The following is a 144179-nucleotide window of genomic DNA, read 5'->3' as shown; positions in this document are numbered from 1 at the left end:
TGCAGCAATGTAAGCATATTGTGTCAGTAAGAGCGCTCCCTAAATAAATAAATAAATAAATGAATACACCCTATCAAATTCTAAACCATGTTGATAAACATGAAAACGCATCAAAAAACCCCTTTGCTGTTAGATTTTCTTGACACAGCTCCAACCAGCAAACAGGGAGTCATTCCTGGAGATGCAGGTGCATCAGACAGAAAAGCAAAAATCAGCAGATTTATTGTGGCAAGTGGTGCAGTCATGCAAAGGCAATAAATTCTGCGAATAAACATGTCCAAACCCAGATACAATTCCTTTCACTGCTCATTAAATCTGAGTGGTTTCATGAAGGATTTATTCTCACACCTCCACCAAGCATTTTTGCCAATCTCTAAAAAACTTTGGGTTTGTTTTATTGTCTTGTAGCTCGCTGCGAAGACAGTTCAGCTTCGGCATTGTAGATACAATACTAAATTGTTCTTAATGAGAACTCATGCTTGTTTGTGCATGTGCTGTCCCCATAAAATGCTCTACTTCTAACTATGAATGCAAGAGTACTCAGTCGTGCATGAAAACGTCTTTGTGCTTAATAGTGTTGCTGTGCACGGTAGTATCTATCTAGGACACTAGCATGTAGTGATTGTTGTTTACACAGCCGATTTACATTAGAAAGCACTGGCAACAATAGGCAGCCTCACCATGTAGATCCGATAGCCAGGGGTTTTAACGTTGAAGCCCATCGTTCTTATTGTCTGCCTCACCCAGGGAATGTAGAATTAACAGATTAGCCTACTGTAGGGAGGTGTAGGGGGGTGCAAAAGAAAGCACAGGCATCTGGTGTTTGAGTTAGAAAAGGAAAGACAGTGGTGATTGTTTGAGCAAGCTTGTATAAATTCATAAGTCTATTTGAGGATAATGACTGAAATGGTATGCACACAGGACCTGATGAATGTAAGCAGGCCTTGATAATGTCCTTTCTCTCCTGTTATGCGCTGGTGTGTGCAGAGGCTGAGTGTAGTGATGCGTGTGTGGAGAGCAAGACAGACACACAGAGATAACACGGAGAAGGAGAGAAGACAAACATATTTCTCTTTACCTTGGATTCAGTGGCTGAGTCACTGCAGATGGAGGGCATTTTTCATGCTGCATTGCTGCACGCAGTTCTCTTCGCTGTGATATTTTTTATGACACTTTCCCCCAAGCATGTTGGAGTCTTGAGGAGGCCCCTGACAGTGATTAATATAACAGGCAGCCATTACCGCTTTGACATTTGAGATCTTCTCCTACATCACAGCACATCTGCTTGGTTTTTCACTTGGGTGGGTTACGGCTGCGGAGCATGGTAGTTAACAGGATATTTAAACCTCCACCGCCTTCACTTTACCCTCATGGTCTTCTACCTTTGTCTCTTCCTCTGTTGCTCACTGCTCACTTCTCCCCCAGATATTCTTCTTTCTTTGGCCGTCCTAAATATAAATCCAAATATCAATCATCAAATGCAACTTGTTTGCCCTGGGAAAGTTTCTAGTGTAATTATCCAGCAGATTCGCTGTTTGTTAGGATTTGGCGTTGTGCTCTGAAGCAGTGAATCGCAGTAACACCCCCCTTTAGAACAAATCAAAACTGGGTCAGAGCTTCAAATATCAGAAGACAAGTCTTATTATCATTTCTGTGTATTGTCAAGCTTCATATTTTTGCCAGATATAAAGTCTCTAAACAATAGGTTGGCATATTTAGAATGAGTATGAGACTGCAATGGGAGGAGAGGGATACCGGGCTCCAGATGTCTGAGAAGGAGGCCCTGTTGTGATGTGTGTGTTTGTCCAAAGCAGCCTCCAGCTTTTAAATAACCCATAGTCAACATCTTGCTAAGCTGACTCCTGCATTATGATCAAAGTCTTCAAATGTGGGTCCCTGTGCCAGTTAAACTCTAACATCCCCCACCACCCTCCTGGTGGATACTTCAGTGCTTCCCTGCACCAGTGAAATTGTAAATGGAAAAACCTGGCTGTGTGTCAGTGTGCCTCAATTTGCATCTTGTGTTTGCGTGTCAGGGTCTTGTTAAGTACGTGCGCATGGTTAAATATATGTGTCAGATGCAGAGTTGTGCAGCATCTGCACTGCATCTGCACGGAGTGTGATGGTGTGCATAGGTGCCTCTGTCAGGGCTGCAATAGGTGGGGTAGGAGGTGTCTGAAGGCATTTGGATGCTCTTGATGGAAAATCAAATCCCCCACCATCACAGCTCCTCACCCCTCGCCTCGACTGCGGAGCTCCACTTTCCGGTCTCGTTCCTAAAAGACACGCTCCATCTGGGTGCCATGTTGCAAAATATACCCATCTCAGTTCATCATTCATCTTAGATTGAGGCTTAACACCCCCCCTAAAAATGTGCACACAAGAGGAAAACAAAAATATCCTCAAATATGACAGCAGAATCCTGCTATGTCTTGTTATCTGTGATCTAGAGAGATTTGCATTGAAAACAAGTGGAACAATTTTACCACTAGTAAGTTTTATTTTTATTTTTTCATTTGTTCAAACAAAAGTGGTTTTTTAAAAAAAAACACGTAGACTAAGAAACTGACATATGAAGATTAATTAGCAAAAACAATGAACTAAATACTCAAAAAAATTTGCTACATGAAAAATACGAACGAAAGTATTAATTTCATGTTAAACACAAACCTACTGCTACACATAGGGTTATAATAACCATTTAGATATATTTGAGTTGGATGTGATTAAATACTTGTATTTAATGTATTAAAATAAGCCAAAAGGAGAGTTCATATTTCTTTCAAAAATTTCATGTCACTTGAACCTTTATTCTGATGTAGTTTAACATGATCAACTAGTTTATCTCAAGAGGTTTGACTCTAACGAACATTGTGTAAGAATTACTGCCATCTAAAGATGGAATCACGTATCGCATTTTAACGTTTTTTGCATTTTAGTACATTACTTTCTTTTTTTTTTAACTTGTCCTGTCCAGCATCATAGCAAGCAAAATGATAATCTGGTTGCTGTATCGTGCTGAACAAATTTACTCTGCCAAGGGGAGGCCTATGGGTAAGGCTCCTCTTGATAATGTGATTTATTTATTTACTTTGAATCACGGAATCTATGTAATCTTGCTGGACCTGACCGGAGGGGACAGAAAAGGGTGGAAAATAGCAAAAAGAGCAAAAGGGAAAGAAGAAAGGAGACAAAAAGATCACAGACAGAAGGAAACGACCCTTCAATCCACACCATCACCACAAGTACATTACTTTCTCAAACAAGTATTGCAACAACGGTAGCCGTGGTGTGTCAAAAAGCCCCAACAACACAGATAAAAGCATGTCATCCAATAGTTCATGGAGTGAACTGGCTTTTTGTCACAGTAAAAGTCAGCTCATAAAGCCTTCCCACCAGCTTTTAGTCCAGCTTTACTGCGACTGAAAGCCGGTGTTTATCGTGTCTATGAAAGTGACGGAAACCATGTAAACATACACTTCTGTACCAATGAGGCTGGTGTATTTGAGCAGAAACTACTGTTATGCTGCCCATGGTAATGAGCAACACTGTCTAACACAGGGGTGCCCAAGACCGGTCATTGAGATCTACCATCATGCAACTTTTAGATGCGGCACACCTGAATCAAATGACTGGCTCTTTACCAGTCTGCAGAGCTGAATGACATGCAGATGACATCTGATTCAAGCGTGTTGGAGAAGGGTTGCATCCTAAAGTTGCAGGATGGTAGATCTTGAGGACCAAACTTGGGCATCCCTGGTCTAACAAAACCAAATGAAAACAGTTAGCTTTAGGCAGCACCACTGATTTACTTGTTGAGGAGAAAGCTGCAAATTCAACATTTCTTTTAAAATCTTTCTTTCTTCTTGAGCTCCTTCCACCTTTGGAAGGCTAGCTAGGCCAATGTTGATCCTCCTTTTTTCTATTGTCTGGTCACACTGCCTTTTAAGGGTTCTTTTTTTTTTTCTTCATGATGGTGAAAACGCTCAAATCACATTGAAAACACAAGCCAAATGCAATTATAACCAATATTTCAGAATAATTTCCACCAACAGAGGATTTATTGGTAGGTCCAAATCTCATCTTTCACTGTAACTGCTACCAGGGATTATTTCCTTGATAAAAGGAGGTACCCAGGGGTGTTTCCTGGACCCGGGAACATTAGGGGCTGAGCCCACACCCTCGTAAAGAAATCTCAGTAAACCAACACAGTAAAAACGACTTTTTATTTAAGCTTTCTTGAGCATTGTGTCACCTTGTTTAAAGCCAAATAATACAATATGTGTTACGATATGTATTTATCTTCAATCTTAAATGTGACAATGTAAACAAAATCTCTAAAATCAGTATTAAACTTTTACTTTTCCAGACATCTGCTGTTTATCTCCACAAACTGCTCTTTAGTGCACATCTTCTGCAACAAAATGATGAACGTGAACTGTTTTCAGTCACTTGCAATTTTCAGAATGAAGATGATGCTGTAGTATTTACTGTACTTCTCTATCATCTCATCTGTCTCTTCCTTCTTTCCCTACAGGCTTCATCACTTGTTTTTCTTCCATCATTTCCCTTTTTTCCTTCTTTCACTTGCTGTTTTCCATCTTTACCATTACTACTTTTTCAGTAGTAAAGCTTAGTTTAAACTAGTGGTATACTCTGGTTTTTCCTTCCCAGTCTCGAACACCCCTGTCCTGGAGCAACACACACATACAAGAACCACCAGCCTCATTAATACATAAAGTAAACACCCACACAAAGGTAAGACCATGAAAGACTGGTTTACAAATATAAATGTTTTGTGAGCAACATAAAATGTAAAACACTCTTTAAAAATCTTTAACTACTGACCAGCCAGTGACCTGGAGGTGAACAAAAACATCAGTAAATAAATTTATAATAAAGCTGTTCTTTATTTATCTATATTTAAACTAAAGCAGCACCCAGAAACCAAACATCTAACACTAATGGGAAAGCTGTTTCCATCTACTACAACACAAACGCATGCACGCGCACGCACACACACACACACTCACAGCGGGTATACCAGCAAAATACGTAGACTTCACTGGATTTAATGTAAATGTGTAGAACAGAAAAGGGCAGGGCTAACGGTTTAGTACAGGTTCCTTAACCTTCGAAGTATCAAGTACTGTCACGAATGATCTGCCTAATGTTCATTTAATTTTAAGACATACAGGGTTTAAATTATTTGTGGTTTACCTGTTTCATGTGTTGGCCCACAGTTTTGCAGCCCATCGGCAGCGACCACAACTGAAGAGTTTCTCTCTTCTTTAAATAAAAAAAACCCTCTGATGTCCATTTTTGACCGCTAATAATGACGCTCGAAAACACAAGAGTTCAGATTAGGGATAAAACGCCGGGCTGTTAGCCAACACGGAGGATTCCCGCTTCCATAAATTTCCTCTGGGATTGGTCATATGGTACCTGTGTTGCATTCACATAAGCCAGGAAATTACAAAACTACCATCTTCTTTAATGTCATAAGGCGGCTGAGACAATGTAAACTTATTCCTTCTGTGACGAAAAAACATTCGGGGCTTGATGTGAAATGTTCGGGGCTGGAGCCAGGAATGCCCAGGCCAGGCGACGCCCTGGAGGTACCCCTTATTAAATTAAATAAATAAATGATAACAAGTCAATCTTTTGAATGGCGCTTTGAAAAGAACTGTAATCTGGCTCCCTTTAAAGAACCATAAAGCCATAAACAGACTATTGTTAATGCACATTGGAGCTTGTATTTTCATTAAGCTGTTTTATTTGGCTAAAGAGATTAGTCTAAGATAACTGTCTTCTTACCCCGTTACTGTTTGATGTATGTCATGTTATCCCTCACAGATGGTTAATTCTTCTGTGAGATTATATTGAGGCACAGACTTTTATACTGGGGCATGTGCTGGGTGTAAAGGCCACTTTCCACCGGGTGTGTGTACGCTGCGTTACGACTGCACCTCCACTGCTATTCACGGCTGTTCTGGTCAATGGTTTGGTTCACACGGGGCACGCCGTGTAGCTCGTCAGCAGTGTCCCAGAAGCACCTTGTCACGGCTCTCCACTAAGTTTACACGCCAAATCTGTTTTTGAAGGGGTACGCATACAGAACACGTCAAGCTCAGCAGTTCAGATGCAGCCAGACAGAAAATCGGACATGGGAGCAGTAGAAAAGCTTCTGGTAATTTTCAAAATAAAAACCTCCTTGCAGATTTGCATTCACTGAACCATATAAACATTACGCCTTTAATCGGTCAGGTGTTTTGTTTTCATCATAGGTAATGAGATGTTTATCCTGGAAGTAGAGAATCACAAGAATTTTCAGTTCTCTCAATTTTGTGATCTTGAGGATCCAAGGCGGACTGCAGTCACGGGGGATTGACCCTCCACAGGGGTTGGAACATGTTCTAGGACAGCTGGAACATGGCGCACATGCACTCGTTTTTAAATTAGGGGTAAGTGGTCTGGCATGCTTCTAACTTTTTACATGTTTGCAGAAGAGAATACAGTTAGTTTAAGTGACATAACTGAAGAAGCAACACATTACAATACGTGATTGGGGACTATTCCACTAAACAGCACTATTATTTTGGATTTGCTAGAGGCAATTGTTTTCGTCAGCCTCTTGATTGGCCAATATGACTTCAGAGGTGGAGGCTATATCGCCACCTTGTAGTTTGGCATGCTTCTGACAGTAAATCCTTTTTTCAAATGGTGCCACAGGGACATAATTTTTATGGGAAATTAGGAGGAAAGGAAACCTGTGCTCATGTGGACATGGCTTTAAGGTTGGAAAAAGTCTATCACTGAAGTTGAAAACCACAAAATAAGACACGTCTAAGAAGTGGGTGAACTTCATAGCAATGCTTTCTGAACATTGTGGCGGCTCCTTAAAATGAGAAACCAGACACTCAAGCTGCTTTTCATAACTTTATTCGTTTCCTGAAACCAACAACGACAGCAATACAAAACGAATGGTCTCTCTTTCTTATGCCTCCTATCATTACTGCTATTTCTCTTCAAAATTATACTTATACTGGCAGTTTAATGCCAGCTTCATGGTAAAAACTAACTCAGTTATATTTAAATGCACATTGACATTTATCCATTTTCTGTTTGTGACATCTGAGATACGCACAACAGATTGTGGTTGTTTGGTTGGTTGGTTGGTTGGTTGGTTTGTTGGTTGGTTGGTTGGTTGGTTGGTTGGTTGGTTGGTTGGTTGGTTGGTTGGTTTGTTGGTTGGTTGGTTGGTTTTCCCGTGGCTAACCAAGGGACTACAAAATGCTTGTAAAAAGAAAAACTATCTGTATAGAAACCGTATCAGATTAAGAAATGAAGAATCTGAAAGGAGATATAAAATACATAAAAACAAGTTAACTGACATAATAAGAACCATCAAAAAAAGGAAAAAGCTGAACGAGACTAAGAATGATATAAAGGGCATCTGGAAAATATTGAATAAACTAAGAGGAAGTGGGACAAAGAAAATGACAAATCCAGAATATTTTATTGACAACTGTAGTGATAATTATGACATGAAGGAAGTAGTAAATGGAATGAATAACTTTTTTATTAATGTTGGACCAGAGTTGGCAGCAAATATTCCATATCATGGAAAAGACGCTGTGAGTGGAACAATGATAAGAAATAATCCTCATTCAACCTTCCTCTCAGCGGTGGATGAGTTGGAGGTGGAGTCTGTTGTCATGACCTGTAAAAACAAACTGTCTACTGATTGTGATGGTATTGATATGGTATTGATAAAGAGAGTTATTGATTTAATTTTAAAGCCATTAACTTATATTTGTAATTTATCATTCCAAACTGGCTCATTCCCACAGAAAATGAAAATAGTTAAATTAATACCGATGTTGAGGCAAGCCAACAAACATCGGTACACAAATTATCACTGAATATAGGAAAAACTAAGGTAATGGTCTTTGGTAATTATAAAAAGAAAGATGATATAAAGATATTTATAAATATTTACATTTTTGAATATGTAAAAGAAATAAAGTTTGTGGGAGTGATACTAGATAATAAAATTAGTTGGAAGCCTCACATCAAACACATAGAAAATAAAATGGCAAAAAAATATCTCAATCATAAATAAAATGGATTACAAATCACTTTATATTCTTTATCGTTCGCTAATTTTACCTCACTTAATATACTGCATAGAGGTCTGGGGCAATTATTTTAAAAATACACTTTATTCGTTATTAATATTACAAAAAAGGGCAATCTGTGTTATACATAAGGTCAGTTATCTGGATCATACAAACCCTCTGTTTTTACAATCCAAATTACTAAAACTCCAGGACCTGGTTAATTATCACACAGCCCAGATTATGTTTAAAGCCAGCAGGAACTTATTACCATACCATATAGAGAACCTTCTCAGCCAGAGAGATGAGGGGGGTATAATTTAAAATGCCCTTGGTGAGAAGCACCAGGAAAAGTTTTTGTGTGTCTGACTGTGGGGTCAAAGTGTGGAACAGGATGGGAGAAGAACACAGGCGATCTCCAAATATTCAAATATTTAAATCAGTATATAAAGAGATGATATTTGATTAGTACAGAAATGGTCTGGAATAGATGAAGGAGTATTTATTTTAATTATTGTTATAATTGTTGCTATTGTTATTGCTGTTATTATTGTTTTATTACCATTATTATTATTATTATTACTGAATAACTCCATCATTGTCATTGATTATTTAAGCTTATAGATTATGTAACATAATAAGAATAATATTACTATATGGTATCATTATTATTATTATTACTGTGTTGTTGTTAGCGTGATGATTATTGTTATTACATAGTTTCATGATAAAAACATATTCCATAGGGAGATAATGATTGTATGGACCAAATGGTGTAACTTACCACAACTGTTTCTATGGAATTGTTTAGTGACTGGTAGGGGTAGTGAGAATGTGATAGAATCTGAATATTGTTATAATTTACTGGGGTGGGATCATATAAGCTTTTGCTTCCACCCACGCCTTTTAAACTTTTTGTTTTTATGATGATATTTTATGGTGATGTATTTTAATTTTTTTGTTTATTATTTGTCATTATGTTCAAATGAACTTCAATCCGTCAGGATACTAAGCATACCAGGGGTGTAACAGTTCACCAATCTATATTGATGTATTGGTTGAGTGATCAGTGATCCAGCGGCATTAATTAAAATTGAAATATTGATCCTGCATTGACACATTAATCATTTAATAAGTTGCGCTTTAGAGACAGTCTGTGGAATTGCTCGGATTTGCTTTGCTTTAAAAACTAAAATGCCTCATTTTAACTTGATAAGGAAAATACAGATATCCAAAGGTAAGGTGTGTAACTATGACACAGACAGACTGAACTGCCTTAATTATTATATCTAACTTCTAAATATATTTGGTTTGAGACTCCAAATAGGATACAGGTTTATATTTTGTCCGGCTTTAATGTCTACAAAGAGAAATTGATCTTTTCCTTTTCCATGATGTGAACATTTTAACGCTCGACATCCAGCATGTGGCTTGTTTTTGGGGCTTGTTTTCCATTTAAATGTCTGATTGAGCTCAGGAATAAAAATAGCTAATTATTTTTGAGTTACTTATTTGAAATGAGTGGAAGTGATTGCAGCTCATCATCATCAGCAAGATGTGATATCGTCTCATAAAGACCATTGAATCCTGAATTCTGAAGCTAATCGAAATTAAATCATGGCAGCTTGTGTGGTATCTGAAAACATCACATCATTATCAATTAAATCATTGTAAAATGGTATCCTGATCACACTTGTAATTTATACTGTTAGAGGATACACAGAAGCATCCTTAAAATTTCATGGTGCGAAGAACAAAATCCTTTGAAGGAGCCTTGACACTGGAACAGCTTTTCGGTTTGGTTTGATGGCTTCCTCAAAAGACCAGCCACTAAGGATCCTTCTTTAACTTTAAGAAGCACCTACTTATTCCTCTAGATTCTTTTTCGTTAATCTTCTGAGCAGTCCTCTTCTTCTTTTACATTTTATATCAGTAATAAGCAGAGTCTCTCATGTAGAACAACCTGCAGCATAAATACATATAAATGGTTTATTTTAAGTGAAGAAAGAACATAAGAATTAATTTAGTAAAGCAATCAGACATGAATAGAATCTAGTTTTGATAATCATGTAGTTTGTTTCCTTGCAGATCTTTGTTTTTCTTACTCACTTCTCGTCACAGTGATATGTCTTCTGTGGGGTCGTGACAGACAAAGTGGGAGGTTTGTTTTCAAAAGTTGAAAGGCACATCTTGAAGCTGTGGTTCTTTCCTGTCTTGTATCTCCCGTCTCCAGTTTGTCCTTCTCTGATGCATTGCTTTAAAAAGCATCAGGGAAACCCGTTTCTCTCCTTTTCTCTGGATTTATCTGACACTTGTGTGTGTGCGCCTTGGGATTTTAGACTTGTGCAATACACACCTACGCTGACACTGAAAAAAAAAGTAGTCACACATGCGGAGGCACACGGTGTGAAACACACATCCGTACACCAGCACACCCCTCTCTATGTGGCGAAGTAAATACAGTGATTGTATTTTGGCTCCATTTTCTCCAGGGTGGTGACAAGCCTTTTTTCCTCTCACATGGTTGAAATGAAATCCAATTATATCTGGAATGGCTCTTCTTCTGCTTTGAAGGAGTCAGCTTGCTTGAGTCACCAGTGTTGGGCCTTGAATGTGCTCAGTAAATCAGTGATGCGCAATGGTGTAAATGTGCAATGGAGACATAGTGTGTTTGTGTGTGTGTGGTTTAATGTCTCTGTTTCAGGCAGTTAATATTCAAGAAAAACTCCATTTAAACTTTGTTACTCTGTTAAGTGTCACATGTTAAGGCAATGACGGTCTATTTGCATATTTTAATTAAATAGCTAGAATTTAGAATTAATCACTTCCTAAATTTATGGGGTAATTATATGGTGTTTGTCCTTGACTTGGCAGTGTCACCCACCCATGAATAAATTCATCACAGCCCTGTGATGGCAGACAAAGTTACGCTGACACCTGCAAACTTTGTTTCCTCCACTTACCCCTCAATTACCCTCTTTTGTCTTCTTCTCTGACATAATAAATGACACCCTGTCACACAGTCTTTGTCGCAGGGCCTATGTGACGAGTTGATCGTAGAGATGTGTGGGTGGAAAATGTTTGTGCATGCCTGTGTGGGTGTGTGAAGGGGTTTCTAAATACTGAGTGCGCCCTTTGAAATAAAAAGCCTCTTTCATAAACCGGACGTGAACTAAGTCTTCCACGTTTCCATGGCATCCTAAAGAAGCTGCTGTTTGATTTGAGTTGTTGATTGGGCAAAGACAAAGTCATTTCAGTTCTTCACAGTTCATAAGATCCAAGAGTTTGTCTTCCGCTTATGGGATGATTTTTATTTAACAAATGCAAAACTGAGCTTATATAAATGGTTCACATATATACTAAATTAATCAGCCACTTTATTAGGTACACCTTGCTTGATAAAACAAATATCAAATCAGCCAATCACAGGGAAGTGGCTCAATGCTTTTAGTCATATAGACACGGTGATGACGACTTTCTCAAATTCAAACAGCATCAGAATGAGGAAGGAAGGAGATTTAAGTGAGTTGAATGTTTCATGGTTGTTGGTCTGAGTGGTTCAGAAACTGCAGATCTACTGGGATTTTCACACACAACCATCTCCAGGGTTTACAGAGAATGGTCTGAAGATGAGAAAATATGCAGTGAGCAGCAGTTGTCTGGACCAGAATGTCTTGTTGATGTCAGAGGTAAAAAATAACATTTGGACAATGTTCTGTTGTTTTTAAAGGTTTATGATGATGTAATTTGCCATTTTGCGATCAATAAATTTGTATTTCTTTTATTTCCATCATGTGTTTGCTGTTTTGCTTTTCTTTTATGGAATGTGGACTGTAAATTAGCCATGGCTAGAAGCCTTAAGTACATTGAAACAGTGGTATTTATTTCATCATGTGACATATTTTAAATGTATTGTCTCAACAACAAAGATCAAAGACATCTTGAAATAAAAATTTTATGAAATTGTGTCTTTCCTTGTTCTTTGTTGCCCTTTAAAACCCATCGGGCTGCTCTTATGCATTTGATAATGTGCTAAATAAAAGTTGAGCTGAGAACATAAAACTGTTTTTTTAGTTAATGAAAGAAGAGACACCATTAAATATATGTAGCTAACTAGTGTGTCACATATAGGCAGACATAGGATAAGAGTGGTGGGGTAGAAAGGTTTGATGGGTAACCCTCTATTAACAGAGCCACACTTAAGTCATTAGATTCTAGCAGCTGCAAGCACAGCTCCACTAGTGTTATTGGTTGGTCTTTGGTCTTTATGTGTGTTTATTCTGCAAAAGTCATGTTTAAAGCCTTTCTTTCCTCTGAAAGATAAATTACTTTGTGTTTGCATTACCTATTAGCTCCTTTTAGAAATTCATAAACTGATTAATACTCTTTAAAATGTTTGAATTTGACATTGTAAAGGGCTCAACACTGTTATTTGTGGGTTTCCGGAGACCCAATAATCATGTTTTTTACACACTGAAACTTTCAAATTAATAGTATTCCTGCTGAAAATTGCAGTTAGTGATATCCATTAAATGGGCACCCCTCACAAACTTCAGTCTTATCTTGGCCACCATTAAAAATTTCCTGGATACGCCCCTGCCTCTACAGTTTCTTCACTTTGGGGCTCCCTAAGATTAAAACTTTTTAAATTATAGGTTTAGATTCAAATTGAAGAATCATCCAGCCTCCTTATCGTTATCTCAACCCAACTCCAATTTCAAATGCTGCTGTGTTCACTGCACCTAAGAATTAGAAGACAGAAGATCTGTTGCTGTTACTTACTTTACAGTTGATAATGAATTCTCATTAACAATTACATAGTTAACTTGAGTTAAGAAAGAAACCAGAACATGATGCTTTTTCATTACTTTCATATATCCTAAGTTAACATAGCACTACATAACTGCGACTTTAAAGCATCATGTTTCAGACTCATTTTGATGACACATTCATGGAGCTGTTTTGGCTCAGGGTCCCAAGACTGAGAAACCCCAATTTCAAACTTTCTTTCTGTCCCAGAACATCACGTTACAGCTACTTTTCACTTTAAAGCACTGCGTCAAAGGCTAGGAACTGGATATCAATAAGTTGGCCATTTTGCATTGTGCATCGTGGCTGATTCATCAAAGGAACACAAGGGGACAAACAGTAATTGGAGGAAGCAAAGAGAAGAAGAAGAGAAAGGGACAGAGCAAGATATAAGACAAGAGTCAGCATAAGACAAACATTTACTTTTACTAGAGAAAGCTAAGAGAAGAGACGATGCAAGTTGGAAGCTGAATTAGCCATCATTAGGGGGGCGCCTCAGTGAGAAAGTCTGCCAAAGTTCAGTGGTGGGGCTTTGATTCAACTTCCAATAGATGTTCTTCATGTCTTTCCTGTTGGAACTTGAATATTTCTCATTTCTTATAATCAGTGGCTTTGCATCATCAACAAAACACAGAGGAATTAACTTAAAATGAAGCCCAGGGTTTCTCAAGCAGTTTTTTTTTCAGTTCAATGTGAATTTAAAATGTAAATGTACCAGAGTTGCAAATGAGATAATCAGGTTTTAGATGTTTTAGTGCTGCAACACACCAGATGCAAATTAAATGGCTCTTTGTCAAGTTCTGGACAAACCCATTAATTTGAGTCAGGTGTGTTAAAGCAAGGAAACATGTAAAACCTGCAAGACACTGGCCCTGGAGGACCAGGACTGGGGATCCCTGAGATATACGGAGTAGGAATAAGCTGAAGTTTTGAATGCAGTATAAACCTGCCGACGTCCAGTACATTTCCTGGTGTGGCTTTTAACAACTTACATCAGTTTGTTGTATAACTCACAAGAAAGTACCTAAACGAGTGATGGGCACAAACTGTCTTTGGCTCCAGAAAACGGAAATAGAAGCATCTGAGAATAAAACTACCAGCCAAGAACCTTAATATCAGTTTGGTTGTTGGTAGTCTGAGCTTGGTTTGTTGTGTTTGCTACTGTGAGCATATCGTAACAATGTCCTTCGAGGGTTACTGAGTACTGTAATCTCAAAAGGGCCCAATGAAGTTAAGAGTGGGTTGTTCCACACCCTAAAACAGGCCAGTATGACTAGAGGTGTAAATGAGCTGTTGTATTAGCTTTCTGTGTTTTTTTTTTTTGTTTGTTTGTTTGTTTGTTTGTTTTTTTTTTTTTTTTTTTTTTTTGTTGACCAAAATATACTACAGCTGTTTCATTAAGATTTCCAGAAACTATCAACCTGTGGAAAAAGGAGCATTATGTCTCCATAATATCTGCTCATGCTGTCATTGTGGTACATGGTAGGTTGCATAAACAATGCAAGTCTTAACCTAATTTAAACAATAATCGAAATGTTCCCAAGTAACCTGCTGGTAAGATATTTGTATAGTTTTCAATATCCGGGCATTACGTTAATGCTTTTAATTAAAAAGTAAGCTCAACAGATGGATAAAAAAAATCCCCTTTCCCCTTCCAAAATACAAACTGCCACCTGTCATTTTCCATCTGCTTTATTTCCTGTTCTTGTTATTTAATATGAGCAGCTAATCATCCCCCCCCCAACACACACACAGAAACACACATGCACACCTTGAGCCAGAGCTCTGGCCATGTCTATGCTGCAACGCTGAGAGATTTCGTCATGCTTCACTTTGGGAAATGTTGCCCTGTTTTGAGAGACATTCATATGACCTCAACACAGTGAAGCATTTACACTTGACATATACCTGCACACAGTACGGTCAGATGTTATTCACATGATTAGCATGGTCAGAATTTTAAAATATCCTCCCACTTCGCTGCTAATGACTTTAAATTCAAGATATGACATCTGAGTGCATGCATCTGGATTTCCACTGTCCGAATTTTGCAGAATTAATATTAATTTGCTAGATTTTCTTTAAACCTCTTTGACTCATTATGTGAGTGGCTGCTGTTGGGCTTTTTCGACTCAGACAGGCCTCAAAGACAGCGCAGAGCGAGCCAATGAGCCTGAAGGTGTGACACAGACAAAGAAAACAAGCTTGGTAATCAGCAGTGCATCACATTTGCAGCTTTAAGTGTAATGTTTATTTCTCCAATGTTAATTTCACTCATTTCTTTTTTTGGCTCAATTTTTGACTGAAGAGGTGGCTGTGAAACGGAAGGTCCAGGGATAAATGCTTAGACTGTTGCCATGACGACCTGGTTCTGAATAAGATGAATGAGTGAATCTTTTGGTGTTGGTTCTGAGTATTTTAGAGATGTATGAGTGTAACAAGCATTTAACATTTTAAACTCTGATTTAAAAAGCTTACATGACTGACTTATAAGCAAGCAGCTGCATTTTAGTTGTGTTTGCATGTGAAGGACTCTGTGATTTCTGGTTCCACTTTATCTCTGTTCAACAAGTGCTTCATTATCTAAATACCAAGCCAATTTTTCTAGAAAGTCATTTAGTTTCTAATCACTAAATTCTAGCCTTTAAAAGGCCAGTTGATTGCATGCTTGCTCATGCACAGCTGCAGAGCTTGAGTTTTAAAGCATAAAACTTGCACTTTAACATGACCAGACAGGCCTGAACAAGATAAAAAAAAAAAAAGTCCAAAAGAAAATCTACTGTGTGGCTACTTAACATGAAAAGGATGTGGAACACAGTACAAACATTTTGATGCATGTGGTGCACAAGCAAACCCATTCCTCACTTGTCTGGCATGTGCACAGTTGGGGTGGAGACTGCATGAACAAATCACATTTTCAGAAAACTGGATTTTTACTCATTTAAATATAAAAAATCAAAACAAAGCTGATGCCAGAAGCACATTCAATACAGTAAGGAGAGATTTTATGGTACAAGATTAAAAAGAACTTTGATCTTCCAGCATCTACAGAGTATAATATTCTGGAAAGATTTAGGAAGCCTGTGAAAATCTTAGTACATAAGTCAAGTATGTAAACCAAAGTTGGATGAGTTAGTCCTTTCTGGCAGCAGTTCATGAGAAACTGTCTTTTCACTATGATGCGTAGTGTATAAACTACACGGGTCCACCACTGTGTCTGTAAATGTAACCTGAATCTGTGCAATTGAAGGGCATGCTGTGTGTTGCTCAGAAACACTGCAAAGTTCTCTGGACCTAAGCTCATTTCAGATGGACAAAAAAAAAACACATAAAGGACATATGTTCTGTGGTCAGATGTTTTTGGGGAAAAATAAACCGATGTCTAGCTCTGCATGCCAAATATGAGAACGAGGCTCCTGTAATCATAGAAAGTTTATGTCAACAAGACAATCTCAGACATTGTGCATGTCTTAAGGGCTCTTATTAACCAACTGACAAGAGGAACCAGTGCTGACAAGATGCTCTCTGTTGGGTCCTCATCTTATTGCCAGAGTCTGAAAAAATAAAACAGCACTTGAAAACACCACAAATATTACTTCAAATCTCACTCAAGATGGACTATCTGTGTCTACACACAAAAACAACACTCACAAATTAAATATTTTTAGCAATTACTTGCTAAGATTTTTCCAATCAACCAGTCACATGGCAGTCATACAGACACGGTCGAGACCAGGGTTTGTTGCTTGTGGGGGAGTCTTTTTTTGGGGGGGCGTGAATCATGACTTCACAAGTCACATGCTCACATATATATATTATTGCACGGTTGCGCAGTCAAAAATATGGTTACTGTCAAAAACATTTACTACTACTGTATGCGACTGATACACTCAGAAAAATAATGTATAAACAACAAAGTTATTACTCATGCTATAAAAAATATCAGAATTTAGCATTATCGCGGCAAGAGAAGCTAATTTTGGAGATATAGGTGTTTTGTCACAGCAGTAAACCAAATCCACCCTAAATCCCTCTATCCTCTCTATTTATTAAGTTTCTGATCATTTCAAGTTTACATTTTAAGGTTTCATCATCAGGTGTTTAGAAACAAAATAATCACAAGTACCATTTTAAAAATCCAAGTTTGGTATTATTTTGGCGAGAGAAGCTAATTTGGGGCATGCAGGCGCCTTGTCACAGTGGTGAATTGAATCCACAAAAAACCAAACACTTTCTGACTGTTTTCCAGCCTTATATTTAGAATATTTATCATTAGGTGTCCGGAAACAAAGTTAGGCTACTACTGCTGCTTTTTAACATAGTCAAGTTTGAGCTTTCTGCTAGAAAACTGTCAAGCAGAGATGTAGCTGCTTCTTCACATCAGTGAACAGAAGCCAGAAAAAAACAAAAGAAACAAAAAACGCTTTATCCTCCTTATCTATGAAGATTCTAGCAGTTTTCCAGCCTTACCTTTAAGGATGATGCATCTGATGTATCACACAATTAACCACTTATTCATGACATCTGTCATTCTGGTTCACACTTCTTACCGGTGAACTGTAATGGGATTTATTAGCACTCATTTCAGTACTCAGTATTGGCTATCACTCAGATGTAAATACTTGAATTCAGTTTGAAAAAAAGTGGTATAGGCGTATTTCTATTTTTAAGAAACATCAGGAACCTTATAGAAAAATTTGACTATTTTCAGTATCCGCTGAATGTCAGTAGGGGAGCTCCTCTGCTTTTCAGGGAGCAAAGCTCCCCTTAACTCCCCGTAATTTGAACCATGGTCAAGATAACTTGCTGAAGTTCAAACTGAGCATCAGAATGAGGAAGAATGAGGATTTAAGTGTTTGTGAATGCGGGATGGGTGTTGGTCTGAGTATTTTAGAAACTGCTGATCTACTTGGATTTCACATACAACCATCTCTAGGGTTTCCAGAGAATGGTCTGAAAAAGAGAAAATATCCAGAGAGCAATTGTTGATGTCAGAGGTCAGAGGAGAATGGGCAGACTGGCTGGAGATGACAGAAAGACAACCAAGATACGCAGATAGCATCTCTAAACACACAACACGTCCAGCCTAAAAGCAGATGGGATACAGCAGCAGAAGACCACTTCCGGGGCCTCCTGTCAGCTAAGACCAGGAAACTGAGGCTACAATTCACACAGACTCACCAACACTGGACAATAGAAGATGAAGAAACGTTGCTGGTCTGGTGAGTCTTGATTTCAGCTCCACATTCAGATGGTAGGCTCAGAATTAGGTGGAAACAACATGAAGGCATGGATCTATCTTGCTTTGTAGCAGTTCTGGTTGTGGTGGTGATGTAATGCTTTGGTGGATATTTTCTTGGCACCTTGGAATACTTTCTTTGGGCCAATTAACCCCATTCCACCATGGAGTCAAGATTTGTAAGGGACGGTAAGGTGCTGTAAACCCTGATCCCTGTTGTGTTTTTTCACATCCAAAAGTACCGTTACCCAGTGGTTTATTAGTTGGATAGCAATAGATGCGTGATGTCTTCAACACATATCTTGAATTATTATGAAGAAGAACACAATACACAAAACAAAGGATGAAAATGGCGGACATCCATCAGTTGGTATTTTTTCTTCTTGGCATGTGGCTTCAAGCAACAAAAAAATCCAGGGTGTATAAACACAGAACTCTTCCTGCTTTTATTGCTGAGTCACACAGGAAGTGAGGACTCTTTCAACGAATCAACACACTGCAGTTTGGTCTTAGATCAGTAATATTGGAACCCCAACAGAAGGGTATCAAGAAAGATGTTCTGGCACGCTTCCTAGTTTATTCCTGTCAGAACACAAAAAATACATACAAAACCATCCCATTCCGACACAAACCCTTTGGTGGAAACGGGGCTTTAGTACCAGTTAAGCATGGTTTAACCACCACAGCCTACCTGAGTATAGTTGCTGACCATGTCCATCCCTTTATGACCACAGTGTAGCATCTTCTGATGGCTACTTTCAGCAGAATAATGCACCATGTCGCAAAGCTCAGATCATCTCCAACTGCTTTCTTGAACATGACCATGAGTTTACTGGACTCCAATGTCCTCCACAGTCACCAGATCTTAGTCCAGTAGAGCAGCTTTAGGATGTGGTGGAACAGGAGATTCTCATCATGGATGCAGCCGACAAACCTGCAGCAAATGTGTGATGCTGTCATGTCAAAATGGAGCTAAATCTGTTTCCAACACCTTGTTGAATCTATGCAAACAAGAATTAAAGCAGTTCTGAAGAAAAGAGGTTGTCCATCCTGGTAGGTAGAGAGATGAGTGTAGTTCAACAGTTCAGATGAAGGTAATAAAATGTGTTATAGAAAAGTGGACACAGACTCCTATGCAAACGTGCAAAAATGAATATCCTTAGTGCCCAAATGATTAAAACATTTTTGGCGTGTGTGATCTGACATAAAATTCTAAATTTGTTTATATTTGCTTAAATTTTAAGATACAATTAAAATGGTTTGACACAGACATGTTTTACTTGTGTCTTTACATAAAGATACAACTTTTTTGTTGATTTAAAAATCACAAATTAAAGTTTTGGTTGCATTTTTTTCTTTCAAATCACAACTTCTCTGAACTTTTTTAAACACTTTTTCCTTAACAGATGACAAGCCAATACATGATGTCGCACCTCATTATCTTATCTTTATATACAGTTTAGAATGCTATTATGGCTCATCTGGCCGAGTCACGTGATGCTTACAGCATATGCGATGGACCTGATTGTCCACCAGTCAAAGAGTTGGCTGTTTGATCCCTGGCTCTGCATATGCCGAAGTCTACTTGGACTTGCCCCTGATGGTAGGGGAACACTTTGCCACCATTATGTAGCTCTTTGTAGAAATGTTTAGGTTTAAAGGCACCCTTCTAAAAGCAGACTATTCACCATTTAATAATAAATGTGTGCACTATTTCACCACAGGTGCTCCTCTCTTTACCTACAAGTGCAATGACTGCCAGACATGCTGCTGTGTGAGTAATTTCTGATTAGCTATGCTACAGGAAATGAAGAGGCCTGAGGCAACAGCACTGAAAAGGAGAACTTTTCTGCAGATGAAATGGTCTGGGTCAGGGGTCACATGTCATTTATCAACGCCAGGCTTTGCCCTGCAAGCCTTTCTGAATGTTAATCACTACCACAGTTTGGAAAATACAATTAGACTCAATTAAAACACTCCATTAGCATAGAAATCAGTGTTAGCTGGGTACAATACTGAGAAAACAACCCTCTCTGCTCAATAACACGCTCATTCTGTGGCTGTTTTCTTGTGTCAAGAGACGAATAGATGGAGAGTTAGCAGTCATGTCTGCAGCAAACTGAACGCCCGACTGAGTTGCAGTCAACACTGCCAAATCAGCATTGTTTGTTTACTAGAAGTGTGGTTTTTATTTTGGAAAACATGATGTGTCATGATTCCAGATCTGCTTGTCTGTTATTATAACCAAAAGCTAGTTATTGATCATCTGTTGTTCCCCGAGTGCGACCAGTTCACAGGGTGGCAACCAATAAACCGTCTCCCTGAGGGGAGATGACTAATCATTTGCTGGGGTGAGAATTTTGACTTTACTAATCTCTGAATTGAATGAAGATTAACCGCCATGTGGGGTGATGACTCCCTTCTTTGTGTGTTTTTGTGTGGACGGGGATCTGCCTGCCTTATCTTATCGCTCTGCCTCATTTCTCCAGGGCAGATCCCTTCTGTTATCAACACAGCTCCATCTACATGGAAATCAAAGCTTTTGTAAAAGTGGAATATGATTAGGGAGTAGGGGGAGAAAAGTCTCATTGTTTCTCTCTAGAATCTTGCTAATAGCACACAGCAGTAACCTCTGAAGAGCCGAGGCTGAACGACAAACATTTTGTTGAGAAGGTAGATGGGTGAATGAGCAAGGTAGCTAAAGTGCAACGTGTTCATGTGTAACTCATGAAACATTTCATCTGCAAGGCCTCTTTTTGTCTCTGGGCCTTGAAAACGAGGATTAACTCTCGCCTCACAGGACCCAGCTGCCTGATTCTGCTGCTGACACTGACCTCCTTTGTTTTTCCAATGACCAAAGTGTAGATGCCCGTGTGCACTTGTGCATGCATGTGTGTGTTGACGGCAGCAGGGGTGGCCGCTAAAAGGAGGGAGGGCTACAGAGGGGATTAGCCTCCATCCCCAGTAAACAAAAGTACATGGTACTGTACAGGGTATGTGTGTGTGTGTTGTGTGTGTATATATGCCGCTGCTGGTGACACCCAAACAAAAAGGGAAAGATTGAGTCCATCTGTGAAAGCAGCAGGATTAAGCTGTGCTCAAGCCAAGAGCTACACGTCAATCAACCACTGAGTGTGTGTGTGTGTGCGCCTTTTACATCCACAACTGTACAACCATATAAACACACATTGATCCCATTGCGCAGCATGGACCCCAACACTGTTGTTTTCATTTGTCATCTGTGGGGTGAAGAGAAGCCAGCTACAGTCGTGTGAAACAGAAAGTAAACCTTTGAAGACTCAAGACTTGAAAATAAATAAATAGAAAATCTGGTCCTTTTTAAAAATTTCTTAGATAGAACTTTAAATTAACAAAAAACATGTGACATATTACACCATAAAGTTCATGTCATGTTTTGTCCATGTCAGAAACCTGTTGTATTTTCCCTGCTTTGTCATGATTATTTAAACCTTTGTCCTGCACCCGTCGGCCCTCTGCCTTGTTCAGCCTGTGTTTGGGTCCATGTCCTCCATCCTTGCTCCTTGACAGCTTGGACGAGCCGTTGGTGCCAGAGTGACCAACTCACCACATTGGCTGACTTTCGACAAATCCTGGCTCTGTGTGGTTCTTCTACTGGGACTACTGGGACCCCTGTTTGCTTAATTAATAAATTGTTAAATTGCCAACATGTCTTTTTTCTTAAGACTTCAATCATCCATTACAAGTATTAAAATCAAACAAGAATCGAATCAGCTGTTTGGCATTGGGAGAGAAGATTTGGCAAGTTTTTCGTGGGTGAAGCCCACATACTCAACTCTGCTGCTCATCCCATCAATGCATTTTCTTTACAAATGTGGCACAGTTTAAAAAGAAAATAAACTTCCAACAGTACAAGATTTTATTACCAAGAGGCATTGTTACAACAGAAATAATCAACCGGACACAAACAAAGTTTACGTTTTCCATGATTCGGTATCATCTAACACTTTTATTTACATTGGTTTGTAGGAATCTTGGGGCACTCATCTTTACAACATCTGGTATCTGGACATAATATATGTGTTCATGAAGTAACTTGAGTGAGTATATCACCAAGTAAGGCACGTGTCAACCAAACTTTGGATATGTGCCAGAAATAGTGTGGATTTTTCTAAAACTTAGAGAAATATACAGAGATTTCAGGATTCTGACCCTTTTCAGCATATTGACCTCAGATATTTCCAGACATGACCTCAATATTCAGAACTCGTATGTGACAAAAATATGACACATCTGGTATCCGGACACAATATATGTCCTCATGCAGTATCTTCTGTCAGTATATCACCAGGTATGCCACCTGTCTGAAATGGTCTATATTCTTCAGATACTTGGAGAAGTATCACCTATAGATATCTATGTATTCTGACACTTGTCATGCAGGGTTGTTTCTGTTCATTAAGATTTGCATCATGATAGTCCCACCACAAATTTTCAGTCAGGCTGAGGTCTGGACTTTGACAAAATCCCTGCAGCACCTTCCTTTTTTTTTTTTTTTAGTCATTTGGTTGTAGCTTTGTTTGTTTGTTTGGGATCGTTGCCCTGTTAAAACAGTTAGTTGTTGACTAATGTTTATCTACTGGACGGATGGGCTCACATTGGGGATTGACTCAATAGCCCAAATCATCCCTCCTCCATCACTGTGCTTGAGAGTTGGCAGGGATGTTTGTGCTGTTTGTTTTTTCTTTAAATATACAAACATATAGGCTAAGATATAGTTCTAATGCATATGTAACCCAATGATATTAACCAGTTGACAAGTAGGATGACATCAGCGAATGCTGCTGGTTAATATTTATTTGATACGGTCGTATTGCATCAAACCAGCAAACAGCCAAAACTTTTGTTTTTTAGAGGTGATTGCACTGATTATGATCAGTTGATCAAGTGTATTTGTTTAGCAAGACTTGGCTGCTACTTAATTCCTATATAAATAAAAAGAATGTACTGTGATTTTACAAGCTGTAAGGATCAGATGACTTCTTAGCATGTTTTTATATCTAAAAGAACTGAAAGGTATACTTTACTGTCACAGCAACATAAAAATAAAAATAGAGAAGAAAAACTTTATTTTTATCAATGTAAACTCCCTTTGCACTCAAACATGAATCATGTATGACTGGCACATCTTATCGTTGCAGTGTGTGTGAGGGAAATATTTAAAGAGGAACTTTAAGAACGAGACGTATAAAATAGAACAAAACAAAACTCTGATTTATCTGCTGAAATGTTCCCCACCTTGAGTGTGCATTCCCAACACTCGAGTTATCCCCCACCCACTGGTTGCTGTCTCTTTCAGAAGCTTGTTGTCTCACTGTCAGGACCCCTACTGATCCCCCATAATGCAACAGCCCTTCTTCATGGCACCCTACAGGGAGGGGGCAGTCTGTAGCCAGCAGTGCGGCAGACAGACACTGCCTTACACACTGCTAGGTGTGTGTTAGAGGGCTTGACCTGGATGTAGAAGCCCTCCCTCAGAGAACAGGCCAGATAGGTGGGCGGTCATTATAAGCCCCCTCGTGCTGTGTACCAGTGATTGAACCTGGCGCGCTCCCTTACACCTTTAACCCCACCTGAAAGGGGGGCTGGAACTGAAATCAATACAGGGTATGATGAGGTGACTGGACTGGGACAGGGGGTGATGGAGGAAAGGGGGGCTTTCTTGATGGATGGCTGGTTAAGAGGGAATGATCAATTACCCTGATGGATTGCTTTTTAGGCATTTCAGAAATGGGATGAAAACGCTCCTTACAGACGGATTGTCCCCTGGAAGAGCCGCAGCTTCACTGCAGTTTACATAACAGCCTGGAAAGCTGGCATATTATTCACTTACTTCTTTGTTGTTGTGATAAGTGGCAACTGGTCCCTCCTCCTCTACAGAATCCTTTATTTTTCGAAAATGTTTAATCCCCCTATATGTCCCCTCCCCCTCCACGCATTCTCCCTCCAACGGATCCCCCCTGTCTCTCTCTACATTATTCTCTGTGCATTTTAATTTTTTTCCCTATCACTGGGGGCCCAGTTTTCCCCGCCTACTCTCCTCATTTTAGCCTGAAACTAGAATAGTGAAGCCAAGAAATAGTTAATCTCTCGGGCTGCCGCTATGATTGGCCGCTGTACGCTGCGCTTCAGACTCCTTGAATGAGAAACGGGGGTAACCAGGCAACTTCAGCGCTGGAGAGAAGAAGATAAAAAATATAAAAAAGAAGAAGAAAAAGAAAGAGCTCTGCAGGATTTTTCAGAATTATGGAAGAATTTTGAACATATAAAAAGCAAAGGCAATTTGATTTCACCTTGTGCGTCTGGCAAAATGGAATTAACAAATGGATTTTCTTAGCTTTCTCCCTCTTTCCTCTCCCTCTTACTCATCATTGGGGAGAAAAAAATAGAGCGCACGAATGATGTGGATTAAAACGCATAAATGGGACACTTCAGGAAAACATCTGCTGAGAACAGGTGAGTAACATCTCAGTTGCATGAAAACGAGTCTTTTAAAAACTGTGAGGCTAAAGAGCTGTTTAAGGATGCGAGGAAGCTCAGCGACGTGTCAAGATTTATGGACAGGATGCGTTGGCCGCTGAATGGAAATGGGTTATGGACCGGTCCGTGGATGCCTGAGACAGAGGGGGCAGTCATATATAGAAGAGTTCAAATGATACAAAATGTGGTTAGAAATTAAGCTGGTGAGTCTGATCCGTCGGGGTGGATTTAAATGTGGAGTCCTGTAAAAGCACAAACGCCGGTAGCCTGTCAAATAACCTGCTGTCCCATATTAAATTGCGCACAATTCAAAAGCTGACATTTGACGTTATGGTTAAAAACATTGATGCCAGAGCTAAACATCGAGGTTGTGTTTGTTTAGGTAACACGATGCCATTTAAAGATTCAATTTAAGGAGGAAAAAAAGGCGGGGGGGACGCTCTTTCCACCTCGGCAGTGAGCTGCCCCCCCCTCCCCAAATATTCAAATTAAGAGGTATACTGCTGCAACAGCAGTAAATCATCTTCAAAGGTCTGTGTGTTAACCTAATGCTAGGTGGATGGGTGAATGATGACGCATATGTTGATAAATGTATTGATCAGAGGTTAGAAAACGCTGCATGGGTGCTGAGGACCTGTGGATGAATGCTTGGATGGGAGCGCAGAGCGCAGCGCATCAGCGCCGCTCTGACCGGTAGCAATGAGCCATTAAAGAAGAAATATCTATATATATATATATATATATATGCCTCAAACCAGCGTGTAGGTCTTTGTAATGGTCAGCAGCGAAAGTTCATGGGTCATCTTGTGGGCGGAAACAATTCAGTTAGCTCCTGGCGTGGATCAGCGTCTAGAAATGCGTCATTTCTGGCACTTGCGCCAGTTTTTTGGATTTTCCAGATGAGAGATGCTAAGATCGCAGGATCCTTTAATCCTCTCTTCCTTTCACTCTGGAATAACCAACGATGAAACTTTTCCTTGTGTTTAGATTGTATTACCCTATCAGATTTTTTAAGGAATGGGTCAAATTTTCCTCTTTTAATGTTCTATCACAGCTCAGTGTTAAATAATGTACTTTTTAATAATAGGGATAGGGTGTTAGGCTCCTTTTCTTTTATTCTATGACTGTAAGCCCCCACCCTCACGGGTAAAACTGAAAATGTGCCAGTATTACCAGTTCAAATGCAGAGTTCATTACTGGGCCATATGCCTCTCATGATACCCCACGTTTTCTGCTTGAGTGCCCATGTAAGAGCAGGCCTACAAAAGGAGATGGACGTGGCTGCTGCTGCGTAAAAATATAACACAACTGCTAGCAGCTGCAGAACCAGATGCTGATGAAGTAATGTGGCTGGCTTACTGTACTCTGCATCTTGTTGGTTCCAGTGAAGTCATGCATGTGTTGTGAATCGGCGTCCTGCCTTTTGGTGCCAAAGTTCATGTGCTACTTCAGCCAGTTGGCCAAACTGCCTCTTATAATCTCCTTACCGAGGATGTTCTGCAACAGATCCTAAGCTGTGCTCGCTGGCTAAATTGTAGGGGTCTGTACACGCACGCACACACACACACACAGAAACACACCACCAAAACACACATACTGTATAGAGCAATTTCCAGTTGTCATCCCAAGACAGCTCTTAGCAGACCAGTATGTGATGTGGGTTTTAAGATGGAGCTAAACAAAACACTAGAGAGCATTAACTTCTTCAGTAAGAGCTTCTTTGTTGGGTCACTCCCAGTGGAATTGAGACACTTAATTTAGCTCATGATAGCAAATGCAACACACTGAAGTTATCCTTCATTCAATTAAGACCAAATTGCCTTTTCCTCTTTTGCAATTATTTTAAAACGCTGAAAGTGATTGGACATTTTTGCATAATTTGAGCACAAATGGAATGATTCTGGATCATCATTTTCCTGCTTGCAACCCTCTTTCAGTTTAATTTTACCATGACATTGCTCTTTTCTGTTGTATTACCTGAAGGCTGGTAAACGACCACATTTACTGTTCTACTGCAGTAACATTACCTCAACTTAAACTAAAATATGCGTAATGAGAAGGAGTCCCAGTGACATGAATGCAGCTTTTCAGTGTGGGTCGCACAATTGCTGGAGTGGCCTCAATTTATTTTATTTTATTTAAATAAAAAGTAATTTTAACGAGCTTGCAAGATTATGCCTTGGTTCTCATTTAGCTGGAAGGCTTATCACATTTAATCTATTCATTAATGACGATGTGGCCTCTGGCAGAGGCAGGTCAGAGGTGATGATGAGTGCCTCGGCTGGATAAAAGAGTGAGATTATTCTGATAGTGGTGCATTGTAGGAAGCTGAATGATGCACATGCTCCACTGGGAGTGCAATCAGCATGACAGGTGCAAATAAAGTTCAGAACAGGTCGTGTTAGGGCAACAAAAATGTGTCAGAAATAAGAACTCAAAATAGGAGCTGTGGAAGTACAAATGTGATATCCAATCTTCACCATGGGAAGTTTGAATAAAAGTTTTTTGCATGTGTCAGACTAGTTCCTAGTTGAGTAAGTTAAACACCAACATTTACCCCCAAGTCTTAGAATTATAGCTGGAAAATCCAGATTAAACAGCAAACTGTCAAACTGTTTTAATGTTAAACTTTAGATACATAATTTGATAAGTTTGGACAGAAACTTTCCATTTGGTATTGGCCACCAGTCTAATATAATTTTACAGTAAACTTAATTGTTACACCCAGTTACTCCCACTAAAATAAGTGAATTCACTCCTTCCCATTGCCAGTGGTTGTGTATCTATCCTCAGAAAGCTACAACATACTTTTCAACATATTTCCCAGGGTACAACTCTGTAAGCTACAACATGAAGGGAGGACATACTGTAAGGTTGTGGTGGTGGAGCACACTTTGAATAGCCTAACTTTGACATATAATTAATGTATTTTATAATTATTTTGACTACTACTACAGCCAGCCAGTCAGTTCCGGTTGATAAATTGGTGTTTCTGGGAAGAGCTGTGCCCATTCTCGCGGCCCTCAGTGCAGCAGCACCCTCAGCAAAATGAACATATGCTCCCAGGTGTTGCACTTTCATCAGTGCCAATCATAGCTGGAGCTGATTGATACCACAGATTATCTCAACTGGCAGAGTTATTTGATGCAGAACTAGATGCTGATTTTACCCTTTTCCATAGCAATTTAAAGCCCAAATGTTAGGACTCTTGTTTCCAGTCTTTAAGCCAAATTGAGGTGTCAAGCTAAAGCCTCCTGCTTCCTATACACAAGTCTTTGGGCATTTGCTTTCAATAAAGAACTTTAAAACATCATTTCACCTCTGACAGAGGAGATCCATGGACCAAAGCTCCATTTCCTCTCATTGGCACCAACAAGCAGTTATGCAAAATATGAAACCTGAAATTTGTAAGGCTTTAAACGATCACTTTGTTCTCCTGTATATTTGGGCTGGAACTGCTCCAGAAACAAAATTGGACAAAGGTTTATACTTTTTTAACCCCCCCCCCCCCCAAACTACCCTAACCACCACAGCATTGAAGATATTACCCTGGTTGTTTTTTTTCCCCCTTTTTAATGAGGCTGAAAAATTGCAACTCTATTTCTATTTCATGTCTTATTAAATATGAATTCATTCAATTTTCTCTAATATCCCCAATGCAAGTAATATGGGGCCGTTCTGTTTACAAGCATCAAACCTTATCATGCTGCAGCACAATTATTTTGGATTGTTTAAACTACACATTATAAAAAAGAACGAAAAGTGTAAGTTACCTGACTAATAAAAACATGTCAGTAATTGTTGCTAATCAAAGCCAATTTAATGGTTACATTTCATTTAGATGATAATAAGCCAATTTATATTTATGTGTAAATCATACAAAAGCAGCACTTCAGCCCTGTTGAACTCAAGTGTATTCCCACAACCATATCACAGTGTCCCTGGCAACAATGAGGCGACCCCAACATTATAGCGTGTGTTACTGGAGTCAAATGGGGCAATGAATTGCCAGCCCATCACACAACACTTTCCAATGGGCATAGCTGGGTGGCTGGTAATCCTTGTGCCTCGGTCTGTAACATCTGATGAGTGACTGAAGTGTTCAGTATGAAGCCAAGAGTGTCAGCCTGCCTCCCATGTTCAGCCAGAGCAGCCATCACTGCCCAGTTCACTTCCAGAAGACTGGGCATCTTCAATGCATCAATGACACCAGCCATCACGAGGGACATGTAGCATGCCAAACCAATGATTCATTAGGACTCAATTAGCTGGGAGGCATGGGGCGCCCTGCCATATGCCTCGAGGTTCTACAACAATCTGCACCCACTCCCCTACAACTGTACTCTCAACTGTCTTTGGCGCCTTTGTACATGTGTGTTGCATCGGTGTTGTGCAAATACAAGGCTGCAGTCTGCTTCTTTTCCGCAGAGGTGTCTGCTTTGTACCATTAAAACAAGGCAGAAGCAGAGATTTAGCAGCTTCTGTTTCCAGCCACCCAGTTTTAGAGCTGGAAATGAGTCACAATGACCTTCAGCTCAACTCATGTTGCGCCAGTTGGCACCGTATGAAATACTCATTCATCTACTGGAGTATGAGACTGTGGAGCTGCAGATACTGTAAATCTTAGGAAGTGAAAAAAGGCCCCGCTCAATATTGACTTCTCTTCCTTTGCCAAGAGGCGGCATGTGCTGCCGACAAGATCTATCCGCCCTCAAATCTAGTTTGTCTTCTTATCTGTGCCAAGGTAAAGGACCCCCCTCACCTCATTGTGCATGCTCCCACCATCCATTAAAGGTCTTCCACATGCAGATATTAATGAAATTAGATTGGAGCGGAAAGCAGCCCCTAGGCCGACGAGCATGCCAAGCTCTAGCCAAGATATATGATGTGATATGTGGTGAAGTGACATGCTGTCCTCACATGAATGTCCACAGACATTGGTTTATGGCACGGATGCATCGACGATGGACACTTTTAAGTTAATGTTGCTCCCTTGTTGTATATTTAACAGATATTTACATTTTTATTTAAGCTACTTTGGAAGAAAAAAGCTCAGGGTGTTTTTAACTGAGTGAAAGTATAAAACCATGGACCATAACAGAGCGGCAGAGGGCTGTTCATCCAAACTTCCTCCCATTAACAGTGTTATATGAGTTTAAGGATGGAAGTAATTAATAAGCTGGACCACAGCCATGCATATGATTGAATGAGCTAGTCATTAAACTGAGAATCACTATAAAGTGTGGAAGAGGTGCGTTTATCTACTAATCCGCAAATGCAGTGGTATCGTAATCTATGTTTTGTAAATGTGACATGGCCAGATATCTGCAAGCTGTTGTTTAGGAAAAGGCAGGATAGTAAAATAAGTTACAACTGAGCATCTCTAGCTATAATATGCAAAAAAGATATGTGAAGGTTGAACTTGAATTGAGTTTTTTTTCATGTTTTGTCATGACATCATGTGGCAATGTCCCAAAAATCATTTGACTTAATAAAATTATATATAAACTCTCAGAGCAGGATGATGACTGCAGAGAATTTTGACAAAAAGGTCGTCACACAGCCAAGAAGATTCCTGGTTTGAATCTCAGCTGGGACTTTTTGCTGTCTGGGTACTTCCTCCTACAGTCCAAAAACATGCACAAAAGCTTGATAGATCACTCTAAATTCTCCGTAGGAGTGAGTTTGGGCTGCTGTTTGTCTTTCTGTGTTGGCTCTTAATAGACTGGCAACTTGTGCAGGGTGTACCTTCCCTCTTCTCTAACAGCAGCTGAGATAGGCAAGCATTGGAAAAGCTAATGACATTTTCTTTTTGGCTTGTGACCCACTGCATTGGATCCCTCTATTGTCCGTTAGCAAGGAGATGCTAGCATTAACATTGGAGAGGCTAACAAATCTCCACTTTACATTACTGCATATTATACATTCTTAAATTCTTCTGCCTCCTTCAGCACTGCCTTGTTGTCTCTTTGTGCACAGGCTTGATTGTATGTCCTGGGCAACAGTAGGAAGTCATCTCTGCAGTGTGTTTAAGGGCTGTTTTATTTTTTCAGACATTGGTTGAGATGAGGAGTCTTAGCGGGGGGCATTTCATCGCTGCTTGTTCTTCATGTTAGCTTGGTTTATGAGTCCTAATCAGATTAAGGCAGTAAAACCTACATATGTTTTAAAGCAACAGAAGATCAAATCTCAGAGGATCAAAACTGGTTTGGTTTAGATCAGTATAGTTCCAAAATATATTAGGTTATTTACAGAATATGGTGTACTTCCAAATGACCTTTTTTCAAAAAAACATGCAACTATTTATTGAAAATAACTTGTCTGCTCATTGTAGTTTTAATGCAGATATGCCTCCCCTTGTACAACGTTAAAGATAAAGCCCTCACTTATTCAAAACCCAAGTTTCATAGGATTTTTTTTTCTCGAGCAACTGAAAAAAAGATCTGTTTATGTTTGCAAATTAAATGCGTAACTTTTCAATAATGCCAGAAACTCCAGCGCAGTCAGTAAAAGAGGAAATCGAGCCACTTTAGAGTCACTCTGCCCCAGTTGTATGCACGTGCAACCACCTAACTGCATTCCTCCAGCGTTTTCACCGCATTACCCAGAAACGCTATGTTCGTGTGACCCAGTTTACCATCCTCTCCTCCCCATTCATCTGCTCTCCTCTCCCAGATGCACTACAGGAGGCTTCATAAGCAGTAGAGCATCCATCACCTCTGAGTAGTGAAGTCCTTCAGTTTCATCCCTTTAGCCTGTTCTACAAGCCTATTCCCCAGCAGAAGGACAGGAGCTCCATATGTGGCTGATGATTACAATAGGCTGGAAGCAGCAGCTGAGATGCATTTGTGTTCCCATTTGTGGTGGTGTTTTATGAAATATATAATCAAATATAAGCTTAGCAGCATTTTGCTTCCACTGAAAGTCAATTTAAATATTGTATCTGCTACATCTCCTTAGTGCAGTGCTTCCTCAGCCCCCTGGAGCTAATTGAGATGTTCAGTTCAGTCTGTGTAGCTATCAGACTCAATTCTCAGGGGATTTCATTTCCCCTGATTCACGGTTTTCTTACGGAGTACAGTGCTTCTCCATTTTTCTAAAATTTCATTTTTTTTTGTTTATTTATTATTTGTTTATTGATAATTAAGAAGTTTGAAAAAATCTGAATTTTTACTGCTTTTTGTGGGTATAAATAATTCTATCCAAAAAGGCTGACAAAGTTTTATTCAAAGACATGTGGCTAAATTATTTACAATTTTAGGTACAATTTGCATGCACACAATCATCCACAGGTCCTAAATCAAACAGATGAAAGACTAATCTGAAGGCAGCAACAGATTAACTTGCCTCAGTATCCTGAGGCCAAGATTTAGCCCACTCTCTTAATGGAAAGATGAGGAACCAGAGCCTGTTTTTACCAAAGCAACTGCATTCCTAAATCACACTCAGTTCTAGAGAGAACTCTATTCACAAAGTCACAATTAGGTCGTACACAACACTTTCATTATCTTTCATTTTTTAATGGCATTACTAAAGAAAAGGTCTTTCAGCTCAGTTATATAATATGTGTACTTTAGATTACCCTATTATCAACTGCCAGAGTCCAAAAGTTAGGACTTGGAGCTGGAAATGACCTCACGGCTCAGTTGACTGACTCCTAAATGCAAGTTGGGAGGCAGTCAACTAATATGTGCTCCAGTTGTCTTGTAATTATGAGTGCCTGAGAGTAGGTGACATTATTACCAAATGATTGGTGCTCCCGCTGCTCCAACTCAGAAAAAATAATTGCCTCCAAAATAGTCAATTTGTGAGCATCTTATTCTGCATAAAACTAGAAAATCACAACGAGTACTTATTCCACAAAACATCTGTGTTAACTCAAAATTTACAGGCTGGGGTTTGCCTCGCGCTGCTCTAAAAGCACGAAAATAAACAGTACATTAAACATAAAGAGTGGGACATTTGTAACAAGGATGAAATACCATTGAAAACTGTTCAGCAATAGCCTACTATCTCGACTTGTTAATCTATTACGATTCACACCCACAAAACTGTAAACAGTGGATCAAATAAACCGTAATGGAAGCCACACACGATATCACACATTTTTATACGATTTCTACAGGTACATCTTTAAATCATCATGCACAGAAACAGTATTTTAGGTATATGTACTTTAATGAATATCATCCTTTCTGTTTTGCCTGCAACTCTCAAGCTTTGGGTGTTAAAGAGCACAGTGTCACCTGGTGGTTAAAGTGCAAATACTATTCTCTGCTTAGCTATGAAGATTTTTGTTTGTTTGTTTGTTTCCCATTTACATCACTGTTACACAAGACAACAAATGACAACAGAGGGACTGAATGCAGTCCATAACACTCTAAGAGAAATTCAAGGAAAACTTTTTAAAATAATTAATTACCCCAAGGCCAAAAATATACTTGCTTTCAATTATGTATATATATATATATATATATATATATATATATACATATATATATATATATATATGTATATATATTATCATGGCTTCTCGCGCTTGTTGCATTTGTTTAAATTTTTATTTGTGCCTGTCCTCAGATATTAACGCTGCATGTTAACAAGATGCAATATGTGAGTAACCAGTAGGGGGCGTATAGGGACCAATTTGACCAGATATAAGGTCACAGAGTTGACAGCATTAAAAATTATGGAAAGTTTCCAAGACAATACTCAGAGTGCCTGGTTTAGAGGCATATTTACATACCATTTACTCTTACCGCTGTTGTCAGTTTTTCATTTTCTATTGTGATCTCAAAATGAACCAAATGCTAGCCTCCTCCGTGGTTATCTCTTTGTTTACACTTAGTAAATTCAGCAGCTTCATCTGGTCTGAGTTGTCTAATGGGCCCCCTAGTGGAATTATCTGGTAATAGGCGTCATGCACAAGTAAATGTGTGAACAATTACACTCACTGCGGACCTAGTTACCGACATGAACATGGTTAAAAATCAAGCTTATTCTCATTCTTACACTTTATATCAAATCTACTGTAGACTGAGCCTACTTGACTAAAGCAGTAAATAATTCAGATGAATAAGTTAGAACTAAAACTAGATTAAACTTTGTTGTCAAAATGGACACTGGCATCATCTGCTGCTCTCAACATGTAGTGAATAAAACAGGCATTTCCACAGCTTCAATTCTGCATCATTTCTAGCCTCCTGTGGGTTTGAAACAGACAGCACATCTCCAGCAGAAAGTTTCCAGCTCGGAAGGATGTTTCAGCAGCAACTTCAGAAACAAACTGCCTATACATTCTCCAAAAAATCTCCACAGCTCATATGTGAAAATGACTTTAATGATATTTAATATTCTTGAATGTTCGCAGTTTTTCAGGCTTGGAACTTTGCGAACCTTTTAATTAAACACACATCTGTCTTGCTGCAGCAGCAGCAGAAAGGAGTTTCTGTATTATTGATGTGGAGTTGCACTAAACAGAAAGCAACCAGCGCAGCAGCAGCGGTCAGCATGACGTCTTCTGACGAGACCCTTTAGATCACTTTTCATCAGAACATCACAGCTGGGGACTTTCCTGATGCTTTGCTTTAATCAGCCATCAAGTGTCATATTCAGAATGCTTCACTCAGGCTTTTATCCAGCCTCCGCCGTGGGTTTATACAAAAACAACAGAAAACACGGAGGAGGCAGACATGGCTGCTGGTGCACTGTCACAATCTGTGTGAGATCTTGACCTTGCACTGCCATTGTAATGAGAGGCAGGCAGATATTTCACTTATCATTAGCGGCATGATTAGCTGCCAATGGGGTGTGCCTGTCTTGGTTTAAACCCCTCTAAGTCTCTGGAGGGCGATAACATATGAGATGACAACAGTTTCACACCCAGTTTCACACCTCCCGTGGTTCCATACGTCGCAGCCGCCTAATCACTCATGTGAGATTAATGAGAGAAGTTGAGGTGTGGTGGGATATTCACTAATTACAAGCACACATACTGTAATGTCATCAGGGGACTAGACAGCTTGTGTGTCTTTGTGTGTGTGTGTGTGTGTGTGTGTGTGTGTGTGTGTTTCTTCAGCTCCATTTAAAGTACAGATTTACAAAATACCTGATGGTTTGCAAAGGGAGAAGATGAACATCAAAGCTGCCCTCGAGAGAAAACAAGAGATGGTTAAATGGATTTGAGGTTCTTCTGTTGCAGCTACAGAAACAAAATCACAAAAATCACATCACTGCAAAAGAATGAAATGAATGGAGTTATTAAAGAAATAAATAACTGCACAGAAAATGGCGTAAAACAGCTTTTCTTCATATTTTAACTCGCTTCTTTAAATACTTCTTGTGTCAGGGTTTTTGGAGAGGACACTCAAGCCAAATTAAAATATTTTATGAAAAAAAATTAATAAATAAACAAGAAATATTCCAAACCCAATCCCACTGGCTTACTGTAATACAGTGAATAGTGGGACATTTTAGATTTACTGCCTTAACAAATACAACTCCAATTTCAAAAATGCTGTGTTTGACATAAATTTTATTCACATTTTATTTGCAATAAAACAACAACATATCAGATGTTGAAACTGAGACATTTCAGAGAAAATATTGGCTCATTTGAAATTTGACGGCAGGTTTTAAAGCAACATCTGCTCCCATCCAGACAACGTCTCTTTCAGGGAAGGCCTTGCAGATTTCAGCAAGATGATGCTGAACCACATCCTGCATCCATCACAACCGCATGGCTTCACATGAGAAGAGTCCAGCTGCTGAACTGGCCTGCCTGCAGTCCAGACCTTTCACCAATACACAACATCTGGAGCATCATGAAAGCAGGAATCCAGCAACCAAGGTCCAGGACTGTAGAGCAGCTAGAATCCTGCATCAGACCAGAATGGGACAACATTCCTCTCCTAAAACTCCAGTAACTGGTCTCCTCCCTTCCCAGATGTTTCTATACAGCTGAAGAAGAAAGGATGCTACACAATGCTAAACACCACCCTGGAACTATTTTATACAGGCATATTTTTGCCAGAAAATTAAAAATGGGCTCATATTGTCCATGAAATGGTACAAAAAAAGTCTCAGTTTCAACATCTGGTACATTGTTTATGTTCTACTGGGAATAAAATGTGAAGGTAGAGGATTTGTGAATCATTGCATTATGAATTTTATTTACATTTTACACAGCATTGCATCTTTGATGGAATCAGAGTTGTAAATGAGAAGTGAACCTGGTTTAACCCAAAATACACAAAAAACATTATTTCCCTTTGACTGGTTGGAATTATTGCCACTGCAGAGCCATCTGAAGCTGTATAAGATCTTAAGCCTCTGACACAAACTGACCCGAGGACTATATGGCAACAATTAACCAGCTGGAGCTGGTGGAGAACAGAAACAAAGGAAACAGACTTTGCCAAATGGCTGGGAACAAGAGAAAATCAGTAAGCTGTTTGCCGCCAGGGTCTTAAATCAATGTTGCGTTCACAACTCGATTCCACTGGATCCCAGTGGCCAAATAGATTATTAGCATTAAAGATTTTAAAACTGAAGTGCCCAGTCAGCCAGTTAAACTATTCAGTGCTCTTAATTTTAAAATGTACAGAGATTGAAGCTCCTCGATGCAGCCAAGCCCGATTTGAGTCCTGGCCTGGCCCTGCACGTTATCCAGTTTCTCTCTCTGACCCCTTTCCTGTTAAATAACTTACACATAAAGACTGCTAATGCGAAAAAAAAGTGTTTTAGAAAATGAAAGAAAAGAAGAAATAACAACAGGAATTCTTCTTCAAAAACACATAATTTAGTTATTTGTAACATCAAATCAGTGCATGTGAAAGAATATGGAGTCCTGAAAAAGATCCATGCAACCCTATCCACTTTTCTGCTGGTGGTGCAGTAATAAAAAACAGTGATGCTCACAATCAACTGCTTACACGAACTTAACCAAAGCTTTGCTTGTTTTGTCATAATGAGGTTGATGCTCACTTGACATGTTACGTATCTTGAGGCCTGCTCAGTATGTCCCTTATAGACCCTCATACACCAAACCAACAACATGAATATGTGGTGAGGGCATTACTTCACTGTGCCTCATCATGTTTGCAGCGTCTTGGGGAAACAAAAGTGCATGTAAACACACTTTAGAGATGACCACCACCAAATGAGTATGATTTACATTCTACACCTGCACAAAAAGACGTAATTTTGTCCTCAATTTTTCATTGAGTTAAACTTTTTTTAAAAGGGATTTTTAGGATCCAATATAGTTCAGTCAGGTTTGCTTAATTTATTTAAATAAAATAAAGAAAAAAACTCATAAATATACACATTAATTGCTTTTTACATGTAAGATTAAGCATTGAATGATCATGCATAAAAAAAAAAAAAAACTGTAGTTAACCCTACCTTGGCCACTCACATAATCAAAACGTTTCTTAAATTTTTTAAATCCTATTGTATACAATTTGGTACATGTATCTGTGAATTTATTGATGTTCCACAGTTAAAAACTATGGAGCTTGTCTGGTGTCCATCCATCCAATTTTTATACTACTTATTCCAATTCAGGATCGCGGGGGCTGGAGCCTATCCCAGCAGCTACTAGAGGAGAGATGTGGTACATCCTGGGCAGGTCAGCAGTCCATTGCAAGGTCAACACAGAGATACAAACAACCGCTCACGCTCACACCTAGGGAGAATTTAGAGATGCCAATTAAACCAACATTCTTGTATTTAGACTGTGGGAGGAAGCAGGTATACCTGGAGAAAACAAGATCCATACAGAAAGACCTGGTTATAATGATTTATTACTTAAGCTTGAGAATGAGATGTTATGCAACAACTTGTCCAATGCCCACATGCTGATTTAGTTACAGGTGCACCTTAAGACCTCAAATTTTATGTTTCCTACTAATAAGATTACGGGATGTCATTGTGTATTCTTATGTGGGATTTGCAGTTTTAGGAGAAAGCATTGCAGCTTTTAAATGTTGCAAACTATTCAGTCTATTCTGTTAGGTCAGGGGTCTCCAACCTGCCGGTCTGGAGCCACAAGTGGCTCTTTGGACCATCCATAATGGCTCTTAATACATGGTTAAAAATGCTAAAGAACTAAATATAGATAAAATTACAAATGCAGTTTTGTTTTTTGTTTTTAAGCAATGTTTCAGTTTTTTTCATGGAACAATTGCATTTAATTTCCACAACATGACCCTAAAAGTACCAGTAATATTTGTTTTTATCTATTTTTCTTCTCATTAGGTTTGGGCTTTTTTTTCTCCACAAACATCTATATCCCATTGAAGAATGTCTGTCTATCTTCTTTCAGCAAAAGTTTGATGTTTTTCTTTATTTTGAAACCTAAAAATAGAACTTAAAATGTGGTTCTTAAAAAATGAGAACAAATTTCTATAACTGATATTCATCAAAAATTACAAAAAATGTCTTTTTGGATTGTAAAGATTGCAGACCTGATTCAGGTTAGCCCAGTAAGTTCAGTTTCATCATTATGATTCATCCTAAGGTTAAAATTAAATCAAAATTATCCATGTTATGTGTATGCTAAACCCATAATGTCCCACATATGATTAACACATGGTCACCAGTTAATTATTTCATTCCACTGTGTTAGTAATCCCTCGCCATGACTTAGTGACATGTGTCCCTAGATTAAAATATTTTCTATGGATGTCACCAGACGGGGTTTGTACAAAACAGTCCTTTGAGTCATTTTCAGAATAGCTGCCTCCAATGATGCACATGTTATCTATTAAAAATGGATGGATTTTGTTCCACTTTTGTTGGGCAACATGTAGAAATGATAATAGTATCATTTCAGCCATAGAGAAGACTGTCATTGACATATTGGAGGATATTGGAATATTTTAAAGCTTTAAAGTAGTAATTGGTCAAAAGTAAAAGCTTTTCATTTTCATGTTAAAAGCCAATTTATGAAGTATCTTGTACAAGTAGATTGTTGGAGACTGGCGGAGAGTACCCCGTGTTCTTTTATTCCATAGAGTAGCATGCAGAGGCATTTTATCTATATCTAATGAAAAGACCAAATATGGCTCTTAGCCCAATAAAGGGTCCAATAAAAGTTAAAATAACTAGATATGTCATTTTCTCTTAACATATCAGCAGACTGCAAATTTCAATTTCTGCCCTTAAACAGCCAATCAGAAGTGTTCCTGCTGCTCTACACATAACAAACTACTTGGTTAATGTTGGGCATTGAGTGGAATTTGGATAAGGTCTCCATAGCTTTCCGAAGCAAAGGTTGATGAGGACTGTAACGTCCCAGCGAAGACCTAAACACCGTCTCTGGTCAGACTCATCAGAATGAAATCAGAGTGTGAGAAACTTGTGGGTTTATTGTTAAGTGCTGCTCATTGTTATCGGATCTGGGTTAATTAGGAGTAACTAATGACGAAAGTGGGGCATAATTGATTAATGGGTAATTAAGATCTAATTGTTAACTATTGATTCATTAATCATTCATGGTCCTTGAATGCGACTTATTAAGAAAATGTTAGCATTCACAGTCATGTTGTTCCAGATTTGTTCCTCATGCTTTCTTTAATAATGACATACAATATCTGTGTTCCATGTTTAATTCATTTTAGTATTAAAATATTACTGAACTGATTTAAATACTTTCAGTTCTGTGTTGCTTTATATTCTTTCTATTTTTTAATATATAATATAAATTAATATTTGATTGGTTTTTAAATTATTTATCAATTATTTGATTATTTATCCATTAGATTTCTATTTATATTACATTTTATTTTAAAGATATATTTTTATTGTATTAATTTTATTTATTTATCAATATTGTATTAGTTATCAAAATACTAAGATATTCGAAGTCAAGAAAAGTTTATTTATAAAGATAATTCATACATAAGGTTGTAATGTGCTGCTGTAGAGGTTGTGGCTATTATAATAGAATATTAAAATATTACTGACAGCCTGGCATCCCATGCTAGTTCTAATGATGAGTTAAAAATCTGTGAATAAGATGCCAGACTTTAGGCATACATGTAAGCACACTCGTTAAGAAATCCACCCTGTGTTTGGTGTGTGTTGGTATCACAGTGTGACAGAAAGCTTTACGTTGTAAGAAGGCTGTTCTGTGTTTCCCCTCAGCTTCATTAAAACGTCTCGCAGACTTCAGGTAATATTTTTGTGCTAAGCAGTTTTGATCATTGTGACTTTTATTCCAAGCACACAGCATCTCTGTTGTGTATGATAGTCATATTCCCTGTCTACTGCTTCCAGGTCCAATCTGTGTCTTTCATGACATAAATAGTCAAAACAACTCTCAGTGAAACAGTTGCTCACAGTCGAGTTTAACCAGGGAGCTGCTTGTGTAACTTAATTATATCCATGACCCATGTGCGATTAAAGAGGACACCTTTTGGCTGTTTATTTAGGTCATAGAGAGCTCATTTGGAAGAAAAAAAAGCACTAATTGTCTCATTAATTACTTTCTGCATGACATAATGACCAAACCTTAGTGTTCACAGTTCTTTGTTACTCACAACTGAAGGCAGAGGTGGGGTGGCAGCAGAATAAAACCAGCTTCAACATTTTTTTTAAACAGGCATAAAGCTGGAAGAGAGAGAGACAAAGAAAAAGAGGGCAGATGAGAACAAGGGTGAGAGGGGGGAGAAAAGAAGAGGTAATAATGGAGCTGAAAGAATAGGAATGATTCATTATAAAGCAAATCAAAAAGAGAAAAAAGAAAAAAAAAGATTGGCTGTGAAATGTTTGCCATGCTATCTGGAACCCACCCAGTTTTCTCGCCCACCATCTCAATGTGGTGAATAGCCTGTTTAACACACCAGTTAGACACTGAGACGCAGCACAGCAACAAACCAAATCAAGAGTGAATTAAAGACTCCTCGGGGATCCATGGAGTATCATCAGAGGAGGTGCTTTGGAAAGCCACACTCACCAATTAGCTCTTCTGAGAGAGGTCCAGGAGTCTGGTTTTCCAGACCTGCTCTGTGCGCCTGGTGTGATTAGATAAATAAAAGAGGGGAATGTACCCTACCTTGTTTTTGTGCTATTGTTTACTGTTACCAGAGGGAGCTGGTGACACTTTATTAGCCTGAATATGTCTGTTACAGCAGAACAGCTGCCTCTGCAATGCAAACTTCCAAACTAAACACCATTGATTTTTGTGTCTTGAGACCTCCGTTGTGAGTATATTTAATTTCTGTCATGCATCCCACAAACTCATTCTCTCTTTACTCCTCTTCAGTTTGAATTGGGCCCAGTTATCCTGCAGCTGAGCTGGTAGGAAGGATAATCCAGGATCACTTCAGAGGCCAGCTCTTCACTGGCCTCTCGCCTGTCGTGCCCTCGCGTGTTGCAGACACACTCAGCACACACAGCTCAGAGGCCTTCCCTGACATAAATCTGCACAGCAAAGCAACTGTGTGGCAAAGCTTATTTCATTTACCAGCTGTAACCACTGAACCGGAAGCAATAAGGCCTCTTTTTGACTCAGACAGTAAATGAGAGCGTGTCAAATGCCTAAAGTAATTTAAAAATACTTTTTAGTGTGTGTTTTCTTTCTTTCACCTTCCCGCCTGTAAACTTTACTGTTCCCTCATCAGAGGTCCTCCATCTTGTCAGAATGAGGTGAACTAATGGGCCGTGGCTGAACAGCCTGAGCGCAGAGGCTATCAGTTCCCCATGGAGGCCCGGGGAGACAGAAAACGAGAAGGAGAGGTCTTTTTTCTTCTGACTACTAAATTTCAGGGTTGCCATCTTTGCAGAAATCAAAGAGAATTGTTTAGTTTATAGCTCAGTGTTAACATATAACAGCCTCACTCACTCCCTCAGCTTTCATTTTATGTTTCATGTTTTGTTGCACAACAGATTTCCTGTAATTTGTTCATCTTTTAATTATTTTCTCCATTGTCATCATTTTTTGTCTTGATGGACTAACAGTTTGCATGTGAGATTCGATGGATTTGCGTGTTACCACAAAGACCCACATGCCAGTCATCTACTCTCTAGTCAGGAATCTAATTAGTTCAACAAAAGCAAATTAACCTTATCATAGATTTAATGGCTATTAGACACTTGTAAGGCCACTTAAACGTGAAAAGAACTCATGGTTGATTATGAGGCTGATAATAGCCGAACAAAGCAGCTAAATGAAGAATTTTACGACAGCCCAGATAAAGAGCTTTAGGTGTATGTGAATATAGCCATCCACAGCCATAGGTGACACAAGGTAACACAGCAGGGCTGTTCAGAGAAAAACTGTGCTGGGCCGGGTTGTGACAGACGTGTCCCATTCCATAAGCTAGGAGGCATTTTGTAACAAAGATGACCAGCGCGAGGTGCCAGAGCCAGTCTGTCGCGCAAACGCTCCAGCAGCCCCCTGGGCCATGCCAGCCAGACTGGAAGAGAAAGGGATGACGGTCTGTGGGACGGTGGCATCCCACCCGCCTCCTCAGCACATGAACACAAGCTGCAGCCGAAGTCTTCCCATCGGGACCAGAATAAATGGAGGTGTAATTGGCCATATCTGGTGATAGATGGCTGTTCAACCGATGTTACTCATCAGTGGCAGAAATGCACCGAGGCTTGCTTGTTTCACAATATGAGGTTGATTGTGCAGTCTATTAAACATCGTGCTCAGGAGGAAATCTTGCTGCAGATCAGAAGAATCTCGAGGGTGATCTGATTTGAAAATCAGCACATGTTCGGTGATTGCCCATTTTATCTCTGAGACGGTAAACATGCTTGAAAAACTGATTACCTTTAATGAACCCTTTTTATCCTCAGAGACAGACAGAATGAGACTCAGTGCAACTGTTATAAATTAGCACCTTTTGTTTGCCTGCAACATAAAAATCAAAGACAGAAGTCATAGTTTTCATTTAATTGCAAACTAATCAACATGTCAAACAAATTTCTCGTTAAATGGTGCATACATTTATTAGACAATAGCAGGAGGCACCTCATCCTAATGTGCTGATAATGTTTGACAAGGTAGCTGCGTATTTCCATGATTGCGCAGTTATTAAGACTTCTAAATAAAGCTTCTCTCCATGCTTTGGGATGATTGATGTGCTCAATGTGAAGGAAGAGAGAGCAGCCATACGTCGGGTTTAAGTTACAGCATGCCTGGGTTTGTTCTGCAAACAATTTACTGCAGGGGAGGAACTCTGACACGCGGTTCGTGAAACTCAGAGCAGCGAGAGCAGCAGGACGGTGATGGAAGAAAATAAGGAGTGCAAGTAGAAAATGAAATGACTTTGCTCAAGGAGGTTTTCCTTTGCACCTCAGAGGTGGTACTAAAATGAGCAAATTAATAAATAAATGGCAGCTTTTGTTGAGAGCTTTTGACATCCCCGAACAGTCGAGAGTAGCTGGAAAAATGATTGATGCTCGTTAACTGTGACCCAAATCCTAAGAGACAGTGGGAGCTGTTAAAACACGGAGCAGATTGGGGAGTCTGGGTGACCTAGATAGCATTGGTTTTGAAAAGCAGCCATACATCACATTAAATCTGTTTTCCGGCTCACACAATGAGGCATATCTCTGTCATTGGTAATGAAAATTACATTCTGATAAGGCTCTTTTTGACATGGAAAATACCTCTTCCACCACCGACACTCCAGAGCTCTGACATGGAGTTACTCTCGGGACGTTACTCCTTCGCCGCTGGACCTGGGTGACATTATCTAACTTATAAGCACACATGAATTGTGACACACGGTCTAACATCCAAAGTGGAAGTAGTGGTGAAGAGACAGCCATTATTACCAGCTTGTGATCACGGAAATGAAAGGTATCCAACCATAATGGTCCATTTTTAAGCAAAAGGAAGACTGAAGGGCTTGTTCACAAGTAGTAACAAAAACTTATTTTTTTTATGTCAGCACTGTGCATGCACTCAATAGTAATAACTGAAATCATTATAATTCATTGTATTTATACTAGTATTAACTTCTGGATTTCATGCTTAGGTAAGCAGACTCCCCGGTTATTCTTTAAGACCCACTCCGTAATTTTTTTACATTAAAACTTTGCTTTCTGGACTCGTTTCATGGCACAATGACATTTATTGCGTTTCTGAAGCCGTTGCTGCACAGCAGTGTCCCACGGCTGAGAAACTGCATTAAGCAACATTTTCATTGCGGTCGCCTCGGTTACGGTGCAGCTGAGTTTCGCTTTGCACATGCGTCACATGCTAGCAAGCAGATGTAAACAAAACCAGCTATTTTAAATCTGTACCGTGGCACATTCAATAATGTCTTAGAAGACATTATCGGAGGAAGAGAGCAAACAACAGAGACAAGAGTCAACCTAAGACTTTTTACTGATAGGAGAGAGCTCACAGTACAGGTAGGATGCAAGATTGGAGCCGTATTAGGGAACATGCAAAAGTTAAGTAGTGCATCTTTAAAGCAGCGATCACCAACTTCAGACCTGGAGGACTACTGTCCTGCAGGTTTGAGATGTTTCACTGCTTCAGCACACATGATTCAAATTAAATGGTTCTCCAATGAGTTCTGCACAAGCCTCTTAATGACCCATTTAATTGAGCCAGGTGTGTTGGAGCAGGGAAACATATATAACATATGTTTACATAACATATGTAACACCACATATGTTTCCAACATTAAAACTCTGTGCTTCCGACTTATTTTGATGGCACAATGACATTCAGTATGCACATTACTGGATCTGTTGCTACCCTGCAGCGTCCCAAGGCTGAGAAACAGCACCGTTTCCAGCCAGGAGCATCATTTGACAGCTCTGTTTTACTTTATACTATCAGCACACCGGCTGTTTTGAATGTGCACTATGGCTGATTCATCAAAGAAACCTAAGTGACAGAGCAAGAGACAAGACAAGAGTTAACATCGGACAATGCATTCAGTCAAGTTCACTTTATATTTATCCTAACTCCAGTAGTTTTCAAGCAAAACCTTCTTGATGTCCTTTCATGGGGAATAATGATTACTCCTCAAGATTAACAAAATAATATAATTATTTGTTTTGCTACTGGTCACAAAAATAGCTCCATAGACAAATAAACTGTTTTCATGAAAGTTAATGGAAACAGATGCTGAGTCACATTTACAGCTTGAATACACCAAACCTATGTGAAGGACCAGCAGCAACAAAAAGCTTCCTGTTGGGCCTCACCAGCATCTAAACAAACTAAATAGTGCATGAGCACACTGCAAATACAGCTTTCAAGTCATGCTCTGAATGAACTGAACACTACATGAAGACAGTGTAGAAAGGGGTGGCCGTATGTAAATAGTAAAATAAGGAAAACAGCAGTGTGTGTAGTTTGTTTTCAGCTCATGATTATAAACTGTATTAAAATAACATTTCTTTGACTACTTGAAGCTCTTTTACAGTACAAACTACATTCACCCGTTCATACGCACATGTTCCCGCACATTTTAACATCTCGGGGTAGCTGGAGGAACGATCCCTAGACCCTTCGATCAGTAGACGACAGCTCATCGCTCAATGTGCCCATGTTGCTGCTTGTTATGGAGGAATGATGATGTAAAATTTATGTAAAAAAGTTATGCTGCGTTCCCGTTATCTTGGAATTCTGAGCGCCCAAGAATATGCAACGTCATTACCAGGTAGTCAACGTTCCAGCTGCACCAACTCGAAAAGAAGAGAAACAAACAAGCCAATTTGTGAGCAACTACAACGCAAACAAACCCCCCGTAACAACATAAATATCAATAACTGTTGATGCTGCTTACACTAGAAACTTAGCGGTCATAAAATAGATTATAAAGGTTTTTTTTTTTTTTTTTTTTTAACTTGTTCTGTCCAGCATGGTAGCAAACAGAATGATGGTCTTTCTGCTGTGTTGTGCTGAACAAATTTGCTCTGCCAAGAGGAGCTTTAAAGCTCCTCTTTGTAATCTCATTTTTTAAATTTCTTTATATTATTTTATCTTATTTATTTGGTGTTATGGAATTAATGTAATCTTGGTAGACCTGACAGAAAAAAAAGACAGTAATGGAGAGATATAAAAATGAAAGTGGAAAAAAGGAAGAGGAAAGGATTTTATAAAGTACTTTAATAAAGACAACAATGTACTACAAGTAGTACTGGGTGCAGCCATCTTTAAATCCTCTGAAAGTTACGAGTTCATCATTCGGAAAAACAAGATCACTTCGTCATTTCTGGCAAAAATTCCTCAGAATTCTGGTACAAATGGAAAGCACGATTAGCCTCTTCCTTTCTGTCCTTTCTACTGCTCGCCATCTCACAGTCATTCACTGCGTTGAACAGCCAATCAGAATCAACGCTTTCTCTAACAGACCCAACACCGATTCTATAAGTAGAATCAGCTGAAATATCACGAGTCACAAACCAAGAATGCAAGAGAGAACTTCTGAAAACCCACAAAAATATACAACCAAGTTTGAGTCTGGTCTCAACCACTTATGTTTAAAGTAACTTATTACTAAAGTAACTACTGTGAAATGGATTCAGTCAGGAGCTGTGTTTACAGACAGTATTCAGATATACAGCAGGTTTCTGTTTATTATTCACATTTGGAAGAAATAAATAAGAAAATGTAAATAGAAAAAGTAAATATTTAATGTTTATGTTTGCTGGAGGTTGTTTTGTGACGTCCCAGCTGTTCCCAGTCTAAACCAGCAAACAATAAACATGACTGACCAATGTCTTCATAAATATAATATCCCAGATATTCCCAGTAAGCAAAATAATCCCCCAAAGACCATCTTTTCATTTTCCTCATTTTCTACTGTCTGGCATCACAAAACAATATTTTTATTCTTGTGGCAACATATCTGATCAGATGTATTTATTTATTTTCTGGTATCATTGTTTTGCCCGTGAATGGAAACCATCTGCTTGCACTTTCAGTTCCTGCTTCATTTCATTCTTGTTGTTTTTTTTTTTTTTTTATACGCACGCATTCAATTTTATTGAGTAAGATTTCATTGCTCTAAATGTAAAATTGCTTACAAACATAGAGACCATAATTGCTGAATTAGGCTAAAACAGAAGCTCAGAGTGATACTAAACGAACAGTAATTTGGGGACACAAAGAGTCGGGTCTTTCAAGGTAAGCTGAGCCAAATAAGTTAAATCTGTGAAAAGACCTTGTTTTCCCTTACCACTATTTTATCCTTCAGGTTCTGATGAAAGCCTGTTGTAACTATTTGTCTGAAAGTGGTCTGAAAGTCCAAACCATTAAAAAAAAAAGAAGCAACGTTTACACACTAATCTGATCCAGACTAGGTTAGACTATTTGGTCTGGAAGACATGTCACATCTAAATCTTTGATTCAGATAAAGAAAAAAGGTCTTAGAAACCATAACTTTTCTACCTGTTTTTTTAGATAATTGCTTTGTTACTCTCTTACCACACTCACAAAGTCACACAGGACAATGTATGCTTAGTGCTCGTTGTGCATCAGCTCTCCGGTCGATGTAGGCTGAAGGCCTATTTCTCCAACAATGGCACATCACCGTGCCAACAGAAGCTGTGCCAACCGCAGTGCCAGCCTGGCACAGCCCCTGTGTTAGCAGTGGATGATTCAAGGGCATCGAAGCACAATGCGTGTTGGGAGGGGAAGGGGTTGGTTTATAGATGGCAGTGGCAGGATTCCCATCACCATTACCTTTAAAACAGCCTGTCATTCATCGCTCTCTGCAACTTCTCCTCCTCTCGTTCTGTTGGCCTGAGAGACGTATTAACAATCCATCTCCTGAAGATTTGCTTTGAATGCACAGAAGCTCCAGTCATGCTTTACTGTTCTGTATTTATTCGCAAAGTACATAAAATAAAAGCATTAAATATTTTACCAGAGGTCTTCTTCAAGGGTGGGCTCTGAACAGTGAGCGTTTGCAGCGTTCTCATTAAGGATTGATGATCCAGAAGAGATAATGACATCTTTGTTGATTTGTTAAATTGCCTACCATTTCACATGTTAAATTAATGTTGTAATGAGTGAATAAGGGCCATGCATCATTTTAATTTTTAACCACCTCCAGCTTAACATTTATGATCCCTGTCTCCTTGCCTTGCAGAGCTCCAAGCAACTGACTGTGATGGGCTGTCAAACTGCATTTGAAATACTCTACCAAAGAATAATGTCCACTTCTGACCTACTGTGAAGAACAATATTTGATTCGATCAATGTTGCAGATCTCCCCCGCGGGGAACTGCTGCTGAGCAATAGGTGAACCCTCAGAAAAGAGCAACGGTGGACCATGTGATACTTGACCTTCACAGAGAGAACTCAGGTACACTCCAGAGGATGTCAAATCTGATCTGAAGCCACCCTCGAGAGGATTGCCCAGCTCACGTTTTGGTCGCCTTTTCTTGTTTTGTTTAGCACTACTCAAAAGACAATGGGCCAGCAGTGACAGAACATAGTTACCAATGCTGGATCTTCATTTATTGAGGAGTACCAGACATCTCAGCATGGAATTAAAAGAGATTTTCCTCATCAGAGAGCGACTGTGAGAAACACAGGAGAGTGGGGGGGCTGTGATTTGGACACTGGGAGCTGGGAGGATTAGCTAGTGTGCTGCTAACCCATGGTGGATCTGCTGTGAGCAGGACAAGGGACTCAGCAGTGGAGGATGTCAGCAGAGGCCGAGCTCCAGTCGGGTGTCAAAACCAGCCAGCGAAAGGAGTCCAGGAGGATCAAAGGTATGTCAGCTTCAAACCAATCACGCTGTCACAACATAAAATATGATTTCATCATAAATGCGTGTTTAATATCAGGCTCAAATGTTCTTGAGTTTGTGGCCTGAGTCTAATGTTTAATATTTTAAAAGAAAAACATGTCAGGGAGAAAAATAAAAGTGGCAGCTTTCTTATGTTTTTGAAGGCAGTGAACATAACTCTGAGCCTTGTTTGGAAGGAGAGGAATAAAACTCGACAACATGAAGAGAAGCTTTGCACAGTCAGGCCTGCCGACATGTACCACGTCTCATCTCAGGAATCTAGATGTAGTAACATCTATTCAATGTAGCCCCAGGGATTGGTAGACGTGGACAGGGTAATTCACACACTGTAGCATTGACAAACAGCATAAGTGATGTAATAGGATGAAGCATTCTCACTGGGAGATTGAATTGGGATTGAATCGACTGAGAGCAGGAATAAAGAGGACATAAAGGGGAAGAGAAAATGGGATTTAATGGGAGGCTGACAGAAGTGAGTCTTCCTGTTTGCCCATCCCCTCTTCATCCCTCATCTCTCCACCTATGAAAATAAAAACCAGTACAGTAAATCTGGCTTCTGCCGGCTTGCTGTGATGAGGCCACGAGGCCAGGTCCTCGGTGGCTCTTCCACTGGCTCCGTCGGATTGTTCTGATAAATGGCCTGACTGGAGGAGGGCTCATTGATTTGAGCTAAGTGGAGGGGGAGAGCAGGGCGAAGGGCAGTTACTGCGCTGCCAGACGGCTCATCAGTGGGTGCTATCAGCACATACTATCAGTCCATGACTTTAACATGTTAATCACGTGCTACTGGGACCATTATCACAATCGGTGAAGAAGCTTTTTAGATCCATATAAATGGAAATTGGGCAACATAAAAGCATGCAGACGGTCTTGTGGTGAAGCCAGCGGTGGTTTCAGCTGGTTATTAGGTGAAGGACACGATCGAGCTTCAGGCTGATGATAGTATTTTCATGGAAATGCTGCCCTTCAATTTTATTATATTTCCACTTGTTGTGGGTCAAGTCATTTTACTTCATTTATTTTTTATTTTATTTTATTTTTTGCTCCTGTGCGAAACGTGTAACATTTGTTTAATAAATGCTATTAAGATAAGTTATTACAATTCTTATTACTATTATTAGTAATACACAGTTTGCCTCTGGAGCAAAGAAATATCATGCTTCTGACACGAAGGAAGTTGGGAATTTGTTTAAAACTTTTGGGATGTTTCATTATAATATTGATGCATATTTAGCATACTGTATATTGAAATTCAAGTCATTCAAGTCCAACAATGGCACAAAGGTAAGTGGTGAACAGCCAGATGTTAAAACAAAAAATAAATAAGGTTGCCCAAAATTGCAATATAATACATTTTAGATTTATGCAAAAAGGCCTTTTTCAGGGAACAGTGGGTTAAAAACTTAAATCTATTCAATATTCAAAAGGTGGTGCTACCAATTCCCACAGGTGTCCAAAACTTTCTTAATTAGTTACAACTCCCTTTGGTCTATTACTAAAGAACAGTGGTGGTTCTGGTTTGTTATTGAGCCCTGGGTGAATGGCCTGCTTCCATGTGTGTGTGAATGTGTGTGTGCAAAAACCCACCTAAAGTGAGCCTTACAAAGGAGGCGTCATCCAAACAGTCATCAGAAATTACATGAGTATGAGAATGTAGACAGCTGCTCATGGCTGATGGCAGAAAGAATTACAAAATATATGTTAGAAGGGCCTTTTAATTAGGATACAATTGTATCACACTGAATGTGTAATAATAACCCAACTGAAATCAAAATGGTATTATGGACGTTTTATTGAACTTTCAGATTTCACAACATGCTTAACAGTTAACACCCTCCAAATTATTAAAAAAAAGTTATGTATATAGATAACAAAACTTTAGTATATATTAAATGTTATTTGTATGAGTGCAGCCCATAGTGTAGCATTGAAATTCTCTTTTTCTAAGCAGAAGTTAATCAAACATCTAGGCTGATATTTAAGCTGGATTTATACTCGTGGCATGGCAGGGCCGGCGTAGCTGAGGCTGGTAAAATATGCTCTCGCGCTTGAGCGTAGGCTTACCACGTTGAGTAGCAGTTTGTCTTCCAAATCTGGAGGTGGCAGTATCGACCGGTATCAACTGGTAAACTCAAACTATTTCAATGGTTCACTTTAGTGTGATATCCTTCATATTAATGCCTGTTCGTTTTTTTTTTTTGTTTGTTTTTTTTTAATTAATTTAGTTGCATTTAAATGTTCGAGGACACCATTTTGCTGCTTTTGTTTGTTTTAACGTTGCAGGGTCTGTGTGTGGAAGGCTGCTGATATGCTGTACAATGTTTATTAATTAGATATGATCTGGATGTTGCAATGGTTAGCACCATCCCCAGTTCAAATCTCATCTGGAAATTTCTGTGTGGAGTTGCATATTCTTTATAAATGCCTGTGTGGGTTTGTACTGGGACTCCAGCTTCTTCTTAGTCCAAAAACAGACATGTTATGTTTAACTTACTATACATGTGAGAGTGCATAGTTTGTTTCCACAAAGGAATGAAACCTCTCATCTTATGGCAGCGAAGACAGACTCTGCTTCCTTCTGCCATCCCGAACAGGAAGTATTGAAATTGAATAAATCATTTTTTGTAAAGAGTTAAAAGAAAAAAACCAAACCTGAACAGGATATCATTCATTTGCTCAAATTCACTTAATATTCCATTTAATACCGAGCAAAGAAGAAATGAAGTTAAATCTTTAAATGTCTGGTCTAATACATTCACATGTTAAATATTTTAGCTCAGATCAAAAGTTCTGTTGGAATAAGATCAGAGTTCTGTTGGGATTTTACTCAAACAAGCAAGTACATACTGTTGAAATCCCCTCTTTCAATCTTCACTTCTAAGACTAGAATTTCTTTTGATAGAATTTTACTATTTGGCTTTGATGGCATTTCTTTAACTCCATCACTAACAATAAGGTTCAGTATAAAGCAGGAGAAATTTGACCTAAAAACCTAAACATTCAAATTAAGTTTCTTAAAATATTTAGACGACAGTGTAACATTGAGGACTCAGAAATTAAGCCACAACTCAGGGGAAAGCGTTTAAAGGGAATATGTTTATTGAAGAGAAGTCCAGGTAATTGCTCTGGTCAAGAAACACACCACTTGTAGTTCTCCAGCGATGCGAGACAGGTAGGGATGCGACACTGTCAGAGAGAGCAATGGTTGGCAGAGGACTCTGGGGGTGACAGTTTCAAAATCTCATTCCTACGTGATCTGGCTGTGGATACTTTCCAGTACTCGTCTGTATAGTGTGACACCAGTAGCGTAACAGACACTGACAACAGCAGCTGTCAGAGATGAAAGCAGGAGAAGGAATCCAGAATCCCAGCTAGAATTTGGGACACTAAAAAACTTCACAGTTAAAGCCCCAATTCAAAAGTCCAGATACATGGTTAAACAGGCAGACAAGCAGGCAGATGTCAGGACGCTTAACAAGAGGATTAGGCAAGAATCAGTGGTCAAAAATCAGAGCGTGGGTCGATGTCCTGGTATCCAGAAATCAGAAGAGATCAGTCGTGGGCAAGGGTGAGAACAATCGAGTAATGTGAACTTGGTTGGCAACTTGAAATAAACAAGAGTAAGGAAAGACCACTGCACATCTACTGGCAATAGTCTGGCAAAGAGGCAGAGACTGGAAAGAGCTAAACTATTAGTCAAAGCCCAGGTGGACTAAAAAAAGGCTGAGTTTCAGCATGAAAAAACATGGTGAGAGAATTTCAAGGGAAAACATATAGACATGGCATGGTAATAATGTTAACCGTGACAGGAGCGGGAACGGAACAGGAGCAAGGCTTGGCGTGGGCGGTGTCAGTGGCATGAACCAGAGCTGGGGTGCTGGCAGTGTGGACCCGGGCTAGGATGCAAGTGCCATGGACCCGGGCTGGGACGCCGCGGCATGGACCGTGGAGCTGGCAGCGGCACAGTAGACACAGGCTGTGGAGCTGAAGATGGCACAGGAGACCACACTGGAGACACAGGTTGAGTTGCTGGAGATGAAACTGGAGGCGTGGGCCGGGACACTGGAGACAGAGGTTCGGAGGATTTCCCCAAACCCTGACACCTCTTCTCGAGCATCTCCTCTGTTTTGGCAGCTTTGGAGAAGTACCCTGGTTAACCCCCTTGGAGGCTGGATGAGAGGGGTCAAACTGGACCCCCTTGGTGAATGCCACATCAGAGCACACAAAGACATGATAGCTGGGCCATCTGGGTGGAGGTGTCCTGTAAGCCAGCCTGGTTCCTGGAAAGATGACTGCTCAGGATAATCCACCAACTCTGGCTCTAGCCCAAGGAGCATTCCCACCAGTTCAGATGTCATGCACTCTGGACCATTTAGCTTATGGCGCCTGGCCCTTCCCTTTGTGGACTTTCTGGGAGGTCACTTGGTGGTCACTGGGTCTGGTTCTTCAACGGTCGTGAAACTCTTTGCTACCTCTCGGTAAAGATAGTCAAACAATGTAATTGTTTCATTTGCTGGTCCATGGTTGGTCAGATCATTCTGTCATGATTTGAGGAGGAAGTGGACCCAAATGCAGGATGGAGAAGGCTTGAGGCAGGAATAAAAGTTTTAATGAAGAATCACTGAAGAACTCACATGGACGTAACAGGAGACAAGACAGGGAAACACAACAGATGATCTGACAAAGGAAAACTGAAACCAAGGACACTGACGAACTAAAAAGGAACAGGGGAAGTGAATTTACTAAACCAGGTGAGCTGATGAACAGGAAGCAAAACAGAATGCAATACACAAGGGGAGTGAACCACAAAACAAAACAGGAAACCAGACAAGACAATTAATCCATAGGAGAGTAAAACTGAACCAAAAACACACAGAACATGACACTGACCATTTCAGATTAAATGTGTGAATGCACAAATTGTACACCACTAAAAAGAAATAAAGGTCAGTCAATCACACTTCTGTGAAATTAAACTGTCCACTTAGGAAGCAACACTGATTGTCAATCAATTTCACATGCTGTTGAGCAAATGGAATAGACAACAGGTGGAAATTATAGGCAATTATAAAGACACCCATAATAAAGGAGTGGTTCTGCAGGTGGTGACCACAGACCGCTTCTCAGTTCCAATGCGTTCTGGCTGATGTTTTGGTCACTTTTGAATGCTGGCGGTGCTTTCACTTTAGTGGTTGCATGAGACGGAGTCTACAACCTACACAGGTGGCTCAGGTAGTGCAGCTCATCTAGGATGACACATCAATGTGAGCGTAGTGTCCAGAGCATGGAGGCACTACCAGGAGACAGGCCAGTACATCAGGAGATGTGGAGGAGGCCGTAGGAGGGCAACAACCCAGCAGCAGGACCGCTACCTCCACCTTTGTGCATGGAGGAACAGGAGGAGCACTGCCACAGCATTGCAAAATGACCTCCAGCAGGCCACAAATATGCATGTGTCTGCTCAAACGATCAGAAACAGACTCCATGAGGGTGGTGTGAGGGCCCAACGTCCACAGGTGGGGGTTGTGCTTACAGCCCAACACCGTGCAGGACGTTTGGCATTTGCCAGAGAACACCAAGATTGGCAGCTTGGCCACTGGCACCCTGTGCTCTTCACAGATGAAAGCAGGTTCACACTGAGCACATGTAACAGATGTGACAGAGTCTGGAGACGCCGTGGAGAACGTTCTGCTGCCTGCAACATCCTCCAGCATGACCAGTTTGGCAGTGGGTCAGTAATGGTGTGCGGTGGCTTTTTTTGGGGGGGGCTGCACAGCCCTCCATGTGCTCGCCAGAGGTAGCCTGACTGCCATTAGGTACCGAGATCCTCAGACCCCTTGTGAGACCATATGCTGGTGCGGCTGGTACTGGGTTCCTCCTAATGCAAGACAATGCTAGACCTCATGTGGCTGGAGTGTGTCAGCAGTTCCTGCAAGACAAAGACATTGATGATATGGACTGGCCCGCCCGTTCCCCAGACCTGAATCCAAATAAGCACATCTGGGACCTTAATGTCTTGCTCCATCCACCAAAGCCACGTTGCACCAAAGACTGTTCAGGAGTTGGCGGATGCTTTAGTCCAGGTCTGGGAGGAGATCTCTCAGGAGACCATCCACCACCTCATCAGGAGCATGCCCAGATGTTGTTGGGAGGTCATACAAACACGTGGAGGCCACACACACTACTGAGCCTCATTTTGACTGGTTTTAAGGACATTACATCAAAGTTGGATCAGTGTGTTTTTCCACTTTAATTTTGAGTGTTACTCCAAATCCAAACCTCCATGGGTTAATAAATCTGATTTCCATTGATAATTTTTGTGTGATTTTGTTGTCAGCACATTCAACTATGTAAAGAACAAAGTGTGTAATAAGAATATTTCATTCATTCAGCTGTAGGATGTGTTATTTTAGTGTTCCTTTTATTCTTTTGAACAGTGTATAATTTAACAATAGCCAACTGGAAAACTTCAATACTTGCCCCGCAGACCGGTGGTGTAACTTCATCCCACAGGTAAGAGCCGTTCATGTTTATGAGACTGGTTTCATAACCGGCCAAAATCCTTCAATCCCCAACTCACTCATAAAAACGTGAGATGAATGCAGGTCATGTAAAGTTATTATGGACATTCTGGCTTGAATTTTTCTTTTGGGACTGTCACAGCACTTTTTGTTGCTTTCACAAGTTCATGGGGGTAAAAAAAAACCTGACTGCAGACATGTAAAGTTAAAGCTAGAGGAGAGTGTTAGCCATGTAAAGCTAAAGCTCTCATCTACCCCTCCACAGAATTGCTTTACATGCATGACTTTGCTCAATCACCATAGCAACTGTTGCTCTCCCAATGTAATCTGTGTAAAAAAAAATATTCATTTTGAAAGGACAGACATGCAGTGGAAATGATGTCTTATATTGAGGACATATTGAAGAAATATGAAGTTGTAGAAGTGAGCAGGTTTTATATGTTAGCCCTTTTGATGCTGCCTGTTCATGATGGGTCTAAAGCACCTGCTGTGGATATGGTTAAATGGTAATTTACAGAGGCAGAATGAGGGGTTGTAGTTTATATCTCTAAAAAAGGAAGTGAGCACAATATTTAATGCCCATGTGGTGCAAGGTAAATTTATTTGTATAATACTTCACAGCATTTCATGTACAAGACAATTCAAAGTTACATAAAACATTAAAGGCATTGCAGCAGGGTGCAGAAGAAGCATTTAAAAAGTGCATGAAAAAATATAAAGAAAGAAAAACTAATATTAAACATAATTAGAAGGGTATGTAAAATAGTAAAATTCTCTTAAAATAATGTAAAATAACTTTTCCATGTTTAGTTTGGACTCTGGTCTCGACTAACTGACCTGTGTCCTTGGATCTAAGTGCTCTGGTAGGTATATATTTACTGAACATATAACCGATGTATACTGGCCTAAACCGTTCCGAGACTTCTAGACTATCAGTCTGGTTTTAAAATCTATTCTGTGACTTACTGGAAATCAGCAAGGACGAGCCAACGCAGCTATGTTGTCTTGCCTCTGATTAGGCCTACAATCTCACCCCCCATTATTCCAGCCCTAAACATCCCTCCACCACCACCTTGCTGATGTGGCAGCCTTGTTGGGACATGTTAACCATCCACCAACCATCCAGAACTCCATCTGGACCATCCAGTGTAGCATGATACTGATACAATGATCTTGCTTAAGATTTCCTGAAATCCGTTTTCAATCCTTTCACAAGGCATTAAACTATTTCAAGCTTTTCATTTGCAAAGTCTCTTCTTTCTCCCCAGACTGCATGGAAATACAACTTGCTTAATAATGTGGAACAACCCCCTTTAAGTAGTTTCCCCTCATTTAAGCTCACCTGGGAAAGTATTTATCAAACCTCTGTGAGATTGTTATCAGTGATCTAAACAGAGGAGAAACAACACAACCTAAACGCTTAATTATTGGTCTGAAATTTTAATTCAGAATCCTTTAGAACACAGTGTACACTGATGATGGTCACATCATCCTTCATTAACACAAAAACTGCTTTAACAACCAGATACTATACCAAAGCTGTGATACTTTATCTCGTGCCAAAGTCTGGGACTTTAACATCAGTGCTGAATATGAATATCAGCTGTGTTGTAAACGCATATCTGTGTGTTTGCTGAGGCTTATAAAAGTTATTTTGTGCAAATGCGGGAGGCAGATGGTGGGGACAGATTTGCTTCTCCCAGACATCCATTTTCTTTACCGCTTCTTTAAATCAACACCACTTCCCCTGCACTGACACCTTGTGGTTTCATGTTAAGGGATGCACCATACATAGATACACAAATAAATGACTCCTGTTCCATATTTCATATATGTAAAATAGTATAAAATGTGTACAGCATGCTGGTATATGGGGGTTATTAACAGTAAGAGAAAAGCAGACACACATACACTCTCAGAAAGGTTCAAAGGTTAAGCTACCTCTATGCCCAGATCCCCCAACAAAAAAGTTTCTTCTCGCCAAGCCTTTATATCTGGAGGGGCACTTCTGACTCTCCATCTGTTGCCATCTGTGCATTTACTGTCCCCATTCTAGTGAGGCAAGAAGATGAATTCAAGGCTCTGCATCAGAGACAAGCCCTGAAACAGTATGGAGCAGGACAAACAGTAATTGTTCTCTCCATGGTCCTGGTATATAGCCTGTGAGTCAGGTGGGAGGTTATGGTGTTTGACTTGAATCCCTCTGACATCTTGGCTCTTTGTTCTCAGCTTCGGTTTAGAAGATTTCTGGATGTTTTGCTTTTTAAGACTATGCCTCTCTGTGAGACTGATTGGAAATGACTGAAAAGGGATTATTAGGGAATAAAGAAATGAAAAGGATATGCCAAATGTCCGCATTTTAAACCCAGGACCTCAGACCACCAGGTCTCCCTAATGGCTAGCATGTTGTGCTGTGTGTTAGATACACAGCAGACCAAACTTCAGGCAACCTGCTGTCAGACAGATTATGAGTCTCTGGCTTATGGGCCAAAATCATTTTAAGGGTTATTCAGCATTGAGTAATTGTGGATCCACAAAGCCAGAGGAATATGTGTCACCGCCGCTCACACACACACACACACACACACACACACACACCTTCCTCTGCTTGTTTCTCCTCTCCCGCAGTGTGTAACAACATGAAACAGCATGCCCCACAGCTCTTTAGTTTTCAAATACAGCACACTTGCTCATCTTGATCTGGACCCAGAGCACGTAGCATACGAGTTATGACACTGAGTCAAGACTCTCGTTCTGTATGCAAGGCCTTCTTTGCTTAAACCTCTAAATCTCTCCTGAAGTGTTATTTGAGGGAAATAGTAGGCTGTATGTAAAGAAACAAATGGCACAGAACATCTGGTTAGAGCTCATCTGAGAGACTTGTGCTGAATTGGACTGATTGTGTTTAAAATGCAACTGGAGCAGCATGCATTTTACATTAGTGAATGAGTCAGTAAGATCAGGGTGGAATACATAATGTTGTGTGAACTCACTTTAGCTGCTACAAGAGGATTGGTTTTAAACAATGATAATTATCACAGCGGTCCACCCTTTTCACCCTTCTGGGTTTCTTTTTTTGGGAGCAAAACAGCACCCATGTGCCTACTGGTCTTCTTTTTTTAAGAGTTTTTTTTAATTTATTTATTATTATTATTTAAATCTGAAAATGGCTGCTGTGTGCATGCTAGCTTGTTTAATGTTCAGAAGTGTGCAGCAGCTCAATAGAAGAGTCATTATCCACTGGCAGAGAAACAAGTCTGAATGAGACCCAGATTTGATATTCACTTGCTTAGAGACTTTAATGACTAGAGCTTCGTCAAGCCCTCCCCCCTTTAGAGAATTGTGCCCTCATGAATAAGTGAGAGGGTTGCATTGCCAAGACAAGCACTTGTATTTGAACAAGTTTTTTTTTCTCCATTTGCCTAAGCTTATTAATTTTTTTTCTATGTTCCTTTTTTTATCTTTTTGATTTTCATTTGGAAACTGCATGGATGGGGCGAAGAGATACCAGTTTGGTTGGTAGTAGCGTGGCTGGCGAAACCTTTTTTTCTGGGTGGAATAAGCTCATTTGGGGGTAATATGGTGTTGGAACACAGCCTGACAGTCTCTGTTAGGGATGTTATACCTTGTCGTCTTTATTTGCACAGCCTCTTAAGTGTGCCACTAACTGATGTACTGGCTGGTCTCGTGACCTAGATTTGAGTGAGGAAGGAGCCTGAAAACTGGTGAAATTCTCCAAGGTGTCGGTAACCTTGATTTGTGTAAATGCACCAAGAGCCTGTTTTTGTGTGTGTGTGTTTGACTGACAAACCCTGCACAGATCATATAGGCACTGCGTGCAGTTTTAGAGATAGTGCTTGAGGCTCGCATCCACATAATCAAAACGGTACGTCGTCAGACAGCACGGAGACAAAATGAGAAAGGTGTGAGTGTCAAGGAGATGTCAGCGCGGCTGCAAAGACAGAATAATCAGCTACAAGGAGGGGGGAGGGAGAAGGGGAGAGGATGACAGAGTAAAGCCTGAGGCCATCCAGACACACACTTGTGACATCCCCACCCCTCCAACCAACCTCCCACCACCTTCCTGCCACCACCCAACATCCATCACACAAGGGGGGGCTTTGGTGGATTGTAGGTGAGCGCTGGACCGAGAGGAGTCCTCTCAATGGAAGCCATTCAAGCTAGTTTCACACCACCAATAGCACCCATGGGAACTGCAGGCATTGGTGCAAGAGTAGAGTAATCACCCTAAAATCTCCTATCCTTGTTTTGTTTGTTGAATTGCCCACAATGCATTATGATAGGAACGGTGTCATCAATGTTCTAGTTGTTTTCTCATGTAGTCCACCAGCTTTACCCAACTTCGTTTCCAATTTCAAGCTCAATTTTTTTCTCTCTTTGCTCACTGCTGCTAATTTGCTATTCATTCTCCATTTCTCACTCCATAAATATTTATACAGAAGCACACAATCACTGACACATACACACACACACACACACACACACACACACACTCTTCAAGCAGGGATTGATACTAAAGTTGGAAAATTGAGTTGAAATCACATCTCCTCATTTCCTGTGAGTTAGTTTTTTTTTTTGTTGTTTTTTTTTTCCTAAATCTTGTACTCACTTTTTTTTTCACTCTTTCACCGCAGGTCAGGACCGCACTGAGGCGGGGCTTATCAAGCGTTTCCGCGGAGATGGCGTACGCTACAAGGCCAAGCTGATCGGGATTGATGAGGTGACAGCGGCGCGTGGGGACAAGTTGTGCCAGGACTCCATGATGAAGCTGAAGGTGCAGATATTAAGCTTTCTCTCATCATCTCAGTCTGATTTGGAAAAGCCATGGTCTTGCATGACTGCTTGTCTTTTGAGTGAGTCATGGTAGCTGTCCTCTCCTGTGTGTGACTCACTGATGCTCTGTTTGAACTGACCAGATGGAACAAATGAAAGTCCAGCCATGTTATTCTATAGTCACTCATGTAAAGAAAAAAAAAAAAAAAGCTGCTCTAAGATTGGTTTTACGTTATGAGCTAAATGGCAACACCTCATTATTTCAATCTTCCTCTAATTGCCTGCTTTATATTTACTCTCAAATCTCTCTCCATTTATTCACACAGCTTTTTAACCTCAGAGGCAAACTGGCTTCTTATTCTGAGACTCTTTAAGCTGTATATCACTTAAGAAGAAAATTGAATCCACCTCCCCCAAACTTTACCCCCAATTAGCCTGTCTTCTCTCTGTTTGCTCGTGTCACTCACAGTCTATTTTTACAGCAAAGTTTGTGATGTTTCACTTGTGGCACACATGCCAGCTACGATAACATGACCTAGAAAAATTACAGCCAGCCTTCTTTAAGAATTTTGCATGTAAATTAGGTCACATTTAGCCCCACAGTGAAGCGCGAAGTCAGAAAATAATCTGGATACTGGGGATTGTGGATGAGCTCACAGTAAATGTTTGTACTTTGATACAGATAATTCACCTATTTACAGGATTTCTTACTCTTGTGCTTTGAGAAGTGTGTCACAATGATTCCCACAACATCCATGCCAGACAATCACTTTTATTTGTATTTTTCCACATGTATTAAACCTTATTTATATACAGTACTTGCACATTTGGTGGCACACTAAAGATATTGTAATGGAATAAAATTAATTTGCTATATATGTGAATACATCACTAACAAAATTCACATAAAATCTAAAACTATTTGGAAAAATGCATCTTTATATTTTCCATATGTGTGTTTGTGGTAGGAATTGGATAATGTTTGACTCTTTTGGGGCTGGAATCTACTTGGTGTGAAAGCAAGCGTATACATCAACGTTCTGCTACCTCTTTGTATATACTTGCTGCAAACGACAGAAGGACGGCGCAGCAAACACGCTCAATACTGAAGGTCACCACTAGGGGCAGTACACAGCACTTGGACTTTGAAACAGTGAAAAGGTCAATCTATCAGTCACATTGTATTTCCAGGGCATCAACCCTCAAAATGCTTCCAATTTGTTGCCAGCTGTTCCTTAACACCAGCTTAGGTGGAACGAGAGTACTGTGCAAAGGGGAGGAAAAATCATACACATGGCAGAAGTTGCAAACAAGGTCTGAGAGATGGTCTTTAAAACTGTCCGCCTTTGCATTTACCTTGGACCTGTTGTGTTCATGCTCTTGTTGGCAAGAGTGCAACTAGCATTCAAGTCAATATTGCTACTTGCGCACATGACACGAATGCTAGGAATGCATGGCAGCCATGATACATTCGCGTTGAAAGCAAGTATATCCCAGCTCTTACAATGGTTTATACACATGCACAGAGCGCTGGATCGATCTCAAGATGTTCTGAAAACAGTTACATGTGCAAACTAGTGCTGAGTGGTATGACCATTACTATATATCACAGCATTTTCCATTTTATGCCAATTTCATGGTATTTGCTGGAATTTTTTCCATGCATGACTGGACGTAAGCACATTTTCTACAGCCTGAGATAAGAATTCATGCGACAGATTGGCTAATAGCCAGTTCCATTATCACGAGAACTCTTCTTCAATTTCTTTCTCCACAGTACTTAGCAGAATCATTTCTTTGGCTATTTGGATTGTGGGGGCGTTGTTTATCTCAACCCACCTCTGGGGTTTTTGTTGTAGAAAGTACACCTAGCAAACATGTCTATAATTCACATCTGACACAGGTGTTCTCCAGCTTCTTCAGTTTTTCTTGATGATGTGGAGGATGCTGATCTTAATTTCTTACATTCTTGGTACTCCAAAGCATGTTTGCAGCTAAGGGGGTGCAGCAAACTGCTCGTGTTGCTCTGGCAACAACTTTATAGTTGTTTGGTCCACATCTGACCTTTTAAAACCAAAGTATCTCCATACAACTGACAACTGAACTACTTATTTTCAAAGTTCTTCCGTGTCATCATGTTCCACAAGATATACCACAGCTTAACTTTCTGAACTTTCTCCATCCATTTTCACTGCTCAGTGTCTCCAATAACACATTAGCTCTGCTGCATGCATGTCGAGCAACACAGCAGTGAAAAAGTTCCCACTCACGTTCCAAACAATGTTTAAGCTCTTCAAACCAGTGTTGGGGTGTAAGACAAATACATAATATTACAAAAACAAAATCCACTTGTCAGTATGAACCACTTTACCACCCAGCACTAGTGTAAATGCTAACTTACATTTGCTACCAATTTCTTTCAAAGATTTTCCATGCAAACTCTTGCATTTTCCAAACGTGCAGATAGTTTAAAAAAGCTTAATTCACTTAAATTTATTTTATCTTTTTATCTTCTTTTGGTATGAAGGGGAGTGGTAGCCTAGTGGTTACAGAGGTGGGCTCGGGTCTGGAGAACCTTGGTTCAAGTCCCTGGGCTGGCAACTAAGTTAAAACCACTGTGGACCCCTGAGAGAGGTCCTCAACCTCTAACTTCTCCCTGTGCGCTGAAATCTGGCACTGCACCTAGCAACTAGGATGGGTTAAATGCAGAGAATTTCCCAGCTTGGGATTACACTACATGATTACAGTAATCTTAAAGCAATTTTAAAGAAACTGCCCAGTCCAATAATGTTCCAGTTTAATCATATACACTGTAATGCAGTTATAATCCAACTGTTATTCATCCAATTTATTATAACTAGGTTCATATTTGCACCTCATCTGACCTACTGATGTTTTGGAGATTTCCTTCATCAGGAGTCCGCTCTGTAGAACATGTCAGCACACCTGAAAAACCTCCTGATAAAACGAAAGTAGCAGCAAATATTGTGGAAGAATTGCTTAGCGAGTTGACTGAGTTTGTGTGTTGGTTTGCAATTAATTGATATAAATTAATTGATTATATTAGAATAAGTGGTATAGAAAATGAATGAATGAATACATAATTGACAGTAATCAAATACAAATTATTTTTCATTTAATTTAATTTGAATTTAACTGGTGATAGTTGCTATAATTGTCCTTTCTGCTGACCAGTAATAAAGTATTAATATCAACACAACAAGCAGCCTGACTTTATTTCTGACCAGTTAGAAAGACAAGACAGTGATTTCCACAGTGCAGCCGACTTTTACATCATGTTTTGTCTCCACTCGACAAACCCTTGCCTGCAGCCCCTCTATCACATTTCCAGCTGTGTGAGAGTATTTCTCCTCAAGAAAGTCTCCCACTGTGAAAGGCTTGTCTGAACAACAACTCATATAAAAAAGACTGGACCACACTGTCCTTGTATCCTTCTGAATGTCTCCAGTGGTCATGTGTGAAAGCAGCTTTAGCCTGTAGACGAGTCAGTAGTCATTTAAAGAAGCTTTTCATGGTATAAACTATAAAGAAATGACTGAAGCTTAGCATCCCAGTAAAAAAGTAAGCAATAACATCTATATGTGCATGCGGAAGACATAATAAATTAGTGTCCTGATGGTTGTTTTTAATATTAATACGTTCTTGTACAATTTCTGTCTTGTTTGCATTTTTAACCTTAACAGTGAAACACCTGTCGCTACAGATGAATGAAGTTCTACTTAGGATCAATCAAAAGTGTCGGATCCTAGTGAACCGATGCTTTTCTTTTATAGCCACCCATTTTCTGTGCTAGCAGAAATAAATGCAGTAGCATTTGAAAGATCACATTTAGACCTCCCCTGGTCACTGGTGCCACAGTTGTTATACCCCACTTTATTCCTGTATTTACTTAACTGGGCTGCCTTTCTTGACATTTTTCCATAGGGCTCACCCATTCTTCTTGTACTGCATTGTTTAATTTCCTCCAAAAATAAGCTGAAAGAGGGAGAGAGGAAACAAGACATGCCGTCTGTAAAGTAAACGTCTTTCCAATCACACACAATAAGCCAGGAAGATATGATGCTACTTGATAGTAACTCATATTAGCATTTTGGACCAGTAGCTGTACAGCAAACAGTAAATCCAGTAATCACATATGGTTTTTTTTCTTTTTTTTTTTTAATATATCTTATAAGAAAGATTCAGATTCACTGTACCTGTCATTTCCCTGGATTTTGCAGACACAGAAGAAAAAAAAAAAGTGTTTCTCATCTGCTTAGTGCAATGCAATAAAAAAAAGGCACGAATAAATAAATAAATACAAAGACTGTCAATATCCTAAAACAGATCTAACAGCAACATTCAAAAACAGTAAGGGGGTAGCAGGTTTCCAGTGGAACAGAGTGTGAGACGATATTGTTGGCACACATTTTTAAACCTTGGATCACCATTACACTTTGTTTGTCAGCAGTTCAAATTTTGAGAGTTTTGTGAAAAGATTTTCAGGTTTTTCATAAATATTGGAAATATTTACATTGGAAATATAGGCTAAAGATTACAATGTTTTTATTTTTAATTGGAATTTCAGTAAATCAAATCTGTTCCTGATCAGGTGAATGTCTGCAACTCTACAGTCTTTCTGACTGGTTGCCGCTCTGCGGGTAAGGACCCTGAACAATAAAGCATGAACTCTCAGAAACAAGGATGAAATGATGCAAACTCCTTTTATAGTGTAATAAAATCATATGACTTATGGAGCTTTCTGTGTATCTGTATGTAGCAAATGGACGAATCCCTGTCAAAAATTTGCATAAACTTCCTAAATATCTTCCCACGAATTCTCCTGGAGCTTAAACGAGTGGGAAGCCCCACAGAAGAGGCGGTATAGCTAGAAGGCAAGCCTTCTCATCACCCAAATAATGTTTCCAAGAAAACAACTTTTCCACTGCCTGGTTCAGATATCAGCAGGCCCTCCTTCTAACTGCAGCAGTCACAAGACACTAGCCAGCTACTGTCAATGTGGAGGTCGATAGAGACCTGCTGTTGCCTGGACAGGGGACAGAGGAGGGGACGGGTCTCTATTGATCTCTTTCAAACTGCCATCAGGACTAATCATCCAAATGGAGAAGCTGATTGTGGATTGACAACATCCATCAGCTCTCACGCTTAGCTGCCTCGTTCTCACTTACTTCATGTCTCTCTTGCTTTTTCTGCTATTTATCCTTCTTTTTTATGTTTTCCCTGGAGTTTTATTCTTTCAGCATCTCCTTTTCCCCTATGAATACACTCTATATTTATGTGTTTTATAAGTGGATCTCTTCTTCTTTAAAATCCCCAGCTAGATGGCATTTAATACTATAACAGAAAAGTTTTAAAGAGACTGTAGAGTGATGTAAAAGAGGCTGACCGCTTGTTATTAGCACTGAACCTGCAGTTTTATCAGACATACTCGGCAAAGAAGGCAAGCCTTTCTTCTTTTATCTTCTTTCCTCTTTTTTCTCTCAGGCATCATTCCATGAAAGACATGTCAAGCACACAGGTCGCATCAAGCAGAAACACGGTGGAAATTTTAATTGTTTCCTTTATCGGAGCTGAGCGTATAAGAAAAAGAAGCTGCTGAGATCCATGGGAAAAAACACACTTCAAAGGCTTTGAGTGGTTGTTCAGTCAGCACTATGTGAAGTTGCCAGAGCGAGCTGGTCGGTCAGCAGCGCGATCTAGTCTGTCAGCAAGTCTAACCTTATTGTAGTTAGCTAGCACTTGAGTTTTGTCACGTTGAAGAGCAGTAGACCTACTTCCAGAGGAAAAAAAGTGGCTGTGATAAGAAGACTCATTCCACAAGTCAATGTGTGAATTCCTCTGAGACTGAAGCTTCATGTAAAGGCACATGAATGAACAATCTACCCTATTCTACCTTATGTAACTCCTGTCAACCTCCTGTCAACCTACCCACCTTCTCCAACCTCTCTTACCGTCACACTCACCTGAACTACAACAATCAAGTCTTTCATCCTCTTTCATCTCTTTGTGTCATTTCCTTTATTCTCCTGCAGGGAATGGCTTCCTCCGCACGTTCTAAAGGGGAGCACAAGCAGCGAGTCTTCTTGACAGTGTCATTTGGCGGGATCAAGATCTACTGTGAAAGATCAGGGGTGAGTAACATGTCAACGAGCAGGCCAGCGGCAGCTGGGAGCCTACAGCGTAGGACATCCAGAGGGCACGTGTCCGTACGGCTCAGTTCACAACAGCTGCTGGGGCCGCCATCTTAGACGTCGGATTGGTTCACATGTCGGTGCAACTGCAGTACCATCCTGTTTCTATCACCTGACCTAAAATTTGAAAGTTTTTTATCAAATATTAATTGAAATCAAGCAATCACACATTTTCCACAGGCAGGTTTGGCCTTTAGCTCATAATGATGAAAGCTGACAGCGTTAAATTATGAGTCTCCCATTTGATATTTGACCCTAAGTCAAGTGCTTTAACATATATCCTAGTGTGATTGAGTTATGCTGCAGGACCTACTTAGGATCAGTCAGACCTGTCTGTCCTAATGTGAGCAGTGTTATGGTGATGTTTTGAGACTAGGCTGATTCCTACATCCCGGCTTCCAGCTGCCCCTCCCCCTCCCCGGCGTGCTCAGAGGCTCACAGTTCCATTACGGGATGATCAAGGGGCTCGGGTTCGCCCCCGTCCTGCGGCATAGTGTTGGCTAGATAGGCCCACTCTGCTCATCAGTGCTAACCGCTAATTAGCACTCAGTTCCACCCCTTAATGATCATTGCTGCTAATGCTAATTACAGCATGGCTCCACCTCAGCTGTCGTTTGTGCTAAAATGATAATTATGCAACAGCATTTGTCCCACGGTTGCCAACTTCAGCCCGACCACCAGCAGTCTATACAGCGCCCCCCCCCCCCCTTTTGACTTAAATGTTTGACTTCAGTGTGCCTCTTTTCAGATCGACTGTGGTGATAATGTTGTCTTACCCCTGCGATGAAAAAGAGCATTAAGCCTCCCGCCATGACCTACCAGCTCCCCAGCTTTTGACAAGCTCATTTGTTGTTGCAGAAATCATGCCCCCTTAATGCTTTTCATTTTATTTACTGATTACAGGCAGTAAATAACCCTCCACACTTAATATCTGTCGAGTTACTTTGGTGGAAATGAGGATCAGTCCAGTGCAGGCTTCGTCAGCAAGCATGTAGATGGAGGTACTTTATGCAAAGCTAGCGTGATTCTCTGCTGAACTGAGCAGACTAGTCATATTAGTTTTGTATTTTATATTAATCTGAGGCATTACCAGTGACAGTCCCTGCTAAAAATCGGTAAATATTCAAATGAAAGCTCCTCCCCGGTGCTTAAGCTTATCTATGCTAATAGAGGAGCAGCAGGTGGGTGTGCCTAAATGACAGCTGAATTATTCACTTTTGTATGGATGAGTGTCTTTTTTGTCACCAACTCTTTAAGGAAAACAAATGTAGGAAAAAGGAGCATATCTTACTAATTCAGTTATTCTCCCGCTCACAGCACAAAACAAGCATCATGCACTGGATTATATCCTCGTTGACAGGCGGCGTGTTTCTGTTGCAGCTATAGTATCAGTGACATATTGTATAAAAGAGATTTGAACATGCTTGAATCTTCTCTCCTCTTTCATGGTGGTTGGTTGCATTTGGCTCAACCATATGCAAATATGTTTAAAGTGGGTTTGACCTACTTTGTGTGCCAGCACAGTGAACAGCAGTGTGTCGTATTTAGAAAAAGCTGAATATCAGATCCAACAAGATCATGTTTTGTATTTTGCATGCGTTGCCTGATGTCACCTCTATTTTTCTTTTTTTCATAGGTTCTTCTGCATCATCACTCAGTCCATGAGATCAGCTACATTGCCAAGGATACCAGGGACCACCGGGCCTTTGGCTATGTCTGTGGGAAGGAGGGCCACCACAGATTTGTGGCCGTCAAGACGGCACAGTCTGTAAGCATTCCTTAACAAAACAGGGATAAAAACAAAAGCAAAAAAGAAAAAAACAAACAATTTTTTGGATGTAAATTGTGGATGCAAAAGAGGAAAAGGAAATGTTTCTTTATCTCCTTGATGTGCTTCCATACAAAATGCTGAGTTTCTTCAAGGATCTTATCCTTGCTGATCAGTGTCTGAAAAAAACAAAATAATTCACATAAACTGACATACATTCTCGTTCTATCCTGTAGGTTTCTTGTTCTAAGAGTAGAGACCTGAGAGCTGCAATATTTTTATCTTTGAAACTGGCGTTTTAATGTAACATGGCACATGCAGCATGTTTCACATTAGCAGATGCTCTCAGCCCAATGGGTGTGTTTTCAGAGAGTAAACTTACTTGGACAGTGAGTGGAGATGTTTTCAGTGTTTGTGTGTTGCACGGAAACTAGAGGGAGGGTCAACGACACCAACACAAACACCTAAAATCTATGCTATCTACCTATGCTAAAATACATATACAATTCTATTTCCTATATCACAATTAGTCTGTTTTAACCCTTCAGTTTTATTTTCATACATATAATTTAATAAACAGGATATAAATCTCAGCAACTTTAAAATCAGCTTTGCCAAATCACAGAACTCTGCAGCTATAACATTGTTTACCCACTACAGCATCACAATAATGACTAATTAATTCTCATTAAGTTCTCAAACTTTCATCAGCGTTGTACCCTCTACAGAATAACGTTTAATCCAAGTATCCCCTAAACCAGAGGTGACAATTTACATTTTAGTTCTGGGGCCACATTCAATCCATTTTGATCTCCAGCGGGCCAGTAATAATAACCTAATAATACCCTGTAAATGTTGAGATTATTTTTAACCTTTGTTTTAGAGCAAAGACATAATCATTATCATTATGTTAACATTTAATGAACTATCCTTTTATGAACAACCTGAAATTTCTGGAGGAAAATAAGTGTAGTTTCAACAATATTTTGCCTCAGTTACACTTTTACATTATTATTGTTGAATCAATACAATGTTGTGTTTATACCCCTTAATTGTAGCTGAGCTGATACTGTGTTCTTTGGCATCTTTACTTATTTTTTTTCTATCTCTTTCCAATTCACGTCTCCAGGCTGAGCCTCTCATCTTTGACTTACGTGACCTCTTCACACTCATCTATGACATTAAACAGCGGGAGGAGATGGAGAAAAAGGCCCAGAAGGACAAACAGTGTGAGCAGGCAGTCTACCAGGTAGGACTCTGAGCCAATTCTTCGTGTTTATATTATTTATTTTCTAATGGTTTCATTATTCATTTGGAGGCGAGATCACACCATGCAATTCAGCCAGGAATTCATTCACACCTCAGTTATATTAACATTTTGTTGTTACTATCTTGTGTTCGTCTGCACCATTGATTTCTGTTCTGAACATCTATGATTTAATGAAATTTAAATAGATTTAGATGTTTCTTTGTTTTGTTTTGTTTTGTTTTGTTTTTTTCCACAACAGTTGGATACGTGTGCCAGGACATTTGTGTTGGTATGCCTGTGATATACTAAATCCTGATTCCTTAAAAAAGCAGTGTGTCTGTAACTATTAAATGATAAGATGGAGATATATACATTTTTGTTTTTTTTATCTTCTTTTTATTTATTTTCTAATGAATGACTGAAAAACAATTTGTCGTCTGCCCTCTGTTCTTCAAACACAGACCATCCTTGAAGATGAAGTGGATGATCCAGTTTACCAGGTAGGTCTCTGGACACTCAGAGAAGGAACGAAACACTGCTGGCTTTGATGCTTTTCTAGCTTTACTGGTTTTACTCTTAAAGACTGGAATTAAGAGGGAAATTAATTGAAAAAATCCATTTAATCCTTAATTTATGTTTCTTTTCTAGCCGCTAAGCTGCTTGAATTAATGATTCATATTATTGCACCATTTCAGTAATATAAAGTACCATCCTAGTGGGCAGTTTTGTTCAACCATTCAATCATTTTGCCAGTGCAGTGTTGTAAAATCATATTTTTGAGTGGATCTGTGTCTGTTCTGATTTCTTCCAAAGACATGACCCCAACCCCCCACCACCCCAAACTGAATGTTACCCCCCCCACACACACAGACACCTTTTTTGCCCTGCATTTATTTGGCTGAACATGTTTTATGTTTCTGTTTGCTCACACTGAATACAGACAACACTAACTCTTGCTCTGAATACTATGTTTAGTGGTACGTCCAACTGCCTCCCAGACCACCTCTGTTCTTTGCTCTTGAAGTGTATTTTACATAACGTCATTCCATTTGTAATTTTCAGTTTTTGTTAATGTTGGTTGACAAAACTCCAGACTGTGGCCGAAAAATTTAATGAGTTGTTTGGCTTTTTGGGAAATGTGTATATTTTTGACAGTTAGATGAGAGGAGCAAAACCGCGTTATGTGTGTATGTTACATTTTCAATTGGAGCCAGGAACCTAGGAGTTTAGCTTAGCTTAACATAAAAACTCAGCTTTGCTGTTATTCAAAGGCAGCCTAAAGGGGAACCCTAAATCTCCTGCACTTGTATAATTAGTTTTTTAACTGATTCTGGAAAAAGAAAATTGTTAAATGATCTATAAAAATAATAAATTTGTTCACTTTTGCACCTTAATTTGTACACACCTTATACAAGTAAAAGAAAATATCATTAAGGGCTAACACTTATGGCATTTGCTGTTAACTAACATTTACTCATACCCAACTAGCTGCTAATGAAGTATTAGCTAGCTGTAGACATTACCATGCAACTATAACAAAGTTATGAGCTAGCTAAATATTTAGCTAACATTTAGCTGCTAGCACTAGCACCTAGCACGCTACACTTTTTATTCAGCAGCTAAACATATCTCCCAAAATGTCAAACTCTTTGATTCTGTTTAATTTAACATGCAGAAATGATTCTTTTTTTTTTACATAGACTATGAAATGATGACATATATGAATTCTCAAAGTTCTTTAGCAAATACTAAGCTTTAGGTGGAGTGTCAAATGCTGAGGTTGAAGAATGACCTTAGGCTAAAACCTCCACCTTGCCTTGAACTATTGCCTGACTTGTTATACTTGTGCTCTTTCCTCTTCCCACCCCACTTTTTTTCTTCCTCTTGTCAAATCCCTCTTTCGCTTTCCCATGCTCCATTTTTGCACCCTTTTTATGATCTAATTTCATGTACAACTCAATGCCATCCTCACTCCCTCACGCTTTCATTTATTCCTGTTGTGTCTCACCAACCTTATCTCTACTCCATTCCTCTCTTCTTACAATCTCTTTCTCTCTCTCTCTCTCTGTCCTTATGGTTTTCTTTATATATATATATATATATATATATATATATATATATATTATTTTGTTTTTTATTTTATTTTCTGCACCTTACACCTTGCCCACTACTTCTGTTCTGTAGTACATAGTGTTTGAGGCTGGACACGAACCCCTCCGCGGCCCCCAGTCAGAGGAGAGCGTTTATCAGGTACTAAGACAAGCATTGCCCCCTCTTTTTACTCCCATTTTCCAACCCTATATTAGATGATAATAACAACAGTACTAACAGTATGGCTGTGTTATTAAGCTACAATGTGCAGACTTTTTGGAAAAGGGTTTATTGGGGTTTGAGATGATGCAGCTGAAAATAATCAGAGAAATGAGATAGCTAAATTAAGCAAAACAAGGTGTGAGATACAGACCAATAGTTAGACTATTCTGCAAAAGTTAGAAAGATCGTCGTCAAAAATCAGAAAATTGCATGTGGATAAAGCTCACTCTTGTATAATTTACACTGCATTTCCTTTTGCCCTTTTCACAATGTAAAGCCATCCCATGTTTTGGCAGTTGAATACGTTTATTGCTGCAGCAGTTGCTTTGAGCATTAGCAGTGACTTATTACTGATACATCACTGTGTAAGAGAGTGACCAGTAAGCAATGAGGATGATGCAAATGAGAAAAAAAAATTATGCTGAATTACATTTTTCATTATGGATGTTCAGTGTAATGAGGTCAGTTAACCCATTAGAAGGTTGGAAGACTCAGACTGCAAAATACTAATATTAAGCTGTTAAAAATGAGACATTATTTAATGAAAACATGAAAGACCACAGCTTGAGAACAGCTGAAACTGAAATTTTGTGTCCAGTGTCAGCAGCATCGATCAGTTGTTCAGTCTGGTTAGTTCACCCATAGCCTGTATACCAAGTTCCTTTTATACATCCAACACGATGACCTTTTGATTATAGACCATGTGAAGGACCAGCAAGAACTCCAGGGACCCATCGTATGGTTTAATCCTACCCCCCACCCCCTTCTCTCTTTTCCTCCTCCTCTTTTTGCCTCTATATCTTGCCTTCCTCTGAAGATTAAAGATGCAAAGAGAGAGAGAGAGAGATTAATCACTTGCCATGCCATTTGATCTCAGAGTGAAACAAGATCAATAGACTTGGGGAAAACGTAACTAAAACTTAACCAGTTGAGGGAGCAGCAGGATTGAGAGTAACAAAACCTTGAATGGCTTAGGGAGAAATAAACACAAAAGACCAGAGCAGAGACATTTTAATACAGTCATGGACCAGTAGTGACTGTTGGGGAATAACAAGATGTTTCTTAATACACCTTTACGCACCTTCTTCAGTCATTGTTTGCAGTCAATATTGATTTAAGCAGGACTGATTAAGCAGACCAGCTGTAGAATTTGCATCATCCCATTGAGCTAAAAGATAGATCTACATTAAAAATTATCTAGTTTTTAACTGTTTTAGCAAGCATTATTTATTTTTAATACATAGCTAGTGAAGAAAATAAAAAAGATTGATCTGTGACTTACATTTGAATCAACGTTCAATTTAATGCAGGTCCCAACCAGTCAGCAGAAGGAAGGGATCTATGACGTCCCAAAACGGCATTTCATGACTGTAGGTGTTTTTATTTTTCATATTTGTTTTGTTTCTTTCATTTAGAACTCTACTACTTACAAACCTCTCTTCATAATCCTCTTTAAGGAAGTACCTCAAGCCACCCCTGACGTTCTCCATTTACAATAATTTGCTCCTGCATAGTAATTGTTGTAGTCTTGTTTTGCAGCCAAAGGACTTGGGAAAGTGATGTTTCCAAAGCCAGGGAGAAGTCGGGCAGGGTTTTATGTGTGCATTTGCTTTCAATGATGATGAAGCAATTGGTCATGCCAACAAATTGATTGGTCGACCAAAGTCAGACACCCCAGCAATTTCACAGCACATTAAATAGGCAGGCTTTCCATCCAAAATCCAATCCTGTGCAGAATCTGATGCATGTCCTGACCAGATGGTCGAGTCAAAAACCCTGTTTCCGTCTGACTGGAACAGAAAACTGGCTTCATGCTGTAAAAAAAAGTGACTGTTTCATCTTCCTCAGAGGATGAGAATGAGAGGTTTGTAGGTGTTGGGTTTAGTTGCATGTGTAGTTACAGCTACTTACATTCAAGGATAACAAACATTTACAGGAGCTCTAGCAATAATGAAAACAATAAACTGGTCTGACTGGAAAATAGCATAGTATTCCCCTTTTTTCCCACAAAGTCAAAATAGATTTCATTGCATCTTCACAGGTTTTATGAGTTCCCCACCATCATGCAGCAGGCGCGCTGTTACATCTCTAAATCACTAATAGAAACAGTATTTATACGAGCCCTTTTTGTCAAACATTCGCCCAAAGAATATTTCCACCCAACTTCTGGAAACAGCTGAAGCAAAGTGCTTGTCTGCTCTCCGCTGTTTGTGTGCTTGTAGCTGAAGGTATCAGACAGATAAACTGCCTCGGCCCCGTTGCTATCTCACCTAAACAGCCCATGCTGGTTTAAGTAGCAGCGCTTCCATATCTCTAAGTGTTACTGCTTGTCTGTTCATTCAGTTGGAGCTTTTTGAAAGCCTCGAGCTCCCCTGATGTCTGCCAGTGCCTGCAGGGACAGACCTCTGTGTACAATGTTTGCATTTTTTTTGTCTTTTTTTTTTCCAAATTTGGACTCATTTTGTGCCCCTCAATGGTTTGAAAGTGTCATGCAAACTGTGTAATCCATTATGTCCCAGCCTATTCCAGGAGGACATAAACACCCTGTTAGCAACAATGCTGATTGCTGCAATTCCTTTTTCTTTCTTCTAATTTTGAACAGTGTTGTGTTTGTACATGTTTGCTTATACAGTAGCATGCAAATCCTGTGTTTTGTGTGGATTTCTGTGCTTATACAGTGGTTCATTGTCTGCTTGTGCATGGCGCCAGACATTCCACGCAATTTCTCCATCCCATCGTGTCTTCCATCCCCTCTTCTTTAAGTAGCGTGAGTAGAAGACAGGAAGGGAATGGAGTAGGGGGTCACATCTATCTATAGGGTGAGGTGGCCTCATGGTCTCGGTTGGGTGGTTCCTTCATTTATCCGATGAAATAAACACCCCCTCTCTCTACGTATATATGTGCTCACAGAGTAACTATCACCATGATAAAGCCGCCCAGGCTCTCATGGGGGCTTCTAATGATTGGCAGACATAAGAATATCTAATCAGAGTCTGTTTCATAGCACCCAATAGCCTTTTTCCCACTCAATTATAGTAAGCCATGAAAGATTAATTTTAGATCCATTATCTGATAATGAAACGAGGGGGATAGTTGTTTCTTGCCCTCTACAGCACAAACTGCCTTTATAAATAGATTTCACTCACCACACCTACCCATGCAACCACTATACCCTATGTAGAGATAAATCCAGGGTTTAATGACTGCAAAGTCTCATCTTCTGATGTATCACTGGACTTTGTGTTTCTCTCTCCCCTCATCCTGTGGTTCAACTCGCAGAACATCAACCACTTTGATCTTTTCGGGGACATGTCCACTCCTCCCTCGGTGAGTGCCTCCCACACAAGCTCAGTCCCTCTTTAATGTTTCAAACCGATACAAGTGTCATCAGGAAATCTATGGGGATCTAAATAACTCAAAAATCTGACAGATACTACACATGAAACATAGTGTGCAGCATGATGACTTTTAGCTGACTTTGATAGCGGTGACATCTGTGTATGTGTTTCCTCCCAGATGCCTCCATCACCTGCCAACACTCTGGACCCGAGCAGGAGCAGCCGCCAGCAGCAGCACACGCCTGCTGAGCTGTATGCCCCGTTCAGCCCCACCTCTGTGCCATCAGGTAGCCTGAAACTCAAATCTTGCCTCTTTTCCAAAACTGAAAGTATATCTATATACTGTATCATGCTGGATCTCTGAAAGACTGAAATGATGTGACACTCAAGCTGTTTCCAGTTTGTTCCAGCCAATAATAAACTCACATAATTGGATAATATCTCTCCAGATATGGTAAAAAAATCCAAATATTTGTAGAGATTAAATTTAATTTAGAAAAAGAAGCTTTCTTTCTCTATTTTCCTCTTGTGGATGATCATCACAGTACCCGCTGTTCCCTTCAGACCCTCCTCTGTGCCGGCCTAAAACTGAAATATAGCCTCTTTTCCAAAACTATATTTATATATATATATAGTCTCAGATCCAGCAAAGACTAAAATAACATGACACTCAAGCTGTGTCTCCCATATCAGACCAACATTTTCCCAGATATAGAATAGAATAGAATAGAAATACTTTATTAATCCCTTCGGAGAGCCCTCAGGGAAATTTGGGTACCAGCAGCAACAGTAAAGCAGTATGATTAGTTAATTGAGTCTGTCACAGCTCGTCACTTCCATACACAGTTGTTTTGTTTTGTTTTGTTTTGTTTTGTTTTTTGTTTATTTTTCTCCCCAACTTAAAAGTTTGTTTCTGACTAGGTCAGCTACTTATTATAGTGAACTACAGCAACTAACAGCCAGGCTTACAGCATCACCATTTGGCTACAATATGCAATCTTGTGTAATTATTTTAAACTAGTCTATGAAAACACATTTCTTCTGGCATCGTTTAAAAAAGATTGCTTCAGATTTGCTTTGCTAATGAATGGAAACCCAACTGGTGTGTTCGCACTGAAGTGGTAATAAAAAATAATCTGTTAGAGCCTTGCTGCTTTACAAGTTTAGGAATAATAAATAAATGGGCCAAGCTATGTTTTCTCTGCCTGTGTTTTATTTAATTAAAAAATTACAAACACAGGCAGGTTTGACACTAACAAGAAAATGCGTCACATCTCTCAGCTGAATCACACACTCAACCACTGGTATGAATCTCTCTGATTGCATCAGCATTAGTTGAACAAAATCTCTCACTGTGAAACAAATTTTGAAAACAGTAAAAGAAAAACATGCTACAATTTAGAAAATCAGTGTATTTAAATTGTAATTACCCAAATGTATTCTGTGTTCACACCAGCAATAATCTCTGCTTCTCTTCCTGCTGTAAAATTCTTATATAATTTCCTTCCTTCCACCCCATTCCCCCTTCCTCTTGTTTTTCTTTCAGGTTATATGACCATGGGATCGGTGCAGGCGGCCCAGTGGGCTCAGCAGCCATTTCCTGCCCAGGCTCAGACTCTGGCCTTCCCCGTGCAGGGGCCCCTTCAGGTGGCTCAGGTTCTCCCTGGTGGTCAGCCAGTCATCTGGAGCCAGGCCAACATTTTCCCCACCACTCAGCAGCAGTGGGCAGCCATGGCAGCCTACATGCCGGCCCAGACGGTGGGCGTAGGGGGCCACGCTATCCCGGCTGCCATGCTCCAAGGCTTGGTACCCATCACCACCGTGTGCCCCCAAGCCTGCGACCTGTCAGCTCCCTCCTCAGCCATCACCAGCCCCCAGCACATGGCTGACCCCACACTGCTCCACAGGCAGCTTAGCCTGGGGAAAGAAGGACTTGGTGTTGACTCAGATGCAGGCGAGGGCCCTTCAACATCAGGAGCAGCAGGTGTGGGAGCCGGTGTTGCGTCAGCAGCGGTAAGCAGGTGTGGAACCCCAGGCCTCATGAGCATACCGGACACACTGGTCTGCAGTCAGCTGCCGCCACCTCAAACTGCTCCCACCCAGGAAGAGGAGGGTAGCTGTAGTGATCTTGATCTTTCTAGGATGACGTTGAGTCCAGGTACATCCACATCACCGTCTACTGAATCTCGTAAGTGTTTCCATTTACTGCATGATTACTGATCCAACTGCTCCATCATTCTGAGTCCTCCAAAAAAAAAAAACATATTCCATGATTAAGATTTAAATACAGCTGAATTTTGACACACTTTTCTTAGGTCATGTGTGGGTTCTGTCACAGAAGGATATAAAGCTGCTGTGGGCCCTATTAGGTAATAGCTCGACCCAGTGCCTCCCACATTAAAGGAATGGCACAGAACGATTTTAGAAATTGGAAAAGACTACTCTCGTTGAAATTTCTGAGGGATACATTTAAGCAAACCTTGGAAAATTCGATTTTCTGTATAATCCCACTTCAAGCAGACTATATATAACTCCATAAGTGTCCCTCCTCTCTTTTAAGCTGGCCCTCATAGAATTGTAAGCACCATTTGTCCTAATGTACACAGTTAATTCTTAATTTAAATGTGAACTTAATGAGAAATTTTCAAATTGACACAGCTTGATAAATGGGTTATATACATGTGTGTTGAAGCAGTTCTTCATAAAACAAAAAAAATGGCCAAAAAGAGCCACAAATGTTAACCCCAAAGGGTTAATGTCTGGTGTCACAAATATATAATATATAACATTTCCGTTATTAATAATAGTAGATAGCTCTTACAGTATGGACATGTAAGTGTTGGCCTCTCTGATGACAGCCCAGGTGATCTATGTAATTAATTATTACAAACTGGAAAACCAGAGTGAACTTAGTTTCCGTTGGACTGTTTTTAACAAAATTCTGTCAATTTCACTGTTTTTTCCAAATGCAAATAACATTGCAATGATGAATGAATAAATAAAATTCCCAATTCTCAGTCAAACAACTTTTATTAATGTCGAAAGTGGCATAGCTAGCAAGAACACTTTAATGCACTCTTGGAGGAATTTTGGCAGGCCACCCCTGGGAAGGTTCTCTACACTACATGTTTTCTCTATATGCGGATAATGGCTCTCACTTTGATTTGCTGGAGTCTCAAAGCCTTAGAAATGACTTTGTAGCCCCGTCCAGACCGAAGGGGATTATCTGATTAAAATGTCAAAAAACTTTATATACAACTATACCCTTAAAAAGCACATAAGTAAAGCAATGAACATCATTATGTAGATTCATTTTATTTTTCTCAACAAATTCACCCAACATATATTTTCCTTGGTTTGCAGCATCTACTCCAGCCCCTCAGCAGAGCTCATCTTCAGACTGCCCCCCCTCCCAGGCTAGCGACCCTCCCACAGATCACTCCCCTGTTGACCCAGAGGGCAACTCGAGCAACGCCAAGGAGGAGGAACAACCAGTGAGTTCTGACCTCCCCACCTCCCCCTTGGGCCACATATCAATGAGATTCATGGGTCTGATTTAATTGACTGGCATGATGTTGCCATCCATTACGGGAGATGTGCTGCCAGCTGTGCTACACGTAATTACGCCAAGCAGGATGTTATGTGATTATAACAGCAAATGGGACTGAGTTCACCCTTTTTGGAGAAAAACTGTCAAATTGATTAAACATTAAAGGTCAAACATGATTTAAGTGTGTTGATTAGATCATATATAATAAGGAAAAAATTATATCAGGCGTAAGTAGAGTTGGTGCCATTTTTCTAAATGTTAAGGCTGTAAACTGTGTTTTTTCTCTCTCTTAGGAGTCTGCTGCTGGGAGGTCGGTCTCTCCGGAGCCCAGCAGAGCTGCTGAGCCTGTGGATGAGACTTGTTCACAAGAAGACAGCTAGACAACAAAAGACATGGAGACAGTGAGTATTTAATTTTAATTTTGTTTCTATTATTTCCTATCTAAACTTTCCTCCTCTCCTCTTTCTGCCTTTAATAGATTCATATTTTCATTTGTGAGTAAATCTCATTTTTGCCCGTGAACTGCAAAGGAAGGCCTTGGTTTAGTTCACTGTGTCTACACTCACGTCTCCCTGCGTCATAGAAGCTGTGAAGGCACTCTGTTGCCACCTGGTGGTGGGATTTGTAACTACACCAACACAGCTAAGTGATTTTTGGTGTTTTGTCTTATAGGGGATGGAAGCTCTCAAGGCCAAGACTGAAGCTAACAAGAGAAAAAAAAGAGAGAGATGATTGACTGAGCACAGCAGCTCCTCTCACAGCAGGATTACACAGACTTGCCCTGTTTGTTTTGTTTTTTCAACCTTTAAAGGATATTTTTGGCATTTCCGGCTAGCTGAGGAGCTGCTTTTTTCCTCCAGAGGCCACACACTGTACTGTACAGTACTGTACTGAACCGTACTGTCCTCAGCATGACAAGCAGACTTTGGCTTCATCGTCTAATCAATTAACCTTTCAACCAGAAAGTGACCTTTAATCTCTGACTGAAACCTACAACAGGAGGCGATTGCATCCTTCTGTAATAAATTAATTAGGTTATATCTGTGAGGATATGTTGGAGAAAGAATAGAAAAACATTGATGCAAATTATTTTTTGGAAAATTTCAAGAGGAGAAGCATCACACTGTATATGGCCGACTTTCAGTTTGTCGACTGCCACCAGCAAAGACTGCACAGTGGGTGGATTTGCCAAATGCTCTCATAGTGTTGCTCCACCGATTCAACAATTTGCATGAACAGACTTAGTGTGGACCCAGCGGACTCGGCTGTGAGGCGCAGCTTCCTTCAAGGCCTGAAACAAATAAAAAAAAATTTGTTTTCTTTTTATTTTCTAAGCTGTGAATTCTAAGTTGATGACACTGAGTCGTTACAGGCCTGAATGACTCTGAGGCATCAATGTTGACATCAAAGTTTGCCAAACATCTATTTTGTAAATAAGAATCTTCCCGATTCCCCTAACCTGAGCCTCTGTGCCATAATATAGCTCTCTGCCTCTTGGATGCCAATTACCTGTGTTTCTCTCAAGCAATGCCCTACCAGCACCTCCATTTCTAACATTTTTTTTTCTTTTGCAGCCATGTTTTGTTAATTTTATTTACATTTCTAAAAAAAAAAAAAAAAGGTAATGTCCTCTTTTGGTTGGTGAGAAATGAACTGTGAATATGTGTTATATGGAGAATAAAGCCTGTTGTACCCGTCGCTTTCATTTTAAACTTGACAAATTAAAGAAATAAAGGGGGTTGAAACAAGAGCTACTACTACTTCTTAAAGACATTAAGTGGCAGATTTTCCTGCGTCTCTTAGATTTTAGATATTCTACATTTACCAACCAAGATCATGTGGTTTACAATTTGCCTCTGAGAATCATATCTGTTTGGTTTCTTGAACAAGTGAGCAGAATCAACTCATTCTCATAAGAGGTGGATAAAAACCTCAAGCTTAAAGTCAGTAGAGCACATTTTTGTTACCTCATTGGGTTTATTTTAAATGTCTAGTCACTGTTCTTCTTGTCAGGTCATTGTAAACAGTAAGCAAGTCATTGTTGTAATAAAGCACTTATCATAGGTCTGCTCCGCTGAATTAAAAAAAAAAAAAAAAGACAGGCTACTTTATATGATATGATCAATAGAAATCACTATAAACTGCTAGACTTACAACAATGAAAGGTAACTGTTCCCCCTGCTTGTGTAAAACAAATGAAAAATTGTCCAAAATATTTTGTAAAGTTTATTTATGGAATTGAGAATTCTCATAAAAAAGAGAAAAATGGACTTTTGTACGTCTATGACTTCCCCCTCCCTCCCATACACTATATCCATGCTGCTGTTCAGTCACAAATAAAATGCCATGTGATTCCCACACTTATCAGTGGTTTTTATTCCCTGTTTGCCAACAGGGGCTGCCCTTCTCCCACAAATACTACAAAAAGCATTAGCAAGAGCAGGATTTCACACCTGAAGCTGCTGGTGTTAGTTGTTGATAAGGTCAGGCAATTTTCAATGGATCGCAAGATAAAGCTGAAAGGTTGTGAGATGATAAACAGGGTAAGATAAAGCAAAGGTCTGCTCCACACATTTACAGCATTTTCAGACTCTTGTGCTTCTCTCCTTTGTAAGAATTATTTTGCAATTTTTCAAAATCTTTAACTTCATTGAAATGATCTGAGAAGCTGAAATATTCCTTTTGTTGAAACTGGCAACAGCTCATATATACACCTTGCTAGAACCAGATTGGACGCCTTTAATCTTTAGAACTGCCTTTATTTATGGTGTTATTTAGATTTAACAAGGTGTTGGAATCATTCCTCAGAGATTTTGCTCCATACTGACATGACAGCATCACACAGTTGCTGCAGGTTTGTCGGTTGCATCCATGATGAGAATCTCTTGTTCCACCACATCCCAAAGCTGCTCTGTTGGATTGAGATCTGTGACTGTGGAGGTTGTTGGAGTCCAGTGAAATCGTTGTCATGTTCAAGAAAGCAGTTAGAGATCATCTGAGTTTTGTGACATGGTGCATTATCCTGCTGGAAGTAGCCACCAGAAGATGCTACACTGTGGTCATAAAGGGATGGACATGGTCAGCAGCAATACTCAGGTGGTTAAACCATGCCAAGAAAACATCCCCCACGACATTTCACCACCAGCAGTCTGAACTATTGATACAAAGCAAGTTGTATCCATGTTTTCATGTCGTTTCCACCTAATTCTGAGCCAAATAATCTGAATGTGGAGCTGAAATGGAGACTCATTTTCTCCATCTTCTATTGTCCAGTGTTGGTGAGTGTGTGTGAATTGTAGCCTCAGTTTCCAGTTCTTAGCTGACAGGAGGCACCCGGTGTGTCTTCTGCTGCAGCCCATCTGCTTTTAGGCTGGATGGATTGTGGATTTGTTACTTAGGTAGAAGTATACAGTAGATAGGGTTTAAAAAGACTTCAGATTTGATATATGAAGTCAAGCTTTTTACTAAGTGTAAAAGTCTGGTTTCAAAACTACTTAACTTACTTAGTGTAAAAGTTCATTACAAGTACAAAAAAAGTAATGTAAGTGAAAAAATGTCATTAAGGAGAAAAGCTTAGGCCACACCTTAGGGACCTATTGTGACTACCCCACCTCACCTTAGGTCAAATAAAGTATCTGTACTCTTTTTTTACTGAGACCTCTGCAGAGATGCTATTCTGCATACCCTGGCAGGAACTGGTGGTTATTTGAATAACTATTGCATTTCCATCATCTTTAACCATTCTACGCATTCCCCTCTAACCGCTTACATCAACCAGACATTTCAATCTAAACAGCTGCTGCTCACTAGATTTTTTCTCATTTCCAGACCATTCTCTGTAAACCATGGAGATGTGAAAATCCCAGTACATCAGCCGTCTCTTAAAACAACCATGCCATATTCAAAGTCATTTAAATCCTCTTTTCTCCTCATCCTGGTGGTCTGTTTGAACTTCAGCAAATCGTCTTCACCACGTCTACATGACTAAATGCAGTGAGTTGCTGCCATTTGATTGGCTGATTAGATATTTGTGTTAACAAACAATTAAACAGGTGGATCAACTGGTAAGTGTATATGAATTTGCATATAATTCTATAAAATGTATGAACACTGAAAACACAATAATAATACAGGCAGTAGCTTATTAATGCCAGAATTTATCCGTATTGTGTTACTTTACTTTGAGTAAATAAGTAAACTACAGTCGAGTTGCAGAATTGTGCCTTTCCGAAAATTTAAAAAATCGATGAAGTTGAGCAAAGTTTAAAGACCTTATTTACACAAACATGCCTTTATTTGACTTTGTCTCTTACGGGAATTTATTTGATTATAAACACTGGATTTCTACCACTTACAGCCATTTCCAGTACATCAAATTACTCCAGATTATACATGATAAAGTTTGTAATGAATGAAATAATAGTCTTTTTTTAATTATATGAAATCATTCACCAAGATTTAAAAAAAAAAAAAAAGTAGAATTCAGCAGATTTTGAACCAGAGTCTGTAAATCCATCATAGTCAAACTTGAAGCTTGGGTCAAACCTGCAGAAAACTCACCCTAACACCTAAATCTAACATTCCAACACCTGGCTTTGTGGCTTCAGTACCCTCAAGGATTGTGTATCCTGCTCCACCTTTGAGCCTAATGGCAGCAGTGAGTTCATATCAAGGCCGGTATTGATCAGTGTGTGTTTACACAAGGAGCTGAGCAGTGCTTTCTCCTCTGTCACAGTTGGTCATAACACACAATCATGCTTTCTGCAGTGATACAGGCGAGAGCCCTCAATTCTCACAGCTGCCTACTCTTCATTCTTCTGAGTTTGGTGCTGCTAAGGTAGGAGATTTATTGATCTGAGTTGTGTAATGAAATGATATCTTTACTATTTACTATCTACTATTTTTACTTGATGATTGAAATACTTTTGCTGTCAAAGATCAGCTGACACCTAAAAATGCTCAAACATAGTTGGTTTCCATCTAACTCAAAAGGTAAATGACTCGTTCTTGTGGGAGTTAAAAAGACATTTGCTTTAAAAGTGTCATTGTTCATTTTGCAGTAATGTTGGCCAAACAACTGCAAGCAATGAGGACTCCATTGTTCGAAAAACTCGATCTGTAGATAATCCAGTGGTAGTTCAACCAGTGGATTGTGTCCTATCAGAGTGGACTTCATGGTCACGCTGCGATGTCTGCCAGAAAAAGAGTGTAAGTATGATGATAGCAGACAGTTTAATGAAGCAACAACACTTCATGGCTGTTGCTTCTGTGGGCCCATCAGCATGCACTTAACTTTTTAAATCTATTTATCTATACTGAATAATGATTGAAATGACAAATGAAAAGGAATGACTTCTTTGACTGAAAAATTCATCAGACTCATTGCCAGAAGATGCATCAATAAACCGATCTGAATAGGGTCCAAATGGTAACAATATTTAGAGATATTAGGTAAATGACTAAAACTCTTAAAAATGTCCAGTTTGTGTGATTGGACAATAACTCTCAGATAGTAGTTGTAAATAATGATTGTGAGGCATGGAAAACACCTGATACCAGTCAGTTAATGCTAGCACAGCAGCTAGCTAACAAGGAAAATCCATATTGCTTGCCTCAAAGGTGGAACGACTACTAACTTTGTTCGTTAACCAACAAAGTTAACGTTAAATTTTGATATCAAATTCTTTCTTGCCTATGTATCAATGGTACTGCATGGGCCCTGCTTCTTTTTTTTTTTTTTTTTTTTTTTTTTTTTTTTTTTTTTTTTTTAACCTGTCTTGTCCAGCATCGTTGCAAACAGAATGATTGTCTGGCTGCTGTCTGGTGCTGGGCAATTTTACTCTATCAAGCAGGGATTTATACTACATGTATAAAGTCCCTCTTGATGACATGAAAAACTTTATTAAATCAGACTCTTAATGCTGGACTCGACCGGAGGGGACAGAGAGAGAGAGAGATAGAAAAGAAAGTAGAGAGAAGAGGGAGGGGAGAGAGAGGGACAGAAAGGGTGTGGGGAGTGCGGGTGGGGACTTAAAACATTATACAGAAAACCATGTAATCCATACTACTTGCAACATATATAGCTAAGATCATCCTGGCCAGTAGGTCATTACACAACTAGTTGATAATAGTAACAATAATAATAATCACAATAATAGTAATAATAATAATAGTAGTAGTAATAATAATAAGAGTAGGAGTAATAATAATAATAATAAGAACAGAAATAATAAAAAAAAAGAAAAAAAATATGATAATAGATATAAGTGAAACTGCTGTATTCAAGAACACGCGCAGAGAAACCTGTGTGGATATGCTGGAGAACTCGGCCACACGGCGACGCAAAGACTGTGTGGAGACGTTCAGGAAGGAGTGACCATGCAGAGTGATCATGCAGATGCCACCTCACTTGAACAGAGGCCAGAGTCAGGCCAGCGGTCCCGAGACCCAGGCCACCAGCCCCCCCGTAGGCTACAGATCCCAACCGGTCCACAGAGACGACCACTCGCCCGCCCAGGAAGGCAGCAGCAGGAGACCCCAGCAGGAGCCGCCCCGCGGACACAGGGCACCGGCCCCGGCAGGCCGAGGCCAGCAGTCCCCGACCCCCCCGGGCACCGGCCGCCCGGGACAGACGGGGCAGAGGGCCCGGGCCCAGGAGCGCAGGGACACCCCCCACCCCCACAGGCCAAGGGCCAGCACGCCACCCGGGGGGACCCGGCCCGCCCAGACGGCCACCGCCAGAGGCCAGCCCCACACCCCAGCGCCCAGCCGCACACCCCGAGAACCAGTCCTGCCCCCCCCCCCAGACCAACACACACAAACACACACACTCTCCTTCCACTCCTCCATTCATCCTCCCACACATACACCATCCAACCCTCACATACTCTGTCCTCCCACACACACACACCATCCTTCCACCATCCATCCTTCCACACACACACCATCCTTCCACCATCCATCCTCCCACACACTCACCATCCTTCCACCATACACTCTCCCACACCTACCCCATCCTCCCACACACACATCATCCCTCCACCAGTCATCCTCCCACACATACACCATCCTCCACCTTCACACCTCCCACACACACACACACACACACCATCCTTCCACTACCCATCCTCCCACACATACATCATTCTCCTACACATACACCGTCCTCCCTCTCCTACACCAAACATCCACCTTCACGTACCCCATCCTCCCACACACACACACACCACCCCTCCATCACCCACTCTCCCAAACACACACCATCCTCCCTCCCATACACCATCCATCCTCCTGCACACACACCATTCTTCCACCATCCATCCTCCCACACACTCCCCATCCCTGCACCATACATTCTCCCACACATACCCCATCCTCCCCCACATACATCATCCCTCCACCATTCATCCTCCCACACCCACACCACCCCCCCTCCCACACACCACACATCCACCTCCACACACCCCACCCTCCCACACACACACACCATCCCTCCACCACCCATCCCCCCACACACACACCACTCTCCCCCCCACAGACACACACACACACAAACACCATCCCCCCACCACCATCCTCCCGCCACCCCACGCCACGGGGGGACAGCCCCAGCCAGGAGGCGAGGAGACACGAACCAGGCCCCCACCCCCCCCCCACCCCGCCCCAGTCCCCCACTCCCCACCCCCAAAACAGCACCTTCCCCCCAGGGCCAGCAGCCAAACCCCCCGGGGCAGCCCGCCCACGCCCCGGGCCAACGCGACAGGCCACCCGGCCCGCCCCGCCCCCGGGCCATCCATGGAGACAGGGGCGCTTGAAGACCCCATCCCCCCTCCCTCCCCCACTAGTGAGGGAATATATTATGTGCTGTTTGCAATTAAAAAAAGAGGGTTAAAATTGGGGGGCAGTAACTGCATTGAGGAGGGGGTGGGGCCACCTGAGCAGTCCCACCCACCTGACCTTGCATGTTCCACCCCCCAAAACGTGTTTGTATGTTGCAAATGTTATTTGTGCTCAGTGACTAAGTGGAATTAAAAGCTGGGAGGCATGCTGCCGCTCGGCGAAGCAACGGGGCCACTATGATGACCCCCCTGCCCCGCCCAGCGCAACAAGCACACCCCCCACGGCCCTACCTGTGTATGTAGTGAAAAGTGGGGAGGGGAGGGGTCAGGAGATGTAGGTCCAGAGGGGGGTAAGCCTCCCCCCTGGAAGACGACCCGCCAGTGGCTTAGGGCGCCCCCGTCCCCCGCCGGCCCCGAAGGGCGTCACAGGCCCAGAGCAGGCACCCCAACCCAGGCACGCCACGAACCCCCCCAGGGGCCAGCCCCCAGCCCAAGGGGCCACTTTCCTCTTTCTGAGTGGGAGGGGGGCGAGGCAAAGGAAGGGAACCCCAGGCCCCCGCCCCCAACACCCAGCCAGGGCGCCCCCCAGAGGACACGTCCTAACCCCCTGCAAACGCACACACACTCTCACACACCTCTATACACCAACACCTCAATACGTGCACATACCTCCACACACACACACGTCACGCACATACCTATAAACACACACACCGGTGCCCACATACACACACACTCTCATACCCCTCCATACACATACACCACTACACACACACTCACATACATACCTGCATATACACACAAGCACCTCCATACATACTCACGCCTCCACCCACTCCTTCACTCCTCCACACACACCTCGACCTCCACGTGCACACACTCATATATACATACCTTCACACACACCCACATCCCACATAGACCTCCACACACACACCCGCACACTACTCACACACACACATACACGCACACACCCAGACCTTCATACACACCCACACACACATACAGCACACACGTCCCTCTACACCCACCCACACACCAGCATACCCACAGACACACACACACACACACCCACACACAAACACACCCCCACCCAGGTTCCGGGCCCTGCTTCTTAATGCATTCCTCTATTTAGTAGCACCAGAAGAAATAGGCTACTTTATGAGTAATAACTAAATTTATTTTACACAAATCTCACATTCTTTAAAGAAATGTATAGGGAACTATTTTTGGAAATACACAAACTAGCTTATTTATTTAAATTTACTGGAGATTAACCTACCTTGCTACAGTCTGAGCAATAAACTACCAGTTCACTAACTTAAGTACAGATCTGAGAGCACTGAGATCTGTGGACTCCATGATCTCTTTTAAAAAGCAGCTAAAAACACATCTTTTTAAACTTGCTTTTACTTAGTTTTATTTGTTTTTATTCTCTCTGTATTACTGTTATTCAGTGTTTTATCTTATTGTTAAGCACTTTGTGATTTTATCTTGAAAGGTGCTATATAAATAAACATTTACTTACTTCCTTACATGGATTAAAGCTGGAATAATTTATCTGGTTATCCAAATGCCACATTAATACACATAACTGCCCAAATACAAGGTTTCTATCCTTCAGAGTAGACCAGGGGTGTGCAAACGAACCTTTGTGGAAAGTCTCTGGACCTTACACAATGGCTCTAAATTCTTGGTTAAAAGTCCTAAAGAACTAAATAATAAAAAAAATAAAATAAATAGATATAGTAACATGCAGGGTTTTAACTATTTTTCTATTTCTTTCATGCTTTCAGGCTGTAGGATTGTCCTCTAAAATCATAACTCAGTCTATTTTATAATACTCATGACTGAATGTAAAACATTTTTTCCATGCATATAAACACATTTTTAATGAGTTTAATTATTTACACACATCTTTCAAATACATATGAATCCATAAAATTAAACCAAATGTTTAATGCATCAGAAAGTAATTCAGTCACTGTAATAAATTAGCCAAAAAATAAGGGTAGGATTTTATGGAGCATCCGATTTCAGCCCAATAGCGGATTGTTAATTAGCTGATCTTGCATTCATCTATGTGATTCACTAACTCCCAGTAAGGTCAATCTTCTCTTTGCTTATTTTTCTTTTCCCCATTTCTTCCCTTTTCCACAAGATGTGACCACTTTTAGCCAAATTACTAAGCAGCCATCACTGGTTGTAAATGGAGGAAATTAGAGACCATTTCTTACAAGATGGCACTTCTCTCCTTACATGATACAGTTTCACACATCTTCACGTTGTCTGTACTGTATAAGATTCCACTAAACACGCAGTAAAATGAATTGATCTAACTAAGTGCAATGCACTGGCTATTGTAAACAGCATCCCATTTGGATTAAGTTAGAAAATTTGTCATCCATGCTGTGCAAATGCTTGATAGATGGTTCTGGGGCATTGAACATTTGACATTTAAGAACTGTATTTCTCTGTGGATGTGAAGAGCTCCACTGCAGGCAAAGGTCTAAGCTGATGAACTCTACTCCTCTATTTCATCCACTTTACAAGAGGGAGGATTAATAAACTTGACATGACAAAGTGAAAACAGCCCTCTAATATGATCTCAGCTGTTATAGCTCCCCGGAGCGATTTCCAAGCCACCTTTATTGGGTTGTGGCAAACCTTTCTCTGTATCTTTATGACTCTTTATGTGTTTATCTCATTCCAACCATCCAGTACCGCTATGCTAAGCTGGTGCAGCCATCTATGTTTGGAGGGGAGCCGTGCAATTCTCATGGCAGCCAGGAAGAGAGCTGTGAAGTTTCAAGCCGCTACACATGCAACAACATACCTTTATGTGAGGGATTCCTCTGCAACAAAACAGGTATCTCCTGCCTCCTTTCTTAGAGAGTTGTCGAGCGACGCGTAGAATCAGTAGCTGAGCTGGATTTTGCTGCAGCTCGCTGGTAGTTCAACTAAATTCCTGTTTGCATAGTGATTCAGTTGCTTGCTATTTTTTTTTTTTTTTCTTTTATATAATCTACTGAAACAATAACCAATGCTGATCCATTTAAGCAAAAAATAATGTTTTTGTATTATTATTATTATTATTATTATTATTATTATTATTATTATTATTTTATTTTCTACCTCTCCTCTGTAACCCAACTCAGTGGGAATGCATCAAGCAGGCGGTACAACACAGTAACTCAGTGTCTAAAGGCCGACTTTAGAGGATAAGATGAGCAGGACAGAGCCTTGCTGACAAGCATAGAGTAAGATGTGTTTGGGCAGGGTTGGTCTGTTCACTTTCAGAAATTTCCACCCTCCTTGAGACAAAAAAATAATAAATGAAAAAAACTGAAAAACCACTTGTTTTACCTTTTTTTTGTTCCCTGAATCAAAAGGGAAATCAAACAATGAACCATTATCCATTCTCTGATTGGTGCTCAGAATAAAAATAGGGGGAAAAATGAATAGACACCTAGATATCATGTAGACGAACCACATGACCTGGAAGTCATATTTGCTCTGTCTCATTAGTTAACAACATCCAAAGCTGGGTTAAACTCATTACTTCTTCATGATTAATACATATAGAATATAATGTTTCATTACTTTTTTTTTTACATGTGAAATAAGAAAATGAAAAAATTGTTTTATATAATGTTTTTTGTTTCCACTTGTATCAGTATACCAATCATAATAGTTTATGGCTGGCCAACAATTTAAACCATCAGTGGGAGCCTACTTATCTTTCCAGGTGCAGCACGTAATAACATCAAAGCACAATGACAAAAATATTTGTATAAAAACTGTGTTTCTAGTTACATCTAAGCACTTTACTAAAATAAGTTTTGTTTTTATTTTGAGCCATTTGTGAGCCATTGTTATCTGTTTGCCATTGGTCCACACATGGTAGCCGCCATTTTTGAGCCACCATTTTTACTATGGTGTCTCTGAATGGACAATAAACCTCTGTGTGTGAAGTTAGGACTTTCTGTTTAGTTATTTTAGTGCAAAAGATATCCACCCAGGGGGAAGAAAACAAGTCTCAGAGTGTATAGTACAGCAGGGTTTAGAACAGGTCTATTCAGTTCAGTCCAACAAGGTCTGCAGGTCTTAGATGTTTCCCTGCTCCAACACACCTGATGCATAGAACTGAATCAAATAGCCCTAGTTTAGAGCAACGTTTCTACCATATCTGGATGCAATGCATCTCCAAAACTATATCTTTATCAAATAGAATACATTAGAAATTAAAGGATTACGTTGTTTCTAAGTTTTTTGTGGTTTTTTTCAGGAAAGGAAATCATATGCTGCATTAATATTGTGCTTGTTGTCCTTTAACGCGTTGGTTCTTAAACTTTTTGAGCTATGACCCCCAAGATAACATAACTTGGTGTTTGCAACCCTCACCCCCATGTGATGGCTTAAGCTGGATTCATACTCATGCGATGCGATTAAGGTCGGTTACCACTGTAGGTGTCATGTAGGTTCGAAGAGGCTCGACGTGCACCTCTTCCAGATCTGGTGTGCACCCCTGCTATGCAGACAGTTACACAGAAGTACTTACTTTGTGATTGGTCAGTTTGGGATTACACGTTTATGGATTTCTGGATCTTCTTGTTGAATTTGTGTGGTAACCACCATTTTTAAAAACACCCAATGCATCAAGTTGGTGAGAGGCTAATCAAATTGTTTCTTCGTTTGCTTCCACAAGCTAATAAAGACACTGAACCATACTGGACACCTTTGTTGTTTTAAAGCAGGAAATACTTACCAGAACTGAAGTAAACCATCAAAAGAACCTGTGGATTTTACCAGCGGATACCACCCCTGCTGCCATCTTCAGATCAGGAAGAGAAACTGCAACACAACACCAAAACGACATGTACCCCCAACGCTTGAGTGCAAGAGAAAACTCACCAGCGTCAGCTACGCCATAACTGACCGCACGCAGAGTATATCCAGCTTTAGAGATTAACTGGTCATCTTGCAGCCATCCTCTAAATATAAGCCTGGAAAACTGTTAGAATCTTCATAAATAAGAAGGATAAAGTGGTTTTTGGTGGATTATCACTGTGACAAGGCACCTACATGCCCCAAATCAGCTTCTCTCGTGGAGATAATGTCAAATCTAGATTTTTAATATGACATGTGTGCTAACTTTATTCATTAATCTGTTAAAAATTTAAGGGCTGATTTCACAGTTTATCTCTTTATTAATTGTTTCATTTTGACAGCGCTGTTAAAAATCACATATATATTTGATAAATGTAGGCTATATATTTTTTACAATTATCTGGCGACCCCATGAAATTATCTTGCTCAACTCCCAGTTTGAAAACCATTGCTTTAATGGAAAATATCTTGTCTTTTAATGTTAGGCTAGAAATTAAGCTAGAGGAGAAGGTCAACTTTTCTCTCATATTCAACGGGAAAATATGAAGTTATACATTGGAAAATATTTATTTTAGTTGTCATAAAGATAATAAACAGCTGAAACCAGCCAGTCTGGTTCTATAGAAAGGTACAAATAAATTAAAATGACCAACTTACAAACACAGTGTATTTTGCTTTACTGAATTTCTCCTTCAGGTCGCTGTATCCACAGAACTCTGCAGTGTAGCGGGGAGGATGACTGTGGGGACATGTCGGATGAAGTTGGCTGCAGAAAGATTACCAAACCATGCAGGGTGGAGGCTGAAGAATACTGGGGAATTGAAAACCTTGCTAAAGGGTGACCCTAATGCTTTGTCGTGTCAACAAATTTTGAAAAACTTCTGAAAATCTTGCTTTTCTTAAACCGGTCTCTGCTTCATTGTTACTGTTGCTGCTGCTTTTCTTTCAGAATCAACATCCTAAACAGCAATCTGGAAGGAGTAGTGCTTGATAATAGATACTATGGCGGTAGCTGCCAGCCTCATTATATCCAGGATGTCCCATTCAGGAGGCCTTTCAACTTACAGCAATACACACTAGAGGTGGAAATGGCTGATTTAAGATACCACATGTGCTTTGTAGATTGCAGGTTTTTATTATTTCCTTTTTTTTTTTTTTTTTTTGTGCTGTCCAATGTGCTGCAGAGAAACAAGACCTATTATCAAAAATGAGCAGCTGAATTTATGGATTATTAATATTTATCACTGTATTATTTCTAACCTTCTTAATTTTGTGTATGCAGCCTGGCTTTTGCCCTTTTATATTATGTTTAACGTGATTTAATAGCTTGAAGGCATACGGTCATACAGCACCATCCATGTAGATAAAACTCTCTGCTGGTGTTTTAATAACATATTTCTGCTGTCCACAGACAAAAGGCACATACGACTTCACGATGCAGTCTTTTTCATTATATACTGATTACATGCGCTACTCCATGGAGGCGACTTCGTCCAAAACCTCTTTCTCGATTGGTATTTCCGTTCCAGGCATTTTTAATTTCGGGTTCAGTTACAGTGACTCTAAATATAAGAGGTCTATTCAGAAGACTCGTCGTGCTTCTGGCAAAGTAAGAATTAATGGAAGTTATTTTATTGTTAAATTGGGTAATTTTGTAAAAAAAAAAATTATACTGTGTATAAATAAGCTCTCAGGAGTCATTTACCTGTTTTTTGATCCCCAGACCAACAGTTTTGTTAATGCCAAATCAGAGCTGCAGTTGGCCCAGTACATACTGAAGGAAAACGATTTGGTGCTCCACCCTGAGTTCCTGCAGCGTCTTCGCTCCCTGCCACAGGCTTATGTTTATGGGGAGTACAGACAGATCTTCAGAGACTACGGCACCCACTACATCACTGAGGCCACCCTCGGTGGAGAGTTTGACCACACCATCATCTTGGACAAGGAGAAGCTTGAAAAGTCAGGTGGGAGTGATTACCACACTCTCTATGTTTACATGGACAAATATCAGAAATTAATATGATCAGACATTCCAGCTGAATTGTTTACATGGACACTAGATACAGTGATCATTTAGTTCTCATATTTAATATGATCATAATGCTTTTGACATGTGCAGTGCCTGTTAGTTTGGAAGAAGTGTTTTCTGTTTTTTATTTAGAACCTTTGGAGCGTCGAAATGCTTGATAATCCTTAACTCTTTCAGTTTTTAACAGCGTATCCACCACAGTCCCGTTCTGTTTGGTTTTTCAAGTCTTCCCTGAAACTCATTACGTTATGTACCCCCCTCATGTTTCAAGGATGAACAGAGACAACATACACCACAAAATGATCTGAATGAGTGTACATATGGTTATATTTCCTGCTGATCTGTTTGCGAAACGGTTTAAAGCTCCCCTTTCAATCAGATTGAAAATTATTTCCAATCGAAGCCAACTGGATCAGCTGACATGTTCACATGACTCATTTTTATTCTGACTGGACATTCGATCATTTTAAAAGTACTCCATGTAAACGTAGCTACTAACTTAGATGAACAGAAATTAGACTAATAGGAAGGCTTTGCATATGCTTTTTAAAAGTTTGTGCAGTGACATATAAATCAATAATCACTCTGCATTTATTTCTAGATTATTCTTTGGATGAATTCAAGGACTGTGTGCAGGCAGGTGTTAAGGCTGGAGCGAACATATATGGTGTTTACGTATCAGTTGGAATTGAAGGTGGATCCTGTGATGGCCTTCTAAATGAGATGGGAGGTGAGGCTTATCATGTCTGAAAGTAGGTAGAATGTCCACCATTTTACACCTGAACTGTCATTCTGTCTCTTTCCAGAGGACACAAAGAATGGCAGAATGGTGGAGGACTTTGTTGCTGTTGTAAAAGGTGGTACCAGCAAAACCATCACTGCTTTGCTGTCTAAGAAGCTTCCTGATCCACACCTGATGAGACTTTGGGGTGAAGGCGTGCGCTTTAATCCTGCCTTAATTCGTACAAAAGTGAGAAATCCAGTCTGAATCATATATTTTTCTATTTTTATGTTGCGGCCATTCACGGTGCAATTTGTCTAGATCTCCTCTAATCTCAGCATTTTATTTAAATACATATATTTTACCATCACAGTTTGAAGCTATAATGAAACAATGCCAGACAATATTATACATGGCCAGTACTGGCACAAATACACATATTCCAAGTACAACTGAGCTGATCAATGGCAATTTGGAGAGCAAACAGCAAATGATTCCAAAGGGGGATGTGTGCCAAAGCCAAATAGACCTCCTCTCAGCAGCACAGTCAGGTTTCAGCACTAATAGGGGCTTTCAAGTTGGCTCAACACACATAAATAAAAAATAGACAAATTTTCAGAGGTTTTAATTGAAACAGTGGAAAGATCCTTGTTATTTAATGTTTATCTCACTAGATACGACCAGTGTATGAGCTGGTGACATCCAAAGACTTCACCCAAGCCTCCAACCTGAAGAGGAGCCTAAGGAGAGCCCTGTCGGAGTACCTGGAAGAGTCAAGTTCATGTCGATGTGCTCCCTGTCACAACAATGGAGTGGCTGTTTTAAAAGGTAACGACTAAAATTCTTCTATTTTTCTACCCATCATTTGAGAGAAAGTAAGGTTTACTATTCTCATTTTAAAGCTGATACTATCTCTCTTAGTGGGAGCCAGAAAGAGTAAAATATATTTTTTGGAGATTTGGTCTCAAATAACTGAAATGGGATGAAAATAAATACAGTGATGATAACAATGTCTGTCTTAACAGGCACAAGGTGTGAATGTGTGTGTCCTTCTGGGTACCGAGGAGAGAGTTGTGAGATCACTTACCGGAAAAAAGGTTAACAAATCTAAGTGCAGCATCCATATTCATTGATACATTCATTTTATTCATATGTACTAATCCAATAGAGACACTCATTTGAGGGTGATATCTTTTAGATATCGGTATTGATGGCAGCTGGAGCTGCTGGGGAGCGTGGTCATCCTGCGGCGGGGAGACAATGACGAGGACTCGGCAGTGTAACAACCCGGCGCCCAGAAACGGAGGCGCTGATTGCATGGGACTGCTGCAAGAGTCTTTTGAGTGCTGATGTCAAAGATCTCAAAATGATTTATAAAGTACCTTTAAACAACAAAAAGAAGCCTTTTGTGTCTTTTGGCTGTTTATAGTAATATGCAAAGTCTTTTTACTATTTTGTTTCCAACCAGCCGGACCTTCTTATAGTTTATTAAGTTTGTCTTGAGCAACACCTTTCCAAACTTTCTGAGTTTATTTTCTGAGGGAATTAGCTTATTTTAATTTAATTTCAGTCTAATCTTGTGCCTGAATATTTTAAGAGGTTGTATTGTTTTTTTGTTGGTTTATTTGTTGTTTATTTGTGTTTGTTTAGCTACTTAACACTCACCTATTAATTATTTAAGCACAATAGTCACCTCTAATAGTATCAAACTCTCACTCTGACAGAAGAAAGTTTACTACCTCTCTCACAATAAAGACACCTGACGCAAGGGAGGAACCAGTAAAAACTATTTTAACCCTTGTGCCATCCTCAAGTTTATTACTCTCTAGTAACCTTCATGGCCCAAAACTGCTTTAAAATTATAAAACCTCCATGTTTTTGTCTACTTTTTGTTTTCATTCAATCACTTAAAGAACTGATGATAGTTGACGAGTGAATTGTGTGTGTGTGCTTGTGTGAAATCATTTATGATTATCAAAATGTTTCTTAAACGTTGATCTGAAGGAAATTTTTTCACACACTCACAGCAAAACAAGAAATCTTGGGGCCCCTGATAGTCCTATGGCTCCATAGTAAAAATGACAAAAACACAAAAATGTCTTCCGTCTGCCACCAATAGGAAAGCAGTAAAATTTGGTGGAAGCCCCCAAAAAATGTACAATATCACTACTTTTCTTCCAAATGAAACACTGACATTGAAGAATGCAGAGTTTAAAACTCTAGTGACAGTGAGATTAAAATATGTAGCTTTAATGGAGGTCAATGGAACATTTTTGGCCATGAAGGTCATCAGAGGGACTATTTACTACATCAAAAATACTACTGCAATCAAATCAGTTTTGCTGGTAATCTTTGACGTATCCAAGCCTCACCACCACCAAAACCCCCATTACTCATATGTAGAAAGTAATTCAAGTTTATGTGGGTTTTATTATAATTATAATTATTATAATTATAATAATAATAATTAATATTATTATTATTATTACTATTATTATTATTTCCCTCAGGGGAGCATAAAATGACTCAGCAGATTAAAACACTTACAGTAAAGTGAAGTTTTGAGTATTTTGAAATATTCTCCAAGGAGTCTGTGAGGAGAAAAACTGAGGAGTCATCTCAACATCCTGTTACTAAAAGAAAAAAACTCCCCGTTTGCTGCCATAGTGGGGGATGCTTGAAAGCACATGATTTGGAGTCACCTTAGAGCATGCCTGGTTGAGCATCAGCACTGCTGATCTCTGCCTCTTAGTGCTTAGTTTACATGTGGCTCGGTAGCTTGTGGCCAGTCCACATGTACAGTACTGGAATCCTGCTGAAGCAATATGTCTTTATTTTCTAAAATAAGCATGAATTTAGAAGTGATGCAAAAACAATCCAAAGGGGCCAGCTTTTGTTAATTTTTTTATTTTATGTTTTTTTAATGAGTGCGGTTGGGATTAGATTAGATTAGTTTCTCTTAGTCCCGAATAGTGTTGGAACTCATTTAAGCCTGTGATCAGTATTTAACATTTACCAACGACGATGACCGTCGCAGTTGCAGTGAATACCATAAAAATTCTGATAAATGCCAAAGACAGCACACTTTGGCATACATGCATAAAAATATTATGTTTTCTCCAATGAGAAAATTGGGGGGGAAGGAGATATTAACTGAAATCTTTTACCATAGTGTGCAGTGTTTTATACAGTGAGAAAATTTTAGGACATATGATCAAGTGATGATGAAAGTCAGAGGGACCAAAATGCGTGAGACAGTGTCTGGGAGTTCATTCTTCAATAAAGAAATTGCTGGAATTCGACAAGTGGAGGACAAAAAAAAAGTGTCAGGCCTAAAAATACTATTTCCCAGCATTTTTAGATTCCCAGGATCTGAAAATAATATCTTGAAGAAATAGGAAAAGTAACCCAACAATCTGACACATGACCTAAGAGATGCACCTGCACCTTCAGCTGATCCATCTGTTCAGTGAAGCCTCATCAGAAATGGTCTCTGTGAAAGAATGGCTGTCAAAAAGTCATTCTTAAAGGAAGGGGAAACAGGAAAAAAAGGCTAAGGTATCCCAAATGGCACAAGAACTGGACTGAAAATCAAATGAATCCTCCCCAAAGCCCAAATCTCAACATTACTGGAGCAGTGTAGAATCATCTGGACAGAGAATTTAAAGAAAGACAGCCAACATCAACATCTGAAGAGCTTTGGGATGTCCTTCAAACAATCTGGAGAACTATTCATAAAAACTACTTAAAGAAATAGCAAAAATCACTGCATTTAAAGGACGGCTGAAGACTGTACAGTACTGTAGTGTGTTCACGATGGTTCATATCTGATTGAAAACATATCTAAAGGGAAAAACTTTGAGTATCTTAAAATGGATGTTAAATCATGTGTTTTTTTTTCTTTAAATGCACTGTCCTGGATTCAGCTGCTTTTACACAGACTTAAGCTCCACATAGCACATAAAGTAGAGATGATGCTCTAGAAAGACAAGCACATACACAGAGAGGACAGAACACAGGTTTATTTCTCATTCTGACGTGATCTGTAAAGCTACATTTTATAGCTGGTGGCTCTTGCAGAAGAGTTTTTGTGCTCGCTCTGCTCCCAACCCCATCTTCAGCTCGCAGAAAAAAAAATCTTTTTTAGCAGTGCCGAGTTTGAGTGGAGGAGCCCAGGCAGAATGCTCCACCTCCATCTGGTGCAGGATTATTACAGGACCTTGACCTAGTCTTCCTCCCTGTTGTGCAGGAAGACCACGTCCCCCAGCAGGACCACAACCCGTCAGTCTTGGCATCTGTTGTGTGAAAGTTGATTTTAGCTTTTGCTAAGAGAAAATTTGTGCAAAATCTTACCCCAACACACAGTTAATTCTATCTTCCCTGAAGGATTTCGTTTTCACTTTAAGTACAAAGCATTTAGCTAGTATTTCACTGACCATGGCCTTGCAAAACAATTGTTTTTCTGTGAGAAATGAGATACATCTTATAGGGTAACACAAAGGAAAATCTTCTATTTACTATAATGCTGTGCTGGCACATTAAAGCTGTAAAGGTTAGTGTCATATCTGTTCTATGGATGTTAGAAGATGTATCAGATTCTTTATAGGTGATTAAATTAAACCTTTAAGGGGAAAAAAGTTATATAAAAGGTCATATCATCCTACAGGGCTTCTTTACTGGCTCTTTCACTGGAAGCACTGAATGCATCAAAGAATTGACAAACTCAAAAGATCATTGAGGTGTTTTGCAGTGTGTAGCAAATGTGTTGCAGAGTGGCAGAAAAGTAGGTTTGAGGTGGAGGTTTGGGGTCATTTGGCAGGTCAACGACCTGAAGCATAAACTGGAAGACAGAATGGTTGAAAACCGGCCAGCAGAAAGCCATGACCTGTGGGGGGTTGAAACCTTTTGAAAAGTGGAAAAAAAAACAACTTTAAGCTGCTTGAGCGTGTAGCAGAGGGTAGAAACGAATAGCAGACAAAAAAAGCATTTTACTTTTCTAGTTTTTAATAATATTGGACATCTTATGAAAATATTTGTTGTACAGAATTGTTTCATCACCATTTACTTATATTGAAAGCTGGTCAGTGCAGGACCTAAGGACTGCACTGACCAGCTGTTTATACATCTATTTTTAGTCTGTCATTCACACAATATTTTTCCTCTGTGCTTTAAGAGATCCACCATTATCCCTTTACCAGAGGAAAATAAAACCAACCTGCTCATATCACTTTGTAATGCTGCCCTCCCTGATGATGAAGTGTTAAAAAATGATAGGTGGCTCTGGATGGGAGAAGTGACTCTTGGTCAGATGTGGAAGAACCCGGTACAAGTTGGGATCTGATGCAGCTCCATATGTTGCTGCTAGAGTTCTTCTACATTAACCAAAGGATGAAAGAGTAAAATAAATATTCTATATTATATATATATTTTTGACAAGCACAGAGTTTTCTGTGCATCTGTGCCTTTCACTCACATACAAAAAGTGTTTTAGGGAACTGAGAACAAACTTTTAGAAAACTTTAACAGGATAACTGGCAGCATCAGATTGTATGTCACCATCTGTGTGGCTTCCATCACAATTTGTGTTGTTTACTCCTTTATTACCATGGCAACAGCAGACATAACCAGGATTGTGCTGGTACTTATGTTGTTAACAAGACTTTTTATAGGTTTGTAAATACATATTCAGTTAGTAGCCGACTATACTGAACAACGAATGTGTCACAACACATTATAAAGCTCTGCTACATGAAACAACACATTTCATTCAAAAGGTGGAGACTGAATCGCTACAGCATTTCAATTGTGTCAATTGTGTGGCTGGATGAATATCTGACACATGGCTATACAACATTAGTGAGGATGCTAATATCTGACTCCACGTGGCTGAGTGCTGTTGTCATGAACCTGGAACACTAATGCAGCGCTGCCAGCAACAGCCACACACAACTGAAGGCATCTTGAGAAATGCATATGCAAGCTTTTACAGTGGATTTTCACATTAAAGTCAGATGCAAAACACTTATTTATAGTTATCATTGTGACCATCAAACCCAATCTGTTCTGAATTCAAAGTAAATCAGGAATCAGTGTGTTAACGTGAATGTAAGCTCAGTGTGCATATTCCTGACACATGAGTGTACATAGAGTAAGTTAGAGTGTTAATCTTAGCAGACAAGTGAGGAAAATCAAAGTAACCTCTGCAACAGTGAAAGGCTTCAGAAGCTACGACAGTCTGGGCATCGTGTTGTTCTGTTACACAGTGTGACTGCAGAAACTCTTAGGGGAACAAAGCTGTGCATAACAACCCGGCCAAGCCTCCAGTAATATCACACAGAATGGTTCACGTTGAGGACATCAGCTGATTAAATGCATTTTACCCAGGACATGGACTTATTCAGTTCCTTTAACCAGGTGGACTGATTGGCCTCAAAGTATTGGTTAGGGAAAATCCACATCCTTCAATCAATGGAAATCAAATAGAGTGAAGCTAGAAACTGGGCAGAACCAGCTGATAGATCTTTCTGATACCAGTAAAGCTCATGCTACCATTTAGCACAGATGTGCACGAATACAAAGTAAAAAGCTACTAGCATGGCATAATCTTTAGGTTAAATACTTAAGAAAATCTGCATGTTTAACCTTTTTGTTGATGTTTACCATGTATTGCATGACTACTTAAATGATAAAAATTGCTCAAAGGAAAGAAACCATAGAGGATTTTTAACTAATATCCTAACGATCACTGCTGTAAGTAGCTGGGGGGAGTTCTGAGGGGAAAAAAAAAGACTGCCTAAAGTGTTCTCATGAATTGGTAATGCACAAATTAGAGCTAAAAGGCAAGTTAATACTTGTATTTATCAGCTGGATGCAAACATAACTAGTTGTCAATGTTGGTACATGTGTACAGGATGTCGAAAAAGTTAGCTAATTTTACATTTGTCTGAGCTGTTCTTGCAAGTTTTACAACACGTGCAAGAAGATTATGTCTACAAATTAAACTCACCTCTTCTGAGTGTCCTCTCACAGGCCTTTCCCTGAAAGCCTGACTTACAGAGGCACTTACAGGAGGTGCCTGCAAGGACAGGCATCCCGTTGTGCCTGCAGGGGGAGCAGCGACACGGGTCAAACTGCTGCAAATACTCATCCAAGGCCCTCTCCAAGTTGGTCACCCTCGCCCCTGCATGGCCAGCAGCTGTGCTGAAGCGAACAAGCTCATATATCGGCATGAGCTAGGGACATATGTTTGGAAAGAAACAGAAGTCAAGGAGAAAAGAGAAAAGCTAGCCAGATCATGGTTGAGAAGTGACCTTCTTTGTATTCCTCTCTTAATTATGCTGATTATCCATTAAAGTCAGAGCACATGAAATTACTGTTTTCTTCTTTTTTCCCACATTTACCTCAAAATCAATCAGTGCAGGGTGGTATTTAAGAGATGCTCCCCATTTCCGGTATGTGTCCGTGTCCCTGATGACCAATAGGCCAGCACTGGTCTCTGTGACTCCCCCCTTCACTGACGTGATAACATCCTCAACTACAGAAGAACTGGAAGAGTTGCCTACCAAAAGAAGGTGATTTCAAAGACTTCACTATAGGAGAATTAATTTTTATCATTTAGGTTGTATTCAAATATTACAAGGAATTAGTCAAAATTAAAACCAATAAATCAAAAATTCAGATTCCTTACTTCTGACGGACTCAAATGTCTCCCCACATCCTTTTGCTTTTATCTTTCCTCCGACTGTTATTTCATTGGTAACTGGATAACTTATACCCAAAGACGCACCAATGCACAGCTCAGTCCTTTCAGAGTCGACATCTGAAAGAGTTAGAGAAGAAAAAAAACAAGTGTTACTTTACATTTCTTCTTTCACTTCATTAACAAATAGAAAGTTTCAAAGTACTTGATGTCGCCATCGTTGTTTTGTTTAAAACAAACACATATTCCAGGTTTCCGCCCATGACTCCCTCTGTGACATAGTGGGTCCCAAACGTTTTCAAGAAGTTGGAGTACATCCCAAAGTCATATTGCTCAGGAAGATCCATGAGTGCAAAATAAAAATCGTCATGAAGCATCAGATCACTACTTCTCATCTTGAAGTGGGCGGTTTGCACTTTGGACCAAAGCCTGACAAACCCAAGCTCCTGGAAACAAGCAAAAAGCAAAAGAAAAAGGAGGATATTAACATTTTAGTGGAGAAGTGAAACATTTACTTTTCAGGAGTAATAAGCAGGTTTATACTCTGTCTTGAACATACATCATCATTTGTAGTTTAGAATGTTTTGTCTTGCAGTAGAACATATAAAACTATGGATATTCAGTTTTATCTTTGACAGATGGCATTTAGGTTTTTTGGACACTATAAATAAACAAGACACATATTGTAGTTTCTGATAAGCACCTTGTATCTTTAGAAAGAAATTAAAAGCCATTTATGACTCTGTTTTTATGCAGCTCAGTCTCACAAAAAAAAATCCATTAATACTAGGGCTGTAAAATTAACATGTTAATATTAAAGGATTAATTTGTGGAATTAGCTCGTTCATTTTCTTAATTTACCGCATCCACAGTATGACTCATTTGATATGTCACACAATTAGCCCCTCAGTCGTCCTATCTAATGTTCTGGTCAACACTCCTGACCAGTTGATGGCAGTAATGCACCACAATAATGAAAAAGAAAAAAGAAAAACTCCAAAAGAGGTAGAAGAATAGGAAGAGGAAGAAATAGTTGCATCTGTGTTATGACTGATTGTGACCAGAGTGCAGTAAAAAAAAAAAAAAATCTGAAAAACCTGTTAGCCCTTTACATGGGAAGTTTGAGAGTTAAAAAAAAAACTAAATAAAAGAAAGACGGAACAATTAATAAAAACGCTTCTATTTGCAGACAGACAACGTCTCTTTCAGCGAAGGCCTTGCAGATTTCAGCAAAACAATGCTGAACCACATCCCGCATCCATCACAACAGCATGGCTCCACAGGAGAAGAGTCCAGCTGCTGAACTGGTCTGCCTGCAGTCCAGACCTTTCACCAATACACAACATCTGGAACTTTAAGAAATCAAAAATCCAGCAATGAAGGTCCAGGACTGTAGAGCAGCTAGAATCCTGCATCAGACTAAAATGGGACAACATTCCTCTCCTAAAACTCCAGCAACTGGTCTCCTCACTTCCCAGATGTTTACAGACAGATGTTATGCTACACAATGCTAAACATCACCCTGAAACTACTTTTTCAAGATGTGATGTTTCCATCAGATTCAAAGTGAGCTAATACTTTCTATGAAATGGTAAAATGTCTCAGTTCTAACATCTAATATGTTGTTTATGTTCTATTCTTAAAAAAGTATTGGTTAAGGTGATGTGCAAATCATTTCATTTTTTTTTTTTATTTACATTTTATATAGCACCCAATTTTGTGGGGAATTGGGGTTGTGAAATGAATTAACCCTTCTTTAATTATGATGCATTTAAAACAAACAAATCTGCTGTTCTTGTTGGTCTCGACATTTTACCTTATTTTCATACTTTGTTACATTCTTCAGAAACTCTGATTCGCTGCTGCCGCTCAGTCCAGCTTCCACATAATAAACCCCAACAGTGACCCCAGCATTGACAGATGAAAAAGTTTTCCTGGCTTTCAGCATGCTTTCCATATCTTCAAAATATTCATGGGAGCCCTCTGTTGTAGCTTCAGCCTGAAACGGGTTCAAATGTTAATGTTAAAAGGATATTTTCTTTGAAACTAACTACTTAATATATCAGACAGAACAAAAAATAAGTAGGTACCACAAAACGGTAGTTGTGGTAATTATAAGGCTTCCGGTAATTTTTCACTTCATCGTTGTAGTGCAGGCTGTCACAGAATGCATCATACTGGAATTTTCTCCATTCACCATTATAGACATAGTCACACATTCCTCCAAAGTACTCCGGGTCAAGTACTTGATTCGCAAAGTCTCCAGTTAGGATGTTGTAGCTTTAAAAAGGCAGAAAGTTTTAAATTAGTATTACAACTGAATATAAAAATATGAAGACAAAGTGTTTTTAAGGCAAACACTTGGATATATGAGTGATATTAGTGTAGGTGTGTTTTAAAAATAATGATTGCAGGGGTTTTAAAATTGTGTTTCAAAAAAATGTTATCTCCTAATTGGAAACATCAAATTAACCCTTGAGAAACCATTAAGAAAAACTTACACTTTTTACCCTTGGGTACTAAAATGGTACCTCTCATAAAAGTGTCATAAAAATGTGATGTATATATATACATATATATATATATATATGTTTATATATATATATATATATAGAGCCACTTTTTTTACATCAGATCTTCTCAACAACTGAAGACAACTGAAGATTTAAAATGTAAATTTTTTGTTGTTTTTGTGTGTTTTTTGCCCTTATTGTCATAAAAAATACCCTTTTCCATGAGAAAAGCAGAGTATTATGATATATGAATAATATAAAGTATCAAAAATGTGTTTATAATGTGATTCAAAGGGACCAAATCAGTTCTGATGTAAAGAGTTTTCAGATAATGTTTGTCTCCAACACAAAATTCAGTAAAGGAGATCATGAAGTTTTAAACATAGTAATAATAATATAAAAGAACTATTCTGATCAAGTTTCATACAATTGGCCTTTAAACTTGAACAGATATTGAGAATCAAAAGCACAAAATAAACTGAATGTTCACATTTTGTCCTTAAATATGCCTCAAATGTTAAACCTGAATTCCAGGGTTATAGTTCATGACTGTTAATCATGTTTCATGAACTATATAATACAGTTTATAAAATAAATAATAACAGTGATTGCTATGCAACGTTTACCCTTGTGTGCCACGTTTAGCACCAGGAATTGTAAGGAGGGTGGCACACTTGTCCTGTCTTCGGTTAAAACTTGTACATGCATCTTCATCAGAAAAATCACCACAGTCATTTTCTCCATTACATTTAAGGGACTGGCTGATGCAGCGCCCTGGAAGGACAAATGGAGATTTGTTTACTACATGTCGAGTATATTTGTGCATGCTAACAAATAAATGATGCTTTACTTGATCAAATGTGTTATCTGAGTGGACATGGGTAGAACTTGCCTGAATTTGCACAGGTGAAGCTCTCGCCACAATAATCAGGCACCATACACTGTGTGGTTGCTCTTGGGCAGACCAGACTGTCCCACAATGTGTGGACACACTGCGACCCACCAAACTGTGAGGGTTTCTCTAAGAGTCGGTAACGAAACTAAAAAGACATTTCAAAATGTGTTAAATCCCTTTCATCATTCATGTTCTCATGTAACAGCTAAATACACAATGAAACATATAAAACCTGAGTAAAGATTGGACACGTATTAAAATATAACTGCTAAAGCTCAAAGTGGTGAAATCATCCAACACCCTCATACATCACTACGGACACTACGGACAGCTGTGACCATTTGGGCCCATTTCTCCATGTCATCTGATCAACATTTTGGCTGTGTTAGTGCATATGGCATAATGTTTAGTCTCCCTCTCGACAAACTTTGAAATTCAACTTTTTATTTTATTTTTCTAATAACTCACACTGTTAAATTTTTTTCTACCCACAAGAGTCATTAAACACTACTTATCCACTTCCCAAAAACTTCTATACAAACAAATTAATTTTGTTTCTGCATTTTTCTGCATGAATCTCATAAACAACTTGAGACCTGATCAAAACTACCAAACATCCAAATATCTTGAGGATTTTAACCCTTTAAATGCCAGCTTGATTACTTGTCTGTTGTTTGTTTTAGTTTTTTATAGTTTTTCATTTTATATATAAAAAAAAAAAAAAAAAAGTTATTTACTATAAAACAAATTTTGTGTGGCCAGTAAATTTTTTGTTTTATTTTATTTTTTAATCTGTCTTGGATAGATCAAATATTGGCCAAAATATTGATTTTGAATAATTATTAGTTTCTGTGTAGTATAAATTTTAAAATCTACTACCCTCTTAAGTCGTAAAACAGAAATGTCTACCATTAAAAAACTGCTTTAAAAAAAAGCACAGATTAATATTTTTTCTGCTTTGTTGAGTTAAATCGTCAAAAATCTTCAAAAGAAATTTGCTTAAAAATTTAATCCATAAAGAGAACATTTCTGTCTTTAATGACTCAAGATGGCAGTAAATTAAACTAAAACCTGAGAGTTAAAATCAGCCAATTCCAAGAGAAGTTGTGTAATGTGTGACTATGTAAAAGGTCCTGAAATGTGTATTTAAGAGAAAGCTTCCAGGAGCATGCAGAAACAAAGTGCAAACAAGGCTTGCCTTTATCGATCCTCCAGATTGCTAATTCATTGCTCTCTTTCAAAGTCCTGATTTCAGATACTGTCCAAAAACTGTTGCATTGTGATTTTGAAACCATCTTTAAAACAAAACTTGTGATTAGAATGTCAATTAATATCTTAGCTATTTGTGTAGTTTGGTTAAAAAATTACCGCTTTGTCTGTACAGGAGTTACATTGTGTCCAAGATGACCAAGGCCCCATTTTACACTCGATGGGCACTGGTGTGTTCACAGATCTGGCCTTCCTAAAAGCAGGTGAATATACTCACACATTATTTTATAGAATCATACATATTACATTAATGCCTCAAATGACCTGCATGGAGCATTTTACATTAAAGAATTTGGTTTTAAAACAAAAGGGACTGCACCTGGCATTAGGATTTGTCCATGGTGTCCTGGATGCATCCACAGTCGTGCTAAAGTTGACGAAGAGATGCAATGTGCAAAAACTCAGAAAGACATGAATAAATGTCCCCATTTTGAAAATGAACTACTCCAAAGCTTTGATATAGTACATAACAAAAGAAGATCTGTTGTGATTCTGGAGAGGATTTCCACAGCTGCAGTCTTGACCAACCACAGTGAATGATTGATCAAGAGTAAACACATGGTCTTACAAGAGTAGGGAAAGTTTTTTTTTCCTTAAAAATCAATAAATTCCACTTCATCTTCACCCCCACAAACAAATTAGGACAAAAACAGCATTATTTTTAACAGTAAAATAAGTATTTATTATTGTTAGTGGAAATAGTGAATACACTCTAGTGTTTACAGAATTTAGAAGTACTGGTAGCTGTAGTATTAGTATGAGAAGCGAAAGTTATTTTAATTTATCTCTGCTTAGTATGAATAACTTTTTGTTGTAGTTGTTTTTAACCGTATTTAAACAACAACAATATTACAAAAAAAGTACATTACAGTACAAAACAATCTCCAAAAGAGAAAAGCAACAGTGAGACAGCAGGGGGCGCTAGAGTGATGTGTTGTTCATGAACGAGCCGGCTTTAAGAGCTAATGCTTAGCAAACAAAAAGAGCCAACTCCTAAGAGTCTAATCTTCTGCTCTGTGAAAAATCCATGTAGGCCGGGGTGGGATTTGTTTTTATGGTCACTCACATGACCAGTGGCATGTGGGGAAAGACTGGGATCCCACCATTATGTAAAAGAAGGAAGGGGACAGATACTACAAATACAGTATGTGGCCAGATAGAACAAGGGGTGTGGATGCAAGTGTGCAGGAAGAAATGATGGAAAACTCAAAAAAGAAATAGCATCTGGCGGTATTTTAGTGATACTGGTGATTGCAAAGCTGAGTACAGAATATGCAAAAACCTACACAGACATCTAAGAGTTTTGTGCAGAGCTGCAGGACAGCTGGTCCTCAGACAAAAGTTTAAAAAATAAAAAAAAATAAAGAAATAAAAAAAAAAAGGAAAAAAACAGATAAAAAAAAACAACTTTAATAACTTAAAAATAATTAATTCATGTCAGGTTAGATTAGATTAGACTAGGGTTATAATGAAAGCTTCATAAAATATTGCTAACCATAACATAACCCCTTAATAACTGTTAAATTTATAATAATATAAAGAGTAATTTGGGCGCCACTTGCTGGCTCATCTGAGGGAGCCGAGCCAAAGGAGCCGAATCTTTGAAAACAGCCGAAACCCTCCCGTCACTAACTGCTTTTGGCGTCCCGTGCTCCTCACAAAAAAACTACGTCAACACGCACGTAGACCGAGCGCAGCACGCAGGTGCGTCAGTGGCGGCGCTTTCAAATGGCAGCATTTTGATTAGCATTAACGATTCGTAGGACTTATCACGCTAAAGATATTATAGCGTCGCTTTTTCAGGTCTAAGCTTTTTTCCACATTTGCAGTCTTGAAGAGTGATGAATAAAACGTTAAATAATGGAAGAGGTAAAGTTAAATATTTTTCTGAAATATTAATTAGTCAAATGTTACTTAATAGAAACTACAGTTAGCCTCATTACCATGCTTTGTACTAGCTAAGGTGCTTCGTTCGTCAGTGTTTGTTCTATGCTATGAAAGTGTGTAGGTTAATTGTCTTTTAAGTGCTATAGCATATTAAGGGTTTTACTCATCCAGGCATGTAGTTAATTAGATCTACCGCAGCATGAATTTTTAAGATCTTTTTTGTGAAAATAGTCGCCCTCTGTATAAATTCTGTGTTCTTTCATTTAGGATGGACTTGTCAACTTCAAAGCATTGAGGGCTAAATTTCAGGAAGAGGCTCTGCTGGCTCAAACTAAAACCAGTCGCCCAGCTGTTGCTGAAAAACCCAAACGCTTACCACCTCCTGGAGGTCACTGCAGTTCTGTGGTTAGCGGTATTAATATTGTTGTAGATAACAAGACGCCAGTGGTTCCCCGTGTCCTTTTTAGAGATGGGCTTCGGGCATCTGGAGGCAAGCGGCCAATTTCCTTTCCTCACCAACCTCAGCAGACCTCTCCCCCTTCTGAGTTTGCTAATGGGGACAATACTACAAGGCATTTCCTTAAAGACCGACACATGCCTTTGGTGCTCCCTGCCCTGCCTGTAAAAGATCAGAAGATGGAGCCACCTGCTGAAAAGGAGCACAAACTGGAATCTGAGCCAGGAAAAGAAGCTTTTCCACAGACTAGAATGAAGAAAAAAGGTTTGCTGCTTCCTTTCAAGTCAGTCAAACCATCAAAGGTCAGTGGAGAAAATGGAGATGAGCCCACATACGCTGATTTGACTAACAGGCCTTGTAGTGCTCCCAGCGAATTGCCCTCTGTGGGAAAAAAAAGTGCAGACGACTGTGTCTCACTGAAAAGTGACCAGTCAGCCACTGAGTACTCCCTCTCCAGCCCAAACGTTACCCCACCTTTTACAGAGAGTCATGCTGACTCTGATAACTCAAATTTAGGTTCCTTGGAGAAAGCCAAAAGGAAGTTCTCACAGCGACAGATATCAATCTCTGCCAAACCTCAGTGTGTGCGGTCCCCTAACTATACCTGCAGAGACGAGGCATTCCCTTTGCCACCAAAAAACCCTGACAGCATTTGTGTTAACACACCCGTACATCCACCAGTGTGCCTTCCACATCTGGCTTGTATTTCTGCCCGGCCTTTCTTCAAAGCTAGCAACTCTGCACACAGTAAGTCCATTTTAACCATAATGTGTACTGACTTGAAATTATTTCCATTTTTAAGATAAAAATGACTATATTTTTCCTTCTAAGAACCAGCATTTGACATGCAGCTTTTGAGAAATAAAGCTGAGCGCTCTTCATTTAAGACTTTTGAACCTCATCCACCATCTATTCCACTAAAGAAGCCACTGCTGGACCTGAGGACACTGGGACCATTGCCAACAAAGCCCCCCAGGCCTCATTCAGTAGATCTTAGTCGTTTCTATGCACTCGCAGGTAATGGCATGTCATTTCCTCCCCCCTTTGTGGCTGCAGTGACTGTGTGTAAGCCTCACTGTAGATTCCATTACTCTTAAATGTGGTAATCTCATATTAGGTTATTTTTATAGAGGTGTCACCTGGTGGAGGCCAAACACCCAGTGAAAAGCAGCAGTCTGAGCTCCCATCCATTTCCAACCCTGCGCTGGATGCCCCAGAGTTCCCAGACGTTGAGAATTCAGAGATGGAAACAGCTGAGGATGAAGTTGTTCACATTGCTGCGTTAGAATTGGAAGCCTCAGACGTAGTCTGCGCTGACCTTAACACACCTGTTGAGTCTGAGCCCACAAATGTTGAGACTCCAAAACCTGACTTGTCAGTTTGTGATCCTGCAGAGACCAGTAAGAGCTGTATCGTCCAGGATCTTAACCTTGGCAGCGAAAACATAATACCCCTTGATCCACCCAGCTTCCCTGAACCAATAAACCTGTCACAGTTTCCAGAGCTTTCTGCACCAGAGCAGTGGTCTCATTGCGAAGAGGCAGCTGCAGATTCTTTTCTTGACTCTCACTTTGATGAAACTGATGTCGGGCCTGCTGAAAGCCGCTCTATCCCAGAGGAAACAGAGCTTAGTAGCCATGCAACATCGAATGATGACATTCCAACACATCTATGGTTAGTTTTAAACTGACTGGAAGCAGTTTTTTTTCTTTTTTTTCCCCCCACATTAACTTAAACCCAGACTGCTTCTCTTCTCTGCCCTGAAGTGTATATCAACATGACAGCTACTATGAAACATGTGATAATTTGTATGAAGATGTGGAGAACATCAACAAATTCATCTCGGGCCAGGTGTCGACTAAAAGAAAAGGCAGTTTAAAGAGTAAGACATGTTTATTTTCTTAAACAATTTAGTCTTTAGAGATTTTCTCATTCCCTCAATTTCACTTCCTTGTCAACCATTTCTTGCAGATCCGTATGCTGACAACCACCGTATGGTAATTTGTTCTAACCTGAGTATAAACTATAATCATCTTAGTGAGTAAAAGAAGCCAGCTTCAGTGGTTGTACTTGCAGTGAATGAATGAATAATTCACTTTTAAGTCATGTGTGGTAAATTAAAATCATGTGCTTATTTCTAGAAGGAGGAGCCGTGTCTTAACAAATGGCCCCGGAATCCATGGTATGTTTTTTTCCAAACATGCAAGGTCCGTGTTCTGTCATTGATGGTGATATTTGCCAGATGGGAGCCCCCCCAACACCACCACCACCACCAAATCAAACCACGGGCAATACATCAGAACATGTTCATTTGGCCTATCATGTCCACAAGTATATGTGTTGTCATCAGGAATTATGGCCGATTCCTTCTGTGTTTCACATTAAATAATTTTAGTAAAATAAACAGTCCAATTTGTTTTCAGTAAGGCACACTCGAGCCCGAACACTGCTGAGCACAGAGAACAGAGGAAGAAGGAGAAACAGCGGCTTGAGAAGGAGAGGAAGGAACAAAAAGAGAAGGAGAAGAAGGAAAATGAAATGAAAAAGAAGTTCAAAGTAAGGACGGGTAATTTCTTTACTCTGGTTGGCCTGCTTTTTTCAGATTTATTCAGTCACCGGTCGAGTTCAGTGTGAGAATTTGCTTTTAAATGTCAAATTGTACACTTTTTTTAAAATGTCACTTCTGCTCAGTGAGAAACGCAAAGTCACTCAAACCTGATATGTAATTGCTGTGGTTTGCTTTCTGCATGGTGCACGTTCTGAGACACCTCTCACTGCTAAAATCTGCATGTGAAGGTGACCGGGGAAGAAGAGCCAATGTACCATGCCAGGGTGATGGTGGCCAGTAAAGTCCGCAAGAATGACCTGCCTGTGAAGAGCGGGGACACGGTCAGCATCATCCGAACCACCAACTGCCCCAAAGGCAAATGGTTAGCCCGGGATGCTAACCACAAATGTGAGTTCCTGTCGTTCATTTTTGTCTCATTCATGCCTTGAAAATTAGTTTTAATTTCAGTAGATTAGGGGTATGAGAAAAGAAGTTGTTTTTAGATTTATGATTACACACATTTAACCCTCTAACACTTAATGTTTCATATTTCTTACATGCAGCTTATGTAAATTATTGTATCACTTTAGGGTAAAAAACTTTGCTCAACTTTGTTGTATACAATCTGTTTCTTGCCTTCTGCCCCCTGCTGGACACATTTTGTACTGCAGTGATTTTTGACATCGGTGATAAATATTTGGCTCAGTGACTGCTCTTCACTGGTTGTTGCAGATGGCTACATTTCTGTGATGAACGTGGAGCTAAACATCAAAGAGATGTTGGAACTCGGCAAGAAGGCTCAAGCAGCTGGACGAGGAGGCAACCTGGAGGCAGATACCGTCAGTATTGGGAGCAGGTATGGAGCAGGGTAACAGTGGAAATAGTTTTAAAGTTGTCATTGAATTGTATGATTATTTATTTAAATTTGATCCTTTGCAGATCCTCAAGCCACCCTGTTCTAACAAGCAGTTGTGAGTGTTCATAGCATGTGCACACATTCGCTTCTCTCTCTCTCATCTACTCACCAAGTTAAGTCGTCCATATAATGTTCCCACTTGTTGACTGATGCAGCACAGTTGCACTGACTAACCAAAATACTTGTCATCTGCTTTGCAGCCATGTTGTTTTATGATTGCGAAGGAATTTAGTGCAAGCAGAGGCTGCTGTGCTGCCAAACATCTCTCAGCAGCATGTAGAGCGACCTTAATCGTGACTAATTTGTTTTTCCACAGTCACAGATGATAGTGAAGAGTGGGCCTGCGAGGATGAAACCCTCTCACAGTTTAATGAAAGCTCGTAAGATGTTTGCTTACTGAAAATGTCATCTGTTGTTGCACTATCCTCTGAAAGATCATTTTTTTTTCTTTATTTTGTACAGTAGCTTTCCTCAGCAAACTGCCTCAGCGCCTGAGATGTGTGAGTACATTTTATATCCAGTACTTTTGAAGGGCCATCTGCCCTACAAGGCAGTGTAGCTCCTGCCTGTGATTATTTGGTGATGAGCATGGACCAATGGCAGATTTTCTAGCCTTTTATGTGTATTTTTACCTCACACTTCTGTCCTTCGTGTGTTCACTCTGTCAGCGTGTGTCCATGTCGGCGCCCAGCACACACTGAGCGACGCCAACCTGGAAGACCTGCACACACAGTAAGTGACAAACACACACCTGAGAGCTCATGTCCCTCTCCAGCTCATAGGTAGCAGCTAGAAGCTCAGGAGGGGGAGCTGTTGTCCACCAATCAGGAGGTTGGTGGTTTAACACCTGGCTTCTGTGGACAGTGGCCTTTCGGATTATGATATGATGTAAAGGACACAGATAAAAGGGCTCAATTAGAGGTGTTTGAATTTGTGTGTGTGCGTGTGTGCATGTCTGGAAAAAAGGCTTTAAAACGCACTTTGAGCTGTCAACAAAGCCATAAAACCACTAAATAAATATTTATATCACTTAGCAGTGACAAGGAATTTGGTACATACACTGTTTGTACTTTTGTACATTTCTGTGATTGCATGTTGATTTAAGACCGTTAAAATATCAACAAACTGGATTAATATAGACTAAAACGATGCCAAACAAGCTGATAATGGGATAAATTGTACAAGAAGTCATTTTTAAAGAAGCTGAGGTACGTAAGAGCAACACACCATTTATAGAAATAGTGCTGCAGGCTGTCTTTTTTTTTAATGGTGCTTATGAGATGGTTTTAATGTGTCCTGTTCAGCATTTTCACAAACAGGATGTTCTGGATGCCGTGCTAGTCCAGCTAGGGTAAGGGACGGATCGGTAAACTTTTTTTTTTTTTTTTTTTTTTTTTAATTCCACAAGGGAAAAACTAGGTAAGGTCTACATCAGGGTAGACGATGCTGATTGGTAGGCAAACTGCAGCAGATGTAGGGATGAGCTCACCAGAGAGTGGCGATGGGTTTGAACCAGCTACTCCAGGATCTTCATCAGATGTTAATGCTACAGGCCTGAAGCTGTTGAAATCTTTCGGGTGGTGGATCTTTGGCACCGGTACCACACATGATGTTTTCCAGGAACCTTCCTAAGCAAGAAAAACTTTTAGTCAAACCCACATTTTCTCCAGTGAACAGAGGATACCCATTTCTCAGGTCCTGAAAACCAGTGGAAACAGCAGCTAATGTCCAAAGCAAGAACTCTGAAAAACTGTTGCTTAAAACTACTTCAGATTTGTTTGGAAGCAAAGTAAACGAACAAAAAGTAAGGAAGTTTGTGTTTGGTTCCACAGAAGCACGATTCTTATAGTTATACATCTAAAGGGGACTTACTGTATAGCAAGTGGTGATATAAAAGAGGATAAATAATCCATCAAACACAAATTTCTGTACTTTTTGTGCAGCGTTTTTGAAGAAATCAGGCATGTCTGAAGACTTCTGTAATGTGGTGCATTAGATTGGGTGTATTGCACAGGTTTGAACCCCTGTAGGGTTATGAGTAATTTTAAATAAAGCTGTCTTCCTTTAGGACCAGACATGAAGCCCTGCAGAAACTGGCCTTCTTCTTTCAACACAACAAAGATGAATTTGACGTCCCGGATGGTGGAGGAGCAACTCCAACAAAGTACAGTACCTCTCACCAGTCACTTTAAACACTTAGAAAAGGTTTTTAACGTTCACCCCACTTATGTTTACCTTCCTTTCTCTCTGCTTTGTTCTTTTTAAAGTGCTGAGACATCAAGTAAGTTGAAATTTTAATGTTTTTTCCATGACTCCACTATTGTCACCGCTTGTCATGCTCACTGATAATGGTGAAGCTTAAAAGGTTGCTACTTCCAAATCACCCTACGGACTCCATGGTCTAAAGGCTTGAAGGCTTTTCCGTCATGGAAAATAACTTGAGAGGAACATTTATCTGCTTTAAGCCAGGAGACAAGTTGGTGTTGCATATTTTACAGACAGCAGTTCAAAGTTGATGTTCCCTTTTTTTGTGTCTCCTTGTCTTTATCTAGACTTCTTATGTGCAGTTGAGGAGCCTCCATATCCGTGAGTGTCAGCTTCCTTGTAATCTCCGAGAGAAGCTCGGCTGTCTTTGATCTTTATTTGTATTAGCAGAGCGCTCGTAGATCTTTTCCCAACACTGCACTTCAGGTTCAGACGCATCCTTCTCATTAGCTGATGTTGTGTCCCGCTGTGTTTTAATGCGACAGTGAACAAGAGGTTGACTTCACAGAGCTGGAGCTCCTACCTCCTCCACCGCTATATGCCGACAACTTCTGATCTGCACGTCAACTAAAATTGGGGGGAAACATCTCAGAGGAAATACCCTCTGGGTTTGATGGTTTGTATTTAAAGAAGTAACCATGAATGCTGATGTAACTGTATAACTGTTTTCACTTTAGCTTGTTTTGAGTGATTTGTATGTTAATATTCATGCTTTGGTGCACTTTTTGCTTTTGAAATCACTGTAAAAATAAGAAACTGCACAGATTGATTTATTGCACAAAGATCTGAATGTTCACATTTTTGTTTTCATGTTACATCAAATAAATGTTTGACACCTATTAATGCTTCCATTGCCTTTTTTGCATTTCTCTGTCAAATGCAAGAAGTTTGGCTTTACCATTTATGAGTTATTCAAGTAAGAAAACATCGGTAGGAGTGGATAAATAGGGACTCCAAAGCATTTAAGCTCAGTGGCTGACTCTGCTTTGAGGAAATCTGTGTTAAATGGAGCATCCCTCTTTGCTGGGTGGTGTGGGGGGGGAGTCCGTCTGGAGAAGCTTCCATATGGGATTGATTGAAGGAGGAGGAGCCGGAGGTGTGGCTGTGTTGGAGGGCTCACACAAAACTCAACTAACCCAAGGGAGAGGAGGAAAGGATGGTTAGAAAGTGGCAAGTAGTGACAATAGAAAGTCAAAGAAAGTGGTTTTCTACACGCGCGACTCTTTTTCTAGACTAAGACAGACTTGCATGAGTGCTCCATAGGATTCATGTAAAACCGACACGTGTTGACGAGGCGCAGTACTAAACTAGTTAATAGTTTATTAACTTTTGTAAGAGGCACATAAAACGTTTTAAATGCAACGCTGTTTGATATATGAGAAGACAATGGCAGCCGAGACGAAGAACGGCGGGAGTTCAGTCAACAACAACAACAACTGCAAAGACCACAGCCGGAGAAAGTTGCTGGTTGGAGTGGATCTCTTCTGCTTGTTTTTAGGTAAGAACACCTCTATTAACACTTTAATTACAAATAGGAAATTTATGCCCTGTTAAGATCTCTTAAACATCCTTTTGACTAACTTTACAGGAGTGTTTTAAAGGGCGTTGATGTTTTGTTTTCTTTCCCCCTCGATAATTGTTATTCTGCGTTAATATAATATTACTATAAACATTTTGCCAGGAATATACTATTGCTATTAGGCTGGGTACAAGCAACGTGTTTCTCATTAAAATGTAACATAATTATTTAATTTAAGCACAAAATAAAGAAACTAGCTTAAAAGTGGTTAGGAGCTCGAGCACCTTGTTAGCTTTGGCCCGTATATTTCTATATATTAGCTAACAAGCTAAAACATATTAGCCTGCATTAGCTTAACTGGTTGAATTTTGTTTTCTTCGGTCTCAGAAATCTGCTGGAAACTAAGGGAAAATAATTAACAAGCCGCAACAGGAGGTATAGGTGGTTATAATTCTTTGGTATTCAGTCACACCTGTACTGTATAGTCCTGACTTTCACTTGTTAGTTTTTCCAGAATTACTCGCATTCCTGGGAAGCAGGAATTCTTCAGAAGCACATCTGGCTAAAAATATATATATATATATATATATATGTGTGTGTGTGTGTGTGTGTGTGTGTGTGTGTGTGTGTGTGTGTGTGTGTGTGTGTGTGGTGGTGGGCATAATTAAGGGAAGTGGTGAAAAGGTCAAACCTGAGTGAGTGTGTGCATGTAAATGACCTGAGGTCCTGTGATGTTTAACAGCTGTAGAGATTTGGTGGAAGACTTATTATTACCATTCAGCTTATTTTTTTTTTACAACATAACCATATGTTTGCAAAGTATTGTTTTGTGGGACTTTTTTTTTCTAATGCCATAATTACAAGCGACTCTAAAACTGTTGCAGCCTTGTGGGAAATCCAGCTATTGTTAACACTTTCATGAATGGTTTACAGAATAAACAATCTTTTTCTTGCAGGCTATATTTAGTTTTGGTCTACTTTTCATCTCTGTGGTGGGTAAATCCCCATCATTTGTCCTATATATTTCCCACAGAGAAACTTGTCAACAAACCAGTTGTGTTTTTTCTGGACAACGATGTGGTGTAAAGGGAACGACCACAAGGAGGAAATGGTGGGCCAGAACCAGTAATCTCTGAGTCTCCTCCATTCTCACACAATGACTGCAGTTCTGTTTCCATCCAGGTTATCATTTTTCCCACTTACATGAGCATTTTTCCAGTTAATCTGCTCCCTGTTGACTGCCAGTTCCTGTAAAGATAACATAGTGGAGATTCCCAGTGGAGTAATTGGGTTCAGTTTACATTAAGCTGTAGCAGGTGGATATCATGCTCTCCAGTTAATCTGCTAATAGTGTTAGTTTGTTTTTCTCCCCACTTATTCAATATAAAAGCTTTTCATTTGGATATTGGCTGCTTTTTACCATTAAGTTTTAATTTAATTTTATTCTATTAAGCCACGTAACACAGACACATGGATCATTCAACTATATAAAGAAAAACATAAAACCAATTAGGTACTTTTCTTAAAAGCTATTACCTAAAAACCTGACACATCACAGCATGATTAGACAAAAATGTCCTTAAACTGGACAAGTAGAGAACAAAAGAAGTTGATCCATCTACTGTTTACTGAAGCCTCATCAGAAATGGTTTTCATAGAAGGGTGGCTGTCAAAATGTTTTTAAGGAACGAAAGAGGCATAAAAGATTGCGATACAGTAAATGACACACAAACTAGACTGAAAATTAGTGGCAACAGGACTGATGGAGGGATGAGTCCAGAGCCTGGACCTCAACATTATTAAGGCTGTGTGAAAGACAACAGAACAAAAAAGCAGCCAACACCCAAAAAATGACTGTGGAAAGAAACATGGAGAACTCTTCCTAAAGATTAATTAAATAAATGACAAGCAATCTTATCTAAGAGGATTCTGACTGTTCTCAGGGTGATACTAGATTTTAATTAATATCTAATTCAAGTTAACTGTGTTGGATCGATGGCAAAAAATATAAGTAGAGACTAGCTAAAAATCTTAACTTGTAAAACAGAAATTGAAAACTTTCCTCTTAAACCTTGTAAAGTGGAAAGTTGTTCCACAGACCGTTCAGAGAAGATTACAGAAGAATCTCAGGCCATAAAAAATACTCAGTGTTGTTTTAATAGTCTCAAACCGTCCAGCTGATCAGCCACAGATAAGATGTGAGACTTGTGTGTGATTCAGTCACTTGTGAGCAGCACAAACTACAGAGATGAGTTATATCTATATGTTTGAGGCAAATGTGAGTTTTATTTGTACCCAAAGCAGGCAGTTCTGGTTACTCCTCACATTTTTAAGCTATGAGCTAATTTGCGCAGCAGGTCCGACCAACATACCGACGCACAGGTTGTGTGAAGAGTAATAACAGCTGCATCTGTGTGTGCTCCACAGCTACCTCAGACATGCACACGTATTCCTTCAGCAGACAGTAAATGATCCCCACAAGTGGAAAATGTGCGTATGTTTGTTTTTATAGTCACACTTGGTGTTTGGGCAAATCCCCTCAGAATATAGTCAGCTTTCAATTTCAGTATGAGGCTCAGACATTCATTTTAGTTTCCACACTGCAGCTACATGGAGGTCACAGACGTAGTAATAATATACACTCAGGGATGTGCTGACGAAGTCGTCATCATCATTCTTCATTTGGGGTGTTTGTTTATTTTAAGCCTAGACTCTCTGGATGATTGGGCGTAAAAATGAAAATAAGACACCTCATGATGATGATGATGATAAGATATTATCTGGTTTGCTTTTGTTGTCTTTGATGTTGAGTTGATGTGAAAAACATACTCAATCCAGATAAGTATTGCTGTTGGCACAGCCTCCAGCTCTTGGATGTTACATGCGGGAAGAAAGGAAGAAGGCTGGAGGGGAAAATCCTGAGATGTTGTCTTACTTAGTGCTGATGCTGCACTGTTAGACGGATGCAAGGGTCAGAGGAGCAAGCTGGAAAGAAAAATCCCGACTGAAGGCCTGGGAGACGGGACTCTTAACAGTCAGCTTGTGGTCAATCTTTCACTTCTTTCAAACACTTGACTCCGTTTCAGCTCCCCAGAAGTCGTAGAAACGTGATTTCATCAATCCATTTGCCAGCTCTCTGTTTGTCAGTCGCTGCCTCTTGGCCTCGTGGTTTTTCTTCAAGCCAGTGAATGTGTTTAAAGACTGTTTTCAGAGGTCAGAGCTCCAGAGGCAATGTGTTTCACATCTAGCATTTTCAGCCCCTCTGTCTTGCCTCCCCTCACCCATCTCTCTGCTTCGTATCAGCGCTCCGCTCGGCCTGAGTCGTTCTGTTTACTGACAGATAAGCCAAACTGAAAGAGTCAGATCTTCGGGATTTAGCTCATTTTAAAGCCAAGTATATTTTTACAGTTCCAGCACTTTTAAGACATCCCAACCTAATATTTCTCTTTCTGCTCTCGCTTCGGAGCAGAATGTTGTTCCATCTCGGTATTTGTTTGAAGAACGAGGGGAAAGCAAGAAAGTTAATAATGTGAATCCTACTGAATGTGGAGGGAAGGCTGGCATCCCAGATTTCTCAGAGCGCCAGAACTTCTTGTTTGTAACCTGAGCCCGGCCCAGCTGGACCTTCAAAGGCACAAGCCCAGCTCTGTGTGTGTGTGTGTGTGTGTGTATTTGAATGAGGTGTAAGAGGTTTAGGGGCTCTGCAGCTGAAGCATGTGTTAACATTTGGGTTGAAAAATTGTCCCACCTCCACCGACACCATTCTGCTTGTTTTTCTTTGTAGCGGCAGATCTTAGATTTATTCAAAGAGCAACTTGAAAGCTAAACAACACTTTGAAGTGATCTTAAAGTGTTTTTTCCAAATTCTGAGGCCTCTCCTGGGTACCAGGTCCACCCTCAAATATCAAAGTCCTCTGAGACCTTCTAATACGGAGATAGCTATTAGTCCTTTTTTGACTCGGGTCTGAGGAACTCCCACTCTGTTTGTTGTCATGAGATAAGTCGGATTTTGTTTTTGCCACTTTAAGTGGTGAAAGACATTAAATCGATCAGACCCAAACACCCCCAAGGCATCTTAAAGAAAACCCTTTTTAAGTGCACTTGAAAGCCTGAGCCTGGAAGGAAGGAAGGAAGACTGATAGTGTGTTTCTTCATGACACATCCCACCCATTTGAAGGCATTTGATTCCGTTTCTGACTTAAATAGTTTTTATTAAGCAATGAAGCTTTGATTTAGATGTTTATTTAAATAGATTTTTGTTTTTTAATGACGTCATTCGGTGAAGGAGAACTTTCTTTGCTGCAATTGTGTTTTTACATGCTTTACCAGCTGATTTAACTCTAAATATTTCCCTCACCTGCGCCCATGTGTCTGTCCAACCATACAGTGGTGCTGGTTGGTGTGTTTTTGCACAAATCTCCCTTCCCACCTTACCAGAGAGGATTCTTCTGCAGTGACAACAGCATCCGTCTACCCTATAAGAACAGCACGGTGTCCACCACCGTGCTCACAGCCGTGGGCGCCACTGTGCCTGTGGTCTCAGTAAGTCCTGGTGTGGTAGAGCAAGAAGACGGGAGAAAATGTTGGAGCATGCTCAGTTCAACAGTGGCTGGCCTCTCACACCGTAAAAGATGTGATGTGTTTTACAGGCTCTGTCTCACTGACTGTAAATCATGGATGCCGCACATCACTGCCAGATGTTTTCCACTGTGTATTAACTTCAGCTTTTAAATATAGTCACCATTTGGCTTTTTGGGATTATTTCACATTTGATTATTAAGATCTGGCAATTTCTGAGTCTTGATGTTGAGCTTTTTCAGTTTGCCATTATTGAAGTAACTTGCCCTAAGAGAATAATTCAAGCTGTTAGATGCCTAAAGATATAAAAATCAGTGGAAAACTACATGGTATGGTGATGGTAGACTCTCACGATCTTTAGTTAATTGACATGAAAAGTAGTTTGAACCTGAAAGACCCTCCAGTACTGAGCAAAGCTGCAGTCACTGGTCATAGATAACAGCCACAACATGAACCGAGCCAGTTCCAGATGTTCTCGCTGTCACTTCTTGCTTGTACCCACAACCTCTGTAATTTGTGTGTCATTAACCTAGCACCTCCATCTCTCTCTCTCTCTCTTTCCTTCACCCATCCCCCTCCCCCCCTCCTTTCTCACTGTGCCGCTCACTGCTTCCTCACACAAGCCGGCCTACCTTTCTTGGTCATTGAGACCAGCGCTGTTCAGCCTTACCGTAGAGGGTTTTACTGCGATGATGAGTCCATCAAGTACCCAGCCAAAAACGGAGACACCATTAGCGACGGTGTGCTCAGTGCTGCTGGCATTCTAATCACCATCCTCTCTGTAAGTCACCTCACTCTGAGCACTAATGCCATCATCACTTCTTATGTTTCAGCATCACCCTCACAATGACTAGCTGCACCTTAGACTGGAGTAGATGTTGATCACATGATTTCTCATCCTCACCTTTAACTGTTCCTCATGTTATTTTGTGCTGAAGGTAGTAACTTTTTGAACATCATTCATTTTCCACATCTGTCTTAATCAATACATAATGATGATTTTAATGTTTTAATTTCTCAAATCAGTTACTGTTGTTCATGTTTTCCCTGAAGCCTTTTTTCACAGTACTTTTGACAGCTAATCTCCATGCCTGCACTATCAGTCCCTGTTACTGCCAAGATAAGAACTAGTAAACAACATTCATTCAGGACTTTCCCTCAGGGGGGCATAAAATGACTCAGCAGATTAAAACACTTACAGTAAAGTGAAGTTTTGAGTATTTTGAAATATTCTCCAAGGAGTCTGTGAGGAGAAAAACTGAGGAGTCATCTCAACATCCTGTTACTAAAAGAAAAAAAACTCCCCGTTTGCTGCCATAGTGGGGGAAGCTTGAAAGCACATGATTTGGAGTCACCTTAGAGCATGCCTGGTTGAGCATCAGCACTGCTGATCTCTGCCTCTTAGTGCTTAGTTTACATGTGGCTCGGTAGCTTGTGGCCAGTCCACATGTACAGTACTGGAATCCTGCTGAAGCAATATGTCTTTATTTTCTAAAATAAGCATGAATTTAGAAGTGATGCAAAAGCAATCCAAAGGGGCCAGATTTTTTAAAATTTTAAAATTTTATTTTTTTAATGAGTGCGGTTGGGATTAGATTAGATTAGTTTCTCTTAGTCCCGAATAGTGTTGGAACTCATTTAAGCCTGTGATCAGTATTTAACATTTACCAACGATGATGACCGTCTTTGCAACCACATGAAAGCTAGTTTAAATTTAGGCTATTGCAGTGAACAGCATAAAAATTCTGTAGAAACTGCTTGTAAATACACTAGAACCCACTCTTGAAACCAGTAGCTCTGTTACCTAGAAAACACTTGCAACACCTTGGTAGCCATTTCGTAACAAATCTACGTGCATTATATTGTGCAAACAAGTTCCTTTAACATCTTCAAACAGGCACATTCAAACAGATGACATTTATCTGGCCATGTTGCTGTGCAGCATGGAAGACCAAATATGGAGGCCAGAAACTTTCAAGACCAGAATGAATGAAGAAATAAATCCTAATATATGCCACAAAAATAAAATGATGAATTCATTTAGGCAACAGTTAACATAAAAATGTTAAATAAATTGATATTTCTATTTGAATTTTCAACTAAATGGATTTAACTGCCATGTTGTTTTATCAATTCATCTTTGATTTCAATTTTAAATTTTTTTTATTATTTTTATGTACTTAAGGGAACGTGCCAAAAATAATTGAAAAATCTTTCCCGAAGATATTTATATATCAATTCAAAATAATTTTTTTGTTTGAGGTATTGTAAAGTTTTGTTATTTATTATTATTATTATTATTATTATTGTTGTTGTTATTTATTATTATTATTATTATTATTATAGCCAGGCCTATTAATTTCAAAAAATTTTCAAAAAAGCATTTATAAAATAAAATGAAAAAAAGACAGTTGTGTGATTAAAAATATAAAATAAATAAATGCATCTAGGAAAATAATGTGGAAAAAAATGGAATAAATAATGGAGAAATATTAATACATTAATTTGAAATAGCTAAATCAGTGCATGTTGAGAATTATATTACAAAATGGAATTGCTGAATGGCATGTAGCTAAATTAACTTTTCGTGTTCATTTGTTTTGGCATTTATTGGTCTGTTACTTCATTGAGCCATTTTTGTTTGCATTTATAATTTTGGCCGTTTCAGTCCTCCACACAACTCTGCCATGTTGGGCGGCTTTGGGTTGTATTGTGTCTCCACCAGAGCAAACTGCTTCAGAGGCTTCAAGCCAAGAGGGTTTTTATGGTGAGAAGGAGTCCCGGCTGTGTAATTATGGTCGATGCGATGGTTGTTTGGTTAAATACTGTAATTGGTGGGGTGGAATTGTGGTGAGAGCCCCAAACAAGAAGAGCTTGCCAGATATCTCATTTTCCCCTGGCATAACATGACTTTTAAATCCACCTTCACTCCTCAAGAGCCTTCTGGCCAGCCTTTGTGTTTTATGAACCAGAAATAAAACAACATTAAGTCATTTAGTGCTTCACTGCCCACTGAGCAGAGCTGAGAAGCACAACAGGCTGTGTCTATTGTAATATATGTTGTTCTTTATTAGGGGGAAAGGAAAAACACTCTGGCGTCACTCTTGAAACATGAGACTTTTGACTAAAGCCACAAATCAGCATCTTGCCCTCATTATGCTGAGGTTTTATTCTAACAGCTACATTTACTACAATGAAAATTCATTTATCCATTCACACAGTTAAAAATCTTACACAACAGGAACCAGATGTGTTTTCTCCCCCCTCTATCCCATGAAAACAGCTTCATCATATGAATCTGGCTCTAAAGGCCTGAATGGTGGAAGCAACACACTCTATCAGCTTGTTAGATCTTCTTAAGGGGCTATCCCACCGCTTTGAGAGTTTCCCAGAATGAGACTTATATCTGCGCCCCTGGAAAGAATTTCCGATGAATCTGGGATACTAACATGAAAACAGCCAGACATCCCTTGTGAAATCGGAGCCTCTTTATTTTCCAGTAAGAAGCCTGCGAAGAAAAACAAACGTGCCCCTGACATGCGTCTGGTGAAGTCTGGCCACCAGAATCAGACACGTTGCCGAGCTCAGCGTTTCTGTTGATTAGAACCAGCGGTGCCTCCTCGACTCCCCCTCTACCCCCTACTCTGCTCCTCATTCCTCTTCTCTTTCTTCTTGTTTCCACCCCTTCTTGTCCTCCTTTCTTTCATGCATACTTTTCTTTACTATGCCTTCTGTCCTTCCCCTTTTTCTCGGTAACCCCCTCGCTCTGCCTTTCACGCCTCCACAGCTTCATTTGTAGGCTGCTTGAAGACAACAGGAGATGATGGAGGGGGTTGGGAAGGCGCTTTTTGAGGTCAAACAGCTGGTTTGAGTCACGAATTGAGTCCCCCTTCCCCTGAACGTTCCTCAACTCGTCAATAGTTGGTTTTTAGACGTGGGTTTATGTACACAATTGCAAAAGTAGTTTACAAAGTGGACAGCTTGAGTTGCCACGCAGTTTTCCTCTTAGACGAAGAACAGCACTTCAGGACGAATTACAGCTGTAGGTGCCATAACAAAATCTCTGTTAGACGGGGAAAAAGACAAAGTTGTGTATTAAATGAAAAATAAAATCTAAATATCACATTTTCATGGCCAAACGAATAAATCTAAACTCCTTTCTCTTCCTCAGGAAACATTTTATTTCTCATACACTCACATTTTCACTCAGGAGATGCAGTTAAGAAACAAAAAGGAAATATTTCTCAATTCCTTCCCTTCGCTTCAGATCATAATTGGGGAGAGCTACAGGATCTACTTTCTGAATGAAGGATCCAAGTCCTTTGTGGGAAACCCCTACATCTCCACTCTCTACAAGCAGATTGGAGTGTTCATCTTCGGCTGTGCCATCAGCCAGTCCTTCACCGACATCGCCAAGGTGTCAGTGGGCCGCATGCGCCCTCACTTCCTGGACGTCTGCAGACCTGACTTCTCCACCATCAACTGCTCTCTGGGCTACATCACCGATTACCAGTGCCAGGGGCCTGAGAGCAAAGTCCAGGAGGCCAGGTGTGGCAACAAATGACCGCAAACATCACAAATATGTTAAAGTCTAGAATCATTTGCTTACATGAAATGTGTGATAACTAATGTCCCTTTTCAGGAAGTCATTCTTCTCTGGTCATGCATCGTTCTCCATGTACACCATGCTTTACCTGGTGGTGAGTTACTAATAAAAGTATAAATACTTTTATTCATTCCTTCCCTCTGCAGATAAATAACCACAGTCTGTTTTGTCTAGTTTTACCTGGAGTCTCGATTCACTTGGCACGGAGCCCGTCTGCTGCGCCCTTTAACACAGTTCACCCTCATCATGATGTCCTTCTACACCGGCCTGTCTCGCGTCTCCGACCACAAGCACCACCCGACTGATGTCCTGGCTGGTTTCATACAGGGAGCCCTGGTGGCCTACTGCATAGTGAGTCCTCGTACTGTTTTAAATACAGATTTATGCACATACCAGCTACAAAATCTTTTGATTAGCCATCTTTACCTTAAAAACATAGAAAAAGCAGGGTTAGATGAGAAGTATTAGTAATAAACACAAGTAAATATACAACCCTTTAGCGTTGCATGATTTCAAAGCATTGTAAAATCATTTTTAAATATTAAGCTGTGGGCATTTTAGCATTGATGTGATAACAAAACAGAATCATGAATAACATTATTCTCTGTTTCTGAGGAGGATAAAAATATCTTAATGCTTGTTCATGGAAAACAAAAATGGGACATAAAAGCTCCATTTTTTTAGAAAGTTGAGTTATAAATTATTTATTTCTAAAATGCAACAATACATTAAATCTGTAAGTCGTTCATTTGTTTGAACCTATATTTAACGGACCTTCTTTATTGCATTTAGAACATTTTTTTTTAGTCAACTGGGTTGTAATTAGATTATTATTAGATTAGTATTTTCAAAAGTGTCTGAAGATGACTTTGTGACGAGAGTTGGTGCTTTACAAATGAGGCTAAATTTAACTGAAAAATAGAAACAAACAGAATTTGATGCAAAAAACACTCCATAAAAGTTGAGGATGATGAAGAGAGAGGCCAAAAGCTCTATACATTGTACAAGAAACATTGTTCTGGATGATTTTTTAATTATAATGACAAGTAAGGGTGCCAGGATTGGGTATAAAGGAGCATCCAGCTTCTTCTTTCTCAAAGAAAAAAAAGAAAAGAAAAAACATGAATTTGGCTCACCATTTTGAACAAAAATGTCAGAAAATGATCAATTTAAATAATTTTTCAATACAAAATTGAATTTCCAGAGCACAATATTGTAAAATGTTTCAAAGTCTAAGGAAATATTGGTACATCAAGACCAAAGCTAGAAATACCACAGAGAGTATGTTTGTGCTTGACTCCCCTGCCTGCGTTTCAGATTTATCTCTCCTGTTGAAAATGTATGGAGTCTCATGAGGAGAAGAATCAGACAGTGACAACATGTTGACATATTTTACTCAAGCAAGCACAGGTTCCTCTGAAAAACTATAACACTATATCCACAGTTTGAAAAGTAAGTTAAAAGCAGGATGATGTCACACAATATGAAACGGGTCTCTATCCCGAGTCTCAGCATCAAGTTCTAGATTTTACTTGGATCCTCAGTTAATACGTAGTTGAGTACAGGCTGGATCTCATGGATGGAAAAGAAAGTGACAACAGGATAAAGGATGAGGAAGCAGGTTTTTAACAGAAAAAAGTACTTATTTAAAATACTCGATCATTACTACGGGTGTAACAAAAGTGAGTCAGACTTCACTAACTTGCTAATTATAACTTATTTTTTGTAAGCTCTACAAATATTTGGCTTAAAATAGCTGTGAGGTTTAAATTCTGTCCTTTAAAGGCTACAGATCAACGTATTCTTTCAGTTTTATTTTACATGATTTGAACATTTTAATGCTCAGTATACAGAATGTAGTTTTAGTCTTTTTTCTAAATTAAAAACAGATTATTTAAATGTCTGATTTAGTGAAGGAATTAGGTGATATTTCAGTTGCATTTGATGAGTGGAAGTGATTGTGTTGAATCGGCATGTAAAGTCTGCATCGCGTTTTGTGTGCAAAATCTCTCCCATCCATCCATCCATTATCTACACCGCTTCGTCCAATGAAGGGTCGCGGGGAAGCTGGAGCCTAACCCTGCATTTAGCAGAGAGGCAGAGAGACCCTGGACAGGTCACCAGTCCATCACAGAAAATTGCTCCCTTGCTTTTTAATTTCTGCTTCATTTGTAGTGAAACGGAAAAGTTACTTTGGTGTTTCTTTAGAGTTTCCCATCTCGGTTTCTCTGCAGGTTTTCTATGTGTCCGACTTGTTCAAGCCCAAAGGACGACGTTCCGCCCTGTCTCCTACACCGGGGAGGAAAGATCTCATTCCTGCAGCAGACATCAGAGAGCGGAGCAATCATCTCATCATGGCGTAGAGAAGACTGTAAGCTGCCTCAATATAACACCGACCCGTGCCTCTTTATTTTTTTTTTATTCGCTACTACAGCCACTAATCATTACTGGAGGAAAAACACTCCGACAATCTGGAAAATGCAGAGAAATCCTGTCGATCTCAGAGGATGAGAAGCAACTGCAGAAAAACAGTTTAGTTGTGCTTTCTCTGTAGAAAGTTCCAGCTTTCTTTTTTTCACCAGACATTTGAATGTGGAAAGGAGAGACATCTCTCTTTTTTTTCTCTCTCTCTCCTGTTTTGAAGATAACTGGATATTCTCCATTGTCAAACTTTTCCCAGGACAAAAGTCGGAAATCAGCCAAAAAGACAAGAAATGATGAAACAGCAGCTGTAAACAAAGCTGTGTGCGGCTTTTTCTACCTTTTTTATTCTTTTCCCTGAGCTGCATCATGTTTTCACTCACTGTGTGACTCGTTAAGATATCAAGACACGAAAACAAATTCCTTAATTTCAGGAAGGATGTTGTTGTAGTTAGGTTGTAATACGAACATTGTACGCGGGACTTGTAGCACTATTTTAGTTCAACTGAGTATTATTTTGTCACCACTTGAATGAACTGTTGAAGCTTTTGGAAAGCTTTGGAAGTCTTTGTAAAACTTCAAAAGGTGCACATAAGTTACATTAGGTGTAGTTACCGGGTGGGTGGGTGTTCTGGATTTGGGCCTCTTTCTGCTGGCAAGGATGAGCCCCCACTGAGCCATTTAATGAAACGACTGTCTGTGATGTTTACCAGACGGGCGCTCACAAGTGTTGGGTCAGTGTGTGTGTGTGTGTGTGCTTGTGTTTTTAATGTGCCAGTGTGTCTTAATGTCAAGTCCATATATTTCAGTGTTTATAGCCTCTGAGCATGCTCTCTCTCCGGGGAAGAGGCACCTGCTCCAGCACACAAATGGTAATGTACTTAACTATTACTAATCAAAATGATTAGTTACCCATAATTCCTGCAATAGGTATTAATTCCACAGTACAGTTTAGCATACTAGTAAAAAAAAAAGTTGTAAAAATCCTATAGTTGGACTGGCAATGAAGCTCTGCATCATAATAGACCAACATGATATAATAACTAAAATGTTTGCATGATTTTAATCTAATTAACTTTTAATGAAATCAAATATTATAAAACTGTCTGAAAATGTCACGAATCACTTTTAAATAACTGGGATTTATACCTCCCCACCCCCATACGTCTTGAAACGTCTACATACAGCATGTTATGTATTGTGTGTGTGACCATGTGTGTGTATATGAAGGTATGTGTTTTGCAGAAACACCCACTATATGTGGTGAGACCTGTGTAAATGTAAAACGTGCCTCTCAGAGAGGCAGACGCCATCCAGTGAAGTGGACAGTTTGTGAATTTAAACTTTTGTTAAAACAACAACAAAGCTCTGACAGCTTTGGTCCATTTTTTATAACAAAAAATAAATAACTGTATTTTTGTAATGTGAAATTTTGTACAATGCAACTGTATGACGTATCGAAGATAAAAATGTCTTTAATAAAACACAAAAGGTAAAAAGTTTCCGTGTTTTTGGTTTATATTATTACAGTATCTCAGATTTTTGCATGATACTTCAGTATGTGGTCAGCTCTGTGTATGATGGAGAGATTTTGGGCGTAGGGCGGTGGTAGACTTCCATGTGCAGCTTCCTGTGGGGAAATGGTCCACATTCCAGGCTTTAACCCCTCTCCCCAAAGGCCCTCTGGAATAATATAGACTCCACACAGAAACTACGTGACTGGCAAAATACATTCACATGTGAAAATGCTTAGAAGCTGTAAATGTGCCTGTGCTGCCCTGTTATCTTATTTCACTTTGAGTTCACTTAACTAGGTAGGTTCAGTTTTATTAACACATCTAATCAGCCAATCACATGGCAGCAGCCCCCTGCATTTAGTCATGTAGACATGGTAAAGATGACTTGCTGAAGTTCAAACAGCATCAGAAAGGATTTAAGTGACTGAACGTTTTTATGAGTATTTCAGAAACTGCTGATCTACTGGGATTTTCACACAACCATCACTATGGTTAACAGAGAACGGTCTGAAGAAGATTGTTGCTGACCATGTTCATCCCTTCATGACCACAGTGTACCCATCTTCTGATGGTGCATTATCTTGCAGGAAGTGGCCATGTCCCAAAGCTCCAATCAACCTGAACATGCCAATGAGTTTACTGTACTTCAATGGCCTCCACAGTCACCAGATCTCAATCCAGTAGCGTACCTTTGGGATTCTGTGGGCTCAATATAATGTCATAAAGGTTTTGCAACTGTAAATTAATGATTATAATAGTTTCAGAGTTCATATTTGTAAATCAGGTTAGGTCAACCTATGTAAAACTTTTGTCTGAGAAAACCAAGCTTGTGAATGTGTGGGAAAGAATTTGCATTGGTGCAAAAGAAATTTTGTATTTGTGGAGAAAATATAATTTCTTTTGCAAACATCTGTTAATGGATGCAAAGTGAAAAAACGAGTGCAGGACTTTGAGGTTGCAGATGCAGATTTTTGTCTCTGTCTTTACACCTTTTTCTGATTGGATGATGACAAATCAGACTGTCCAATTAGAGAGCAGACAGCTTGATTCTCCCGCACCACTGCAGGCTCCTAAGTGGGATCGGATAGATTTTAAAGACGGATGGATTTCTCAGACAGATTTTTTTTCTGTACAGGGTGACAAAGCTTGATTTATTCATACAAACTGAAAATATCGTTAAACTCCCATCATGGATGCAGCCAACAAACCTGCAGCAACTGTGTGATGCTATCATGTTGATATGGAGCAAAATCTCTGAGGAATGTTTCCAACATTCCAAAAAGGGGTCCTACATGGTATTATCAAGGTGTAGCTAATAAAGTGGTTGGTCAGTGCATATTCGGTTGTATCGTCCTGCACAAAGTGTGTTCGCATGCCAGCCTAAGCTGATTCTGCTGTGGATCAGACCCAGAAGGAGATTAGAGCTGATTAGTTTAATAAGCTGCAAAGTGTGTTGTTTATATGAGAATTCCAGGGGTAACAATATCATATTTCAGTCGCATTGTTAGGACTATTACTAAATTACAGGCTCTGTCACCTGCAGAGTTTGTGTTATCTGGAAGATCTTTCTCCATTTTTTTCAACCTATGATTGTTTTATGTTCTTGTTCTTTCAGTCTGTAGCTTTGGTCCAAACTGAAATATACACCTTGGTAATAAAGAATTTTCCCATTTGCTCCTTTAATTTCAGGACTCAGTAGAGGATCAAGTCGTGAAATCTGTTTCAGATCTCCCACGAGCTGTTTTCACCACCAGGGAAACAAATCCGAGGATGTTTTAAAAGGCCACAAAAACACAAAACTAAATGGGAATTAGTTGTTTTTCATTAACTTGCTGGAGCTAATGAACCTGGGCTGCACAGAGGGTGGCGGTACAGGTTATTTCAAACAGGTGTCATCCATGATTTGATACCGAAGCAGCAACGAAAAAAAGCTAAATCCTTGAGAAGCAAAAATAATTCAAAGATCTCCAATTTGACAGAAACGTAGTAAAAATTATTGAAATGTTTAAAACCAATATTTCTCACAGCTGTGTTTTTATTTTATTCTCTGGTCTGTTTTCTGGGTCAGCTCCTCTTGTACACTTGGATTCAATTAAGCAATTACTGCACCTGCCCTTAGTTTGTCATGCACTCCGGCTGTATAAATACTCCCTGTTTCCTTTTCCCAGTGCCACAGCTTCGCTCGGGCTCAGTTATGCAGCAGCTTGAATGCGTTTAACCAAGTTTGGGTCAGCTGAGTTAGTTCATTGCATGTTGGATTATCTGCCACTGCAGCACTTTTATTAAATAAGGAATTTTATGCCTGCATGCTCCCTGAACTTTGCCTGTATTTGAGACTTCCACACACATTGCTGACATTTCAGTGTTTCTCCCTCTGCAGAGCAGAATATCACACAAGCATCCAGGGAACCTGGAGGAATGTTGGTGTGTGAAGGGTGAGGGTAGAAGCCTAAACTAAATATGTCATCTGATCCCTCAGATGGCCCTATGATAAGAACTGTCATTCATCAATAGCTTACAGTAAGTCAATATGGAGAAAAATCTCTGGGGAATGATTCCAACAGTTTGCTGAATCTACACCAAGAATGAAAGCAGTTCTGAAGGTAAAAAGAGGGTCCAACCATGAACACAGAAAGCAAATGAGAGGAAACATGAATTATCTTGGCTGCACACAGGCTGAAAAGAAATACAAGTCAGAGAAAATGTGAGATTTATTGTATTTATTTTTTTTTTGTTCTATTCCATTCCAGCTTTAGTGATGTGATTGTAGAATTTAACTTCAATATAAACAATCATGAACATGCTCATCTGAGAGAGATAAAAACAAACACATCAATAGGCTCTTTCTTCTCTTTCCACAACAAATATGAAGCATGTTTGATCTAAGTCGACATAAAAAGGTGTTCAGTCACTTCTTGTTCTAAACAGTACACCATCCTGTTCAACCAGCAGCTTCACATGATATCTATCTCTGTGAAACAGTCCTGACCCTCCATGAAAACATCAGCAGAGCAGGAACTGCTCAAAGATACCATCTGTTGGAAATGGAAACTAAAGAAGAGGTATGCTGGGTGTATTTGAAGGATTCACCAGACCAGCTAAAGGCACAGCCTGTTTTTTTTTTTTTTTTGTTTGTTTCTTATTCTCTCATTTTCTGGATGTGATTCCACAGAGGCTTTCTTGATCATCAGCTTTTAATGTTTAAATATCAGAATCCCTTTCATGTGGTCTGCACGGAGAAAAAACATGGTGTGTTTTCCTGCCACAGTTAATTCCTGTTATTTGTGAAGCAATTACCCAGTGAGATTTACAAATTCTTCTCATGAACTCTGCAGCACTGTTGCGGTTTCTCTGAAGTGATTCCTCTTTCTTGTTTACCCCCTACACACACAAACACACACACACAATTTAAGCATCGTCAGGACTCCCACTAAGATTGTTTTTTAGTTGCAGCTGTTACCAGTTAAATTACTTAACAGACATATTTTCACTATGTGGTCACATTAGACTGCTTAGTGTTTGTCGTGCATTCTGTGAGTTCAGTTTGCTCAGAATTTTCGAATGGGGTCTCAAGAAACAATTCTCCAGACTTTCTGAAGGACTTTTAAAGTCTTTCCTTAAATATTCAGTGCTTTTCATTTATTTTCAGTCCAGTTCTATGAATCATTTAAAAGCAACTAACTCAATGGATGAGCCACTGTTGTTTCTAGACATTAAATAACCTATTTGAACTGTATCTTTGAAATAGTAGTACGTAACTCTAACCTTAAAAATATCTGTTTCTCAGTTGTTTTGATGGCATAAGGACATTTATTATGTACATTTCTTGAGCCACCATTTCCCAGCAGAGTCCTGAGGCTGAAAAACTGCACATTTCAGCTCCTTTTACCAGCCCTGGGCATCACGTGACAGCTGCATTATGCTGTGTGTCACTGCGTCATATGCCAGTGACTGGAAATAAACACACTGGCCATTTTGAACATGCAACATGGCTGATTCATTACAGAAATGCGAAGACATTATCGAAATAAGAGGGGAAAAGAAAGAGAGAAAGTAGAAGATCAGGAGAAAAGACAGAGCCAACATGGGACTGGCTTTTACTGTCTGGAGGGAGCAGGATGCAAGATGAATGCTGAATTAGTCATCGTTTGGGGCAACTCACTAAAACTAAAACCACTGTCACTATTAAGCAACCTAATCAAATAATTATAAGTTTCATCCTAATACCTTCATACTTAGGGCAAGAATGTCTAATAATTCATCCTGTTTTCTGAACATCTTTGATCTTCTAAAGTAAACGCAGGTTCTTCTTTGAGCCCTGTACCTATTTTTTAGACCTCCACTCTAACATTATGTACTCATGATCAACTTGACAACCACAAGGTCTATTTGAATACTTCTGGATTCATAGTAAAAGAAATACTTTTTTTGTTTGTTAAGCTGTGTAAATATCAGCATATGTGTTACTGGTTATGAATAAATGTTGTGCACGTAGCAGGAATGAAAAATCGTTTTAATCTTGCCTCAGAAATATAAACAAAAGCTTTCAGGATTCATTTAAATATCCCATTGGAATGATGCAGCTGTATCTTTAAACTTCTATATAACAATAGTACAACATGTTAACTTGTTGCATAGATTCTAATAAACTCTGATAAAGTGAAGCAGAACAAAATTCGGGTTTAGGTTAGGTGGGGTCAGGTGAGTTTAGCTCCAGTTTGACACAATCTGTTCTCAAACTCCTCCAAATGGGGGTTTTAAAAGGTTAACTGTACTTTAGAAATCTTGTAACAGCCTCTAACAATGCTGCTTAGACTGTTTCTGTTCTTCACAGACAAACTGTTCAACCAGCACATGATTAAAAATATTAAGACTTTTAGTGATAACCTGAAAACAGCTGCATAAAATATTTCTAGAAACACCAAAAGTGGTCGGCTTCAGTATTCCTGTAACATCTCTATTGTCTTTTCTTGATTATCTTTGCATCAAATTTAAATTCTATTTATTTCTTTATTTATATAACGCTTTCACATACCAAGAGGTACCAAAGTGCTGCACAGGTACAATAGCAATACACAATAAAACATCAAACAACAAGGAAATAAACAATAAAAGACAAAAGAGAAAAGATAGTTTAAAGCCTGGCCTGCTCTCTGGAGTTAAAAGCCAATGTAAAAAGATGAGTTTTTAAAAGAGATTTAAATTCATTCAAGGTGCTGACAGACCTCACAGAAAGAGGGAGACCATTCCAGAGTTTAGGGGCTGCTGAGGAAAAGCTTTGTCTCCCGGAGTCACGAGTCGTGTCCTGGGGACTACGAACTGCATTTGTTCTTCCAATCTCAGAGCTCTACAAGGACTATAATAGTGCAGAAGGTCAGACAGACAGGGAGGAGTCAGACCATTTAAACATTTAAAAGTCAAAAGTAAAATTTTAAAGGAAATTGTAAACGAGACAGGCAGCCAGTGAAGGGCGCACAGACCTGGAGTAAGTTGGGGGTCCAACATTGTTCCCAGATGCTTTTATGTACCTACAATGTGGACTTCCTCACTGTGTATGATACTGAGTTTTGGTTTATCAATATTTTTCCTTGGTGGGCAGTGAATCATTTTTCTAATTGTTGTCACATTAAGATTTGTTACATGCAGCCTGTCACAAAGATATATTATTTGTTCTGCCTTCTTAAGATGCATCTACATAAAATGTCAATGATAACACACTTTTATTAACAAAAATGACCATTTTTACACCAATAAGGTGATTCTTGAAGCCCAAATAGGTAGAAATTTGGTAATCTCAGCATGATTTTTAGTGTGTCCCTAAAGAAATTGAGGAAACTGGACATGTGGAGTAATGGCAGGCCAAAAAGTACATATAGTATATGAATGGGATCTGACGGTGATGTCTGGAGAAAAATCCACAAAAAACAAAACAAAGGCAGCAAAGATCCAAAGAAGAGCTTTGGAAAGTCCCTCAAGAAGCCTGGCAAACTACTCCTTATAAGAAGTCTTGGCTTAGTAGAATTTTACAAACTCTGTTTTGTTTTTTTTTTCTTTCCAAAGGTTCTGCTTTGATTCGCAACTTCTTGGCAATATATAAAGAAATGAAAGGCGGCTGAAGACTCGGCATAGCCCTGTAGTTGTAGTAAGTGTGTGGAAGGAAAAAGAAAAGCCTGGCCTGGTTCATTTTTCCAGAAAAGCTCTGCATCTGAAAGTTCGTTCTGCCTCCTCCTTTAGTCAACTTCCAGCCTGTCAGAGTCTGACACCGCATGACATTATTGGCAGTAGCTGCAGAGGTCATTTGTTCGCTCTCTGACAGATGGAGGGATGCTGAGAGGAAGCATGGCACACCCTCCAAATGCCCTGGCTGATAAGTGACCTCATTACAGCTCCACTGGGCATGTTTTCCTTATTTAAGGAACGACATGATGATGGCTGGCTCCCCAGGGGACTCCCCGACCATGCCAAGTTTTGAGATTTCCTTTTTTTTTTTTTGGCTCATGGCGCACAATAACTTTCCTGGGATTTCTGCAACAGGCTGTAAATGTCTTCAATCTCAACCCCATCAACCACTTGGAAGAAATGTTCAATACCTGTTAGTGTTTTTGTTTGATTTGATTGAAGATAATGGCTTTCACATTTTGCAAAAGTTTCTCTTATCTGCAATTCATGCAAACACCCTCAGAAAACTCTTTTCAGCCCTAATGCCAGCTATGGAAAGCTGTGTCCGTGCCCAGAAGATCTCACTCTTTGAGTTGTTTCAGTGCTCCAGCTGAAAGTAATTCTGATGCTGTGTCTCTATTTCCTGCTTTTTCGCTTTGTCCTCCCCTCCTTCTAAAGAATGTAAACACCAAGATGGAGACCAAACCTCTGCCTTCCTTACAGCGGAAATGAAGACAGGGTTACTCTGACTGTGAGACTGTTTGAGACTGTGCACACAGAGTAAAAAAAAAAAAAAAATGGGGGGTTGGATTGTAATGGCTCAAAGTGTAGTTAACACTTTCCTGAAGGTTTTCTAGCTGTTTGTTAGCATCTTAGCCGTCCTTCTCAAATAGGACAGCTTTTTGTGTTAATTAAAGTTACCCCATGAATGCAATGAGTTATCCAGAACATTTCTACTACTTCCAGGTGGTGTATTGGTTCATTCTGAAAACAAATTTTCATTTTAGGTTTGATAGGTTTGAATTCATCTTATGTAGCAATACTGGTTTAAAAAGCCTAAAGAGCATTTGAAATAAAGTAGGAAAATTTTTGAGAGGGGGACCTTTTAAACTGCTGCACCACTAAACATGGTTGCAGCAGAACACCTGTGTTATTGAAGGTTTTTAGTGGTAAAAAAAAATACACAAAAAAACTTTAAACTGAAAACAGAGGTGAATCTGTTGCCTGTAGATATTTTGGTTTTAAAAAGTCAAATGTAGACTAAACAACTATTTACTGCAAATGTTGTCGAGCTAAAATTGTTGCCAGAGGCAGCAACGTGAGCAATTTTCAGCACCACCGTAGCTGCAAACATGCTTTAAAGCAGTAGTTCTCAAACTGGGGGTACCCACCCCACTTGAGGTCCCAAGATAGTTTTTGGGGGCCACCAGATCATTGTAAAAGAAAAGAGAACCTACATTTAATTTAAATAAATTTGAGATTTTTATTAGGAATGTCAAAATTGATGCGTTAATGCAAAGGGATTAAGCTGTGAATTTACCACATCATTTTTAACGCATTAATGCATAAATAACAAAGTTATTAGTCACACCATATTAAAACTCAGAATTTGGTATTATCTTGGCGAGAGAAGAAAATTTCAGCCTGTGTCACAGGTAACATAATCCACCAAAACCCCTTTATGCTACTTATTTATGAAGATTTTGATAGTTTCAAGCCTTACATTTAGAAGACAGCCGCATGATGACCTGTTTGGTGAGACGTGAACACCAGCGTATGTTAGGTTGGATGTCATGGCTCAAAAAGTTTGAGACCCACTGCTTTAGAGCACGAAGAACGGGTGAAACTAAGATCGGCACCTTCCACATCCTGGAGTAAAACTGAAAAACTCAAGTGCACCTGTCCTGCAGGATTAAGATGCTGCCCTGCTTCAACACACCTGAATAAAAAGAATGGATTAGTGGGGCTTAAATTCTTCTAAACTTTGGCAGATTTTTCTCAGTGAGGAGCCCTCTAACGACGGCTAATTTGGCATCCATCTTGCATCCTGTCTCTTCTCTGAGCTCTGTCCAGTCAGTAAAAGTCAGTCTAATGTTAACTTTTGTCTTATTTCTTTCTGTCTTTTTCACTCTTTATTTTACTTGTTTATGAAATTATCCTCCTGTGTTTCTTTGCTGAATCAGCAACAGCTTAACAATGCCAGTGAATTGATATCCAGGGTGTGACGCAAGCTGTAAAGCAAAATTCTGCACTAAAGTGATGCAGTGTCCAAATAAAATAAAATAAATAAAATAATGTGTAGTTTCACAGCCCCGGGATGCTGCAGGGGAACAACAGCTGCAGAAATGTACATAAAAAATCATTGTGTCATCAAAATGAGTGTTAGGTATTATTATTTTGCTGCAGTAATTATTTTTTTAGAGGTTTGGACTGGTTTCATGTGGGGGTGATGTGTAGGGATGCTGGAAAAGAGGCAGCACTGTGGTGTCCTGGGGCCATGAACACCTCTTGTGCACCATGTAACCTTTGGCTTATCCTATTGTCTTTAATTGACAATTGTCTAAATGCTAGGCTACTGTGGTGATCTCTGTAACACGAGTCAGAAACACATTTTTAAGGTCAGAAAATTATAGTGCTATTTTAACAGTCTTGTGAAAAACTTGATAAACTGTTGGGGAGATCCATTTCACTAAAATCAGGTCAGTTAGAGCAGAGGAACATCTAAAATCTGCAAGATAGTTGCCCATGAGGACTGGAATTGGACACCCCTGTGCTGAGTTCTGTGGAGAAAGACAGATTCAGGGCTACAATCAACATAGTGTGTTGAAAACAGTTAAAATGTTTTTTGCTTGTACAGATGTCTTAACAATGGATTAGAATATTCTACTGCAGTGATCTTTCTCAGTCAGTGAAAAACGTGAGGAACGTCCAGTCATGCAATGAAAATAATATTACTCATGTAACCAGTTTCATCTTGAAAAATACAATGATAAACATCCCATACCACCCAGCACTAATATCTTCTAGTTGCTAGTGCCAGGAACTACACGTGATTTATAATGTTTGACGGACAAAAACGCTTTTTCTTAACGCATCATGTCACACCACAACTACTTCCTGTCTCCATCTGGTTTTCTCTTGAATACTGATAATGATAAGACGTAAACAGAATAGTTAAATTCTGTATGAAGCAGAAATCAGTGTTTGTTTATAGTATGCCACAGCAGATAAAACAGGGAAAAGTCAAAAGGGCAGAAAGGGAACGAGTCATATTAGTCATGTCCCCTGTAGAGACCATCCTCCAAAAAACAACCCTATGAGTCATTTATTTATGCAGAATATAATTATGCTCATCTGGACTTTGTGGTTTGTCTAAGAATAATTTGTTTTAATGTAGAAATGCTCATGAGACTTTATTTATTTGCTTCCTGCCACCTTTAGGAATGACGGTATAGACGAAGCTATTGATCTATTTTGCTCAGTTCCTAATACCCTCTGCACGGCTCGACAATCCACTTAGCATGGCTCTGCTTCTCTGAGTGCATTTGAGGCCCTTGAACATTTGTGGTGCAACTCTCTAACTTGTTTTTTCATAAAATGAATTCACGTCATGTCATGTCATCATTCAAAGGCCATTTAGTGGGAAGCATTTGTTCTGCAAAAAGGGAAGAAGAGTGTGTGTAAATAATTTAATAGTTAAACCAATGCCTTTTGACATTTCTCTCTTTAGAGTGTAAAGAGAGGTGAAGTTGTCTTGAATATACATTTAAAGATGCCCTTAGTTGGTGGTTCTGACCCACACACAAATCCTCCCAAAAAAAACTAATGCTGTGTGATGCTGTCATTGTCATGTTCATGAAAGCAGCTGGAGATGATTTGAGCTTTGTGACATGGTGCATTATCCTGCTGGAAGTAGCATCAGAAGATGCTACACTGTGGTCATAAAGGGGTGGACATGGTCAGCAACAATACTCAGGTAGGCTGTGGTGGTTAAACTATGCCATGTTGGATTTAAAGGATCCAGAGTGTGCCAAGAAAATATCACCCAAACCATTACACCACCAGCAGCCTGAAAGCATTGATACAAGGCAGGATGGATGCATTTTTATTGCTGTTTGCATCAAATTCTGAGCCTACCATCTGAATGTGGAACTGAAATGGAGAATCATCAGACCAGGCCATGTTTTCCATCTTCTTTTGTTCAGTTTTGGTGAGTCTATGTGAATTGTAGCCTCAGTTTCCATCTGCTTCAAAGTTGGATTATTGTGTGATCAGAGATGGTAATCTCCATACCTTAGTTGGAACCATTTATTTGAGTTCACTTAAGGGTGTATTTACATCAGGATAGTCCACTTGACTTGGTACGACTGGGGGCTTGGTTCAGTTGGGGGTGCAACATTCTTCTGGACAAAGTTTGCATCCATGAATCAGACTTTTTAAATAAGGTGTTTCACTCTCCACCAGAGGTAGTGCTGCACCAAGAATGACAGAAAGAAAAACGAAACACACAACAAAGAAGAAAATCTATCATTTATAAAATAACAGATAAACATCGAGCTAGATCAGACCCTAGCGATCTTGGGTTGATCATATTTCTATCAGAACTTCTACAGAATTCTTCTACATTTGAGCCATTTCTCCCATCCAGAGCTGCCTTTCATCCCACATGCACTTCTGTTTTGGTTGTGTTTACCCAAAATGCTGTGTGCTTAACCTACAATGCACTTTGTTTTGTAGTCTGCATCCTATTTTTGGTCGGCTTAAAATGGACATATACCTAGGTTTGTAGGTGGACCGAGTCGTGCTTCTTTGATCTAAATCAGAATTTGTTTGTGCAACCTCGAACAAAGCAGACTTTCCCACCAAATGGAGTAGGATTCAAATCAAAAAGGCTGATGTGAATGGGCTCTAAATCCCCTTTCTTCCTCATTCTCATGCTCAGTTTGAACTTCAGTAAGTCATCTTGACCATGTCTACATGACTAAATGTGTTTAACTCCCATGTGATTGGCTGATTAGATAATTATGTTAACAAGCAACCAAGTGGCAGGTGAGTGTAATATAAATCTTTTTTGCTAATAAGTGATATTTTCCAGAGGAAGAGCCCTTGCAGATGTTGTAATTCATCAACTAACCTTTGATTTAGTGGCATCTAGACATCAGCTTCTTCCATGAAAACAGAACACTTACCTGAAACCCCAAATGTCATACCAAATTTCTCAAATTCATTTTCAACCCCAAATTCCTGAGGCTGTTTCATTCCTCTTTTTTTCTTGCTAAAGAATCTGAACTAATTAGCTCCATGTGTGTCTTAAGGATCGCACACGGGAAAGGGGCCAAGAAGAATATACTGCTGACAGAACACAAACACAGACTTCACCAAACATCGAAAACATGCTCTGATGCTCGCCATATGCTCACCTGGCACCAGCAACTATTTCCTGACAGCACAGCAGCATCTCATCAGCAAAGCTCTTTATCGTCATCTGCCACATGTTGTTCAGCATCTGAGTGGAGGAGCCTGGAGTCCTGGTAGCTGCTTCCACCACTGAGGCAACACCACATACATGAGGGTTTGTGTTTACCCAGGCTTTCAAATTATAAGCTTATAGAGCGATAGCAACATGTGTTAGTCAAATTTGAATTTTTATCATGTACAATGTGGTGGGGTTAAAAGCCTGTAGCCCCTCAATGGGGCCTCGTATTTCACACAGGTGAAACAAGATAGGAAAATGAAGGAAAAGAAGGAGGAATGACGACAGGGTAACTTTTCCATGTGGTTAGCTTTATATCTTAGGTGCTACACACATTCCCTCTGCAAGCTTTATTTCCATTGGCACCTGGCCAGAGGCTTTGACCTTACTCACTTTCTTTTTCATGTCACTTGGCGGGCAGCTCGTTCAGTGACCTTTCAGGCGGTGAATATACGTCTCTGGAGAAAGATCATTTACAGAAAGTCATCACTGGCCTTGCAGAGAGAGAGAGAGGAAGAAAAAAAAAACTCCTAATTAAGCACAGCTATATTTCATGCCATCATCAATGTGTCTGCGGCTCCAATCCTCCCTCAGGGCTGACCTCCAACAGTAGGAATGTGTGGCTCACCAGGGGAGCAAAAGGGTGGACTGGCCCTATCTAGTAAGCTCCAAGCTGCAGTCAAACAGAGCAATCCTGTCAGTGTGTTCTGTCTCCTCCCAAAGCGTCTCTAACACCACAGCATGCATGAGGAGAGGAAGGGGGAGAGACTGATTTGGCAATAACTGGCAGTAGATGAGTAAAGCTATTGCATTACAGACTGCCTTGTTATGTACATTTTATCAAGTTCTTGGACTTGTCAGAGTTAGAAATCAAACAGACACTTTAGATTTCTAAACACCGTTACTGCCCTGCAGAGCAAACTTGGCTGGGATTTAGACTGATCACTTTCGTTTCTCTCATTCATGAAGTGGTTAATAAAACACATATAGGCTAAGTATTAAAGGATATGTCTTGATTCTGTAGCTCATCGGTAGATCCTGGCACCTAATCAGCTAACACAAACTTAGTTAATCCAGGCAACGGCCAACATGGTATGGCTTTAGATGGAAGAGGAAATAAAAAAAAGATCACAGGATATCGTATTTGTTTTTAGGAAAAATCTTTTCTGACAGTTACATGTAATATTGTTGAGCCTTTAATAGTTTGTGTTGTTTTGTAATCCTGGCTGGAAACTAAGTTCCCTACATGGGACAATAAAGTTACTTTTGACCTTTGAACTTTGGAACAACATCAGAGACCTCTATCGAGAAGTCTCAGGCACAGTTAGGACATGTAGGGCCTTCTGGCTTCCAGACCTCTGGTAGGAGCTTAACTAGAAGAAAGGCAACCGTTGACATGAGCATGAGTTGTGAGAGCTCTTTTTTATTTAGAGGTCTTATTTGAGGGGTTTTTATAGATTTTACAGGGCTGTCCAGTTCCAGTGCTTGAGGACCGCTGTTCTGAAGATCTAGATGTTTCCTGCTTTAACACACCTGATTCAGAATAATGGGTGATTCTCAGAACTTGACAACAAGGTGCTGAAGAAAACCATTTTGTTTTATATTAGGTATGTTGAAGCAGAGAAACATCCAAAACCTGCAGGACAGCTGTCCATGGGGCCCCGACATTAAACATCCCTGATGTAGTACAACTTAAACTTAATAGATTTTAAAGCCATTCAAGAAAACAACATAATGTTCATTTTTATGCTGCATAATTTCTGCATCAGATGTTTATTTACTTTTAGCACCAGGCTGAAAATATACATCACTGCAGTTAAAAAGGTTTCTTCTCAAGTTCAAATGAAAATACAATACCAGTTAGAAGTTTGGACACATTTTCCTATTAAATTCAATGGGAAAGTGTGTCCAAACTCTGGTGTAAGTGAACACATGAGGCCCACATAAACAGGAGCAAGTGATGTACAGCAAGACAGGAAAATTCATCACTTAGGACCTCCCTTGGTCACTGGTGCTGACAATTGTTGTTTTGCCACTTTATTCCCTTATTCAGCAAAATATTTGCTGTCTGTATGGACATTTTTTCTAAACTTCTTAAAGCCACCACCCATAGAGGGAGAGAGGAAAAAGAGACATTCCTTCTGTAAAATAAATCTCTTTTCAAGCACTGTCAACTGTATTACAACATGGTTCAGGTTGTAGAGCTGGAGTTCTTAGGTTTAGAAAATATTGTGACTATAAAGACTAACTGGCAGCTTTCCATTAAATACTGTCCTCAGTCCCCAGTCATACATGAAAACATACGGTCAATCTGGCATTGATCAGATATTGATGTTTGCTATGGACATTGTCAGTGTAAAGAATTTAATTGTAAAATAATAAATCCAGGGTTTTTCTTCTATAAATATCAACACAAAACCAGTATTTTATTGTGAAGTAATTTATCGCTGTGGTAATGATCAATCTAATAAATTACATTTCTCTAATGGGTATCTAATGAAACACATGTAGCACCTATTATCACTCCAAACTATATCTGTGGCATGATTTTTCAGGCATGCTCAAGGTGCAGAGAGGTATGATGTACAAGAGTAAAGGTAATGGTCTTGGACACTGAGATCATGGGTTTGGTCCCCATCTATGCCTCCACTTGGCTGAGCATCTCATGAATTCATGGAGGTGGTGATGGTAGCATCTGATTAGGATGCCTCCTCTCTCACCACTGGGAGAAGCCCCGTGGCATCTCTGAGGAGGAGCTGGTAGTGTTGTGTCTGGACCTATTCCCTCTGCAACCGGACCTTTTCTGAAAAGACATAAAAACAAAATGTTTGTTCAATAATTTAACCATTTTATTATACGGGAAGATACTGTAAATCCATCATGAACATTAGAGTAGTATTTACTATGATAAATATTTAATGTGACTTTATTCAGATTGAAGGTGGAAACAGTCCAGGGAACAGAAGAAGAGTCATATAACTTCTTATTTTGAGGCATATAACCAGCTTCTAAAAGAAATTGTACGCTAACTAATTGATGAATTTGAAAGAAGATTAAAATATATTAACTCAAATAACAAACTTGTTTAAAAAGAAGTTTTAAGATTTAGTAATTAGTGTTGTGTACAAATGCAACACCTGTGAGGCAAAAAGTGCATAGAAGTGAAAATATGGATTTATTGCCTTTTAAAGTTTGGTTTAAATGAAACTGCAAGAGATTAATTTGCATCTACTTACTATTTTACCAAGTAAGTGGAATTTGCATGGTGAAATTAAGTCTGCACAGCACAGCTTTTAGTCAATAATATAGCAGCTTTACAACAGCCTTTGTGGTTAAATGTATTAAGCCACATTAGATTTATAATGTTGTGCTCATAATTAACTGAAAACTGGGTATAAGTTTAAATAAAAGATGCATTTAAACTCAGCACCAGTAATTATTTTTCTTTATTTGAGACTTTGACTGTAAGAATACAAACTGAGGTGCAATTTTATATTATGCAACATCTATCACAAAATGCAAGAAAAAAGTAAGTGAGGGTAAGTTTCCCTGGTAAACAGGATCTGCTGTAGCTGCTGAATGATTTAAATATGTGCACGGGAAAACAATATTGAAAATGAAGAGGAGACTAACTAAGCTGTGCCAGGAAAGACATCATGCCAACATAAGCAGGCATCTTTCTGTTGGCAGTTTGAAGCAGTTTTTAGATATTAAAGTATTTTCTAAGGAGGGATAAGAAAAAAACTCTCCTCTCTTTAGGAATGAGTTCTTGGATTCCTTCTACTTCGAGCCAATGGAGGTGC

General features: G+C 39.6%; 4 protein-coding genes and 1 long non-coding RNA gene across 7 annotated transcripts; 4 read left to right on the top strand and 1 right to left on the bottom strand.

Moving 5' to 3' along the window:
* The first annotated feature begins 24428 nt into the window (after positions 1-24428).
* Positions 24429-95662, top strand: LOC121644329 (complement component C8 beta chain-like). Its single transcript, XM_041992205.1, has 26 exons — positions 24429-24663; positions 47766-48393; positions 59608-59747; positions 65800-65898; positions 67595-67726; positions 68856-68975; positions 69437-69475; positions 71160-71225; positions 72599-72658; positions 74568-74615; positions 74805-74913; positions 76173-76814; positions 77990-78120; positions 78470-78553; positions 82922-83013; positions 83237-83384; positions 88736-88883; positions 91601-91742; positions 91854-91986; positions 92316-92513; positions 92628-92868; positions 93535-93663; positions 93740-93903; positions 94329-94482; positions 94680-94751; positions 94853-95662. The coding sequence occupies exons 2-26, from the start codon at positions 48324-48326 to the stop codon at positions 95002-95004; spliced, it is 3513 nt and encodes a 1170-aa protein (XP_041848139.1). The 5' UTR covers positions 24429-24663; positions 47766-48323; the 3' UTR covers positions 95005-95662.
* Positions 95663-97661: 1999 nt separating this feature from the next.
* Positions 97662-106563, bottom strand: c8a (complement component 8, alpha polypeptide). Its single transcript, XM_041992241.1, has 11 exons — positions 106350-106563; positions 106130-106223; positions 104759-104906; positions 104493-104640; positions 103444-103633; positions 103170-103352; positions 101559-101799; positions 101342-101473; positions 101055-101212; positions 100661-100886; positions 97662-97949 (listed from the first exon to the last, which is right to left on the bottom strand). The coding sequence occupies exons 1-11, from the start codon at positions 106457-106459 to the stop codon at positions 97798-97800; spliced, it is 1782 nt and encodes a 593-aa protein (XP_041848175.1). The 5' UTR covers positions 106460-106563; the 3' UTR covers positions 97662-97797.
* A 1167-nt stretch (positions 106564-107730) lies between these two features.
* On the top strand, positions 107731-114942 carry si:ch211-188c16.1 (uncharacterized protein LOC562677 homolog). Of its 2 annotated transcripts, none has more exons than XM_041992230.1 (18): positions 107731-107899; positions 108185-109121; positions 109206-109391; positions 109505-110048; positions 110141-110256; positions 110346-110371; positions 110516-110556; positions 110798-110930; positions 111171-111330; positions 111655-111778; positions 111862-111893; positions 112155-112218; positions 112304-112338; positions 112507-112570; positions 113907-114002; positions 114106-114119; positions 114391-114424; positions 114589-114942. In XM_041992230.1, exons 1-18 carry the CDS (start codon positions 107891-107893, stop codon positions 114656-114658), a joined length of 2685 nt encoding a protein of 894 aa, XP_041848164.1. In that variant the 5' UTR covers positions 107731-107890; the 3' UTR covers positions 114659-114942. The 2 variants fall into 2 exon arrangements, with proteins under 2 accessions (XP_041848164.1, XP_041848163.1); XM_041992229.1 differs by having other exon boundaries at positions 112301-112338.
* A 308-nt stretch (positions 114943-115250) lies between these two features.
* On the top strand, positions 115251-128713 carry LOC121644362 (phospholipid phosphatase 3-like). 2 transcript variants are annotated; one of them, XM_041992268.1, is made up of 6 exons: positions 115251-115601; positions 120824-120981; positions 124468-124748; positions 124843-124900; positions 124981-125157; positions 127041-128713. In XM_041992268.1, the coding sequence occupies exons 1-6, from the start codon at positions 115460-115462 to the stop codon at positions 127167-127169; spliced, it is 945 nt and encodes a 314-aa protein (XP_041848202.1). In that variant the 5' UTR covers positions 115251-115459; the 3' UTR covers positions 127170-128713. The 2 variants fall into 2 exon arrangements, with proteins under 2 accessions (XP_041848202.1, XP_041848203.1); XM_041992269.1 differs by lacking the exon at positions 120824-120981 and adding an exon at positions 120010-120164.
* LOC121644381 lies at positions 120989-122203 on the top strand. The gene is made up of 2 exons (XR_006011269.1): positions 120989-121882; positions 121919-122203. It is a non-coding gene; the product is annotated as an uncharacterized LOC121644381 (long non-coding RNA).
* Positions 128714-144179: the final 15466 nt, after the last annotated feature.

This window comes from Melanotaenia boesemani, chromosome 8, assembly GCF_017639745.1.
Source record: "Melanotaenia boesemani isolate fMelBoe1 chromosome 8, fMelBoe1.pri, whole genome shotgun sequence".
Taxonomy (NCBI): Eukaryota; Metazoa; Chordata; class Actinopteri; order Atheriniformes; family Melanotaeniidae; genus Melanotaenia; species Melanotaenia boesemani.
This window is presented reverse-complemented; position numbering and strand designations above follow the sequence as displayed.

What these genes read in the sequence shown, in the direction of transcription:
- LOC121644329 (XM_041992205.1), top strand. Translation starts at nt 48,324, where the DNA reads ATGTCAGCAGAGGCCGAGCTCCAGTCGGGTGTCAAAACCAGCCAGCGA. An exon ending in ATTCCTCTGCAACAAAACAG is followed by an intron (nt 88,884 to 91,600) that starts GTATCTCCTGCC and finishes TTTCTCCTTCAG; the next exon opens with GTCGCTGTATCCACAGAACT. An exon ending in CTGCCTTAATTCGTACAAAA is followed by an intron (nt 93,904 to 94,328) that starts GTGAGAAATCCA and finishes TTATCTCACTAG; the next exon opens with ATACGACCAGTGTATGAGCT.
- c8a (XM_041992241.1), bottom strand. Translation starts at nt 106,459, where the DNA reads ATGGGGACATTTATTCATGTCTTTCTGAGTTTTTGCACATTGCATCTC. An exon ending in GACATTTGAGTCCGTCAGAA is followed by an intron (nt 101,213 to 101,341) that starts GTAAGGAATCTG and finishes TTCTTTTGGTAG; the next exon opens with GCAACTCTTCCAGTTCTTCT. An exon ending in TGAGAGGACACTCAGAAGAG is followed by an intron (nt 97,950 to 100,660) that starts GTGAGTTTAATT and finishes TTCACACAACAG; the next exon opens with ATGCCAAGACTGACGGGTTG.
- si:ch211-188c16.1 (XM_041992229.1), top strand. An exon ending in TCGTTTCTATGCACTCGCAG is followed by an intron (nt 109,392 to 109,504) that starts GTAATGGCATGT and finishes TTATTTTTATAG; the next exon opens with AGGTGTCACCTGGTGGAGGC. An exon ending in ACCGTCAGTATTGGGAGCAG is followed by an intron (nt 111,779 to 111,861) that starts GTATGGAGCAGG and finishes GATCCTTTGCAG; the next exon opens with ATCCTCAAGCCACCCTGTTC.
- LOC121644362 (XM_041992268.1), top strand. Translation starts at nt 115,460, where the DNA reads ATGCAACGCTGTTTGATATATGAGAAGACAATGGCAGCCGAGACGAAG. An exon ending in TTCTAATCACCATCCTCTCT is followed by an intron (nt 120,982 to 124,467) that starts GTAAGTCACCTC and finishes CCTTCGCTTCAG; the next exon opens with ATCATAATTGGGGAGAGCTA. An exon ending in AGCAAAGTCCAGGAGGCCAG is followed by an intron (nt 124,749 to 124,842) that starts GTGTGGCAACAA and finishes GTCCCTTTTCAG; the next exon opens with GAAGTCATTCTTCTCTGGTC.